The sequence below is a fragment of the Papio anubis genome, chromosome 1 (assembly GCF_008728515.1).
Source record: "Papio anubis isolate 15944 chromosome 1, Panubis1.0, whole genome shotgun sequence".
Taxonomy (NCBI): Eukaryota; Metazoa; Chordata; class Mammalia; order Primates; family Cercopithecidae; genus Papio; species Papio anubis.
In genome coordinates this window covers 115167143-115289038 of record NC_044976.1, presented here as the reverse complement: position 1 = coordinate 115289038, position 121896 = coordinate 115167143, and the positions used below count along the sequence as shown (strand labels likewise).

Sequence of the window (121896 nt, the reverse complement as noted above, 5' to 3'; positions counted from 1 at the left end):
CATGCACACTGGTCTACGGGTTACAGGAAATGAGTGGTATTATTTGAATGATCCAGTTTTGTGAAGAACAGGCCAGAGTGCTTCTGCTGTAAACCCCTTTGGGTCACTTAAGATTGCAATCACATCTATGAGGTACTTGTGTTAGTGCATGGCACATTGTAAGAGTCCAATTCACAATTTGGTACTGAAGTCACAGCAGTGAATGGTTCCTATCCTCCCATCATTTTCAAACTATCAGACCATCTGTCAAGGGACCTTCATTTTGCCTAAAGAGGGAGAAGATGACCCCTGGGTCCTGAAAGAGAAGTGCAAGTTAGGAGGAAAGAAGGCTGGATAGAAAGAAGTTTCTAGGCAAGCAGACACTATGTGCCAAGGCCTACAGACAAGTCGGCAGCAGCTGTGCTTAGCACAATGCCTGGGCACACAATAAGTATGCAAGTAAGTTTCTGTTTTGTTTTTAATTTAGTTTAATGTTATTAATTTAAATTTGAAATTTAAATTAAATGTTAGGCAGGAATGGGTTCACAACTAGGTAGAGGATTGCTAACGACCAGCTCTGACTGTGTCACCATTGTGACATGAGTGGAACCCTCCCGGTTCGCTAAGAAGCATGCAATGATGGCTCATTTCCTAGAGCAGAGCATTAACTGTGCATTTACAAAGTGCAAGTACCTTCTACAGGCCTGGAAGAGTGCCAGTCATTGGGTAATGTTAGTGACTGGGACATGAACCCAGCCCTTGAATAACTCCACAACATGAAGTTGGTCCCTGGACAGGACACAAAAGACAGAGAGAACACAAATGAGGCCAACAGGAGAGTGAATGGCGAAGGCCAGCCAAGGGCATGCAGCTGTTCCAGGGTCCCACAGGGAGTTGGGTTCTCGGTATTCACTCCTGCCCAGGCCTGCTGCCGCCAGCGGCCTAGGGAAGAGGATTGTTTTTCTATTACAGGGGTTGCTACCTTCTGGACTGATTTGGCCCCAGACTGCATCATGAGTCAGAAAAACCACTCTGTTCCAGTCACGACATCGTCACAGAACTTTGGTGTTTCCTCAACGGCAAAGAGGAACAATATCTAACTTCTCTCTTTCCTGAGAGGACTCCTGTAAGGTCATGGGAATTCCCTGAAAGAGCAGAAGGCCTTCTGTAAACAACAGGATCCTAGCCCTCACCTTTCCACCCGGTGGGAACTTCAACACTGATCCCATCAAATCCGTTTCTTCTCTTATCATCAGTGAAAATCTGCAGTGCTTTTGCAGGATTCAAAGAGATCAGAAGGTGCTAAAGTTCCTGCTGGAATCCAGTCACAATCCCTCATGCTGAAGATATGAAAGGATAACAGAGGCCAATATCAAGCTCCTCACACAACTTCAATTTAAATTAAACTTCCTTTAATGAAATAAAAAACAAATGGTGCATTGCATAATATTTGTGGTCACAGTATAAAACAATACAATTAGTTCATATAACATTGGATATGGACAAAAATACACAAGATCCTTTCTTTGTCTACGGAAAATTCTGCAGATCCTTATGTGCCACACTTAAAAAGAAAGTCAACGTTTTTTCTTCTAGGGATCTGCACACGTATTTATCACTGAGAATTTGGTCAAACAGTGGAGGAGAACTTACCCAAATCCCAGTTCCCTTCTTCCTCTGTTGTCATCGGTGAAGCTAAAAAAAAGTTTTCTGAAAGTAGCAAGTTGTGTAGTATTGCTTATTATTCCTGCCAAAAAGGCTCAGTCTTTGGCTCACAGATGTCAGTGACAAAATCATGGCTGCAGGCAGTCTGCAAAGCAAGAAGCAAGGGCCACCGGGGAAACAGACGAAGGTCTGGGCAGGAGGGGCCTCCTCTACCAAGATCTCAGGGAGCCCCTCAGATGGTGGGGGTGAGGTGGGGAAAGACACTCAAATACATACATTTTTAAATTAAAATTTAGCCCAGTTGGTGAGTCAGAGTTCTACTGTCCCATGAAAAATCTGAAAAGTTGTTAAAAAGTTGATTTGCATTTTTCTTTTTTTTCAAAGTGAAAGGTGTATGTAAACATCATAAAGTAAACAAAGTACAGGAATTTCGAGGCTTCTATCTGAACATAGCTTAGGCTCTTTCTGGGGCTATTTTTATGATTAGGAAAAAAAAAAAAACCCAAACTTTTATAAAGTTCCTTTTTGTTAAGAAGTGCAATTCCACCCGTGAGACGCGGCTGGGTCCCTCTTTCATTCACACCAGTGCTGCTGGTAGGAACCTCTTCTAGAAGAGCACTTGTCGCAGGGGTTGGGGGGGGAGCCCTATTTGGTACAACAAAAGAGTGCATCTCACCACATTAAAAATACACATTCCTGGCAAATTTATATCCCTAGAAGGAACTAGGTCCTTGATACAATGCCCTGGGATTTCTTGCCCCTTCCTCCCAGCCCCCAGGTGACATGCAGCTTGGGTAGCCCAATGGACACGGGGCAGGTGGGTGGAGGTCAATGCCTTAACAACTCCAGCCCTGAACTGCAGCATCAGTATGAAAGGAAAAGGTACAGTGTGTAAGCACCTGTCACATTTACCACCATCGAGTGTCTGCTGTGACTCAGTCCATGGTTTTACACACACCTGGTCATGTCCAAAGCTAAGCACCCTTTCTTCCTACTAAGAAGGGCCTATGCCAATAAAATCCTGAATCTCCTTTTAATAGATGCAAGGGCTGAAAGGGCACTGGCTGTTACTAATACAGCACCTGTTTATATATTTGTTCTCTCTTTAATTCTCACCTGTACAATCACCTACAAGCTGCCTCTTCTGAAATAGCAGTTAGGATATAACATGCAGAAAATACCCAAATCTAGTGCCAACAAGGCCTCACCCTCTTCCTCTAGTCACTCAGGCCCTGGTGGGGTATACCTGTTGCCCGTCTTCCCACCACAAGCCCGGGCCAAGGAAAGGCTACTGTCAATGCAGAATCTAATGTTTCTATCCCATGCAGGGTCCCCTTGGCGGGGGAAAACTCAATGGGAATCTGCCTCCAGGGCGACTGGGCACTGGGGAGCAGGGGGAAAAGGTGAGCCAGGAGGAGCACAGCTCCCGGCCCATGGTGACAAAGAGCTGCACATGAATGGCCATCATTTTGTATTAGTTTATTGCTCAAAACAAATGAATCTTTTTTTCCCCTTTGGAAGAGAGAGCAGTGTTAGATCCTTCAGAGCCAGGATGAAAGCAGAGGATTGCAATTAGGGCATGAGTCACCAGCAAGCCTCAGAAAACTCCACTGGGATGCTTCCGAAAGGCCAGTGCTGTACGGGGCGCGAGACGCTTCAGGGAGCAGGAGGCTCCGAGGGGAGAGCTTTTAAAGCAGCAGCAGAAGTCTGGGATGTGGAAGATCTCTTTCTGTCTACTCTCCTATTCCTGATGGGAGCAGTCGGGCAAAGCAGACCGCTCTTGACTCTGCTCTATAGGCCGTTCACATGACAGCAAATTGCTAGGTTTCCTTCGTGTCCCTATTAGGAAAGCAAACATACCACAAAGTATACCCTTTCTCACTAACCCCCTGCAGTGGACCTTCAAAAGACCTGATGGACTGAAAAGGTCATAGAAAATACATGGTGCTTCTAGGTAATTTCTGATTCCTTGAAGTCAGTCAGTCTCACAAGTAGCAATATGCCTTCAGGTTAAGGAGCCCAAGCAGCGTGTGAAGGACATGGCGTATCTGTGGGTCCCCCTGCAAGTCTCTTGGTGACCAAGGCCTTTGCCTCCCACAGTGGGCAAGACAGAGGAGTAGTGGTGGCTTCTTTAGTCTAATTTGCACCTGGCACCACTCTGACCCTCCCGGCTCCAGCTGCACAAAAAATAACTTCGCGGGATCCCTCTTCTGCTCTTCCTGGGGTCCCCTGAGGCACAGTGGCCTCACAACTACTGGAGCAGGTATCTGTTCCTTTCCTTATCCCCAATCTCCCCTTCCTTGCAGCCCCCTTCTTACTGCCCTGGACAGAGGTGGCTGTGTATTTTTCTTCATATTCATTCTTAAGGCTAAGGTGGCAAGATAAGGTGCTCAGTGGAGAGCCAAATTCTAGATTCCAGGGCCGCCATTTCAGCGCTCTCACAGAAAACAAATACAAAAGAAATGGACAAGGGGCAGAGAAGCAAAAAAAAAAGCATTTGGGCTCGATAAGAAGTTATATACTCCAAGTTTGGATTTCAAATGTAGTCTAAACCCCTGAAAATAGGGGGTGGGGTAGGGTCGTAAAAGCCACAAATTAGCCTTCAGCACAGGTCTGTGTTGTCTGTCAGCCCGGTAGAGGGTGGCGCTCAGCAGCGCTCTGAGCACACGCCTCCAACGTGGAAGCTGGCTCTCAGGCGGGCAGGCACATTCTCACTGAAGATAAAGAACTCTGCATGCCGTCACCCCTTCCTCACCACAACCCCGCGAAACAAAAGCTATAAACACACACAAGTCAGAGGATCTATAAACCAGTGGGAGAAAAATAATTAGATGAAGGTTAACCATTAAAAAGCTGCAGTTGGGAAAACACACACTCGATTGTTACATCAGAAAGTGCCGTGGGAAGAAGAGCCGTGTGCTGGTAAACATGTCCGCGCTCAGAACTTGACATGCAGAAAAGAGAGAGCGCCAAGTCCCACCTGAGATTAGAGAGGACTGGTTTTTAGTGTAACACACTTTGTTTTAAAATCTCACTGTCCTCTTCTTGCCCCAATCGCTCCTAGAACGTCCCTCTGTCACTCCCCTCCCGGGCCAGCCTAGTCCATCTCCATCGACATGAGCCTGCGGCGCTCGCGCCGTGTCTCCTGAACCTCCTTCTTACAACACCAGTGGGAGCTGCAGTACCCGATGAGACAGGACAGGAGTCCGATGACCGTGGACAGACCGACGCCGATCAGCAAGGGATACTTGAAGGCGTTCAGCACTGGGAGGGAGAGATTAAAGGGGAAGCCGGTCAGTGCTGCGAGGGAGGCTGCTTTGGGGGCACCCTCACCTCCCTTCCCCACTGGAGCAGGATCTCCCCGAAAGATAAGGTCTCATTCCTCCTGCATCTAGCACCTAGCACACGACTGGAGACAGGAGAAGCTCAGCCTTATCTGTCACAAAAATGAGCAAATGTCTTCCCACCCAGCTCTGTGGAGAGAATAAAAACCATAAAGAAGATTTCACTCGATGCCTTTGAATGTCAACTTGCTTTTTAGGGTTTTGGCAAAAGATTGATTTTTAAAAGTCAGTATAAGGGCATCGCACATTCAGCAGCAGATGCATCCTTAAAAAAACTGCATAAATCAATCCTATGCATCAAATAACTGAAGTGTACTAAGGGAGCTATTTTAAGTAACACTATAGTAAATTATCTAGCAAAGTGAATAATTACTCCCTTGTTTGTTAAATCTGGGTTTTTATACGGAGTTACTTCAAGCAAGGAATTCCTAAGATACAAAATATGGTACAGATGACTTAAGTGTTAGAAATGCACAAACACCATTTAGATTCCACCCTTGAAATCCCACCTTCCCTTCCCATAAGTACCCATGCTCCTTGGGTGGATGCTGCCACTGGGCCAGGTGCCTTATGTTTGCTAAGGTTTAATTTTCAAAATAGCCCCATAAGACTATTAGCTCATTTTGTGGAGAAAATGGATCAGAAAGGCTAAGTAGTCTGTGGAAGAGCAAGGGCTCTAATTTCCATCTGACCAATCACTAGGTTTCTACTCAAAAGCTTTCTACTCATCCTTGGAGGCCCCTGGACTTTAATTCTCTTTATGGAGTTATTTCAACTAACATGTACTTTCTGAAATTTTCCACAAAGGAGACATGTTTGTTGTAAACCAAGGAACAACTGTCCCCATTCTGGGATGCTCAGGGAACAAAGCTCTGACTGTCTAGTTAGGTCGACCCTGGTGTTCGTCGTGGTCCAGTGAGGCTGGGAGCTCATCCTCCCATCTTGGGGCTCTGTGAAGTACCCACTCTGTGCCAGTGACTCCAGGAGGAGTCTCTCTCTTTTTTTTTTTTTTTTTTTTTTCCGTGATGCGGAGTATTGCACTGTCGCCTGGGCTGGAGTGCGATGGTGCGATCTCGGCTCACTGCAACTTCCGCCTCCTGGGTTCAAGCAATTCTCCTGCTTCAGCCTCCTGAGTAGCTGGGATTACAGGCGCCCACCACCACACCAAGGCTAATTTTTTTTTTTTTTTTTTTTTTGTATTTTTAGTAGAGACGGGGTTTTACTATGTGGGCCAGGCTGGTCTCAAACTCCTGACCTCATGATCTGCCCGCCTCAGCCTCCCAGAGTACCGGGATGACAGGCGTGAGCCACTGCGCCCAGCTGTGAGTCTCTCTTCTTTAAGAAGCAAAACCAGTGGTAGTGAGAGTAGCAGATCCCTAAGCTACAGCTCCCCTATCGACCTGGACCCTCTCTCTCAAGGCTGCTCTCTGCCTGTGCCTGGCAGAATCCATGCCAACCCTCGGACACAATAAAGCCAGTTTCTATAAATGTATAGAAGAGGCAACACCTTGAAAATTTTTCTAGTAAGTCTTGAAAATCATTTCTCAATGGTGCCACCAGCACATAATAGCACAGCTGGGGAAACAGCAAGGGCTGCTGGGGCTCCTTCTGGGTGCAGACTCAGGCCAGATCTAGAAAGAAAGCAGGATGTGCTACAGCACATTCCTCAAACTGTGGCCACCTGGGTTCTGTCAGCTACAGCCTGGCACAGAAAGAAGACATTCCCAAACACTGAGAAATTTGGGTGACATTCTTACCATCCATTTTCACAGTTATAAAAACAGGCTTGGAGTGGATCTCTGCCTCCTTCTGCCAGGAACCTGTTGGTGACTTCACCCATGGAGTCACGGAACAGTAGTAGTTGCCAAAGTCCTGGTCCTCGGAGCCATGCACTTGCAGCAAGAATTCCAGCACACTCACGCGCTCCAGGCTGAGGTCGCTCTTCCAGTCCCTCCGGGAGGTGGTCACGATGCCCTTCCGATCCAGGGAAGACAGGAGCACAGGAGCCTTGTCCAGGCCAAAGGAGTGCACCGCAAACCAGGACACATCAAAGGCCATGTCATCTGTGGATTACCAAGCCAAAACCCTGGGGTCAGTGCAATGGGCAGAAGTCACATGTATGGCCACCATCCATGTATGCAGCCCTTACTACATACGGCAAGCACAGCACTACATGCCTTCGGTCTCACTGAATCCTCACAGCAGCCCTATGAGGAAGGCACTATCATACTTTTATTCTGTCATTATTGCCAGACTATATACCTGCTCAAGGTCATGTAGCCAGCAGGTAGCAGAGTATGCAGCTTAACCCAGGGAGTACAGCTCCAGAGCCCAGCTTCTTAACCACTGCACTGCTGCCACCCAGACTCAGGGGCCACAGGAAGAAGAGTCAGGGTCAAAAACTGTCTCCCACAGAGAACACTGATCCGAAAACTGGTATGCGGGGACACTGCAGGCTCTGTCTCCCAAAGAAAGCCAGCTCCTTTGACATTTCAGGCAGAAGAACCCAAGACTGGAAGGACACTAAAGTCATATGGAACAAAATGTACATAAAATGAATCGCACCAAATTTAGAGCTGTAAACAGTTTAGGTTTTATTGTACACTACGGTTTTTCTTTCCTTGCAGAAGTGCTTAAGTTCAAAACAAGAGGAAAAAAAATGTCAAGCTGAGAAAATGGAACACAGTTTAACAGTCCCAGAGAGTAACGCTGAATCGTAAAGTACTCTGCAAAATTAAGGTTCTAACAGCCTCAAATAAATTAATACGGGCATAAGAGAAAGAAGACTTTGGCACAAGTGGTAATTCTCATGGAATGTGAAAACAGAGCACACATCATAAGCCCTTGACCTCTTCCCTTGACTGGTACCAACCATTATCAGCTGTGTCGGCTCTGAGATTCCTCCAGCAACAAAAGACAACAGCCACAACACTGTTTTCTCTTAAATCCACTTGAGAAAGGATTTTGTATAAATGTCAAATAACAATTTTTGCTGAACAAGAGATAACATTTATTCATTTAGTAAAAACACACTGATAGCCTCAAAAAGCACATTATAAGGCAAATAAATTATGTTCAGATGCTTACATATTAAAAAAGTAAGCAGAACTAAAAGCAAGAATTTCTATGAAATTATCCAAATGGTAATTCCTTTTTAGCTCACTCTAAACATGTAATATCTTCTCTTTTTCTCCCATTGACCTACTGTGGCACTTGAGCATAACTTTTTTTGTTGTTGTTCCCAGTATCTCTCCAAGGAAACCACCACCTCCCTGGGGGCAGAGGGCATGCCATAAACAGCCTGAGGCTCTCACAGTGCCACGGGCAGAGTGGACACCCGCATCACTCTCTCGTCTTCAATGAAAACTCTTAACTCAGTGCTGCTGTCACCTGCAGGTGCTGGGTGGTTGCTGAAGGCAAAAAGCCAAACCAAATTCCCAGACTCTAAGCCCTGATCCCCACTGTGCCTTACGGTATAGGAGCCAGGCTCCAGGGCCAGGCTGCCTGGGCTAGCATCCCAGCACCAGCACTAATGAACCATGTGACCTGGGCGAGTTCCCCAAGTTCACTGAGACTTAGTATCCACATCTGCAAAATGAGAATGACAGCACCCAGGGTTAAATTAACTACATTTATTAAAATGCTTAGAACAGCACCTGGAACACACTAAGTGCTCAATAAAAGTTGGTCACCATGAACATTACCTCCACAGTACAACACACATGCTCCTACACACAGACCTGCTAAGGGGAAGGGCATTACCAGCTGCAGCAAATGCCGTTGGTGGCCGGTCCACACCAGCTGGTAGGCTGAGCCTCTGGCTGCTGCAGGTGCTGGCTGTTAAAACTCATACACCCATACCCTTCCCCTCTCCAGAGGCCGGGCTGAGGCTGACAGAAGCCACCACCTGGAGGTTCTGAAACACTCTCACTCCTTGGCCACTCAGCCTGTGGACAATGACTGACTCGTGAAGGGACAGAAAAGCCCAGTCCCCTTCCCTCCGGTGGGCCTACTCTGCAGTACACTCATGCTCCAGAGCTCCCCGTGGGGAGGTGGACTTGCTCCGAATTCATGCCTCGACCTCAGCCTTCTTCTCCAGCTCTATCTCAAGTCCCTGCCTCCTTCAGTGTGTTCTCCTGAGAGCACTCCCTCAATCCACCACTCACATGCTTGTCTGTCTTTGCTTGGGGAGAACCTGACCTAAGATACCGCCTCAGAAGGGCCACAGTCCGCTGTCCCCACCCCGGCTCGGCACAGAGCACCTTGGGCCACAAATCACTTATGCAACGTGTCCTTCACAAAAGAGCATTCCCTCACAGCCCACAGCATGTGTGAGGAAAAACTAAATTACAACTTGTGTTTAATAATTCAGAATCTTCCACCCACACAGTCCAAGAGTGCAAAGTTCTGCAAAATTGTAATCTGAAAGATAACAGCTACCTATACCTTTTGCAATTAATTACATTGGAAGAAAAGACTTTTACATTAAGGGCACAACTGGTGACCCATTAATTTACTGAGAAAGAGCATTTAAAGGATTTATTTTTGTATGTATCATAAATGAGCTTTAAGGGCAAACATGGTATTACATTTTTCCAACTTTTGAAAAGGATTTTCCTCCCTTTTCCCTGGTAGTCTCTTCTACTTTTAGCTTCATTTTCTCTTCTGAATCCTGCTTTCTGTCCTCAATCTTCCCCATCTCAGGTACAGGAGTGGCTTCTCATTCCTCTTCCCCTGTGAATGGAGCTGACCAACTCCATGGATGCAGATGGGATTGTTTCTTTTCCTTTTCTAACATCTCCCACAAACTCTCCTTCTGTTTCCTACCTCTAAAGATCAACCATGTCCAGCTTCCCTACTACAGCCAATTTTGGTGTCAGTCAACTAGTCCAGGGGTCAGTAAACTGCAGCCTGCAGGCCAAGTCCAGCCCACCACCTGTTTTTGTCAATAAAGTTTCACTGAACACAGCTATGCCCATTTGCTTATACTATTATCTACGGCTTCTTTCACACTACAATGACAGTGTTGAATAGTCGCCACAGAGGCCATCTGGCCCACAGGGCCAACATATTTCCTACCCAGGTCCTTTATAGAAAATATTTGCTGAACTGAACATTCAACTGGGAGTCCTGCAGAAGCCAGATGCCCACCTGGATGGTGGCGGCATCCAGGTCTCTGCTTCCAGATGCTAGTGTTACCCAGTCCCCTGCTCAGGGGCTCACTGGATTCACTGCAGGCCACCACCCTTTGCTTAGAGCTTGCCCCTTCACACAGAATGGAAGGCTAATTTTAGTTTCTTCCCCAGGGCCACACTTCCAGCAGTCTCCACATAGAAACCTGTGACCTTTGTAGAGTTTAGCCTTTTCAAGGTGCAGATTTCTGCCGGCAGTCATGGCTCTACTTGTGATGGGGTGGGTGAATACAGAGTGTTGTGGGTCCAAACATGCAGGAGAAAAGGGAAGCCCATAGGGAATTAGGTTCTTCATGAGTTCTTTAGGAAAAGGCAGAGGCAGGTACAGTCCTGCTCAGTAACGGAGATCCCTGAGTGCATTTAATGTTCTTTCAAGCCTTAAGGGTGGAAGAGTGAGAGAGGGACATCAACTGGTCACTGAATGGGGCTAAGCAGAAAAGGAGTAAGACTGATGCATCCCACAACTCTTAGGCATCCTGTCAGCGATGCTAATATTTCCTGCAAAGAAAAGATGTATAATGATTTCCTAAGAATTCTAACTACAATAGCACCCTCTGGTCACCGGCTACTCCTTTGCTCTGTAAGTCTTCATAGCATTAATTGCTGTGATATTATAGAGCACTTTATTTCTTGCCCATGTCCTTATCTAGGTTGCCATGCTCCATGAGGACAGACTTCGGGCATTTTGTTCACTCCTCTATTCCCAGTATCTAGAGCAGCACCTGTATACCAAAGGAACTCAATAAATATCTGAATGAATAAATGAATGAAAGACACAAGAGGAGGAGCTAGATTCTGCCAATGGGTTTTGAATCAGCTTGAAACAGGCCTGCAAGTGACCCACCAACTGTCTTGACAGCTCAGATTCAAATGTCTGGATGCATTCCTACACCATCTAGCAGATAGATGCATCCACTCAACAAGTATTTACTAAACACTTAATGAGTACAAAGTACTGAGCCAGGCAGTTAGGGGATAAATAGATAATCCTACCCCTAACTTACATCTGTGTAACACAGTGCGGACGATATGAGAAACATTTACAGAAAGCAACATGGTGAAGGGGTGAGAATGAGTGAGGTACCTGGATCCAGTGCTGCTCCCTCGACAGTGATGATACAGAACAATTTGATCAGATCTCCCCGGATGACTGATGGTGTGTCCGAATGCACAGAAGCATTAAATATAGGACCTGGAAAAAAAGTAATGCCAGCCTCATTATTCTCTTTCATGCTTTTGTCAAATTCCATTCTTTGCACTCTAAGGGGCATCAAAATGTGGTTCTCTTCCCTGGGAACTGGTCTAGAAACTCACAAAATAGGTGTTCCAAGGTTGCCTCTCTTCTATTCAGAGAGACATGGGCATTAGGCACGTCCAAGTGAGCTTCATCTTAAGATTACAACCAAAATAGAACTCTTCTGAAAGAATTACTTTTGCTCTGGCTTTTCTTTCTGATGGCCACAGTGACCTCATTCGAAAGCTACCCTCCACGCTGGAACAGCCTGGGCTGGTTCTAGTTCAACGTAGTTCACTTCTAGGCCAGGGTGGCTCAGGGATCAGAGGAACAGGGACTGAAGCAAGAATGTTTTTGGTCCCAGTGGAGTGAGTGGCCTCACTGCACTATGCTAGGTGCTGGGGAAAGGGGCCTTGTTACCAAGAGGCTGAAATCTGGTAAGGAGACAGACATGCCAACAATGATGTTTCTATGAGGTATGGTGGGAGAACTCAAGGCACAGCTCCAGTCTGCCAGGGAAAATGGAGGCAGCCTGGATATGCCTTTTTCCTTTTTTTTTCTTTTCTTTTTTTTTTTTTTTGAGCTAGAGTCTTGCTCTGTCACCCAGGCTGGAGTGCAGTCGTGTGATCATGGCTCACTGCAACCTCTACTCCCTGGGTTCAAGTGATTCTCCTGCTTCAGCCTCCTGGGTAGCTGGGATTACAGGCATACGCTACTACGCTCTGTGGATTTTTGTATTTTTAGTAGACACAGGGTTTCACCATGTTGGCCAGCCCGGTCTCGAACACCTGACCTCAAGTGATCTGCCCACCTCCCAAAGTGCTGAGATTACAGGTGGACATGCCTTTAAAAGACTACTCAGGTTGGGGAGGCTGTGTGTTGTAGGAGAGCTGGAAATATATGGAAACTTTCAGTATTTTTTGCTCAAAAGCTGGGAACCTAAAACTGCTCTAAAAAATAAAGTCTGGGCCAGATGCAATAACTCATGCCTGTAATCCCAGCTCTTTGTGAGGCTGAGGCAGGTAGGTCGCTTGAGCCCCGGTGTTCAAGACTAGCTTGGGGAACATGGCAAAATCCCATCTCCACAAAAAAATACAAAAATTAGCTGAGCACGGTGGTGCACACCTGAAGTCCCAGCTACTCAGGTGACTGAGGTAGGAAGAGGATTGCTTGAGCCTGGGAAGTTGGGGCTACAGTGAGTCAAGACCGTGCCACTGCACTTCAGCCTGGGTGATAGAGCAAAACCCTGCCTCAAATAAATAAATAAATAAATAAAATTGAAATAAAGTCTGGTAAACAAAAACAAATAAAAAAAACCCTACCCAAACTGGATTTGTCTTACATGCCTCCCTGAGAACGCTATAGGCAGAATTATTATTTTTAACTCACTTATGAATTCCTCTTAGGTGAGAACATTCCATAGCTTCCAGCTTAGCTAATCCTAAGAGTTCAATGTTTACTTTATCCCAACTCCTAAAATCTAGGAACAGGCAAACCTAAAAGAAATTCACAGAACATCAGTGCTATGGGACTCCCCTTGGGTCTCCTGGGAAGCAACGATTGAAGGCCCTAGGTGCTGACTGTAAAACTCATTAGAAGTTAAGAATATAAGTAATACTACTTCTTGTTCAGATTGCCAGAAAGAAACAAGTATCCTAAAGTACCTTTTCTAAATGTGCAGAAGAAATGGCCATGACAGAGGGAGTAACATGATGAAAGGGCTATATTTTCATTTTGACATGATGACTAATAAGATGAATTCATCAGACTGCTTTCCTAACCAAGTATATAAATACTTTGTGCGTTCCTGGGAGAAAGGTGAAGGATGGTTACAGAATATTGAACCCTAGGGGGGTTAGGCAGCTCTGGGTGGGGAACTGCTGAGAGTTCTGATTATTCAGGGAATAGCAGGGGCGTATGTAACTCTAAGGGGATAAAGAACTGACAGAATGGCTGTTCCAGGAAATGGGAAAAGGGATGAAAGCAGAGACAAGGAAGCCTGACCTATTTCTGGACATCATCCCCTTCAATTAACTCAGCTCTAAGCTCTGGCTCCCTCAGGCCTTATACCCTGGACTTGCTCTGCCTGGAGTGGTGAGGTGGGGCAGGATTAAGCCAAACTGCCCAGAGTTGGCTCTGTGTGGTGACTGGGGACACTTATGCCATAGGCGGCCATCTGTCAGTGAGTACAGGTTAGCAGCAACTATGGTGAGCAAGGGCGGGCGTGTGTCATATTTTGCTCAGATTAGAAATGTCATGGTAATACACAGAACTACACTGAGGGGCTTTTCTAGTGTTTAGGCCCCTCCTAAGAGAACATAAAATGACAAAACATTAAGAAATTCTCATGGATTTATCTATTTAATTTGAAGCAGTAAAGAAGACTTACTTAATTCAGATAAATTTCACTTTTTCTTTATGTTTCCAAAGAAAACCCAAATACCTCCTAGGTCACGTTACAGTTCTCACTTCCCCTACTGGACGTGGGAATCAACGGAGCATTTGTGCTGCAGCTCACAAGGCAGACAAGGACTGGGGAAAAGGCCTGCATTGTGGTGAGCTATTCACAGGAGTGGATTTCCTCCTAATGAAATCAGCAGCTCACTGTTAATATGGGTCATTATCCCAGGCTTAGAAATATTTTCATTATGGTCAATTTCTGTGGTAATGCTGTTTTTGTGAGGGGATTTGTCTGGTTTACTTCACAGATGACAGGGTATGGTACAGAGAGTTTAAATGAACAACCAGAGTCACTAGGGGTCCCCCAACTCCTAGTCTGCAGAGAGTATAGGAACTACTTAACTTTTAAATACAAACATTGACATAAACCATGTTCCAACCTTGGCCTCTAAAAAAAGCTGCTACTGGTCCTTTTTTTAATGAAAGCAAAAGTTACAGACCATCTGCATGTCCATCAATAGGGTAATGGCTAAGCAAATTCAAGTATGTAAAGTCATTAAAGGTGGTACTAATATTTACCTAGAACTGGTTACAATATGGAAAGTGCTGATCTTATAACACTAAAGGGAGAAAAGCAGGTCCTAAAATTGTATGTACAGCTTGATCTCAAAGTCATGAAGAAAACATACAAGAAAAACATTCTAGGAAGATGAACAACACAAATTAACAGTCTCTGGTAGGAGGGTGGATGAGTCTCTTTTCCTTCTTTCTACATTACTATATTTTCAAATTTTCTATATATATTACGAAGAAAAAACTTTATTATTCTTCTTTTAAAAGGTCAAAGCCTACACTATCATATTTAAATACCATTTTCCTCTTGACACTTTGAATCAGTAAAAGCTAGCACTCAGTAGGGCTCCTTGGTTTTCAATACCAAAAAGCAGATGCCCTGAAATCAGGGGACAGGGAGGTGAACATTGAAGAACCCCTTTGTTGCGTGTCTTAAGGTATGTCACTGATTTTTAGGAAGCAAAGGCTGTTCAGTTTCAAATCAATGTTTACTGGTGGCTATTCAGGGCTACAGTATTGTGCTGGGTGGTGAATTTGATGGCAGCTTCTTCTAATTAAAATGTGAACTGGCCATGACAACTCTGTGGATTAAATAAAATAAAAACCTTAGGCAATCTATTCAACCTGGAAGCTACGGTGGTTTTATCTGTTATGCTGAGATTTAAAGAATTGAGGAAGAGATTCAACATCCATTCCTCACCCAGAAATAGATACAAAAGACTCTGTGTCTCCCCTTTTCCACATAAGAGTTTAAAATAAAGATCAAATAACAAATGTAAAACAAGATGGAACAGATTCCTACAGACAGCAAAACAAATATACAAGTAAAGGACAAAAACCACATAATCATCTCATCTCAATAGACACAGAAAAAGCATCTGACCACATTCAACACCTTTCCATGACAAAAATACCCAACAAACTAGGAATGAAAAAAAAAACTAAGAATAGAAGGAAACACACTAAGAGTGGAAGGAAACTTCCTCATTCTGATAAAGGGCATCCATGAAAATCCCACAGTGAACATGATACTTAAAGGTGAATGACACTGAACACTTTCCCCCTATGATCAGAAACAAGACAAGAATGTCCACTTGTGCTACTTCTATTCAACACTGTATTGGAGGTTCTGGCTGGGCAATTACTCGAGAAAAAGAAATAGAAGATATTCAGTTTGGAAGGGAGAAGTAAAACTAGTTCTATTCACAGATGACATAATTTTGTATTTTAAAAATTGTAATGAGTCCCCAAACTTTAGAATTAATCAGAATTAATAAACAAGTTCAGCAAGGTCACAGGATTCAAGATCAATATACAAAAGCCAGTTGTACTTCTATAAAACTGCAATGAATAAACAAGCAGAAAAGTAAATTAAGAAAGCAATTCTATTTACAATAGCATCAAAAAGAATAAAATACTTAGGATAAATTTAACAAAAGAAACATGATTTGTACACTGAAAACTACAAAACACCATAGAAAAAATTTAATACCTAAATAAATGGAAAGATATCCCATGTTTATCAACTGAAAAACAATAGTGTTAAATGGCAATGCTTTCCAAATTGATCTACAGATTTAACACAATCCCCATCAAAGTCCCAGATGCCTGGACTGTAGAAATTAATAGGCTGATCCTAAAAGTCACATGGAAGTGCAAGGTATCCAAAATAGCCAAAACAATCTTGAAAAAGAACAAAATTGGAAGTCTCCAACTTCTTGATTTCAAAACTAACTACAAAGCTACAGTAATCAAACAATGTGATACTGTTATAAGAACAGAAATCTAGATCATTGAAATAGAATTGACAGTCTAGAAATAAACCTTACATTTATGATTAAATGATTTTTGACAAGGGTACGAAAACAAATCAATGGGAGAAATAACACACTTTTCAATCAATGGTGCCAGGACAACTGGCCGTCTCCTTGCAAAATAATAAAAGTTGGATCCCTTCCTCTTAACCACATACAAAAATTAACATGAATCATACCCTAAAATGTAAGAGCTAAAACTATAAACTCTGGGAAGAAAACATAGGTGTTAATCCTCACAGCCTTAGATTAGGCAGTGATTTCTTAGACATAGCAAAAACACAAGCAGCAAAAGGAGAAAAAAAAAAAAAAAAAAAAAGCAGATGAACTGGACTTCATCAAAATTTAAAAATTTGGTGTTTCAAGAGACATCATTAAGAAAGTGAAAGACAACACACAGAATGGGAGAAGATATTTTCAAATAATAATGTTTATGGCAGCACTATTCATAATAACCAAAAAGTAGAAATAGTCTAAACGTCCATCAACAGATGAATGGATAAACAAACGTGGCATATCCATACAATGAAATATTATTCGGCCACAGAAAGGAATGAAGTACTGATACCTGCTACAACATGAATGGACCTTGAAAACATTATGCTAAGTGAAAAAAAGCAAGTCACGAAAGTCCACATATAATATGATTCAATTCATATGAAATACCCAGAAGAGGCAAATCTATAGAGACAGCAAGTAAATTAGTGGTTGCCAGGGGCGGGGGCATGGGGGCATGGGAATGATTACTAACGAGAGCGGAGTTTCTTTTTGAGGTGATTAAAACGTTCTAGAATTAGATAGTGGTGATGGTTGCACAACTCTGTGACTATACTAGAAACCACTAAATTGTACACTTTATATAGTGAATTTTATGGTATGTGAGTTCTATCTCAATAAAGCTGCTATTAAAAACAAACAGATACACAATAAAGGAAGCCTATGCTTTCTCTGCTCTTTCCAAATCTAAGGGCTTAAATCAACATTTACCCTTTAATTTAAAGGTCAAGAGATGTTAGAAGATTATTTCACTATATACCATAAAAGGTTATAATATAATAGAATATTAATAGAAAACAAACTGTATTAGAATCTAGCTTATCTTTAATATAAATACTAATTATTTAATTCAATAAATATCTTGCAGTCATTATACTGATTCAATTGATACCTGAATTTTTACAGAGGAGTATCAATATATACATTCACAAATTTCTAATTAAAACCCAGGAACCCAGGGCAGAGTTAGTGAAAACATTTAGTCTTAAACTCACAAATGATAATCCTTTGCATTGATATTCTAAATAAGATTGGGGTTGAAATACTTTCAAATCATCTTCCTACTGAAACACACACATACACAGACAAAGAATGTTAAAAATCTTCCACTTTTGACAAGTCATTTAACACCTTGGGAGGCTCGATTCCCTCCTCTCTTTCTTTATACTCCACCATGTTCCCTAAAGTATCTGAAGTAGCTGAGCTTCAGTTCATTTTCTTAAAATGAAAGCAGAAATGAAAACATACATTCATCCAAAAACTTGTACATGAATGTCCACAGCAGCATTATTTATAATAGCCAAGAACTGGAAACACCCAAATGTCCATCAACTGATGAATGGATAAACAAAATGTGGCATATGCATACAATGGAATCTTATTCAGTCATAAAAATGAACAAAGCACTGATACATGCTACAATATGGATGACCCTTGAAAACATTTTGCTCCAAAAAAGAAGCCAGATACAAAGGCCACATATTATATTCCATTTATGTGAAATGTCCATAATAGGCAAAATGTCTAGAGACAGAAAGTAGATCATGGTTGTTGCAGAATGGGAGGTAGGGAATGGAGTGTGAATGGAGGGTATTGGCTAAGGGGTCCAGGTTTCTTTTGGGGTCAAGAAAATGTTCTAAAACTGGTTGTGGTGATGATCACACAACTTTGTGAATATATGAAAAGCCACTGAATTATGTACTTTAAACAGGTAATTGTATGGCATGTGAATTGCATCTTAACGAAGCTGTTTTTAAAAATGAGGGCATCTGATCAAAACCCTAGGGTCTCTTCTAGCTCCATCTATGATTCCACAGGACTCCCTGCTCACCTGAGGTTTGGAAGTCTATCTCAATAGGATTGGACAGACTGGTTGCTGCTTCTCGCCAAAGGCTGCCTCTGACAGGAGACCAGGCTGTCACCATGCAGCGGTACAGCCCTGCGTCTGAGACCTGAGTCTGGTACATTCGATAGCGGAACTCATCCTCCTGCACTTTTTCTAAAACAACGCCATCCACCCGTGATGCGTCTGTCCAATTCTCCAGCTTCACCACAGAATCCTGGTCCAGAGAGATGATATACTTCGTTTCATTGGGACTGGAGAGGTCGCCGACAGGCTTCTCAGCCGTGATGAGAACAGAGTAGCGTGGCGACTTAATATTCTTGGAAGATACTTTGCAAGTCATCTCAAATGTATTTCCTGCGGCAAAGAAAGGCTTTGGCTGCCTCGCCTTCACCACAAGCACGGAATCTGGAATGAAGGACCAGAAGGATGTGATTTCCAACAAGATCACTTAAAATAAAAATGCAACTAAAAGCAAAATAACCAAGAAATAGAAATTTATTTGCAAATTTCCACACAAAAGCACCTATGAAAATCGGGACACTCAGAAAGAAAATCATGTGTATCTATAAACAGGCTAAAACCACCCCATTGGAAGTAAGAGTCTGAAATTAATCAGTGGGTGTCAGGAGAGAGGAAATTATGGTGAGAACCAGTTTTAAGGATTTTTAAGTCCTTAAGAAGTTTCACCAGGGAGAGTTTGGGAACCCACTACTGGTGCTGCAAAAGATGCAAGGCAGAGGGCACTGCTAGCAAGGTGGGAAAGACATGGTTGAACACAACACCATGACCTCCAAGCCAGGCTCCTGGCCATACAATTTGCCTCTCCTCCCCAGGGGTCTGCTAAATGCAGGGAAAGTGCCCCTAGCTAAGCCAGCCTGCAGGCAGGAATACAGCAAGGGAGAAATGAGCTCTCTCTGTTTAATCATATGATAGTGACATTACAGATTTATTGCTAAAATGACTGTAGCGTATATATTTGCAGATCTAATAATTTCCACTTGGTTTACACTTTAATTTCAGAAATGCTATTTAAACATTTTGAGAGGTGTCTATGGCTATGCTAACTTTAGGTTTAAGCGGATTACTCCTTGCGTCTCTGTCAAAACAACAATGCCTACGCAGGTACACATTAGAATTCATCTATTATAGCAGCACAATGTCAGGCACTTGGAAGGTGCTTAAATATTTGTTGAGTGGATGAATAAACGAATTAGACACATTCTTTTTATCCTTTAATAAGATGATGAATCCTATAATCCGTCCAGTTACAAGATGAGATTTTTACGTTAGATTTTTTGGAACACTTGTTCTACCAAACCGATTAGCAGAGCATATACATTATGAACTCTCTCCAGAACCACTGACTGCTGAGCTTCTACTGAGCCACCACAGCCTTTCTTGATTTTCCTGTGAGTTCGGTCATTCATTCACCAATTTAAACATGTATTTATTGAGAGCCTTCCATACTGCAGGTACTGGAAACATAACGGTGAATAAATAAATACAAAAATCCCTCCCTTTATATGCTAGTGAAGGAAGACAAATGAAATACACAAGTAAAATATATGGTATGGTTAGATGGTGATAAATGTTTAAGAGATGATAAGCAACCAAGGAAGAGAAAAAGCGTGGATTTGTATATGGAAGGAAGGTGTGTGTGCCGCAACTGTAAATAGAGAGATCAGGGACGTCCTCCCTGAGGAGGCAACATTTTAAAAAGAACCTGAGCTGGGTGTAGTGGCTCACGCCTATAATCTCAGTGATTACAGAGGCTGAGGCGAGAGGACTGCGTGAGGTCAGGAGTTTGAGATCAACCTGGACAACATAGCAAGACCCTGTGTCTCTAAAAATAAAATTAAATAATTAGCCAGGCACAGAGCATGTGCCTATAGTCCCAGCTACTTGGGAGGCTTGAGCCCAGGAGTTTGAGGCAACAATGAGTTGTGATGGTGCCACTGTACTCCAGCCTGGGTGAGAGAGCCTGGGTGAGAGAGCAGGCCCAAGATTCTAAAAAAATAAAATTAAAATTAAAAATAAAATTAAATAAATAAAAAGGACCTGAAGGAGGTGAGGGAGCAAGTCCTATCTATCTTGGGAAGAGCATTCTAGGCTGATGGAACAGCAGGCAGAAAGCTACAAGCCAGGAGCACACCTGGTATATTTGAGGAGCCTGGAAGGGCAGAGTGGTTGGGTGGAGTGGGTGCTGGGAAGGGTGCTAGGTGAGGCCAGAAGGTAATGGGACCAGTTGAGTTGGTACAGAACACCTAAGACCACTTAGAGGATTCTGGGTTTTGCTCTGAGTGAGGCTTTGAAGATTCAGAGCGGAGGAGTTGCAGGACCTGACTTATATTTAACAGGATTGTTCCAGCTGCCGTGTGCTAGGGCAGAGCACGGAGACAAGCTGGGAGGCCAGGGATGTAATCCAGGCAAGGGTGGCGCCGTAAATGGCAGAGTGTGAAAAGTAGCCAGATTCTAAGTCAATTTTAAGAACGAGGAGTCCAGGATGAAGGTTTTGGGCTGAGCCACTAGAACAATGGTGCTGGAGGAGGCTGGGAGAAGAGAGCTGGCAGATGCAATGGGAAGCGTCCTTTTGAACAGAAATTTAAGATGCCTGTTAGTCAAATAGTGTCAAGAACGCAATGTAATATTGAGTCTGGAGTTCTGGAAGGAGGTCCGGGGTAGACGTGTAAATCTGGAGTCACTGGTGTCTAGGGGGTATTTAAATTCATGAGATTAGAGACATCACCAAGAAAGTGAGGTTAAATAGAAAAGAAGTCCAAGTCCAAGGACTATGTCCAAAGACTATGTCCTGAGGTAGTCTAATGTTCCAGGGTTCAAAAAATGAATAGAAGCCAGCAAAGGAGGCTGAGAAATAGCTAATAAAGTTGGAAGAACGCCCTGAGAAGGCAGTGTCCCACAAGCCAAGGGAAAAACCAAAGGACTCCCAGGAGGAGGGAATCACTTGTGTTAAATTCTGCTAAGTCAAATAAAATAACTGACAATAGGATTTTCCAATATGATGATTACTGGCCACCTTACCACAAGCAGCTGAGGGGAAAGCCTGATTCGAGTAGGTACCAGAGAGAATGGAAGGAGAAAAACCAGACACACTGAGTATGTATACATCAAATATTATTGTTATAAAAGGAAAAAGTAATAAGTAGACAAATGGGTGTCGGCAACAGAAAGATGGATGAAGAAGCAAGATCAAGATTAGCATAAAAAAGGTGGGGGCCTGGCACAGTGGGTCATGCCTGTAATTCTAGCACTTTGGGAGGCCAAGGCAGGAGGATCATTTGAGGCCAGGAGTTCAAGACCAGCCTGGACAACACACTGAGACCCTGTCTCTACTCCCACCCCCTAAAAAAATAGCCAGGCATGATGGTAATGGCCTGTAGTGCCTCTAGTTCCAACTACTCGGGAGGCTGAGGTGGGATGATAACTTTAACCTACCTAGGAGGCTGAAGCTACAGTAAGCCATGATCATGACACTGCAAGTCAGCCTGGGTAACAGAGCAAGACCCTGTCTCAAAAATAATAATAATAATAATAAGCTGTATGTGATGGTGAGCATCTGTAGTCCCAGCTGCTCAGGAGGCTAAGGTGGGAGGATCACTGGAGCCCAGGAGGTCGAGGCTGCAGTGAGCTACAATCACACCACTGCACTCCAGCCTGTGCAACAGAGTGAGACCTTGTCCCTAAAAACAAAACAAAACTAAAACAACAAAAAATACCACAACCCTCACTCCCCACCCCCTCTTAAAAACCCAAGGAAACCTGGATCTAACAGCACATTGACAGACCGATGGGAAAGGTCCAGAAGGGAGAGAATTACTGAAGACGTAAGAGAGAGCAGCCATGGTCTAAGTAGTGAGAGCGGCTGGCCTCTGCCAGGTCGTATGCCGGGTGACCTGGTCTCAGCCCTGGGGCAGCATGAATGAGTATTCTCCTGATTATTTCTACTTTTAGGAGAACAGGAAGCAGGGCCAACAGCTGAGAAAGAAGCTGTGGGAGGAGGTTTGCAGAGACAGAAGGTTGTGTGCAGTAATCACTTAGGAGAGTGGGGAGATAAACAGACTAACGAAATGCAGAATAATTCTCAGGCAGTGCTGAGAGCCCACTTGTCACAAGTGACCACTACTTTAAAGGGAGACCAGTCAACATGTTTGAATGTTTCTCTTCAACCACATTAGCTCTGTGGGCACGGGTAGGGAGGCTGCAGAAAGCTGCCTTTGAACTGGGTTGTGGTTTGGCCAGACTCTAATGCAAACTGAGAAAGGAAGGGAGCTAGGGGTGTATGCAAGGGAGTGATTAAGACTGACTGGGAATTTAGGCTAGGTAACAGTAGGTGACCACATAACTTACCCCTACCTCCCAGCCTTAGCTCTGAGAATGAAAGAAGGTGCTATCATAATGTACACCAGTCCAGGTGTACGCTGGACTACAAATGGGCACCCTAGTGAGAGAGACATGAAGACACAATGGGAGTGAAGGATGATGTCAGGTGGTAGGATTAACAGATTGTTGGCCCCAGTAGGATTCAGGGATTGTTGCTGGAGTACTAGAGGGAGCGGTGTAGAAAGACACCTGAGATCTGTTTAGAGAACAGGATGCTTGAAATTGAGACTGTGGAGGGGTTTCAGTTATCAGAAGGGAGACGGTCTAATGTAGCATATAAGCACGGGAGTGTAGGACCAAAATAGGATAGAGGACATGATGACTAGAGAGAGGAGGACAAGCAACTGAGAATGACAGGATTAACTATATTACAGTTCGCCACCTTGGCTGCACATGAAAATCACTATGGGAGCATTTAAAAATTCCAGTGCCCAGAATGCGTATACTTCAGACCAACTAAAATAGAATTTCTGGTAGGACCCGCCCGATCTCGTCTGATCTTGGAAGCTAAGCAGGGTCGGGCCTGGTTAGTATCTGGATGGGAGAATTTCTGGTGGGACAAAGCACCAGCATTTTTTTTTAAGTTCCTAGGGTGCTTCCAACTGTGACCCGGTGCTCTACACAGATACTGAAGTTAGCAAGATGGGAGCAGTGTCAGAGTGGCCATGAAACAAACGCTAACATCTTCAAAGAACGAATGAAGGATCTAGGAGGCAACAGGCAATAGTAACGAGAAGAGGTGGTATGCTGTGATGATGACATGAGATTCGGAGCTAGATATTTTTAGGAGTGAGCAAAAACAGCCTGGAAGCTGCAGGGAGGATCAAGGAGGGCACCTGCCCCACCTCTAGGCCCAGTTATGAGAAGTGTGGGAAGAAAATGGGCACCACTTAGGTGGGCTCTCGGGGAAACTGTCCTCAGAGAGGTAACTGTTTCTCCAGGGGAAAGAGTGTCCTCAGAGTCATCAGGTTCAACACAAGAAAGAGAAAAGGAACGTTCAGAGGTAAAGTTCAGGAAACAAGAGACTTGGCTGCTGACAGTGAATTGGAGAGGGACCTCTCTGGGGCTTAGGGATAGAGGAGGGGTGATAGTGAGTCCAAAGAGGTCTAGCAGGTTGCATGGCGATCAATGTCCAGGACATACATTCCCAGTGTAAGTGATAACCTGCAGAGGGTGACTGTGCATCTGAAAACACACAGAGGCACGACTTAAGCAAACACAAAACAAAAATGAATAACAAGAAAAAAGTTCCTACCTTCTAATGCCCAAAATATGTTAACGGGCTTGGAGAAGACATCCTTGCTTTTCACCCAGCTGTTGTTTCGCTGTTTGGTCCAGGCAGACACGACACAGTAATAATTGCCTCTGTCTTCCTCTGTAGTCCTTTGGATCCGGAAATTGAACGTGTCTGTATGTTCCTTAGAAAAAATAAAGTCTCCATCCTGGGCCCGCTGCTTGCTCCTCTCTCCGTATTTCAGCGTCCAGTCCCCATCCATGACTGCAAGCAGCTCGCTGGTCACCACATCGTCGCTGCGCCGGTTCATCCTGTAGTACCACGAAACTGTGAATCGGACATTCGCCTCCCCACTCTTCGTGTCCACCACCCGGCATGCCAGTTCTGTGGGGTCATCCGCAAACCCGGGGGCCTTGGAAGCATTCAGGTACACCTGGTAGTCTGGTTCTGAACAAGAGAGACAGAAAGGCCAGGATAGGAAAATAATTAGAGCAACGTAGCAAGAATTAGCAAAAGGAATGAGACAAGGACTGCTCTTGTTTGGACAATTAAAGGCTTCTCCTGCCAGACTACAGAGACAGAAATCAGTCATTGCATTGGATAGGATCCTATAACAGTGTTCTTGCAAAACCTGTAAAACACCACCTCTCATACCTCCCACCCCAAGGAAACCTCCCAAGGCAGAAGCCCAATGTCCTCGGCCAAAGTCTTGATCTTTCCATGGTGCTGGGTCTGCTGTCAGTTTCCCCAAGAGGTTAAGGTCTTCTGAGAAGAATCTCTTAAGAAGGTCAGTGTTCACCCTCTACCAAGATTGCTCTGGAATGCCAAGCAAGACCACAGACCTCCAACGCCCCCACTGGAGCAGTACTGGAAAACTCCACCCAACACTAGGCCCATCAGTCTCACAGTGGCTCAGCTTCCGTCATCCTTGGCCATGCCCCAAATGCAAGGCCCTCAGGTCATCATTCCCCCTACATATTCCTGTCCTCGTTTTACTGTTCCTCTGCCTTTTTCTGTGGAATCTGTGTTGCGTCACTGTGAATCTGGCCCTAGCGGGCACCCTATGACCCTGCAGGGAAGGGTGGGGGGGAAGCTAGCATTCTCCTAGCAATCCCTTTCCTCCGCCACAGTCCTGTTTTCACTGTGAGAAAAACCCCTCCCTCCTCTGGCTTCATTGCATCAATTTAATCCATCTGCACCTCCATGGTTCTGTCCTCCTTGGCCCCAAGGCTTCCTCCACACCTGCCAAGGAGCTGGTGTTGGAATCCTCTTGTGGTTTCCTCTCCTTTCCCCCAGCTCCTCTACACCTGATTACTTGAGGTTCTCCAGTCTCCACACAGTCTCACGCCACTGTGATGACCTGTTCGGGATGCTCTACAAACTTCCACTTATTCTTCAATGTCACCTGGGTCCCCAGAAGGGATGTCCTCTGTGCTCCCATAAGCCATCTATGCACCCTTGGATGCCAGTTAGCCCACTCCACAGTGACTCTTTGCTTACAGTCTCATCCTCAAGCTCCAAATACACTGCCTTTTATGCAGTAGGCACTCAGTAAATGTTTACTGCCTTAATGTTCAGGCTTTTAGAAAAGGCTACATTTTTCTTTTTTTTTTTTTTTTTTCTGGACAGAGTCTCACTGTGTCTCCTACGTGGAGTGCAGTGGCGCCATCTCAGCTCACTGCAACTGCCTCCCAGGTTCAAGCATTTCTCATGCCTCAGCCAACCAAATAGCTGGGAATTCAGGCACACACCACCACACCTAGCTCATTTTTATATATTTTTAGTAGAGACAGGGTTTTGCCATGTTGGACAGGCTGGTCTCAAACTCCTGACCTCAAGTGATCTGCCCACCTCAGCCTCCCACAGTGCTGGGGTTACAGGAACGAGCCACCGCGCCCGGCCTATAAAGGCTACACGTTTTTCTTCCATAGCACTTTGCCTTCTGGGAGAAAAATAACACTACCTAAACAGAACGTTCCATTTATCAACACTATCTTTATCTGCATCATCTTGATCAAAGTTTAGTTTTATTTAACATTGTTTTCATTTATGACATACAGACTACAAGCTGCTGAGGTCAAGGAACTTTTCTTGTGATTTACACTTCTAATGGAATTTATAACATCATGATTTCTCCAAGAATGATTCAGTGGGCCAGGAAATGGAAAGAACTCAAAATCCTAAATCCTCAAATGTCATATTCGCAAGTATTTAATTGCTTGCACCCATCCATGGGAGCACACTGTACTGTGATGTGGACACCGTAGAGAAATCCACAGGCTGTGGGACTGCCAGGGCTAGAGAGGAATCCAGCGGCCATCCTGACTGCTCAATTTACAGGCTCGTGTGCTGTCACAAGCTAGGGGACATCCTGCTCCTGGGCATGGTGCTAACACACCACACCACACATCACCCTAGCAAAAACTGACCGAAGGACACACACCACCCAGCTGTGTTTATACTATCATATGCAAAAGATAAGGAATGCTCAAATGACTCCACAACTAAACTTTCATGTCAAATTCTGGATGCAGCAATGTGGGTGCAGAGCAGGACAACTAAGTCCATCTCATGTGGAAAGGGCAGATTTGCACCAGCTGTGCACAGAGCAAGACTGCCCCAGAACACTGAACATCAACTATCTGCAGGCAGCAGCCAGCAGTGGCTGTTACATGGAGCCTCAAGTCCACTTCAAGCACAACGCATAAGACCCTTCCTGTGTGGCATGAGACTGTGTGGAGACTGGAGAACCATAACCCTGCACAGCGAACTGTGAGGCAGCAGAGAACAGTGGTGAGGTGATGAGGTCTGGAGTCAGACTGTGTTCAAATCCTGGTTCTGCCATTTACTTGCTATTGACCTTGGGTAGATTACGCAGATCTCTGGTGCCTCACCCATAAAAATGGGGATGACAGTAATTAGCTCATAATGTTATTGTGAGGGTTAAGAGTTACAATATACTGTACTTAAAATGCCTAGACTGATGCCTGGTGTGTGTGTGTATGCAGGTACACACATATTCATATACACAGACACGTGTATATATTTGTGATTATTATTCACAGTTTCCATTTCTGAGGGGAGACCTTTAAATAAGTTAGTGACTGGCCCACACAGCTCAAAAGTGGCAGATGGGAATGAAGCCCTACCAAGCCCTATCTTCTCCCACCTTTCAAGTGCATCCTTAGCTCACAGATGAACCAAACCTACTGTCTTCTAAACTTTGTATTTTCTAAGTTCCACTGACTGACATATGATTTTTAGGAACGCTGAGTGCAGTGCTGCCATGACACTAAGTTACTGCCACAGGGAATCTGACCCAGAAGACAACTCCCCGCAGGCCGTCACCTCAGCCTCACTGACCAATGTGATCCAAAACACCATGAAGTTGCCTGTGGGGACTCCTCTTCTGTCTCCTCACAGGTGACAGACCCTTTGATCCTTCATGGTTTACTTCCACCCCCGTGCAGATTCTTTCAAAGTGGCACCTTTTCAAAGGCTGTCAAAATTATGATGAAAGACACGAGATGCTCATTGCAGCATTATTCACAAGGGCCAAGATATGGAATCAATCCGTGTCCATCAACAGATGAATGGATTAAAAAAATGTGGTATATATACACAATAGACTACTATTCAACCTTAAAAAAAAAGAACAAAATCCTGCTATTTGCAACAACACGGATGAACCTGGAGGACAGTGTTAAGTGAAATAAGCCAGGCACAGAAAGACAAATACCACATAATGTCACTCATATGTGGGAGCTCAAAAAGCTGAGCTCATAGAAACAGAGAGTAAAATGGTGATTACCAGAGGCTGGGGGATGGGGAGGGGAGAATGCTAGGCAAAGGATGCAAAATTTCAGTTAGACTGGAGGAATAAGTTCCAGAAATCTATTGTACAACATTGTGACTATAGTTAATAACCATTTATTGTATACTTGGAAACTGCTAAGAGAATAGATCTTCAACATTCTCAGCACAAAAAATTATAAGTATATGAGGTAATGGATATGTTAATTAGCTTGATTTAGCCATTCAACAATGTATACATATTTCAAAACACCATGTGATACACCATAAACACATATAATTTTAATCTGTCAATGAAAAAAAACATGTTCGAGTGACTTGACTCACCTATTAGTGGTCAGATCACAGAACACACAGAAAAGGGGTCAAAACTAGCTCCTGTGCCAACCACCTGGGCAGCTCTCTCTCTCCTCCCACTCCCTGGCCTGCTCACACCCCAAAGCTCACTCCCCCAGACATGAAAACCCAGCTCTTCCTTAGCCTCCAGACCCAAACGCTGGCCTCAGCTGAGGTCTCGGCATTCTGACCGGGCATCCATGGCATCTTAACCTCAGCATGCTCACAACCAAATTCACCTCACTCCACATCTGCCTCTGCAAACACACACACACACACACACACACAGAGAGAGCGAGCGAGAGAGAGAGAGAGAGAGAGAGAGAGAGAGAGAGAGAGAGAGAGAGAGCTAAAACCTTGCTCCAAACACAGCCAGCCCCACCTCCAAACTTTTCAACAACCATTCCTGCTACCACATTCCTGCCATTCATTCTCAAGGTCGCTCAGTGTTAAAGGTGTGCCGTCTTCAACACTCTCCCTTCCCTTCCACCTCTCCACTCTGAGGGTTCTTAAGTCTCGCACATCCTACCTCCTCAGTGTCTCTTCCATTTCTTTGTTCCCAGGCCTGATGCAGAGTAGACACTTCATGAATATTTGCAAATAGAAGTAAAAATCTCATGAAGAACCCCTTCACCCCGGCCCTCACTCCCTCCAGCCAAGACTGTAATAACAACCTCCCAATGCCACCTGACATGACTGACATGACTGCTCGGGCATCTGCTCTATAAGCCTCCCGTGGCTTCTTCCCCCACCTACTGAGTTAAGAAAATGCTCCCCAGCCTGGCTTCAAGGCCCTCCACTGCATGCACCCAGCCGCAGCACCCACTGCCTTCTCAACTCCACTCAGATAGCACCTCTCACCATTCCCTAGCTAATCCTATGCTTCCAGTTTCTCTGCCTGCCTTCCTGCTATTCTGTCTGCCTCAGCACCTGGGCCACCTGCTCAGTAAGTAGTTCAAATAATCACTGAAGAGATGCTTTCATTCTACTCCATTCTCCACCCTGAAATGAATCTGTTTGAATCCTCCGTATCCAAACATAGCGCAATGAGAGTATGGGGGACTTGCACAATGTGTGCATCTAGCTACAGGAATTCCAGCTTGGAAGGAAAGAACAATCTCTTCATTGACCTCAACAGTTGGTCTCTTCATTGTCTCTTAAAACTAACCTTAGGCCTCAGAAAAGGAGGTCTCAGTTTTCATGCAAAGGCAAACAAAAACAAGTGGATTTTTGGCTTGTGAACTTATGAGGGGCAGGTTCATTTGAACTATCCACCAGCCTTGCATGTCATCTTTAGACTTACACTCCTGGAGGAGATACGATTCCACCATGTCAGAATGGTAGGAGTAGGAGTGGGTTCTGATTTCTTCTTTGTTTTGGTGCATGGACAGAGATTGTCCTTTAACATTGTTTTACAATTTTATTTTATTTTATTTTATTTTATTTATTTTTTTTTTGAGACGGAGTCCCGCTCTGTCACCCAGGCTGGAGTGCAGTGGCCAGATCTCAGCTCACTGCAAGCTCCGCCTCCCGGGTTTACGCCATTCTTCTGCCTCAGCCTCCTGAGTAGCTGGGACTACAGGCGCCTGCCACCTCGCCCGGCGAAGTTTTTGTATTTTTAGTAGAGACGGGGTTTCACTGGGTTAGCCAGAATGGTCTCGATCTCCTGACCTCGTGATCCGCCCGTCTCGGCCTCCCAAAGTGCTGGGATTACAGGCTTGAGCCACCGCGCCCGGCCTGTTTTACAATTTTAAAAATGGTTTGCAGAGATTGTGCCCTTCTTCAAGGCCTGTCATGTACACACCTCTTCTGTGCATCCTCTCCTACTCAACGGAGAATGCCTCCTTTGAACTCGCATGTCACACTCCTACTTCATATTCAACAAATCCCACCACCTGCCAAGCTCCCAGCTCTCTAAGGATTTTATGTGAATCCTGCCTTGAACTTTGGTTATTTGTATGTATGTCTTAGCGGCCTTCCACAGGACTCTTCCCAGGGCCAGGGACTGCCACCTTGATTCTCTGTACGTGCTGTGCATGCAGTGCCTTGTACATAAAAAATACTAACATACTGGCTGAATTGAACTAAATTTAATATTTTGCATTAAAATGTTCATTTTGGGCACAAGCATTTCACCACTGATTACTGCTACATTCTGCTTGATCTCATCAAGAAATCAGCTAAGAATGCAATGGTGGTTATGTTTAAAAACTGCTTATCATTAAAGATGCATACTAAAGTGTTGAACAGTGAAATGACATGATGTCTGGGATACACTTTATACTCTTCCAGAAGAAAACAGTGTGTGTTTGTGTGTGTGTGTGTCTGTGTGTGTCTGGTGTCTGGAATAGGGAAGAGAGATAAAATAAGATCAGCAAAATATTGATTATTGTTGAAGTTGGTGGTTATTTCTTCCCTGTGAATATTTGTAAATTTCTATTTTTGAAAGTTAAAAACAAACAACAACACACATTGTAAGCCCTCTCACAGAATACTGAGGCCAGTCCAAGTGCGGCATCACTGACGTTCTGAGAACCAGGGATCTGCCCCCTAATCTGGATGCCAGGAAGGCGTCTGCTCATGTCCACACCATCTCTCAAGCGACACACAGACTCCAAAAGAGTGACCCTACCCGAAAGAAAGGCTTTAAGAATAATGGCTCATTAAACTCCTTTGTCACAACTTTCAAAACAATGAAAAGCTTTCAGAATCACTGGCTAATTTGTAAAACAAGTATTGTGTGCCTACTATGTGCAGGAGCCTGATCTAGAGACTTTCACACAAAATACCTCCTTTTACTCTCATGACAATTTTGTAAGGAAGGTAGTATTATCCCCATTTTATGATAATAATGCTAAACAACGAGCTTTTATCAAGGGTTTTCTATATGCCAGGCACCAAGCTATATACTTTCCTTGTGTTTTCAGTTAATCTCCATAACAACCTTATAAAATTGGTACTATTTTCATGTACACTTCCAATTGAAAAACAAACAAAAAGCAAAAATGAAGCCCAGAGGAGCTAAGTTAGAAGACTAAGGCCTTGCAGAGTGTGTGAGAGCAGAATTACAGGACAGGCTTTGGCTCCATGGCCTGGCTCCTAGTATGATCAAATTGTGCAACCTCCTTACACACCCAGGTTATTAATCTTTCTCAAAGCCTGCCACGTCCCGGAAGACAAGAGTGATAACAACAGCTGAAGTACTAATCCTGAACTGTGTACAACAGGACCATGGTCTAATACCCCCTCTGACACTTAGTTAACTTGGCACAGCTAATTATAGGAATGGCTGCATGCACCAGTTAAAAGAAACAGAAGGAGTACTCAGCCTCTGCTAATGACAGGGTTTTATTATTTTGAATTGGTAGGTACTTTAGAGGCAGCTAAAGCATATTGACCAATTGTCAAAATGACACCACGATCATCATTTGTATAACAATTAAATATTCACCAACATTTAATGAGTGAAGGCTACAAATACGGCGCTATTGTTGTTGGGAGGGGGTGGGAGGGGGGACTCGTTACCTTACTGTGGCAGAACCATTATGAGGATGTGTGGAGCACTAGCCATTTCAGAGCAATAATAATAACATTATTTGAATGCAACATCTATTCCCTGCACCCAAAGAAATACTCATGAAGGGCCAGGCACGGTGGCTCACACCTGTAATCCCAGCACTTTTGGGAGGCCAAGGTGGGCGGATCACCTGAAGTCAGGAGTTCGAGACCAGCCTGGCCAACACGGTGAAACCCCATCTCTACTGAAAATTAAAAAAAAAAAAAAAAATTAGCCGGGTGTGGTGGTGGGCACCTGTAGTCCCAGCTACTCAGGAGGCTAGGGCAGGAGAATCACTTGAACCCGGGAGGCAGAGGTTGTAGTGAGCCAAGATTGCACCACTGCACTCCAGCCTGGGCGACAGAGCAAGACTCCATCTCAAAAACAAAAAGAAGAAATACTCATGAAGTTTTTCTTTCTTCATCCTCATTTGCTCCTTCCAGAGAAGGAACAGTGAATTACCAGCCTTGACGGGGAGGAAAAGGGCTGGATGTGGTCAGCTCAACACCTTTCTTTAGCTCCTCTTGGGAGCAGCTGCCTTTAGGACACACATGTTCCTAGTCCTCTACGCTGGGCTCCTCCGTGCCCTAAGACAAACTCTTAGGTCTTAACTGGTTAAGAACTTGGTGGGGAAGACCCTCAAACACAAACAAATCATCATCGCCACCACCAAGAAAATGCAGTGAGCATTTAAGAGCCAGGCACTGTACTAAGTGCTTTATATGCATTATCATATTAAACCAGGAAACCAAAACTTACTTGGAAATGTTCATCAACACACCCGAGGCAACATCCCTAGAAGGTGGTGAAGGAGGACTAACACAGGTCTCCTGACTCCAACACTTGGCCACGTGCTCGTCTGCCTTCCAGAATAATCCTGGACAGACAGCCGATAATAGTTATCCTTAAAAAACCTACAGGTCTAAATCTTATCTCCTATAAATGGCCCAGAACTCTAAAGTTTCTACTAAGTACTTAGCAGATTAACAGCTCCTTTTAAAGAAAATAATTACCTTCCTTGCTGGCGCACTGCTGAAGAGGGGCCAGTCCTTTAGTGGGGAAGAATGCAAATCAGGTTTTTAAGACTGAACAGCAGAACTCAACTCTGCCTCCTCCAGCTCTTATATCCAAAGCCTGTGGAACCCCTTCCAATTAACACCACAGAAGTCTGGTACTTCGGGCAGAGAGCTCAACCATGAACTGATTAGTATCCAACTCTTGCCAAAGGCTCATTTAAGACATCTGATAGCAGAAGGAGATGGCTTAATGTGCAGATTAACTAGCCATTCTGCTAGGTTCTCTGTTTTAGACATGTACTAAATTGGATCAACACAAAGCATCATTTGTCCCCCACAGTAATTCAACTTCTTACAGAAACCCTTCACACACTTAAGATTTATGTCCTCAGCTTTTATAGAGGGTGGATATAAGAAACATCCATTTAAACAATCATTTAGGGCCCTTTGTAAAAGAACAGTTGAAAGCCCTGTCCATTATGTTTTCCAATGCCCCAGAATGAAAGAGCACATGATAAATTCAGTGCCAAGAGAAAGTTTGTCTCTCTGAGAGAGTTTATGTTTTCCTTCCTCAGAGGAGAACTGTATAATCACATCTTTTTTTTTTTTTTTTTTTTTTTTTTGTCTCAACTCTTCAGAATTTCAGAGGCAATTTCAGTGCTCAAATATAATAACTAATTCATACCAACCACCTTGCAATATCTATTCTTCTTTTACCCTTTTGATCTTGATTTTTATGTTTCCTGCTTTAAATTGTACTTCATTTTGCAAGCCAACTTAAATCTTTTTTCTTTCCCTTCAAAGTAGGACATACACTCTAAGTAAAAGAGGTTTTTTCTCACCCTCTAAAAAATTATCATGATCCTCTCAATGGCTGCAAGTGCTCTGGACTTGCCAGACCCATTCACGCCATCGCCCTCTCTTCCTGCTTAGCACAGTGGAATTCTAGAAGACCCCAATCAGCTTCAACCCCCTCACCTAGCTCAGTACAAAAGCCCCAAGCAAATGAAGCCAAGAACTACCCAGCTCTTAGGACTATGCTCTGGAGTTTCAGGAGTGAAGCTGAGTCCCAAGGCCAAAAATATTTTCACATTGAACATTTAATGCATATAAGGTCCTTAGTCCAGTGCCTGGCACACAGTAGATAATAAATGGTAATTACTTTTTTTTTTTTTTTTGAGACGGAGTCTCGCTCTGTCGCCCAGGCTGGAGTATGGTGGCCGGATCTCAGCTCACTGCAAGCTCCGCCTCCCGGGTTCACGCCATTCTCCTGCCTCAGCCTCCCCAGTAGCTGGGACTACAGGCGCCCGCCACCTCGCCCGGCTATTTTGTATTTTTTAGTAGAGACAGGGTTTCACCAGGTTAGCCAGGATGGTCTCGATCTCCTGACCTCGTGATCTGCCCGTCTCAGCCTCCCAAAGTGCTGGGATTACAGGCTTGAGCCACTGCGCCCGGCCGTAATTACTCATTTTAATCTGCCAAGTGGCAAAACTGAGTTTTGCATCTTACCTGTGTGGCAAACCAGCCCTCTTGAGAACTTTTCTGTGACAACAGTCCAGAGTTACACGACCTGAGACCATCTATATAAACAGAGTGCTTGGCAGGTTGTCTATCTTTTTTGGTCACTTCTCAATTACCTTATATTTGTCCCAAGTTGTATGTGGTACGGTATCCATATGCATATACGTGCACGTTACATATCTAGAGACAACCATGGAGTGTCACGCCAGGCTCACTGGCTTCTGGACAGAGTCCAGCGGGGAATTCTTTGAGAAGGACCTGCTGCTGTGCTCATGCCCTACCCGCTCCTGACAAGCGTCCAAGCAGCTGTAGTGGTCTGAGTCATAGGCACAGTGAAGGAGGAGAAGATTTAAGAGGAACACAAAAGAAGAACGCAATTGTTTTTCATACCACTCGCACTTTCGTTAGGTTTACTCAGGGGCAAATATCTCTGAATATCCTAGGAGTTGAACATTACTGCTTTCCTAGCAATTCTAATTCTCCTATGCACAAATTTTACCAAGATTCATGTGTGGGTACTGGTTTATTTACCCACTCAGCTAATATTTATTGAGTGCTTATTACGTGCAAAGCACCGGGGAAGATGCAGGTTCTATATCTGTTAGCATCAGTCAGGGAAAAGCACACTGATGACTTTCACAATGGTAGTGGCACTCCATAGGAAAACAAATGACAGGATCCTTTGGATAATAACTGAGCCTCTTCCACAATTTAGTCACTTTATTTCTTTTCACCCTCTGGAGAACACAGCTACCAACAAATCCCTTCCAGTTAAAGGAGCCCATTTCTCCCAGAGCTCCCCTCCTGTTGTCTGACAGTCCCTGCATTTCCCCCCGGGTATGCCGGGATCAATGCACAAGTTCTTCAAAGAAGCCTCAAATTGGAGTGCAAGCAGCACTTTCAATGAAAAAAAAAAAAAAAAAAAAGTCCTCGAGCTGGGATTCAGAAGTTGAAGGGGGAGCAGGTACGGAGAGCCAGTGCTGGGATTTGACAGCACCATACAATACACCAAGGATCAGAGCTGTGAGACAAATTCAGCTCCAGAGATGAAAAATCTTCTTTTGGTGCTGACAACATCTGTTTTATTTTGAAGGTTGCTAAGGAGAGTTCTAGCTGGGCCAACATTGTTCCAGTTCAGTACTTCATAGTGACTCTCTTGCACGGGGTTCAGACGGCAGGAATAAAAAGCTCACCAGATAAACCCCGCTTCTTTCTTTTCAGATATCAAAGGATCACTTTGCTAACAGGGCTGATGAACACCCTGCCTCGTCTCCATCGGAATCGGATTGTCCCTTCTGCTTACTCTCATTGCTCTTCTCCCTGCCCCCGCTGTCTCCACTGGCCAACTCCCCATCTTTGCCAAATAAAGGCTTATTAGGGGGGAGAATAAAGAGAGTGAATATGCCACTAACCCAAAAGCAGATTTCCATGCAGAGATAAGGAAGAGATAAGTATGAGTTGAAGGTCATAGCAGAAGGATCAGACAAAGGAGGAAATGGTTTCCTGGCCTTTAAAGATCTGTTTTGCCTGCTAATAATCAGAGCAATGCCAAATGCCTTCATCAGGGCTCAGGCACTCATGGACAGTAGAGAGAGCAAAACGGGGGAGAATGTGATGGTAGGCCTGTCCCATCTCTGTAATAATGGAGGTGGGGAGCAAAGCTTTCCACACCCAGCTTGACCTCATCCCTCCTTTGATTACTTGCAATTATAAGGCATAACAAAAATTAGGAAAAGTTAGTGTACATTTTGCCGGGAGGGCAAACATTTAGGGAAAAAAGAGGTAGGGGAAGAGGAGCTTAGTATAAAATAAGAGGACATGCCAAAGATCTTCACATATACAGCAGGTTGTTATAAAATGGGTGGCAAGGTGGTCAACATTTGAGAGCCACGCTGCTCTTCCACTGGGGAAATTATAATCCGGAGTGAGAGCACCCACAAAACAAGCCAACAGAAGCAGGCGGGCCCTTTAGTTGTAACTGGTATATAAAGATATATTGTGGGATTCCAGGGTGTGACGTGAAAAAAAAAAAAAAAAAAAAAAAAAACACGCTTTCCAATAACTGAAGGAATTCTCTTTCTGCATTGGGTTTTGGAAAAGCACCAGCTCCTGCCAGGGAGCACCTAGGAGTCTAAGAGAAACAAACGAAGAATGGCAGCGTTCTCCCTCCAACAAAGATTCATTTCAAAGAGCCATTCAGCAGTGCCCTGACCCTGCAAATGTCGACAACAAAAGGAAACTATATACTCTCAAATGAGGGTATTGAGACAACTGAGGCCACATTATCTAAACATTTCCCTTGCCTGCCAGATTCTATTTCATCCCCAGCTTGGGATCTATCTGGGCCAAAGTATGCATGAACCAACAGAAATAATGTCAAAATAATGCAAAGTGCAGAGCCTCCTGAGATAACTCCTTCAGATAACTCCGAGGAGGGGTTAAGCTGGAGAGGTTAAGAGTCATTCTCCAAACCACTCACCTAGCCAGGTCACACCCACACCAGCTGGGGAAGACACGGCCTCTGCCACTTTGTGCCAGCTCCTGTTGTGTCCGGGTGCCCACAGGGACACGTGGCAGAAATAGTAGCCAGAGTTTTCTTTGCTAACATCCCGAACCAATAAATGGTAGGAGCGTGCATCCACATGACTCAAAGCAATGTGAGGCGAGCTGTGCACCAGGGAATCACGGTCAAGCCGCGCCAACACGCGGGAGCCAGGTAGGGTGCTGTCAGGTGTCCTGCTGAAGGACCATGTCACCTCGGGCCGGACGTCATCTGCTCGGTCTGTTGTGATGTTACAGGTCAGGTCCAGTTCCTTTCCTTCAGCCACAGACACATTCTTGGGCACAGCTGCTCGCAGAACTTGAAAATGAAAAACAAATACATCTAGGTAATCGATTATGTTTGCCCCTTCTATTCTCCACCCTCTTTAGAGCATCTCCTTTTAAGTTCTTATTTACAGTATTAAAGTTAGAAGGCTTTGTACAGTTGTAAGTGCTTGAGAATTATTTAATGAATAAATTAACAGAACATACCACATTTCTTTTTATTTTATAAAAACAATAGCCACAAACATTTATATATACCTGCTATATATGCCAGGCAGTGTTTTGAGTGTTTTACATATAATAATCCTCAAAACAACCCTAAGAGGTAGGTACTACTATTATCCTAATTTTACTATGAGGAAATTGAAGCACAGAGAAGTTAAGTAACTTGCCCAAGGTCACACAGCTGATAGGTGGCACAGATGGAATCCAAATCCAGGCTATCTGCCTTTAGAAACTCTGCTCCAACCTGCACGTTATGCACATGTACCCTAGAACTTAAAGTATAATAATAATAATAATAATAATAAAGAAACTCTGCTCTTCACTGTTATGCTATCTTTTGATAAGCAGTCTACTGAAGACTACAAAACTAGCCGGGCGCGGTGGCTCACGCCTGTAATCCCAGCACTTTGGGAGGCCGAGACGGGTGGATCACGAGGTCAGGAGATCGAGACCATCCTGGCTAACATGGTGAAACCTTGTCTCTACTAAAAAAAATACAAAAAATTAGCTGGGCTTGGTGGCAGGCGCCTGTAGTCCCAGCTACTCAGGAGGCTGAGGCAGGAGAATGGCGTGAACCTGGGAGGCAGAGCTTGCAGTGAGCCGAGATCACGCCAGTGCACTCCAGCCTGGGTGTGACAGAGACTCTGTCTCAAAAAAAAAAAAAAGACTATAAAACTAAAATTATACATTCTCCATGTGCATGATGAAACTTGGGTGATTTTACAGAAAAGGAAGGTTTGGTTCTGACTGGTACATATTGTTAACTGGGGGCTAGGGAATAGGGCAGCAGAAGTGAGGGTGAAACTGTCTAAGGGATAAATGGGAAAAATCCTAACAGAAGGGCCAGGAAAGTGAAACCAGACAATTTTCCTTGAGTCAAGTCTTCAAAATGTAATGTACTGAGAGTATCATTTATTTCTTAGCTATACCCACATAAAAGCCAATCATAAAACATATCCTAAAACTAAAATACGATGATTTTTCGATTATCTGCACTACTGTCCTTTCTCATTAGTGTGGATAATTAAAAGCAGACTATATTTAGATGAAGTATTTAGTGTCACAGATTCAAGACAGATCTAGTTCCAGCATTCCCCTGTCAAAGCTTTCACGTGGAAACATTTCATTCTATTCAGAAGATTTTAAAAGAGCATCTGTAATCTGAGTAGAAAAACATCAACTTGTGAAATGCCCGGGAACAATTACTTAGATGACAAGTACCAAGCACCTCCCAGGGGATTCAAGCAGAGGCACGGCCCTGGCCTTCTAGCAAGTCGCTGGCATCAACAGCATTGCACTGGCCCCAGTAAGTTCAGGGACCCAATTCAGAAAAGACCAACTCCAAAGTCCATGCTCTTTGGCGTAAATTACTTTCATATGAATATGTCCAAAGCCTGACAATATTTCAAACAAATATTTCAAGTCAAGTTCAAGATCCATCTAGACAGAAGACAGAAAATGAGGTGGGCACAGTATTAGAAAAGGGAATTTAAAAGTTCATTTTCTCCTTCCACCTAGTCTTATTCTTTCTCTCCCTCACCTCTTTAAAGGGGCCAAAAGTAACCTGAGGGTATCATTTGAGAGGACTAAGTATGGAAACTGCTGCCCTGAGCCAGGCTCTGCAGTTTGAACCATTCTACAGTCAAAGCTTGTGGCCAGAAACCCTGGAATCCTGCTGCAGTCACCTCTGCCAGGACTTCAGCTACTGGAAGTAAAAGACGACGCAGGAGGGAGTCGGGTCAGTGAAGAAGTACTTAACAAGCAGCTGTGGACTCTTTGGATGGAGAAAACAGAGTCTCAGGTTCAGAAAATATTGGCAGGGATGTCTCTTCAGCTGTGTAGTTCACTTTGTAATTTTCTCTGTGTAAGTGGCTCAATATCTTGTCACATCACTAACCAGAGGTCCCACACATTCTGGATTTGGGAGTTTACTGCTGGGAGACAGGATGGAGTAGGTTAAAGGAAAATAAAGGACCAGTTCTAAGTATTTGTAATGAAAGAAGGGACCTCAGACAAAGCCTGTGGTGGGGCAGGTTCTCTGTCCGTGAATATAACTAAATCCATAAATCAGACACAAAGTTTGCAGTAACCAGACCACTCCCATGACAGGGAGGAGGGGCTGGAGAGGAGGCTCACTGCCACATGGGTAGCACAGCTTCACTCTGTGCCATTTATCATAACAATGTGATAAGAATATATAAGCAGCCAGCTACGGATAGTGCAGGTGTGCACAAGAAGAGAAGGACCATAAGCCTAGTGTGGCGGTTCTTAGCCTGGGGTCCACAAAGAGAATTCAGAGAGTCTATGAACTTGGATGGGAAAAAACTCCATCTTTGTTTTTATTAATCTGCACCTGAAATATAGCATCTCCTCCCACTGTGAAAGTAAGCAACAAACCAGTATAGTATTGCCTGTGTCTGGGACTACCCCAAATAGAAATCACAGATACCTTCCCATCACATTACAGTTGCTGCAGACATCCTGAAATATCATGTATACTCATTACTATTCAGAAAGTACAGTTGTCGTTAAGCCTGCCACTATCTTATTATCAATGCACTAATAAAGCTACATAATATTACTACAAAACCAATTTGCTTTACAAGCATTTTGATAACTTTCTATATAATTATTTTCCTTTGTCATTTTGTGTACTGTATTTTATGAATTAAAACATGGTAATTCTGAGAAAAGGTCTGCAGGTTTCAAAAGGCTGTCGAAAAGTCTCATGGCACAGAAAGATTATGAACGCTGTTTCATCTGAGAGCCAGATATTACCTGCCTAATAAGTTCAGAGTGTTCAAGTCTCTTAGGTAGATATTACAGGTCTTGTGGTGTGTTTGAAACAAAGAAATGTCTTTACAATTCATATTCTTTCATAAAAGTGTAACTTTCTACAAAGCTGAAACTCTTAACTCTTCTGCCTCATTAAAAGAGTTGTTTGATGCAAGTTTAATATACAGAGGTTTCTTAGGGCAGATTCCAGAGCAATCACTTCTGATCAGGAAGGTAACCTAAGTCCATCTGGAAAGCGATTTCTGCAGCCACTGGAGCCCAGATTGACTGGTAATGAGCAGCTCCTTTCCTCGATGGCCACAGTCACTCAAGAACTTCAGACCTGCTTTTACACCACCCACTTTTCCAAATCCAGGTTCTGTGCTGTGGTATAAGTGCAGAGTAAAGAGCTCAGGACAATGCAGCTTCAGAGACAAAATATTCCCCCTGCGTATTGTTTCCTGCTTTCCTTCCCGTCTGAACAACAGAGATGCCACATATTCACATTCATGCTCAGGAAATGAGTCCACCAAGGTCTTCCCAGTTTAAAAAACAGAAGGCAGCAGCAACAGCAGCAAAGTACTCTGAGATCTGAAGATGTCAGACTCGCAGAAAACCAAGGATATCCATTCATCCTGAGCAATGACATTGCCCTGCCTTGGTCTCTATACACTGTCTCTGTGAAGCCTGAAGCTCCACAGTCCATGGGAACAAGCCTCAAATACCTCTGACCTAAGGGCCCAGAACAGAGCTGAGCACACAGTAGGTTCTCCATTGATGCTGGCTGGACAATGAGTCAACAATAGCATATTTTCCTTTTATTTTTATGTGTTTTCTAAAACGCATTTTGTATTTTCTTAATTACTTCTATAACTGCAGTAGATGGTTGGGAAACAAAAAAAAACGCTGATTCACAGATGACAGGACAAAGGGCTTCTTGTATAGACCCCATGACTGGATGCTCCTATGGTCTGTATGACACAGGAAAGCAAGTGGCCCTGCTCTGGAGAGCTCCTTCCACTACCAGGAAAGGCACATCTGAGGGGACCGAAGGGCAGGCCTACAGGATACAAGTTAGATGAAAGGTTTTGGGATGAGCCAGGCACACACCCCAACAGCTGCAGAGAAAGGCAGGTCCAAGGACTCAGGAAACACCAAATCCGATAAAGCTTAGGGGGCAGGGTGTGGCACCTTCACCCTAAAGCCCCACTGAACACCAAGCCCCACCTAATCTGGCTGAGGGACTGCGGCACCTAAACTCTGAATGAAAGATCTGCCTTCGTGTTACATGCAGGCTGTGGTTTTCCATGGACATGAATTTAGATAAAAACAGCTGCGAAGCAAAACAACAGGCATCCTCAGCACAAAACAAATGCACCCCCATACACACCTCCAGCCTCTCAACACCCTACTCCCTTCTCCCCTAAAAATAAGGCCTCACATGGGAAGCAGAAACAGTTGTCAGAAGGCCATGGGGCTCCCTGGCCCAGTTCTTTATACCACTATCATTAGTCACAAAATAACAGCACCTATAATGCATCGTTTCCGGCTCACCTGTCGGCTGGATCACCACGGTGGCAACTTCTACGGCCTTTTCTTGGATTTCCTGCCAGTTGCCCTGCTCGGCGATCCACTCGCTGACGATACACCTGTAGGAGCCCTGGTCGGCGGACAGAGCCCGGGACACGGAGAGGCGGTAGGCATCACTGCCCACAGTGTCGAGGCGCACGTCCCCACTGTGGTAGCGCTGCTCATACCCCAGGCCCGGGTGGAACCTTCCCTCGTGGGTCAGGGCGAGCACGTTCCGCCGGGCCGGGCCGCGGTGCAGCTCCCACAGCAGCGCCAGGTGCGTGTGCAGCGGCGAGGCGGAGGCGGCGGTGCAGCGCAGCTCGAAGGGCTCCCCCTCCCGCAGGCTCAGGCTCGGCGGGGGACGCGCGCTGGGTCCCACGTGCAGGGAGTCGGCCAGCACTGCGGAGACACAAAGCTGGGTCAGCAGCCCGTCCACACCGACCCCAGCCAGCAAGGGCCAGTCCACCGCTGCAACCACAATTTCCTCCTTCCTCCCCCATTCCAGGGCCCGGATGGGCACGTTTTCCCATTTGGATTTATCTGTAATCTCAATTGACTTTCTGACTTGAAAAAGAAAAATAAAGGTACCAAAAAACCCCATGCTAGAAGTGGATGGTGAAAACTCCCTGTGGGAGTCGTGCCTTGGGGATGGGATGTGCTTCTGCCACCCTTAAGGAAAGTTACTTTACCCCTCTGTGCCTCAGTTTCCTAAAAGGGGTATGACAGCTGGACCTTTGTCATAGAGTTGGCATGAGAGTTAAGTTAAACAGGGCAAGTTCCCAGGACCATGCCTGGCACTCAGCAGTCATGATAAAACATTGGGTATGACTGTCAAACATTTCTTTGGTTAGGACTAGGGCTAGGGTAGGGAGCCCGCAGAATCTGCAGATAAAGTGACCTTCTAGACTTAAAGTAGCAAGATCCACCGGGGAGAAAGGATGGCATGAGCTGCCTGTGGCTTGCAGCCTGGGGAATGACCAAGAATGTCCAGGGTGAACACAGCATATCCACATGATAGGAACCGGCCCAGGCACTTCTACAGTCTAGAAAAAGGGGGCGGTGATCAAGTAAGTATCGCTGGTGTATTCAGGAAAAAAGCAGTAAGCGATGGATACTGCTACTCTGGTAACCAGAAAGGGGGCCACTACCAAGGAGCAGGAAACATCAGGCTTGTCAATGAGCTGGCTAAGAGGACCCTCCAACACCACTATTCATCATCTCTTTGGTTTTTTTCCCCCAATTCCACACTCAGAAACTAATTCAGTGTCCTTGAGAAGGGGCTATTCTAGATAACATTTAAAAGCTGCTACATTTTTAGGAGGACGCATCCCGAAGACCCATCTCTACTGCAAAATAAATATAATGACCTTCTAGTATATATGTATCAGTCTGTGAGTCTGGCTAATATGACTCAGTTCTCAAGGCCAGCTCATCTCTCAGAGCACAGATGAATGGTTTCAAGAGCCATGAAGCTGCAGGCCAGGCAGACCCTGGACCACACATGGCAACCATCAGAGGCTCCACCTGGGCAGCAGTCAGTCTCTCTCATGGTCATCCATTGCTTTCCTCACCCAAGAAAGGCCTCCTCTTGTGCCTCCTGCCTTCCACAGACAGCAGAAGAGGCTGAAAGACACTGGAGGAAGTGGGATGGGGGTAGGGGAATTCTCCCCTTACCCTCCCTCCCACTCAAGAGGAGACTCCAAGGGGATACAAGTGTGCGTCTGGCTTAACGAAAAGGTGGCATGTGGCATTATTTAGCTCCAATACCAGAGTGTCTTTTTCTAAAAAACATGTCCGGGATTTTCTACAGGAATAAAGAGGTAGGTTGGGTGTTTCATTACTTCTTTAATGGACATGGCAGTTTTATCCCCTGATGAGTCTAGTGAGGGAACAGTCTCTGAGCTATGGTAGGGTTGTACAAGTCATGAGGGAATGAATGCCTCAATCAACCCTCGCTTTTTATATCACCATGTGCATTTTCTACTTTCTGATAATTACATACATTCTGACCCAGACATAAATCCTTTTGGGAACAAGGCAGGGTACAAATAAATGCATAATTAAGTAACAATAACAACAAATTGTAATGTTTCTATTTTCTTAGCCCCAAATTAAAATGATTTGTTCTTGCTCGTTTACTAATTAGCTGTGTGATTTTAGGCAAGTAATTAACCTATGCTCTTCCATTTTCTCATGTATAAATTAGGGAAATATTCTGCCCTATTTTGATTGGGTTCAGAGAATTGAATGTGTGAGTACATCTAAAAGGACTTGGAAAATGAAACAAACAAACAAAACCCCCAAAACAAATCCCAAAACATTCCAGGTACATAAGGTGTAATTATTTGCAAAGCTAGGTCAATAAGCTAGTAGAGACCACATCTTCTTTCTCTACATATAACACATACAACTTCTGGTACAAACACGTACTTTTAAATCATGAAAGTCACAGAGAAAGACATGAACTTTGAAGTGCCTGTTATTCCCACAAACCTGAGCATCATTAACATGACCATCCCCTTCCTGTCACTAACCACTGAATGCTTACCATGGCACTGCTCTAAGGCTTTACACCTGGTAACTCACCTGTCCTCACAACCTTTAAGGTTAGAGGAGGAAGCTGAGGCATGTCACATGCCCACAGCCATGCAGCTGACAAGTAGTAGAGCCAGCAACTGGACTAAACAAGCACAGGCAACCTCACTCCAGAGCCAGCTCTCCACCACCGCATCATGCTGCCTCCACCTCACTGGGCATAGGGTGGCTCAGAACCATACTGGAGTGAAGAGAAAGGGCCCTCTAAGGTCATCTGGCCCATCCCTGCCTTTAATCAGGTAAGTCATGATTATTCCCCTGGACAGAGGAGGGAGCAGAGCCTCAGAGAAATTAAGTCTCTTGACAAAGTCAACCACAGCCCAGGGGCAGAGAAAGGTGTGGCCCCTGGCATAACAAGCCCATGTGAGGACTGTACCTTTAACCTGTACTGTGTCCTCATAGTTTCCCTGGACAGTGGCATCTGTGCTGGGGGTTGAACATTTGTAGTGGCCTTGGTCTGAAGGCTGGACGTTCTTTATGTGGAGCTCCACGGCGTCGTTGGCAGTCCGCCTTAACAGGATCTCGCCCCTCTGCAGCCGCTCCTGGTACAGCTGGGCTGGGAACCCCACCTCCCAGGTGCTTGCAAGCTCCACAAAACTGCTCCCCAAAGATGAGAAGCTCCAGTCAAAGTTTTGCTCACTGGGGCCATCATAGTCACTGACGTTGCAGGGGATGACCAGCTCAGTGCCCACCACTCGAACCAGGGTCCCTGTGGGGACTCTCACCACACGGCCTCGACAAAGAGCTGCAATGATAAGAGATGAAAGGCAGGTCTTTAATCACAGGAAGTCTTCCCAGGACAAATGTGGCAAACCTGTGGATGCTCCTGCTCACAGGCATGGCAGAAATGTGATAGCCAAACCACCAGGGAAAATGTGTCTATGCAGAAGGTTAAGCCTGTCCCTTAAATAATGAGCCAGGAATGCAACCTCAAAATGAGCACCTCTCACACAACCAGTTTCCCAGGACTAAGAGGGAGGAAGATAAGCATTAAAAGCAGGTTGACCGTAAACCTCAATAGTTTCTTCCCTCCAGTTACTATTTAACACACCCTAACCACTCGATGTGATGTAAAACTATTTTAGGTTTTGTGTGAAAGAAAAGCGCACAGCTAGTCAAGTGTTTACATTTCTGCCCACCCTATATCAGCCCTCATCCCTAGAGACCATTATTCCCTGGGGCTCCTGAGACCTGATTTACAATGACGGATGCCAATTTTTAAATCCTAGAGCAGCCTGCTGATAAAATGATTTAACTCCTGTTATCTGACATTGCCTATAAATTAATTTTAAAATATGATGATTTTACCAAGTATTAATTTTCTATTTTCTGGCTCATTTCCTTCTCTACTCTTTGTTCTGATCTAAATTCAGAATGAGGATGGGGAAGCACAAAGGGAGAGAGGCAGGCTGGTTGCTGGGTGTTCTTAGGAATGCAGCAGCTGGTTGCCGGGGATAAGCCCAGTGGACACAGACAAGACTTCACTAGCTTTTCCTTCCCTAAGAGTGTGCAATTCCCAGGCCTCTCTGGTAGGGACCCTACGACTGGCACCTGTGAGTCCTTTAAGATGTCTCCACTGCAATCAACTTCAGCATGATTTTGCAGTGTATTTACTACCTGTTTAGCATTTCAATTGCACCAAATAAACACGTATGGCTCCTTCTTGATGTTCTTGCAACAATATATAAAAGAGAAAGTACGTCTGAAATCAAGGAGACCTAAGTTTCAATCTGAGACCTCTCTTACCTTTGACTTCTGCCACTATGAATTGGGACAAGAAGGCTTCACTGAGTTAATGAAATAAAATGTCTAGGTGAGAGTCTGCCATGTAATAAGGGCTCCAGGAAACGGGAACCTTTTATTAATATTGTATGTTTATCATTTTTTATAGGTTGAACTGTGTCCCCATCCAAAATTCCTATGTGAAACTTCTAGCCCCCAGTACCCCAGAATGCGACCATATTTGGCAGCAGGGTTGTCACAGATAGAATTAGTTGTGATGAGGTCATACTGGAATAGGGTGAGCCCCTAATCCAATATGACTGTATCCTTAAAAAGTGGGTAATTTGGACACACACATGCCCACAGGGAGAACGCCACATGAAGATAAGGCAGAGATTAAGCAGATATGGCTACAAGCCAAGGACCGCCACAAATTGCCAGCAAGCCACCAGAAGCTAAGGGAGAAGCATGGAACAGATTCTCCCTGTCAGCCCTCTGCAGGAACCGCTCCCGACACCTTGATCTTAGACTTCTGGCATTGTGAGGCAACAAATGTCTGTTTAAGCAACCTGGTTCATGGTACTTTGTTGCGGCAGCTCTAGCAAACTAATCTACTACTGCCACTGTTTTTTCACGGGTTTAATTCATGTTTTCAAATTCTGGGTTGCCACCCTTTAGTGGCTTGTGAAATGAATTTATAGTAGTCGTGACCAGCATGTGCATGTTTTTAAAGACAAAATTAAACCAAATAGAAAATACTAAATATTAGTACATTGCATTTAGTAAGAGATAAATATTGTTTCATTACATTTTGTTAAGTTAACAAAAGTATGTGTGTACCAGAAGATGATGACAACCTTATACCTTAATTTGAGTCACGGTTAAAAAAAAAAGATCACCGTGTTAAAGCTATCTCATTTTCTCCACCTATTATTATTTACTTTGAGAAGCGAAACAGGAAGTATCCATGTAAGAAAAAAGGTGATGGGGAAGAGTGTGCGTTCTGAGAAGGGGCTAACTGACTGCCTTCCCCTCCCAGCCCATCTGGGGGGCAGGTCCAGACTGAACTCCAGCTCAAAGAAAAGTTGCTGAACCCTAAATCACATTACTCTCCCTAAAAATAAAATAAAGTTATGGGTGCTGGCAACTTAGAAGAACTATGGGTCACATATCTTTCTGCAGAGAATGATTGAACCAACCCCACATACTGTTGAGGAGTAGTGCTGGAATGTGATACTTCTTTCTTTCCTTCCATCTATCTTTCCTTCCTTCCTTTTCTTCCCTTCTTTCTTTCTTTCCCCCTTCTTTTACTCCCTTCCTTTCTCTTCCCTTCTTCCTTCCTTCCTTTTTTTTTTTTTTTTGTTGTTGCCCAGGCTGGAGTGCAGTGGCATGATCACAGCTCCCTGCAGCCTCAACCTTCTGAGCTAATGCGATCCTCCCACCTCAGCCTCATGAGTAGCTGGGACCACAGGTGCACACCACCACACCCAGCTATTTTTCCACTTTTTCATAGAGATGGGGTCTCGCTATTTCGCCCAGGCTGGTCTCAAACTCCCAGGTTCAAGCAATCCTCCAACCTTGGCCTCCCACGGTGCTGAGATGATAGGCATGAGCCAGCCCACCTAGCCCATGCTACTTCTAAGGCAATTCAGTGGCTCAGGATGACACCCTGACCTCACACCTGTTAATTCTGGCAACCATGAGGCAGACCCGCAGTGGCTGCCCAGCTTTAACTGTCTTAGATGAAGCTGACAGTACCCCCAGTCCCACATATGGGCACTGGGGCTAAAACCAGGTAAATCAGAATTCTCCTGGCTCTTTTTTGCTGAAGCTTCTTAGAGGCTTTAGCTTCCAGTGGAATCAAGGTAATATAAAGATGATGTACTCTAAACTGCACATAGGTGGGTCTCCTGACCATGAGGATAAGTCTAGACCCAGGCCCAGGACCCAGCACCTGAACGACAGAGGTCAGAAAGCCACCCCAGTCACTGCCGAATGGCAGCATCTGAGCTGTTGGATCCAGTCATGCCTTCTATACCATTCCCAACGCAATCGAACACGCACTCTCTTGTGCAAGAATGTACACCCACACATACACACAACCCCACACCCCTTTCCCTGGACATTTTAGTTTATTGCAATTCCATTCATCCCCACTTATGTTTGTTTTCTAAAATTTCTGTTTGTTTTGAAACAGAGTCCCACTCTGTCACCCAGGCTGGAGTGTAGTGGCACAACTGTAGCTCACTCAACTCCTGGACTCAAACGATCTTCCTACCTCAGCTTCTTGGGCAGCTGGGACTAAAGGCGCCATAACACCATGCCCAGCTAGTCTTTAAAAATTTTTTGTAGAGATGGGGTCTTGCTAGGTTGGTCTCAAAATCTTGGCCTTGTGATATGGTTTGGCTATGTCCCCACCCAAATCTCGTCTTGAATTCCCATGTGTTGTGGGAGGGACCCAGTGGGAGGTAACTGAATCATGGGGGCAGGTCTTTTTCGTGCTGTTCTCATGATAATGAATAAGTCTCACGAGATCTGATGGTTATAAAAAGGGGAGTTTCCCTACATAAGCCCTTTTCTCTTTGCCTGCCGCCATCCACGTAAGGTGGGACTTGCTCCTCCTTGCCTTCTGCCATGATTGTGAGGCTTCCCCAGCCATGTGGACTGTAAGTCCAATTAAACCTTTCTTTTGTAAATTGCCCAGTCTTGAGTATGTCTTTAACGGAAGCAATGAAAATGGACTGATACAGTAAATTGGCACCAGTAGAGTGGGGTGTTGCTGAAAAGATACCCAAAAATGTGGAAGCAATTTTGGAACTGGATAACAGGCAGAGGTTGAACAGTTTGGAGGGCTCAGAAGAAGACAGGAAAATGTGGGAAAGTTTGGAACTTCCTAGAGACTTGTTGAACGGCTTTGACCAAAAGCCTGATAACGATATGGACAATAAGGTCCCAGGTGAGGTGGTCGCAGATGGAGATTAGGAACTTGTTGGGAACTGGAGCAAAGGTGACTCTCGTTATGTTTTAGCAAAGAGAATGGCAGCATTTTGCCCCTGCCCTAGAGACCTGTGGGACTTTGAACTCGATGATTTAGGGTATCTGGTGGAAGAAATTTCTAAGCAGCAAAGCATTCAAGAGGTGGCTTGGGTGCTATTAAAGGCATTCAGTTTTATAAGGGAAGCAGAGCATAAAAGTTTGGAAAATTTACCTGACAATGTAATAGAAAAGAAAAATCCATTTTCTGAGAAGAAATTCAAGCCAGCTGTAGAAATCTGCAATAAGTAACGAGCAGCCTAATGTTAATCCCTCAGACAATGGGGAAAATGTCTCCAGGGCATGTCAGAGGTCTTCATGGCAGCCCCTCCCATTACAAACCAGAGTAGAAAAAGTGGTTTCATGGGCCGGGCCCAGGGTCCCTGTGCTGTGTGCAGCCTAGGGACTTGGTGCTGCTCCAGCCATGGCTGAAAGGGGCCAATGCAGAGCTTGGGACACGGCTTCAGAGTGTGCAAGCCCCAAGCCTTGGCAGCTTCCACGTGGTGTCAAGCCTGTGAGTGCACAGAAGTCAAGAATTAGGGTTTTGGAAACTACTCCTCAATTTCAGATGTATGGAAACACCTGGATGAAAGGCGTAAGTTTGCTGCAGGGGCAGGGCTCTCATGGAGAACCTCTGCTAGGGCAGTGCGGAAAAGGAAATGTGGGGCCAGTACCCCCACACAAGAGTCCCTACTGGGGCATGGCCTAGTGGAGCTGTGAGAAGAGGGCCACCATCCTCCAGACCCCAGAACGGTAGATCCACCAACAGCTTGTACCATTCACCTGCAGAAGCCAGTGACACTCAATGCCAGCCTGTGAAAGCAGCCGGGAGGGAGGCAGTACCCTGCAAAACCTCAGGGGCAGAGCTGCCCAAGACCATCGGAACCCACCTCTTGCATTAGCGTGACCTGGATGTGAGACATGGAGTCAACGGAGTTCATTCTGGAGCTTTAAGATTTGACTACCCTACTGGATTTTAGAGTTGCATGAGGCCTGTAGCCCCTTTGTTTTAGCCAAATTCTCCCATTTGGAATAGCTGTATTCACCGAATGCCTGTACCCACATTGTATCTAGGAAGTAACTAACCTGCATTTGATTTTACAGGCCCATAGGCAGAAGGGACTTGCCTTGTCTCAAATGAGACTTTGAACTGTGGAATTGTGAGTTAATGTTGAAATGAGTTAAGACTTTGGGGGACTGTTGGGAAGGCACGATTGGTTTTGAAATGTGAGGACATGAGATTTGGAAGGGGCCAGGGGCAGAATGATATGGTTTGGCTACGTCCCCACCCAAATCTCATCTTGAATTCCCACGTTGTGGGAGGGACCCAGCAGGAGGTAACTGAATCATGGGGGCAGGTCTTTCCCGTGCTGTTCTCATGATAATGAGTACTCTCATGAGATCTGACGGTTATAAAAAGGGGAGTTTCCCTGCACAAGTGCTCCTCTCTTTGTCTGCCACTATCCACGTAAGATGTCACTTGCTCCTCCTTGCCTTGCACCATGATTGTGAGGCTTCCCCAGCCACATAGAACTATAAGTCCATTAAACCTCTTTCTTTTGTAAATTGCCCAGTCTTGGGTATGTCTTTATCAGCAACGTGAAAACGGACTAATACACCTTGGCCTCCCAGAGTGCTGGGATTATAGCATTACAGCCACCAAGCCCAGCCTACTTACGTTTCTTAAAGTAAAGGTAATTTCTGTCGCTGGCAACTCAAAGAACATTGAAATAATATATCACTACCCAGCAGTGACTAATTCTCTGAAGCCATCATTACCACAGTTCACAAAGAAATGAGGTGATCACTTTTTTACATTTAATTCTTGAGACAACCAGACAATTCTGAATCTCCCAAAGAGATCTTCTAGAAGAAAGCATCATGGTGGAGACTCTTTAGAGGCAAAACAGTCTTGTGCTTAACCCTCTTGTGCCTCAGTTTCCTCATGTGTGAAATGGAGATCATGGTCACCACACTCCCTGAGGGCTGTGGTAAGGATTAAATGAGGAAATGCACTTACAACACTCACGATCCCTGGCCTGTGGCAAGGGGCTGCGGTTATGTGCTGGGCAGGCCACCTCTAAGATAAACCTGATCATAATCATTCACCTTGCTTCCTCGGCTAGGCTTACAGAGGAATTTCCTAATGTGCTCATCTTTTCCATTCCTATCTGTTGTCAAGAAGCTGGCCAGGGTGGACAACCTATCCACAAGCATGAGACTGCATCCTTGTAAGGTCTCTATCTTTATCCTTAGTGATGAGAGCTTTAGAAACTGATTCATCTCCTTGTCTGGACTCTCTAATCCTTCCACAGGGCTGCCAAAATCATATTTTCCACATACAAATCCAATGTCACTTCACTGATCAAAAGTCTCTAATGGCTCCTTATCACCTATAGGACAAAATCAACCCATCAGCCTCCCCCATCGCTGTCACCCCGGCCCAGGCCAGCACCCCTCTCATCTGCATTACTGCAATGTCCCTTACTGGTCTCCTGGCTTCCATTCTTGTTCTCTACTCTCAACACAGCTAAGTGATCTTTGAAAAATTTAAGTTGGGTTATATCTTACTCTGGTCAGAGGTCTCCAATCCCTTCCCATCTCATTCAGATGAAAGCTGAAATCCTTACAGAGGCAATCCTTACAGGACCTGGCCTTTTTTGTTTCTTGGATCTCCTGTCTATTCCTCTTCCTCCACTATACTCCAGCCATGCTCTGCTCCCAAGGTTTCACCCACTGCAACCTCAGGGCCCTTGCACATTTCCTCAGTCCAGGACACTCTCAGACATTCATCCCACTGGTTCCTTCACCAGCTTCAGATCTGTATTCTAATGTCCCCTCTTAATGTGGCCTTTCCTGACCACCCTAAAGTGGCACATCCCCATTCTTGCTCCTGCCAAATTTTCTCCTTATCCATTATTACTAAAATACTTTATGAACATTTATGTTTTTACTATTTTTTTTTCCCCCAGTAGAATGTAAGTTCTATATGAGTAGTGATTTTTGTTCTGTCCATTGCTGAATGGCAGTGCCTAGAACAGGACCTGGTAAAATAGTAGTTGTTCAATAAATATTTGTTGAATGAATGAATGAATAAAAGACATACAAGACCATTCATGATCTGGCTCATGGCTACTACTTTAGCTGCATCTCCGACTGTTCTCCCACTCTCTGATGCTTCTATCCCACAAAACAAACATCTCTTCACTTTCTGGAAATGCCATGCTCTCTAGTGCTTCATGGCCTCTGCTTTCATGCCTCCATCACCTGGAATACCCTCTCATCAATCTCTTCACCCTCTCGCAAGAGGCAGCTGCAGCACCACCTCCTCTGTGAAGCCTTCCCCAACTCCCCTAGGATCACTTAGGTATTCCTTCCTTCACGTTCCAACTCAACCTGCAAAAGTACCTTCAACATCGGCTATATGATAGCGCCACTGGGAAAAGTAAAGCAGATATGAACAGATGCTTGAAAGATCAAATTCTAATCTGAAAAGATATAAACCTGAGCAATGTCTTGCATGCAGAACTAGGATGCCTCCCTCATCCATGCAAATCAAGATTTTAAATTTTGGTAACAGAATTTCAAATTGCCACCAAGTAATCTGGTATTTAGCACAGATTTCTTGTAATATTGTTAAATAACAGCTAATGGTATTTAAAAATAAATATAACTTGGAAAAAATACAGCATATGGCTCTTTTCAAATCAAAAAGAATATCTACATAGCCACATGTTGCCAATTTTTGTCAAAACCTTTTGTAACAGTTGATAACTGAGGGAAAAAGAGGAAAAGAAAATTTTTCTCTGTTTTTCCAAGTTCTACCAGTGTTCAAACTGAAAGTCCCAAACACTTCTTTACCTGAACTGTATTAGTTTAGATCCCCATAAAAACATCGTTACTAAGTAACAATCTTGAATTATGGCTTCGTTTGTTTTCAGGAGTCAATATAAGAAACCTTCATAGGAAAAACATTTGTCAGTCTTAAAAGTCCTATTGAGGACACTACTGGGTGGTTCAATGACACAAAAATCCACATAATAAAATTCCATTAAAATTTAATACCAGAAAAAAAAATACCTGTTGATGGACCATTGTACATTATTTCCCAAAAAACAAGAACTACACAGGTTTCTCTTACCTCTCAGGGCAGTTACCACAGCCTCAGAGTACCTTTGATACCCAAGACAAAATAAGGGCACTTTGATTATCAGCTTTGTGCAGTGTTTCCGTCTATGTATGTGTATTTCATTGGAAGTTGACTCAAATATTTGGGGGGGGTAAGCAGAGTTTAAATTTCAAAAGACCAATACTTGAGATTTCTACTTTTAGATTTTTGCTTTTTGCTATGATAGAGTAGCTAATATCAGATCACTCCGCACCCCCCGCCCCTACCCTCACTCCCACTACAGAAACCATAAAAGACAGATAAAAGCTAACTGAATGCAGTGGTGAACAATCAAGGCAGCCAGGCTCAAGGGTCCAAGATCACAGAAAGATTCTGAGGTGGACTCAACAATACCCACTGCCTTTTCTCTTCAGATATTTGCTATTTTTAAGTGGTGCAGGCTAGAAACCAAGTAGAAGTTAGTAACTCAGAGCTTCCAGCACCTTGTGGGGCCAAGAAGACAACTGGAGTTCAGGGATACTAAGAAGGTCAGAGTTTGAGGAGCAAGATCCTAGGAAAAAAAAAAAGGCAACAGCAGAGAAGTGAGCTTGACATACTACATTGCTTTCCCCACAAGGTAACTGACATTATGAAAGATACATTGAAGGGTATGGGGAGGTGGCAAGTGGCTGAGAAGCTAAGCAGAAAATAAACACTAGGGGGCTAAAAGCTTAAGTAAAATTTTTGACCATCTCACAATATGGGGAAACAAAAACTAGAATTCTGAGTCCACAAAGGAAGGTGGTAAACACTCAGATTTTCAGTTACAACCCTGGAAGGGCTATGCTCTTGGAATAAGAGCAAAGCAGAAAAAGCAACTAGCTCTCATCAAGACGGAAAGACAGTCTCAAAGCATCTCAGTTCCTCACTGGATAAAGATGAGCTTCTCTTACTCTACAGGCCTGTTAGGAAAAAAGTAAATCTTCTCAGATAGAAGATAACATCATATAGAGCCACTACAATTTTTCAGTGTTCAATCAAAACTTACCAGGTATTCCAGATGACAGAACCAAATGAGTAAAAACAAAAGAGAAAAAATAGACAAATAGAAACAGACCTGCAGGGATCCAGATATTGGTTTTATCAGACATAGATTGTAAACTAACTATAATTAATTTACTAAAGAAATAGAAAACAGGATTTCACCCAAACTGAAATATATTAGAACAATCAAACTGATATTTTAGAACTAAAAAAAAAAAAAAATACAGTATCTGAAATTAAGAGGTCAATAAACAGGTTTGGCAGCAGATGAGATGCAGCACAAAAGAAGTCAGCAGCCAGGCACAGTTGTTCTTACCTATAATCCCAGAACACTGGGAGGTTGAGACAGGAGGACTGCTTGAGCCCAGGGGTTCAAGACCAGCCTGGGCAACATAGTGAGACCTTGTCTCTATCAAAAAAAAAAAAAAAAAAATTAGCCAGGTGTGGTGGCACACATCTGTAGTTCCAGCTACTCAGGAGGCTGAGGTGGGAGGACTGCTTGAGTCCAGGAGACAGAGGCTGCAGTGAGCCATGACTGTGCCACTGCACTCCCGCCTGGGCAACAGAGTGAGACCCTATCTCAGAAAAACAAAACGATCACAAAAAGAAAACAAAATAAAACAAAAGTCAGTAAAAGTTATCTAAACTGAAGCCCAGGGTATAAAAAAGAACAAAAAAAAGCCAGCAAGAATTTATGAGACACGGTAAAAAGGCCAAACACATGTGTCACAGAGGTCCAGAAGGACAGGGAGAGACTGTAGTAGAATTAGGCATAATTTTTGAAGAGCTAATGGCTAAGATTTTTATTAAACCAACAAAAGACATCATGCCACAGATTCAAGATAAGGTATGTATCATAAACAGAATAAATACAAAGAAAACCACACCTCAGTAAATCATAGCAAAAATGCTGAAAGGCAAAGAAAGGAACAGGAGTACAACTGATGGCTAACTTTCAACAGAAATGATGCTCATGAGAAGACCATAGAAAGGCATTTTTAAAGTGATGAAAGGAAGTAACTGCTAACCTAGGATTCTGTACAGAGAAAAAAAATCCTCAAATAGGAAGGCAACATAAACATGCTTTCAACCAATTCTCAACAAGGGAAAAAGAATTAATTGCACCAAAAAGAAATACTAAAGGGAGTTCTTCAAATAGAAGGAACATAATCCCACTTGAAATCACGGAAATGTGAGAAGGCAAAATGAGCAACAGAAAGAATAACTATGTGGCTAAACCTACTGAATATTGACTATAAATACAATATTAGTAATGTCTTCTGGAATTCAAAATATATACATAATTAAAACATATGACATCAATAGCAGAAAAAGTGAGGGGGGGTGGAATACACTGGAGCTTAAATGTTGTCTTTCATTATCCTGGAAGCGTTAAAAGGATCACGAGTAGACACTAACAGGTCACTGATGCGTGTTCTAATCTCTAGAGTAACCACAAAAATGAAAGACTGAATAACAAGCTAATTGGTGGGGGAGGGCAGAATAAAAAATACTTGATTAATCGAAGACCCCATAGTTTCAGCTATAATCATATAAGCATTTCTCAAAGTATTTATTTCATGATGTATTCAGTTTGATTTACTATCAAGTCTCCTAGTCTCTCTCCACAACAATATTAGGATTGAGTAAGAGGAAAAATAATAATGTACTGTGTGTTTCTTACATGACATGCACTGACTGACTGAGCCAGGCACTATCCACAAATTGTCTTAATCCACAGAAGACAACTGTAAGGTAGCTATTACCACCTCTATCATAAATATGAGGAAATTGAGAATCAAAGAAGTTGAATTACCTCCTGAAGGTCATAACAGCTATAACGTGAGGGATTCAAACCCAAACTTGATAGTGCAGCATAAGCCAAAGATAGGTTGAATTTAGTTTGCCTTCAACTGCATTATATATTATCACTCTCTGTCGATTTTTGTCTTTAATCTGAGTAGCAAGAAGAAACAGCTTAAAATTCCCTATATTTCTTTTTTTTTTTTTTTTTTTTTTTTTTTGAGACGGAGTCTCGCTCTGTCGCCCAGGCTGGATTGCAGTGGCCCGATCTCGGCTCACTGCAAGTTCCGCCTCCCGGGTTCACGCCATTCTCCTGCCTCAGCCTCCGGAGTAGCTGGGACTACAGGCGCCCGCCACCACGCCCGGCTAGTTTTTTGTACCTTTTAGTAGAGACGGGGTTTCATCGTGTTAGCCAGGATGGTCTCGATCGCCTGACCTCGTGATCCGCCCGTCTCGGCCTCCCAAAGTGCTGGGATTACAGGCTTGAGCCACCGCGCCCGGCCAAAATTCCCTATATTTCATATTCTCCATGGGCAATGGAACCAAGATAGACAGCAAAGTAACACAGAAATGAGTCACTGAAAGAAGAAATATTATGTACTTTCAATATGAAGTAGATAGATGAGAGAAATAAGAGAAATTGGATTAAAAATTTCTTCAAAAATTTTTCTGATGTACTACCTTTATTATTTTAAGCGATACCAACTTTAACATCACACATATTTATACTCAAAAATGGTGCAGAGAACTTTATTCCAAAATCATACATACAGGAGGGACTTTTAGAAGCCCTCTGCTCTGACTTCTCAGCAGTAGAAAATTAAGAACCAGGAGTTGTTTCCAGATTACCATTTCCCTATCTCTGGAATACTCAGGAAAGTAATTAAATGCCTTCGACTTTCTTCTATCAGGTGGAATAGATAGGGACAGGTAGAAAAAGGCAAGTTCTTCAAGGTAAACAACTACTCCTGCAATGTTTATTTCAGTAAGTGCTACTGGCAACCACGAGGAATCATTAAGAAAGACAAGGCAATGAAGACTACACTTCATTTATCTACACTTTTCCACTTCCTCCTGATATCCATGGGAAATGGATTTTATTTATCAGGTTATCATCAACATTATTTTAAATCAAGACCTGCAGAGTACAGCATATTTGCTAAAAATTCTTGCAATTGTTTCTATTACTGCTCAAATTTTATCATTTCACTGAGCTGCCTAAAAGCAAACAATCTGACTTTCCAATCTGAACCATTTGTAAGATAAGTATCAGCAGTTATTGAATCCAGTGGTACAAGCGAGTTGAAATGCTGAAACTAACGAGGTTATGGTTTTCAGCATGCCTTGTAAATGGGTGCCTAATTCCCACTTCCTGAGTCCTTAAAAGGCTTTTAGGAGAGACTCAGGGCCTAAGGATTTCCACATGGAGTTCCCAGCCCACATGTGAGCTAGAAATGAATGCACAGAAAGTCAAACTTATAAAACCTTATAGTGCCTTTATTGGAGTAGCTGACTCAACAAATGAAAAACCTTTGTCTCCTCAAGTCTGCCACTGAGAGGTGTGGCAGGAAAAGATCATGCCAACTTTCATCTAGACAGTCCCTAAGTAATAAAAATGCAGCAAGGCACATTAAACAAGCTATAGCCAGCAGAGCATGTGTAATAAAGTCACATATGGCAGAACTTCAAAACCCCATCCAGAAGCAAACAAGGTTCTACCAGAACAGTGCTTATAATCATTATAAAAAAAAAAAAAAAGTTCAGCTAAGACCTCACTGAGATACACCAGACAAATGTAAAATAAGATAACTCATTCAACCCACAGCTATTGAGCAAGAAGTCCCTGTCCTAGATGATAAGTGAGAGTGAAAGGTTAGTCAGCTTGTGGATCTTCTTTGAAGGCATGTATGGTATGCCGAGAGTCAGGAGGTGTGTAACAGTGGAAACTCATACAGGCTGTATATCCTTTATTCAAAATGTTTGGGACCAGAGTGGGATTTCAGATTTTCAAATATTTGTATTATTACCAGTTAAGGATTCCCAATCTGAAAATCCAAAATCCGAAGTGCTCTGACAAGCATTTCCTCTGAGCACAACCTCTGAACAACGTATCAGTGCTCAAAAAGTTTCAGATTCTGGAGCATTTCCAATTTTGGATTTTTGGATTAAGGATGCTCAACCTGTATAAGGAAGGATATAAATAATCAAAGAGAGGCACTAACAGGTGCCTCAGGGGTCAAAAGAGAATGAGGACATTTCCATCCAAAGGGATTCATAAAAAGCTTCATGCAGTGTCAATATTCGAATTGAGCCTTTGAAAAATGGTTGGATGAGGGGGAGGTTGAACAGAAGACATGAAGGAGGAAAGTGACCAGAGATAAGGGGTGTAGCATAAACAAAGACCTAAAGGGGCCACAAGGGGACACAGGCAGGTAGTGGTAAAGATAGGGTGACTAAAACAGTGTATCAAGAACAGACTGGAGAGGAGACGTGGAGGCCCAGAGATCATTCAGGGGCCCTCTACCAATGGCGGGGAGAGGCAGTAAGAATGAAAACAAGGGCAATGACGGGAATCAAAAGGCAGCAGCCCTGAGAGCCACAACAGAGGAATGGACAGCTAGCAGACCTGTGATGGGAGAGAGAAGCCAAAGGGAAGCTAATCACTGGTGAAATCTATTTTCTATTTATTTTTTATTTATTTATTTATTTTTTTGAGATGGAGTCTTGCTGTGTTGCCCAGGCTGGAGTGCAGTGGCGCGATCTCAGATCACTGCAAGCTCCGCCTCCCAGGTTCACACCATTCTCCTCTCTCAGCCTCCCTAGTAGCTGGGACCACAGGCGCCCGCCACCACGCCTGGCTAATTTTTTGTATTTTTAGTAGAGACGGGTTTTCACCGTGTTAGCCAGGATGGTCTCGATCTCCTGACCTGATGATCCGCCTGCCTCGGCCTCCCAAAGTGCTGGGATTACAGGCGTGAGCCACTGCGCCTGGCCTATTTTCTTACAGTAAGATTCTGACCAGTAGAAATGTCCACGAGGCAGTTGGAATGGAAACCCCTAGAAGATATATTTGAGCCTAACATCAGTGTGGAGTCACATGCATGGAGGGAGCGGTAAAGAGGAAATCTGCCCAGCAGTGAAGATGTGGGAGCCAATGAGGCCACCAGGAGACAGTTTACTGTACAAAAAAGAGGGAATGGGACAAAACCACAGCAAAGTCCTATGTTTAAGGCACGAGCAGAAGAAAAAGAGTCAGCACAGAAAAAAGAAATAGTAGCCAATTAGGAAGAAAACCAGGAAAGGCTTATGCCCTAGCAGCCAAGGGATGCAGGAATTTCAAGAAAGGGTTTACAGTAACACTTACTGTTTTTTTATGGACAGACTCATCTACTTGCTCCTGGCAGACTGCAAGCTCCTTTAAAGCAGGAGTTGTTTCCTACCCATATCTGTATCCTGTACAATATCTACAGCAGGCTCCTACTGTATGCCTTTGTTCGAAAAAAATGAACAACAATGTCAAACATGCAGAAAAGTCAAGGAAGGTGGGTGTTGAGAAAACAGAAATGAACTGATGGTTAAGTAATCACTGGCAACCTCCAGGAAAGTGCATTTTCGATGACGGGTATGGGATCTGGAAAGTAAGAGCCAGGAGAGAAGGAACAGAGATGTAGGGAAGAGAAGGCACAACCATGAAAAAGGCACTGAAGCAGCAAGCAGGGGGTTCCTCCTGCAAGGTCAGCCAGTCAGTCCCCCAAAGCACCTTCTAGGCACTGGGGACACATGGCCACCAGTCCCTGCCAGCAAGAAAACTATGTTCAAGGAAAGAAACAGTGATAAAGTGATGAAGTAGACCCGCTGGCAAATGCTATTCAGTTAAAATATGACAATATGAGGTGTGGTCAGGAAAGGCCTCTCTGACAGGGTCATGTCTGAGTTTAGACCAGAATGAGAAAGAGACAGTGATTGAAGCTCTGGGGCAAAACTGCTCCAGACACAGAACAGCAAATATAAAAGTACCGTGACGGAGCAAGCTTGGGTGTTTAAAGTACAGAAAAAAAGATCACTGTGACCTATTACAATGAAAGAGGGGGCAGGGGCCCTGGATTCTGGTTGAAATGGGAAGCACATAAATGAGAAAATGAGAGAGCCTGCTCTCTTTGTAGAAATTTCAGTCTGGCTGCTGTGGGAAAGATAGATTATATGGGGCCAATTTGGAAGCAAGGACACCAGTATGGGGGAAGTTTCCATAGACCAAGCAAAAGCTGATGAACACCGGCCTTGGTTGACAGTGGTGGCGACTCTCAGGAGTAGTCAGTCAGATTCAGGACTTAACTTGTATATAAATGAAATGACAAACTGACTTTTTGAATGTGGGGAATGAAGAAGAGAGCAATCAAGAATGATCCAGGCTTCTGGCTTGAGCATCTGGCCTACAGGGTGATGCCATTTACTGAGACAGCCAAGTAATTAGAAGGAAGCAAATCTGTACCAAGGAAAGCAAGAGTTGTCTTCTGGTCGTTTTAAATGTGAGGTCCCTATCAGACACCAAGTAGAAGTGCAGTGGAGTAGGTAGCTGGATGTTTAAGTCTGGAGCTCAGTGGGGAGGTCCAAGCTGGAGATACTCACTAGACAGTCATCAGCACACACAGAGTATTTAAAGCCACAGGTTGCCGGGGGTCACTTAGGGAAAGAATACCATAGAGAGGAAAAAGAGCCAAAGATAGAGCCCTTACTTTTTTTCAGGTTAGATGGAGAAAAGGATGAGTAAAACTATTTAAAAGTTTTGAGGCAAAAGCTTGAGGTTTCTTTGCTAGGTCTCTATTGTCTCAGTAAAATAGCAGAAAGGAGTTCAGATGCTAAGGATCCTGACAAAGGTTTAGAATAAGCATCAGAAGAAATATAATAGGAAACCATCACAAAAGGAACACAAAGGAGAGGTGAGCTGCGGTAAAGATGCCAGGACTTTGCTGGAATCTCAAATGGGCAGGCTTTGAGATTTTCCCCAGCAAGATCATAAATAGCTCAGGCTTACAAACTACGATTGGTGTGAATTACTGAAATATAATACAATGTGAGGTCTGGCAAGGAAATATGACAGAGGGCCCCAGGTTGTTAACAAGCTTACTGCTGAAATGCTGACCACCAGAGTCTGCCCTGCATTAGGAGCCAAGTAAAGTGAGAATGGCCTGGTGGACTGAAAAGGAGGAATGTTCAAGATCAGGGAATCACAATTAGGATGAAGAATAGGTTCAACACATAGGAGGGAATCTGAAAGGAGTAAAGCAGGAGGTTGTGGTCACAGAGGGAAATATCAGAGTTGACAATCAAAAAGGTGAAAGAATACTAAGTGATGACAAGGCCCAGGTGGGGCCATTAAATCTCACAATGTCTGTTATTTCTTCCAGGGGCTAAAATTATCATAGCAGGCACTCTCTGAGTCCTTGTTAGCCTGTGCCTGGCTACAGAAACACGAGGAAGGGGCAGTGTGACCAACAGGTCATGGGGGTAACAAGGGTGGTCCAGAGACTTAAATCTTGTTTCCAATTACCATTTACATGACAGTTCTGGCTCTAATGTTATCTATCCTGCCATTTATATCTGGAAATCTTCTTTCAGGCTTCATACACATGTTCTCCAAATCAAACAAGATTAGAAAGGAGGCAACAAAGACTTTGCATTTCATCAGTACTGACACACTCTTCACAGTCAATGCAACTTTTCTTAGTTTTTGCTGCCAAGACAACCATTACCTTCCTGCATCACACCTGTAATCCCAGCTCTCTGGAAGGCTGAGGTGGGAAGATGGCTTGAAGCCAGTAGTGCGAGACCAGCCTGGGCAACATAGTCAGATCTCGTCTCTACAAAAAAAAAAAATGTTTGATTAGCTGGGCGTGGTGTCATGTGCCTATGGTCCTAGCTATTTGGAAGGCTGAGGCAGGAAGATGGCTTGAGCCTGGGAAGCAAAGGTTGCAGTGAGTCATGATGTCACCACTCACTCCAGCCTGGGCAACAGGGAACAGGGCGAGACTCTGTCTCAAAAAAAAAAAAAAAAAAAAAAAGAATGGCAAGCAAGGCAGAAAGACATGCAGTGCCACCAACAAGTGAGGAACAAAAATGTAGGGTACTTCTTCAAGACTGGATCATTAACTAACTGAATTCCTTCTTACTAGTGAAGCACTAGATCACATAACTATGACGTTGCTTCCAGTTTTGTGGCCTTTGAGAGATCCTGGGAGGCCAGAACCATGTCAAACCTTTAATTCTACATTATGAAACTGTGAGGTTTTGTCACCTGGCTAAGCTGGAACTACATATCCCAGAATCCTCTTATCTGTGTAGTTCCGGGTTAGGGTTGGACAAAACAGAACTTCATGTGAGATTTGGGAGGTGGAAGTCAAGGGGAAGCCATTATACTTTGGTATATGGCTCGTGGTTAAAGGCAGTGTGGGACAGATGTGAAGGTGCTAGTGGGCACCTGTTTGTCCTTGCTCTTTCTGCTCCTGTTTTCTTCCCAAATGCTATTCTTTTGGACCAACATGACCCCAAGACCACTAGATGCTTGGCTGCAATCTCGGAGCTAAGTGATTACCCTTCTTCAGAACCCTAAACCAGCCCATTCTGCCTGGCTTCCAGATTCCTCTTCACGCTTCAACTTGTCCACCTGCCAGTGCTTCAAGACAGCTCACTAGTGACTTTTCCCTGATACTTTAACTCTCCTTTTTAGGCCTTCACTTCCCCAACTCCTTCCATAATTGTGTAAGGTCTAATTCCTCTAATAAATGTGTTATTCCACAATATTTATAAGGGTTCTGCTTCCCTAATGGAATCCTAACACAGTAAACCAAGTATTGAGTAGACAATTTCCCCTTAAGGACTCAGTAATTGGCAAAAAAAAAAAAAGACATCTTACATGCATAGCATTGCTTTATAGTTTGCAAATCCTGTTCATATGATTTAATATTCAACCTTGAGTGTATTAAATAAGGAAACTGAGGTTCCAAGAAGTTATGTGACCAAGCGATAATAAAAAAAGATGCAAAAACCACTTAGAGGCAATCTGTACTGATGATTAACCAAAATAACTCAATAACACGAAATGATTTAAACAATTCTCTGTCCAAGGACCAGAGATAGAAAAGGCTGAGGCAAGATCTATCCACAAGGTTTATTTTAGCGCATTCTACAAAATTAACAGCTGCTAGAGGCCCAAGCACCGCTCAGCATCCCTTCCTGCTCAGCCATTTTCAATCCTCTCCACGTTCAAACTGGCCAACATCATCTGCCAAGTTCTGTGTGAACACCTGGTCCTTCTTTTAGCCTCTAGTTTAAGAGAATTAGAGATGCATATTATGTTTAAACTTGCATATGAGCATAAAAGGCAACCGAGATAATTGGGGAAACTCCTCATCAACGTGACTCCCTTCCTTAGGCAGCTCTGTCCTCTCTCCCCTTATCTGACTGTTCCCTAGATCCATTGTCTGCTCCTCCTTTGCCTCAGCCATCCCTCCTCCCCAAAAACACTTTAAGCCTGCCCTTCTCATTTGTAGACACAGTGCCAGAAGCCATGGGTGATGAGGGGTCTATGCCAAGCTTCCCTGGTGAGGCTTAGTAAGTAGTACAGTGTTATTTAACAGTTTGGCTTGCAGGGAATTAAATTTAAAAAGACCCTGGCTTTTTAAAGATCCTTTAAGGAACACTTTAACTACAATCTGATACTTCATTCCTTCATTCAGTATTTCTTTGCTGCATGCCTACTGTGTGCAGAACACATCATCACGGACCGTTGATGAGCTAACACCTGGCCAAGTGTCAGAGTCGATAAAGATAGAACAGTATGTTGACTTATAGAAAAGTTGGAAGGAGATGAGTCCCCAGTAAGATGAGGACCTTTTAAAACATCAAGTAAATAAAGGAAAGGAGGGACCTCCAGCTTTTTAGGGAAGGCAGAATCAGGAAAAAAACAGACAAATTCATCTATGATGCTAGGCTTAAGTTTCTTCAGGTGACACACAAGGCTCTTCACACTCAGGACTTTCTCTCCAGTCTCAATCCTTTCCCTCTAAAAGACCCTACAACTCAACCCTCCACAACAGTTGCAAAAAGTTTTCTTCATTTATTAAAAACCAATATCCTCTTATGAATGGTTTTATCTTTTCTTTGTTTTTTGTTTTTTTTGAGAGGGAGTCTCTCTCTGTCACCCACGCTGGAGTGCAGTGGCGTGATCTCAGCCCAATGCAACCTCTGCCTCCTGGGTTCAAGCAATTCTCGTGCCTCAGCCTCCGAGTAGTTAGGAGTACAGGTATGTGCCACCATGCCCAGCTAATTGTTGCATTTTTAATGAAGACAGGGTTTCACCATGTTGGCCAGGGTGTCTTGAACTCCTGGCCTCAAGCGATCTGCCCGCCTCAGCTTCCCAAAGTGCTGGGATTACAGGTGTGAGCCACCACGCCAGCCGGTTTATCGCTTTCTCTGTGCTCTTTCCTCTGTCTAAAGTAAACTACCCACCCTTTCTCTGCCAGCAAAAACCTACTGATCATCAAGACTTAATGAGCTCAAATGGGTCCAGCTTGCTGAAGGCTCTCCTGATCCTTCCCTGCCTGATCCTTCCCCGCCTCAGCCCCCAGCTCAGGCAGAGCTTAGAAGATGCCCACTGAGGGTCTGCTTGCCACCAAGATCACCTGGAGCCGACTGCCTGTCAGCCTCCCTGTGAGGCTCTGAAGGGGCTTCTCATCACCACACCCCCAGCCCATCAGCATGCCTGCTGATGCAGTGACCGTGATCACTCCTATCTCAATGAGCTTCTGGAATGTTAGGGCCAGAATTGATCTTCGGATCATCATCCGGGGGGCTTAACAAAAAGTACATAATCTCATTAATTTCAGAAACAGTCCTTCATCAATGAATTTTCAAAAATAGCCCTTCACCAGGCTCATTACAGAAAGCACAGAGCATGTAGCTGGGGCAACTGTGACACACAGCATCAATCAAGAGACCAGTTCTCAGCACCCTGGGAAGGGACACACTCAGGATTCTAAACCTCAAAACTCACCACATCAATTTTGTTTACACTCTTCTTTGGGGCTAGTAAAAACCAACTATCTGAGTGCTTTGGATCCTTACAAAAGTCCCCAATCCAGACATGGCACTAATGCCTTTACAACTACATGCAGATCGGGTGCGGTGGCTCACGTCTGTCATCCCAGCCCTTTGGGAGGCTGAGGCAGGTGGATCACAAGGTCAGGAGTTCAAGACCAGCCTGGCCAAGATGGTGAAACCCCGTCTCTACTAGAAATACAAAAATTAGCCGGGCGTGGTGGCAGGCACCTGTAATCCCAGCTACTCGGGAGGCTGAGGCAGAGAATTGCTTGAACCTGGGAGGCAGAGGTTACAGTGAGCTGAGATCATGCCACTGCATTCCAGCCTGGGCAACAGAATGAGACTGTCTCAAAAAAAATAAAATAAAAAATACATGCACAGGTAGAGATGAGACATAGGTAGTGATATAAACAGGTACAGAAAATCATGCTTACCTTTTCTGCAAAAGCACCTCTGCCTAAAGTACTCCCAGAACGTTCTCCCTTTTCTCTAATGTTGTTTGTTTCCCCTTTGTTTAACACTCCTCGGATGACACTTCGTCTACGCCACCTCTCTTCCTGTGTGTGTCATGCCTCCACATTTAGACTGGTTGCTGGAGGAGTCAAAGGACTGTGTTGATCTACGTTTTTAGGTGCTCCCAGATCCAGAATAATGCCCAACCTGGGGCAGATAATAAATAGTGGTTATGAACTAGGCAGTGAGCCCAGGCCCATGCTACAGGCGGCAGTACTACTGCCCCTTTGCTCAGATGTGGCTCAGTGTTGGCTGCTCCCTAGAACAGTGATGGCAAGCGGACGGTCCGTGGTTTGAATGAACCCAGCCATAAGACACTTGACGCATATACTGGGACTGAAGAAGTCTGCTTCTCTAGACTATGACCAACCAGGACAAAGCCCAAGAAGGGAGCATATGCCATTCTGGGGTGGAACAGGTTGTATCAACCCTGCAAAGGGAAGGGGTGGAGGCAGTGGAGAGACAATAATGAGAACTCATGAGTCATCTGTCTTCCACCCAAGCTGCCAAGGAAAAAACGAGAAAATCCACACAGGAGGAAGAATGGAGACTTTAGTCACCCCTTCTTTTTCATGTATAGATTTCATTTTCTCCTACTCTACCACAAAAACCTCTGTCTTAGAAGAGAAGTCACATGCAATTCTTTCCAAATGAAAGAAGATAAATAAGCACACATACGAAAGATAGTAAGGACACATAGATAACTTCTGCCCCCTTTATAATTTAAGGTTCACAATTTTAAATATATATACTATATACATCTTACAGGCATGTTTCTAAGCACATACATTAATTCAATTATTCAAAGATTCAAGTTCCTACATGCTGGGGTAAGCAAAAACAGACACGATCCTGTTTTGGAGCTGCTTACGGCTGGGTGAGACACACAAACCCTCATCCTAATAAATCACAAACCAATGGCTGTGCTCTGAAGGAAGGTGGCTGAGTAACAGCCCATCACCAAGAGCTGACGCAGGCCGGCCCATGCTGTAGGCGGCAGCACTCTTGGATCCAAACATGTCCTCATTTCTCTGAGGAAATGAGGCTTTACTTGAAATCCAAAGAATCAAATAACTGGAAATAACTCCAAGACAGATATGTAAACCAAAGAAGGTGTTGTGTGCATCTATCTTACAGTCATTTCTAAGGACTGGAGTGAGGGATACTTGGGAAAACCTCAAGAAGGGTCACCAACACTTGATTATATGCTCAGTTTTCACACTTCCTTGTCTTGAGGCCCAAATGCCTTAAATGAACATACTGGACAGAAAGCAGAGCTTGCCTCATCACTGCTGTTTTCTAACGACCAAACTCACATCCTGCTGCATGATAACTACCTTTCAGCCTGTGGTGTGAGCTAACTCGGTCCTGGAACATGGGGTCCCTGAGAGTACCACTGGGCAGTGTATACCACCTTGCTACCTCTGTGGCCCTCCCTAGATGGGCGAACAAAGGTACCTACCCCAATTATTTATGAGCCAGGTATGACACTAGGCTTTCTGGGATTCATACTACTGTTTCCGCTGAAACTTGTTTGTGGGATAAATGGTAATGAAAGTGGGACTCCGATGAATAGATCACATGATTGCATAAACCTTGTTTCCATAGAAAACCAACTAAAATTTCCCATCATTGCTCTAAAACTTATGTGTCTCTTATCAGGTCATAGTCCTTTGAAGAAACACTCTGATAAACTATCTGGGGGGAACATCCGTAATTGTTCTGTGAGTTGTTTTCCTTATAAGAAACGACCAAAAATAGGATTATGGCCTGACTGATCACCTTAATTTAGCAGGCTGGCTTCCTGTAAGCCCCGGCGGACCTCTCCAGCCTCACACATGCTGGCTCTTAGCTGCTCTGTGGGCGCTGGCGATGCTGCCAACATCTTTCAGGGTGACTTTGCTCACATTCCTCTTCTCCAGCAACCTCCCTTCTTCAGAGTTTAATATCCGCATCCTCTAAGGTCTCTATTATTTTTCCAACTTAAGTTAGCTAATCCCCAAATGGGACACCAACCTGTACACATGTATCTGCTCCCACCTCTGAGAAACTGCACTGCCCACTTTCATACCTGAAACGCATGTCCTGCTCCTGGCTCCCGACTCTTCAGCCCCACCTGCTCCATGGAGCTTTTCAATAATAACAGCCCCCGGCCTCCGTTCCATCTCTATAATTCTGACAGCCCCATATGTACAGTAATCTAATAACTCATTCACCCAGGCCTTTAAAAAACACCTATGATCCATTCCGCCATTCACTTGTAACTGGTTCCGTTCCATTTTGGACTTTGTAATCTTGTACAATGTCAGAAACACAATTAACATTCCATTAATGCTGTTGAAGTACTAAAAAAATAAGATCACAAAGAAAAGCAGCAATGTCCTGTATTGAAGAGTAAAATTGGACACAAATAATTTACTTCTTCAAGGGTTATAACTTTTTACTTTGACTAATGTGACTAAGTACCCTGTGCTGTGCCCATGCCGTGAGTTAGACACTATGGTCTTAACTTGAAACTTACTGTAAGGATTTCTCAACCCAAGATGATGGACTGTAATGTCTTCTAATAAATAAGAAAATGTTTGGATGTGCCAGCTTTCAGAAAATGGAAAAATGAATAATTGTGCCAAAAATCTGTGGTTTTTTTTTAACTCCTCACTGCAACATAAGCAAAGTAGTGTACACTGGACAGACACCAAATCAGCTAATATTCTCTTCTCAGTACATCCTAAAGCGGGCAATGGTTTCACAAAGCACTATCCACCCCTACACCTCCGAAACAGAACAAGACAGCAAGCTACTTCAAACATGGCCCAGAATTCATGAGTTCTTGTTAAGCCTCAAAAATATCTGCATCCAAAACCACTGAGATAAAATCACTGGGCTTAGCAGCAGCATCAACAGTAGCACCTTAAAGTAGCCAGGGAGGGCCAGGCAGCAACCAAGATGCAGTGAGGACTGAGCTCATACACATAAGTTCCTTCTATAATACGTCGGCTTTCTAGAATGTATCCTTTTAGTAGGTGGTATTTATCCAGCATCATTTTGAACCTTCCTTGTTCAGACCAAAGCAATGAAAAGGAAGAAAGTCCCCAAATGCTAGGAGCACACTTTTTGGCCAGCTGAGTCTATTGATTGGAGATGTCAGAATTTCAACTCTTCGGCTGGGCATGGTGGCTCACATCTGTAATCCCAGCACTTTGGGAGGCTGAGGCAGGTGGATCACTTGAGGCCAGGAGTTCGAGACCAGCCTAACCAACATGGCAAAACCCTGTCTCTACTAAAAATACAAAAATTAGCCTGGTGTGGTGGCACATCCCTGTAATTTCAGCTACTTGGGTGGCCGAGGCATGAGAATTGCTTGAACCCAGGAGGCAGTGGTTGCAATGAACCAAAACTGTACCACTGCACTCCCGCCTGGGCAACAGAGCAAGACCCTGCTTCAAAAAAATTAAAGTATTTCAACTCTTCTACCCTTCAGGAAGGGTGTAAAATCCAAAGTAGTGGCAATATTTATACATATCTAAAGATGTCTGTGTCTCTTCTCATTGTGGTCTGGGGTACACTGGGAAAAGGGCAACCTGTGGAGCATCTTCTAGGCTCTTTCCTAGGCTGAAGGGAGAAGACACAAGTCACATTTGTGAGGGCTGAGGCTTGATTAGTCAGCCCCAGCTTACTCATGGCTGATATCCTCAATCAAAACTTGCACACACACAAAAAATCAGTAATGATAAGAAACAGTCTGTCATCTAGAAATGGCTTATTGTTTTACCGTTTCTGTGACTTCCCCCAGAGGTCTGCCTGAAAGCCCAGTTAGCCTGGTGGTGGGGACACCTCTGTACCCTAGAGAACCACAGGGAAAGATCTTTAGTTCACAGGAAATGGGCTGGAATGAGGCAGCAGTTGCCTATACAAGGACCGAACAATTTCCAGAGCCCTCAGAGGCACCAACCCACTGTTGTGAAGAGGCACCAGGCAGGTGAGAGACAATAGGCACAGGCTGCAGAATCATAAGTAGTGCTCGGAAGATGGGCAGGAAGCCAGGGCTGCGCCAGGAGGCCACATGGCCAACAGCACGGGTCAGCCTGAACTCAAAAGAATTCTGGAGATGGAAGGGGAGACCTTCGGGATCAGCTAGCCCAGCTCTTATTTTATAGGGGCTGAGAGCTATTCAGCAACTTGTCCAAGGTCACAAAACTAGTGAGTAGAAGGACGAGGGCCAAAATCCAAGCCTCCTGTCTTGAAAGACAAGGAAACAAATGTTATCACAATTTAGCTAACTATATCAATTCCTTTCAGTGTTTTCAAAGATCTATTTTGACTAACATGTAAAGACATACTAGTGTACTGTGGTTATGAACCCACGCTCTGGAGCCAGACTATCTGGGTTTGAATCCCAGGTCTGCCACTTACACTGTGACCCTGAGCAAGTGACTTCACCTCTCTGTGACTCAGTTTGCTCATCTATTAAATAGGGGTAACAATAGTGCCTACCCTCATGGGACTATGAAGCCTCCTAAATAAGTTCATCTATGGAAAGTGCATTAGCCGGTCTCAGCTGCTCAGGAGGCTGAAGTGGGAGGATGACTTGAGCCTGGGAGGTTGAGGCTGCAGTGGGCTATGACTGCAACGTTACACTCCAGCCTGGGTGACAGAGACCCCATCTCTCTAAAAAAAGGAAAGAAAAAAAAAAAAAAAGCATAGTGCCTGGCACAAAATAAATGCTACAAAAAAGGCAGACAGGAATTTCCTGGGAAGGAACGAACCCTCATATTGGTTTCTCTGCATCACACCTGGTCCCCAACCCCCAATTCATCTTAGTCATAGGTTACTGCCTTTTCCCCACGATGCCTGGGGCTAATGCTTCTAAGTCACACCCCTCTCTCCTAATCCATTCAGGCCCAACCCAGTCAGATATTAGCTCAACCAGCCAAAATGGTGGAAGAGGCGAAAATTCTGAATAAATGCTTATGTCACTACCCGCCATCCAGCCTGTCACCTCTTAGATCTCTGCTGCCAAAACCCGGCACTCAGAAGTTACCTGTCTTGACCCTCACCTCCTACTTTTCTAGATTACCCACTCCCTTGCACCTCAGAATCTGCTTTTATGCCCTCATCATGCCCTCCAGGCCCTCAAACCTTCTGCAGGTGCATCAGGCCTGGAAGCCCCACTCACCTGCCTATCCCACCTGTACTGCTTGGCTACTCTTTCCTGTGATGTTCTCATCAGTTCCCTTGGTTCCCTTACCCCTCCTCCTTCCACCCTCATTCCATGGAGAGACCACATGATGCTGTCTCTCTTAGGCTGCCAAACTTGGTGGGATAAAGCCAGGAAACTAGGCCCACTGCCTCCACTACAGACCTAAGCTATCCTCCATCCTTCATTGCTAACTGAATGTCTGTCACATTCCCATGGGGTCCAGCCCCAGCCCACTCTCCTCCAGCTCTGACTCTGACCATGGCTTTGCCTCAGTCCCACTGAGAAAGCCCAGACTACCAAGTAATTTGTGTGCCAAACACTCCTCCAGACATGCTTCTCAAACTTTAGCATGCATTGGAATCCCCTGGGGATCTTGTTCAAATACAAACTTTGATTCACAAGGTTGGACCTGAGGTTCCCCCAGGTGCTGCCAATGCTGGTGGTCCACAGAACACACTTGGGGTAGCAGATTTCTAGGAACTTACACACACTAATGTTTGCATTCTTCTAAATATATTGTTTTTAATCTTCATGGAAAACCTTCAAGAGAGGTATTATTCCCATTTCACAGAGACAGAAAGTGAGATTCAAAGAGGTTAGAAAATCTGTCCAAGGTTCATGCTGAGGGGAGGCAGGATTCAAATGAAAGGCTGATTCTGAAGCCTGAACCCCATTTTTTCCTCTTTTAACTGGGAGATGAAGTAAGGATGGAAGAGTATAAAGAACAGAAGTAGGTTTTAAAAACACACATGTTATGGCTTATTTGTAATACAAACTATTAAAATCTTCTTAGCTGATATAAGAGAAAGATGGATTACAAAATGCAAGAGTCCCTTTGCTAGAGATTCTGCCTAACAGCCAAAGACCAAAAAGCTATCAGAGAGTAAGTTAATTCCACCAATCAACATGGAAGAAGACATCCAGAGGGACACAGAGGAAACTTTATATGTGTGCAGATAAAGAAAGAAAGAACATATAGGCCAGGCACAGTGGCTCACAATATTTTGGGAGGCTGAGGCAGGAGGATCACTTGAGGCCAGGAGTTTGAGACCAGCCTGAGAAACACAGCAAGACCTTGCCTCTAAGAAAAGATAAAAAATTAGCCAGGCATGGTGGTGCAGTCAGTCCTAGCTACTCAGGAGGCTGAGGTGGGAGGACTGCTTGAGCCCAGGAGTTTCATGCTGCAATGAGCTGTGATTGCACCACTGTAATCCAGCCGGGGTGATAGCGTGAGACCCTGTCCTAAAAAGAGAGAGACAGGGAACAAGGGAACATATAGATAACCTCTAACTAGCACATCTGGGGAAGCTTTGGGGCTACTCTTAGGGCAGTCTGAGAGCACTGCAGAGACTGCAGAGAGCACCACACTGCTCTCTGCACGCTCTCCTCTCCCTCTCCTTTCTCTCCTCTCTGGCTTTTCAAGGCTAGGGTTTCTATTTGCACCCCAACCCCCCATGCCACCTTCTCTGGAGTCCACACCCAGTAGTCACAGCTACTCACTGCTCTTCAGCCTGTCCTTTGCCATGAGAGTCTCCCAGCTGGCCTGTGGGCCTGCTTGGAGACTCCTGGATCCTGTTTAAGTTGATCTGGTTCTGCCGTGCCCCGAGCCACTACCCTCACAGTGGTCTTCTGCTTCACACCACCTGAAAAGGTGGGCGATCGTTTCTGACTCAGAGTTCCTTCCCCACCCCACCCACTTCTCAAGTTCTGTGATTTCCCTTCCTCCTTCACTGTTTGGGCAGACTTCACAGTGCCCATATCCGAGGGCTTCTCTGTCTTTATCCTTCCAGTTCTGCAGCAGCATGTGACCAATCCCTCTTTAACGAGTCCACTCACACCCATCTCTGCTTTGCTTCCGAGAGCTGTGCTCTCCCGGTACTTCTTCTCCCCTTCCCTGACTACTCCTAGCACTCTCCCTTTCATTTCCTGTCTCCTCACTGCAGGCATTTCCAAGAACCTGCCCTTTGACCCTCATCTCAATCGTCCACTTTCTGACATCTAGTGCATTTTGTCCGACCCTTTGAGGGCAGATCTGAGTCTGCTCTGTTCATAGAGCAATCCTCAGAACAATGCCCGGCGTGTAATAGCAGGCGCTTGCTCAATATTTGCTGAATAAATGAGCTGCTAGCCGTGTTACTGAGCTTCTCACCTTGCATCTTCAAACAGCTCATTCCAAGGCTCGGGCTAAAGGGCTGTAGTCCACCAAGTGAAGGAGAGAACTGCCATCCTTCGTCAAATCATAGCACACACAGGAAATGATAATATCTGTGTAGCTCTCCAGGTAAGCAGGCCTTTGGATTTAGAGGCAGCCCCTGCCCTGTGGGTATCAGTATCATGACAACCCACCTGAAACCCATGTGGGTCCTTACTGCGGCCCATTAGCTGGGAAGTTCTGTCTAGCCCAGCTCTAAAGAAGAGCAAGGAAGAGCCATTATCAGAATATTCCTGGCTTGGAGTCACTTTTAAGCTCCAAGAAGTAACTCATCTATCTGCCTACTATCTCTATTTCATTAGGATTCCAAGGTAGCACCCACTCTGAAATGTGCCCGGAACCCTTAGGCACAATTTCACTCTTCACTATTCTAAGCCAAATTCATCCTAGACAGAGCAACAGTAGCCACGGGTTCTTCTCCACTCCTATGAAATACCCCAAGTGATGTAAATATTTTCACATTCCAACTGCTTGTAAAGGTGTGAAACAGGATGCAATTAAGGGCCCAGAACATTTTACTTAGACTTGAATCATGCTGCTTAGTGACTCCATAATCTACCACAAACACTTACAGAGTATTGTGGAGAAATCAGCCTTCAAAGAACACAAGCAAATACACAGAGCCATGATCTCCAGCCTAATGGAAACGCATATTGCTGGGACGCGACAGTGTTAACTACTGGGTCGAATTCTGTTGCTTCCCAAAGACTACAGTTGGTGTGGGGAGAAATAGTCCAAGATCGAAAAAACCACCGACTGTGCCAACTGCAGCACTTCGCCTTTTCCAGAAGATAAATTATGAAGAATTTTTGCCAGTTCAAGTTATTTTCCCAAAGCAGAGTCAAATGACCCTTGCAACCCTGCCTTGAAGAGACCAATGCAATTAAACGAAAACAGCTATGAACTGCCTGGACAGCATCCCTCCAACTTCGTTTCATAAAGTGAGATGCAGACACACACCGACAGACAAGCACACACCTTATTTAACTGCCAGACGCAGTGCCAATGTGAAAATGCACATTCAATCTATGGGTGGAAAATCAGCAAAGCAGTTCATCGCTAAAACAAAATAGCCACGTAAATGTCGACTAGCTTGCTGCCTTGCAAGGAATGATCACTGACAACTAGAGTTCCTATTCAGCAGGCTAATAAGAATAATTATAGCCAGGGCAGGCATTAATCAGCTTGGCAGATACAGGAATTCTGTTAACAAGGCTAAAATGAGTGCCAAGGAATCTCTGAAGGCCACAACACTTCAAAGACTGTTAAAGCTGGATGGATTCACTAGGGTTCCTCCCGCTGGCCTTCCTCCTCCTTCAGGCTTTCCAGAGACAGTTGCATTTAGGCCCGTCCTCAGAGCCAACATGGCCACCTGCTAGGGTTGCAGGGATGCCACACCTCTGAGGTACATGCTGGCACTATCCTTCCCTTCAGGAAGTGTGCCTGGGCTGCACTAATCCTGGATCCTCCTATTTTTAAATGCACTTTCACTTTCAAACCACTATCATCCTTCTTCACCTAAGCTAATCTCAAGCAATACACAGCATAAGGTTTAGCGACTATAAGTCAACTTTTCCTTAGAAGAGACAGAATGGAGTCCTGAGATCAGATCCTGGGTCTTCTAGGGAATATCTGTATGACTCTAGACAAGTTAACTAACTTTTCTAGGCATCAGTTTCCTTACCTGTAAAAAAGAGAAAATAATAGTGACTTTCTCAAAGTACTGCTGTGAGGAATAAATACCAGAATGTATGTCAGAGCTTGACGCTTGATATGCCATCTAGAAATTGTAGCTATTATTAGTCTGTGCCCATTAGGTGCAAAGCCTTGTACAGAAGCTATGAGGAAAAAAAACAAACAAAATATTCAGTATGCAGAGACACACACACATTAGACAAGAGTGGTTGTGCGTGGGCAGGAGGGTGGACACTTTTTTTTCCTTTTTTTTTCTTTTTTTTTTTGAGACAGGGTCTCACTTTGTTGCCCATGCTGGAGTGCAATGGTGCAATCACGGTCCCCTACAGCCTTGACCTCCCAGACTCAAGTGATCCTCCCCATTCAGCCTCCCAAGTAGCTGGAACCACAGGCACATGCCACCATACCCAGCTAACTTCTCTTATTTTTTAGTAGAGATGGGGGTCTCACTATGTTGCACAGGCTGGTCTCGATCTCCCGATCTCAAGCAGTCCTCCCGCCTTGGCCTCCCAAAGTGCTGGGATTGCAGGCATGAGCTGACATGTTTAGCCCAGATTTTTCTTTTGACCTTGTATCCTTTATAAGTAACACAGAGACTGCTAGCTGTTCCCTCAAAATCTGTCCTTCCCTTCTTCCATAGTAGCTGGCACATGGCTTCCCAGTTTTCCTTACAGCTAGTGTGGCATGGGCCCAAAGTCTCTCCAATAGAACGTGTGCAGAAATGACGTGTGCCACTTTCAAGTCTGACCCACAAAGCCTCCATATATTCTACTCCATACTCTTTTCCTCCTTTGTAGGGGCTGGAATGGTGAAGATGACTACCAAAGTGATCTTAGAAACTGTGAGTTGAAGACAGCGAAACTGCCACCAGCTGGGGAGCCAGAATGACTGTGGAAAGCAGGGTTCCCACCCAACCCTTCCCTCTGAAGCATCTCCCTCACATTGTTATATAAGACACATCTATTGTCTGAACCACTATGCTTTGAGTTTGTTAGAGCAGTTTAGCCTACCTGATTAATACAAAGTCCTTTTATATTATTTGAATTCTAAAATACTGATGTGATGCTTTTGACACTTAAAAAAGTATCTCAATAGATTTACCAAAATAAAGACATAAATGAAGAAAATGTGTTAATCCCACCCTACAATCTCTGTGCCTTCCACTCTCCAATTTATGTTGCACTAGTTGAGGGTTTATCCTCCTCAACACAACACCCTGTCCTCCTAATCTCGCCCTACAAACTTTTAATGGCTACCCATTCCCACAGATAAAACGACATATATATTTATAAGTATTCAGTCAGCCAATATGTAACAAACACCCAGTATGGGTTATATATCCTATTAGTAATAGGGACATTGTAGTGAACAAAACCAATGTGGCCCCTGCCCCCAGGGGAAACAATCGGAGTAGGGAACAGACAATTACATACAATGAAGTAAATATATGCTCTGATGACAGGGCACAGACTGCCTGGCAGCACCCAGAGCGCCAAGAAATCTACCGCTCCCAGTCCAGACTCCTCAGCACAGCACGCAAAACCTACAGGATCTATCTCAAACCCACCTTTCCTCCCCCATTATTTCCTCCTCCCCCAAATAACTGCACCCCCATTTCCTCCTCCTCCCAGTTACATAGAACTTACGTGCCATTTCTGAATGAGCCATGTACTTTCACTCATCCACACTTTAGGCTTTTCCCCAGAGCCTAGAATGCTCTTCTATCCTTTCTTTCAAAATTCTAATTATCCTCAAGGCTCAGCTCAAATGTCACCTCTTCAGCAAAACCAGCCCCAACCCCCAAGTCAAAATTAATCATCCCCTTCCTTGTTTCCCACACTTGGTTTCCACGTCAGGTATTTCATTCAGGCCTGTGGTTAGCTATTTTATTCTCTGTCCACTCACACCCACCAGCCGCTCAGGCAGATGCTGTGTCTTGGTCATTTGTCTGGGACTCCCAGTATTGAACACACGGTTGCACACAGAGTGGCACTCTCTCTGTGAATGTGGCACATTTCTTGAGTGGCCACTCAAGAAATGCCACACTGAGTGGACGGGCAAGACAGATCAGACACAGGCAATGGATGTGAAACCTGCCCTATGTGGCTGGGTGGGTTCTGGTGCGATCATGGTAGGTGGGTTTAGAAAGGCTTCATGGAGAAAGTGAGTTTTAGGGGAAAAAGGAAATACTAATACACAGGCAAGAGGTGAGAAGTAGAAGGGGCCGGAAAGTTTAATATAGTCTACATAAAGGAGAGCAAACAGGTTAGATAGAACAAAGTGTGTGAGCCAGAGAAGACTGGAGGGGAGGACACTAGGGGCAACATCTCCTTGGAGGAAAGTCATAAGGACCCAGTGAGAACAGGTGGGAGCCCCAAAAATGATCATTTAGGAAAAGGATGAGCTTAAAAGGGAGGCTGGAGGAAATAACCAACCAGGAAGACACTAATTGTGTGGGAAACAATTGGGACCTGGGCTAAGACAGTAGCCGTAGAAACAGGAAGGAAAGGAAGAAGCTAGAGTCTGTGCTATGGGGAGACGCAAGAATTGAGAGACTATGTGAATGTGGAGGTCAAAAAGAGCAGTGATACCAAGATTATACTCAGGTTACTTCCTAGGAGGAAAGATGATCTTGCTTATCAATGTATTACATTTCAGGGATCAGTACAGTGCTAGAGTAGTGTAACACAGGGAGACCTTCCCAGAGGTCAGGCTGAAGTCACGCCAAGTGAGATTCTGTGGCAGCAGAGTTATCAGGAGGGTCATCAATGGTTCAGAGAACTGTCAGGTGAAAAGGCACCGCCTAGTGACACCACAGAAATTCCCAGTGTAATTCATAGGAGGCATCCAGCCAGGACAGGATATGCTGGAGTACAATCAAGATTTCCCCAAGCTGTGCTTTCCCCACTTGTATTTTGCTTTTGTCAGTCTCTCTTCGCCCCCTTCCCTCTTCCCCCCTCATTATGATTACTCAAGGGCATTGTTTTCAAAGTTTTCAAAGTTCTACCTCATCCCACCCTCATAACTGGTACCCAGGTTGTTCAAAGAACTGCACAACTCTAGGGGGAGTCATTCACACAGACTACAAAGTGAACAGCAGCTCCTGAAGTTGCACAGTGCACAATCTGTGCAAACCCAGGCCACGGCCCTGCTTGACCTAGACACACACAGTCAATAAATGTGTGTGGACTATAACAGCAGTGCACCACTAACATACAACTTACAAGGCTCCCGCAGTGAAAAGTAAAGATTAAAAGCACTACCACCGGGTGTGGTGGAGCATGCCTGTAATCCCAGCACTTCAGGAGGCTCAGGTGGGAGAGTCAATTGAGCCCAGGAGTTTGAGGCTTCAGTGAGCTATGGTTGTGCCACTGAACTCCAGACTGGGTGACAGAGTGAGGCTTTGTTTCAAAAATAAAAACAAAGCACTAGGATCAGGGACTATAGAAAAGATGCCATAAAACTAAGTGGAAGATCTGGAAGCTTTCTGCACATGGGCTGAAGCTGAAGCAATGTGGCTGGACGAGCTCTCTGAGGGAGTCAGTTCAGAAAATCTCTTCAAGGTGAAGGAAGAAAACACAGAAGCTAGCAAGGCTGGTTTACCAGCAGCAGGAGTCACGGGGCTTAGAGCAGTGTGGGCCCCCGGTGTCCCCAGTAGGGGAGTGGCTGTAGAAGGCCTTCTCTGGGACCCTCCGACCGTAAGTGCAGAGTAGTCATTTGCCCTGTGTGCAGCTGGGACCTGGATGGGACGGACACCGCACACCATGCGCTCTGTAAAAGACTCAGATCTGCCTTCTCTAGGGGCCTGGAAGAGAACCCCAGGCCAGGTCACAAGAATCATCTTGTCCTGGTTGACACTGACCACAAGGATCCAAGAATATCAAAGCATTTAAGAGTCGGCCCTGGGGTACCATGGTGGGCACTTAATAAACATATTTCCGTGGCTGGCTAGGATCACCATGTGGATCTACGTGAAGATGGTGTCTGTGTATGGAGTGAATGGAAAATGGAGAGGGAAAAAACCCACAAAAGATTCCTTGGGTGGGGGGAGGGCGCTGGGCCAAAACCTCACGGGGCACCGAGGGTTTCCGGAGGGTGGAAGATGAGGGGACAGTAAGGGAGGAAAAGTAACAGGTAGAAAAAGTTGGAGAAGCCAGGCTCTTAGGTCTTTGTGTATAAATACGCAGCTAGGCAGCTTCAAGAAAAGCTAAAAGAAAAGACTGAGGCAGACAATCTAGCCACGACAAAAATGACGGCAGGACTCGCCCGCCGATTTCCATTGTAACGCTCCGGGCCACCCTGTGACCTTCGTGGAAGGAAGTTGGAGGATTCTCTCGCTTCCCTGGAAAGGCAACTCCGCGCGGGCTGGGCGAAGAGAGACCCGGCCGGCGGCGGCTATGGCGGGGCATATCAAAGGCTCACATTTCCGCTCTCGAGCGGGGGACCCGGGCCGGGACCGCAGCACCTTCCGGGCCGGGAGTTCAAGGTGAGCCGGGCTCCCGGCGGCCAACAGGTAGGGAGGGCTGGGGAAAGCCGGCCCGGGCCACTCCCCCCGGCACATGTTGGGGGCGAGGCTCGGCCTGGCGGAGCCGCCACTTGCACCCCGCGCGCGGGGCCCGGGCGGATTCGCGCCAGGCTCCGGGCGGCCCCGCGGCCGCTCCCCGCCGGGCCAAGCAGCCCGCGCACCCCGGCCGGGTTTCCCGGGAGCAGCCCGGGCACCCTCAGTGACCCAGGCCGCGCGCTGCAGCCGCGCCCCGCCGAGCCCTCCAGGGCCCTGCCAGACCCCCTGCGCCCCGCCGAGCCCGGCGCACACTCACCCAGCGACAGGAGCGCCAGCAGCAGTGGCCTCGGCGCCAGGCGCCCCATGCTCGCCCGGCGGGAGCGACTCTCCCCCTCCTCCTCCTTCCCCGCCGCCTCTCCTCCTCCTCCTCCTCCAGCTCCGGCTGCTCCAGAGTCGGCGCTCCTCCGCCTGGGCCGCGCGCCTGCTCCGCTCTCCTCGCGAGCCGATAAATCCCAGCGCTGGGGCGTACGTGCGCCCCTGGCTCCGCTCGCTCCCTCCCGCCTCCTTCCCTCCCTCCTCCAGCCGGCCGGGCCCGGGAGCCGGCCCCGCCGATCCGAGTGTGCAGCCCCGACCGCTTCCCGAAAACAGAAGGGAAGAACCGCAGCGCCCGCCCGCCCGCGCCTCCCATCCGGCGCTTTGCCAGCAACAAACACAAACTTTCCCAAGCCCCTCCCCGCTCCAGGTAACGGAGGAAGCGCAGGGGCCACCCGCTTAAAGGCGAGGAGGCGTCGGAGCCCACCCTGCCTTTCCCTCTAGGCCCCCACCCCACGAGAAACTTTCCTCCGACCTTTAAAAGTTGGCCTGGGAAAGACTCGTCTGGAAATCCCTTCGCTTTAGCCCTATCCCGGGACACCCCGCGTTCCATCACGCTGGAGTCACCCACGCGTGTCTAGTCTATCCTCAATCAACTCCACGCTCGTTCGGCCTCTCGTCCTGAGCTAAACACCCCAGCAACCAGCCGCTTGGCCTATGCCAAAAATTACGCAGATGGGAGCGAAGGAGCTGAAAGGACTTTTGAAGGCCACGGATTCCAACGTCTACCATACAGAGGCCTTAAGTGTTTCGGTGAGGTGCCCAAGGATTCACAGGGAAGGGGCAAAATCAGAACCCCGCTGTCCTGACTGCCCACTCCCCGGTGATTTGGGTGGGCCTGCCTCCTCCTTACCCAGCACCCTCCCTCTCCTCAGCGCCTGTGGCACTGATTAGAACAGCTCCACACAAAGACACCCATTTAAAAAACAAACGAAACCCAAGTGTATTAATAGCTATAGTACTTCATATAGAATGTACTCTTAAGACTTCATATTTCTTGCTCTAAGTGGACACCACTGGTTGCCAACAAAGACTCATACTTCCCCCCACAATAGAGTTTTGTGCTTTTGATTTGAATACAAAAGGCCCCACGGGTATTGGGAGAAACGGAGCATTCCTTGCTTGAAACTTAGCAAGCATGATTCAGACACGCAAGGAGCAGGACTGGTGCCCAGTGCCCCTCACTGGGCTTTCATTCACATGTGGAAAACGGATCACAGATGCTTATGCAGAAACTGCCCACACTCACACTGGGGAAGAACACTACTTTTACTCTCATGCATCCATCTTTCAACCAACAAATGTTTCTTATTTCCACTATCAAATGTGTGATTAGCCAGGTATGAACCCTTTGGAAAGAGTCTTAAAAATTCATTCCTGGTGGTGCAACGTTATTGTACTTAATGGCACTGAATGGTACACTTAGAAATGTTTAAAATTGCTAGGCATGGTAACTGGTGCCTGTAATGCTAGCTACTCAGAAGACTGAAGTTGAGGGCGGGGGCGGGGGGGAGAGGGAGGCCGGGAGCGGGGGCGAGGATGGTGTTGCTTGAGACCAGGAGTTTTTATTTGTTTTGTCTTTTTTCTTTATTTCATTTTTGAGACAGGATCTCGATCTGTCACCCAGGCTGAAGTGCAGTGGTGCGATCAGGGATCACTGCTGCCTTGACCTCCCAGGCTCAAGCAATCCTCCCACCACCACCTCTCAATAGCTGGGACCACATATGTGTGCCACCACACTCTAGCTAATTGTTTCTATTTTTTTGTAGACACTGGAGTCTCCCTATGTTGGCCAGGCGGGTCTTGAACTCCTGGGCTCAAGCGATTTTCCTGCCTCAGCCTCCCAAAGGACTAGGATTACGGGTCTGAGCCACTGGGCCAGAACTTTTTCTTGTTTTTCTTTTTTCTTTGTTTTTGAGGCTAGAAGTTTGAGACCACTTGGGCAACATTGTGAGACACTGTCTCTAAAAAAAAAAGTTGTAATTTTAAAATGGTAAATTTTGTGTTATGTACATTTTATACAATAATTTTTTTTAAATTTTTTTCTGCCACCAAGCCTTTCCTGGTTCCGTTCATACACACTGTAATTCCTTTCTCTTCCCCATCCCAATTCTTCCCTAGAATTTTGCAGGGAAGTTTTCCAATTTCATTCAATCAACCTTGAATGCAAGCCTAATGTTAGGCCTTGGAAGATAGTGGAGCTTCAGAGAAATGTGAGGCCTGGCACCTTCAGCAGCTCAGATTTCAGCTCATCCTTCATCTTTCCTTTTCTTAACCACCTAGAAAACTTAATGTCTGAACCATACATTGTGGCACTTGGTCACATTCATTTTAGCGAAACATATACACTGCCCCCATCTCTGTCTAATAATGCATGGGCCTAAGAAGCTGTCACATTTTCACCTTGTATCCCACCTTATGGCAGAGTAGATGTTTTAAAAACTCTTTTGTTTAATAAACAATGCGTGACAGGAACTGTGCCTAGCACATGGTAGGTCCTAATGTATATTTATAGAGTGAATTAATGGCACACACTGGGCTAGATCCTGGGGGTACAGGGATGAAGCAGACAGTTCCTGCCCTTGAGGAGCCTACAGTTTGTGCATTGTGATAGCATGTGCAAGGTAGAGTCGTGACACCACAAGGGAGCGGCCAGTCCAGGAGGAGGCTGTCATGACTATGCACTGAGTCTTGAAAAATTGGTAGGTCTTTAGCTGTGGAGTGTAGGGATAAGCTTACAATACATGTTGTGTATTTAGTGTGATAGAGATTCTTCTTGCCTCACCCACGCCCAGGTGTTATTAAATTAATGGTGCACCTTACAATCATGGGAACAACAGTGGTTAACCGTTGAAATGATTAGAATAAATAAAATTGTCTAGGTAAGGCAGGTAGAATGAGAACTGAAGTGGGTAGCCTGCTGGTGGCTGGCAGTTAACTGTCATGGGAGTTAACCAAAGAGCCATTTTTTTAAGCAAAAAATAAGCATAAATTGATAACTCTAGACTGTTGGTTATAACCACCACACCCTTTGCACATTCCTGACTACCAATGGATAAAGGAAGAAGCACTCACAGCAGACTGGCACAATTTGTTAATTCATGACTCTGGAATCTGATGATGCTTTTACTATGAAAGATATTTATTTACCAGAGTGAGTAACCTTCTATACAGCTAAGGCTTTTGCCCCAACCAGTTGTTCTCCTGTCTTAGTCTATAGGCTTGCCTGGGGCAGGAAGACTCACTCTCCAGCAATTCTAATTGATTCACGCCCACCCCCAAGGAGAGTGCCGACATAGGTTTCTTTTCTCCAACCATAGTGCCCCCAAGGGGCACTGGTCATAGCAGTCAGACCTTATGGTCTTCTGGTTACACATGTCTTTCTGCAGGTGATACCCCTAAAACCTTACAAGAGTCCTCATACTATTACGCCAAACAAGTTTCCCTGCTGAGATCAGGCAAAAACATCATCATATTATTTAACTTTGTGAATGAAAATGTTAAAAAGTTCCCAGTGAATGAAACTGCTGATCTGAGATTCACCTAGACTTGGGGTTTTTGGCCCTGCCACACGCACACAGTCTCCAAATGACCCTGACCCCTACCTACTTCAGCAGGGGCTCAGGGACAGTTGTTCCATGGCAACGTTTCATTCCAGTAATCATTTTCACCTCAGTCTTCCTTGTTCCATGTCCAGATGTATATTTTCCTGGTTAAAGTTAAACAGGGATGACTAAGCAAAAAGAAATTTAGGATTAAATTACAGAATTAGAAAATGAAATTAAAAGTTAAAAAGGGAGGGGTGGTGAGAGGAGGCCTTTATTTCCCCATGAGTGAGAGTCCTGCAATACTGGTGAGATTAGTGGGAAGCTGTAGAATGCTCATCTGACAAGTTTGAAAACAGCAAGGGACCTCATCTGTTTGGTGTGGGCTAAGCAGGGTCCTGCCTGAGGGCTGGTCCTGCTCCATAACCACCCAACTATCAATCCTCCCCATCTTTTCTTCAGCCCTAAAAGACTGAAGTGGAACATGGTGGAGAAAGTGTTCTTAAATGACTTAGAACTGTTCCAGATTCCACCTCCGCCAGGCCAAAAGTGTCTCCCTGGGAACCTACCCCACATAGCATCACGCCTGCAGGAACACTGCGGTGGAGAAGTGTGAGGAGAAAATAAGGAATTGGATGGAGGTGAGGCTTTGGCAATAAAAGCTCTCCCCAAGACTGAGGCTATTTCCTGGGTTAGGAGCCGACAGAGCCCTTGCCCTGGAGGGGCTTATCATCTAATTTAATGCATGAAAAACCTGGCATGAAAAACCTGGAATACAGTGAAGGATGGGGAGGAGATGGAAACCACAAGAGCAAAGGAATTGAAAGAAAGGTAAATAGATAAGAGAGGCACAAGCCATTATGTGTTGTATTCTGCAAATATGCTATCATCTGGGCTGGAAGTATCTCCTCAAATGAACAGAGACAGCAGTCCCTTGTGCAAAAGAGAGGCTAACACATTAGAAATAGCTGCAGGCACTGTGGATGTTGGAGTAAGTTCTTTACCTAAGGTCAGGGCTGCCAAGTAGGATGGAGCCCAAGGGTGCCCCGTCAACATTGTGCGCTGTCTCTGAGCTGCTATGCCCAGGAGAGGCCTTCTCCCCTCAGAGGAAGGGAGTTTATCCCAGTCTTCACACATAAATTAGGAGGGGGAAGGAGGGAGAGGAGGAGGAAGATGTCCTCTTCCTTTTACCATTTCCCCACTTGCCTTTCTCACACCACGTGAGCTGCACTTCTGGGTTCAACTAGAATATTGTCTTAAGTTCCAGGCACTATATTTTAAGTACAACATTTACAAACTAAAATGTATCCAGAGTAGGGAGGGTTCCTGGCGAAAATACAGAATGCCCAGTAAAATTGGAATTTCAGGTAAATAAGAAATACATTTTTAGTATAAGTATGTCCCAAATACAGGAGCATACTTATACTAAAAAATGTATTCCTTGTTTATCTGAAACTCAACTTCGACCGAGCATTCCATATTTTTATCTGTGAAATCAGGCAACCCTCATCAGGAGAAGAGTTACCTTATATGGAAAGAGGTTCTTCTGGAAGACTTGGAGAAGACAACAGGGAGCTCTGAGGAGCTGTCTTCAGTTGTTTTTGAACTGTTGCACTTTAAGGGAGGAGTAGATTTTGATTTGAGGTCTTACTCTGAGTCACTGGGTAAAAATTGCTAAGAGACAAAATTGGTTTAGTTTGTAACAACCACTTAGCTCAACGATAAGGGGAGTTACATTATACAGTGGTATCCTCTCCTCTCTAAAAAGCATCCAGCCTGAGGTTGAATGCTTACCTCTAAGGCGTTAATGCCCCTCTAAGGGGACATTAGGTGGAGCCATGGACAAACTGACCTTGGAGGAAATCTTTCCAATCCCAAGATTTTGAGATTTACCTAAATCCAGGCAATTCTTTTTTCTAGTCCATCTTCCAAAGTTCAGCCTTTGTCCTTGCTACACTTCTCCGTCTCTAACTTAAGGCTGAGCCGTAGATGTGCTCTGCAGCACTAGAGAACAGAGAAACTCATAGACAGACGCCATGGTTTTATTATGAAATCTGAGATTACAACTCCTGCTCACCAGGTACTCTCCACTGGAGAGGACTCACAGAACGATTATTCTAAAACGGAGCCATCATTTTGGTAGACATGGCTACATTTTTTATCTACTTTGTAACTCATAATCCCCTTCAGCCAGTCACTTGTTGCCCAGGTACACTTTGCAACATTTTGCAACTTTGTCTATCTTGGAGGGTGTACATGGAATGGCATTTTGCATAGTCAGTCATATCATGGCTACTTTAATGAACGGTTGTTCATCCACCTGCAGCAGAAGCAGGTTTGTTGCACCTGCTTTAATATTTTTTCCAGCTTAAAATTATTGTATCCATGCTTTATGATATGAAGTTGATGAGATTTCAATCACCCATTGACCTCTGGGTTGGAAGGCAAAGTTACTTTCTGAGGAGAATCTTGGACACCCTCACCATGAAAACACTGAGGGTCCTGAGTCACAGCTGGCTGTCCTAATGTGGCCCCACCTAGAACAGTCACCATCTAAATGAGGATTTCAAACTTACTGCCCCTTAATATTTTTTAAATGCTCAGCTGGGAAAAACAGTATTTATGGAAGATTATTAAAGTAAATGCAGTCTGTGCATTTTTCTAGACACCCAAAAATCTATCCCTAAATTATGAATTAAGTAGAACATCAGTGAGCTTAGTACCTGGATATACCATATTGGCACCCTCATAAAGTTGCTTTTACTGAATTGCATTTTGTCATGGTACCATCAGCCTATATTGAGGGATGTCCTGAGAAACAGCTTTGTGCACTTCATCATTTTGTTTCCCAGAAGGACAGGTTTACAGATGCTCTTCATTAAATCAGACAGCAGCCTCTCTACTTAGGATGCATGGAGGAATTTTACTCTCATCTCAGTACCACAAATAGTTGTGCTTTTCCTTAGTGACTGGTTTCTTTTTTCCTATGGATTCTGTAAATATTGTAACTGATGGTGTTTTCCTTTTCATGGTAGTGATTGGGAAGGTTATGTTCAATTCTATGACCTACCTCTAGCAAATGAATAAAACTTTTTTTTTTTCTTTTTTTTTTTTGAGACAGAGTCTTGCACTGTCACCCAAGCTGGAGTGCAGTAGTATGATCATGGCTTACTGCAGCCTCAACCTCCTGGGCTCAAGCGATCTTCCCACCCTAGCCTCCCAAGTAGCTAAGACTGCAGACATGCACCACCATGCTCAGTTAATTTTTAAAAAAAATTTTTGTAGAGACAGGGTCTCCCTGTATTGCCCAGGCTGGTCTTGAACTCAGGCTTCAAGCAATTCTCCTGCCTCAGCCTCCCAAAATGTTGTGATTACAGGCATGAGCCACAGTGCCAAGTCTTGAAGAGGACTTATAGCATGAGTTTTGCATAACTCCCTGCTAGCTCCTCCTTACCTTGCCATCCTTATTTTCCCTTTCCCTCATTTACTATTTTTTTTTTTTCATTTTCATTTCTTTTCTATGTTCATGCAATTGCACAATGCAGGAACTCCTTCCTACTGTAAAATTCTAGTCCACACCTCTTGCCCTTCAAGAGACATTTTAAATTCTAACTCCTCATTTGCAGATTAAATACAATGAGGTAATAATCACAATGAGCTCTGCTTCCAGAGAAAGACTGGAATGTGATTAGGCTGTGTCAGCCGCCCTAGAACTCAAGGCAGAGTGTGATGAGAAAGGGCACTGCCATCCACCAGAGTCACAGGAGCTCCTGAAAGGATGTTGTTTCCAAAAGCAGCAGACAGTTGACTCTCCTAACCCTAGAAAACTGCACTGCTCATCTGTCTGCACTGGGTTAGCAAATATTAGGGTTCGTTTGCTTTCTCTAAGCACACAGTGGTTGAGGGCTGGAGTGGCCTGCGTGTCCAGGATAGATGAATGGGAGTGTGCCCGATTCCATGCAGTCAACAGCTCAGGTGGTATGGTCCAGCCAGCACCAAGTCGCTTATGGCTCCTGTGTACTCTGCCATCTCCTGCTGTCCCCTCCCTCAGAAATGCCTTTCACATGTCCCATGGCTACTCCTGTAGGTTAGGTTCCCTTGAAAGCAAAGCGTGAGACACTGATTTGGCTGTGAGTTCTTTATCTGGGAAGTGATCTCAAAAAGCAATGATGAGGGAATGGGAAAGCAAGTCAGGGAACAAGAGAAAGTCAATAAATATATGTTATTGAGGTAAGCACAGCTGTGAACAAACTGTGTAGAATGTGCCTTCGAACTGTCCCTCAGGGGACAAGAGGCTCAGGTATTTACTCCCTGATTCTTCTGCCTCAACAGCTGAGTTTTGTCCCTACAGCATTCACTCCTCCTTGTCTCCGGTCTGCACCTGTCTGAGTCTAGAGCCCTGAAGCAGACAAGTAGAGAGACAGATGTGTGTGAGGTGGGCCACCCCAGCATACTCTGAACTGTCCACATGGCTGCACAGAAACCCCAGGAGGGGCCGAGGAATACAACTACTCATTACTCCCCCAAGAGCTCTCCCTATTTCACCAGCCGCTGTCTCCACCGTGTCCATGTCACCACTTCTGCATCTGATGCTTGTTTCAGGGTTGTGTATCTGTCCTAGTTTATGTGTCTGTCTCCTCTACTAGAATGAAAGTGGAGGCTGTGTTCCATCAGCTTTGTTTCCCAGGTACCCAGCACAACATTCGAAACATAGTAGGTCTGCTTAATAAATGCTTCAGCTATACTTACAATACTTATGCTTTGATCTCTCTTATATATTGGAGTGCCACATAAAATTTTGTTTGAGGAAAAAGTAATCCAAAATCACTGATCCAGCCCAACCCCCTCATTTTACAGATGAAGCATCTGAGGCTCAGAGAACCTAAGTAACTTGTCCAAGATTACACAGTATATTAAAGTGATTATGGAATATTAAAATGATTTCACAAAGTACATCAAATGCAGACAAGGGAGCCGACTGGAGTTACAATGTGAATTATTAGCACTTCAAATGGAAGGTGTGACCACCTCTGTGCTAGATTTTCACCAGGAAATTGCTTAAAACAAATTAGCTTGGAAAGTTCCTGAGCTCTGATTAAAGAAGTGAATGGCTTGAGTGAGGCTCTTTCTTCTAGGGGAAGATATTCACCTGCTGTAAACACATTTTCAGGTAATGTACCAAGAACTTTGAATCAGAATGAACTCATTTTGCATTCTCTTCCTCCAACCTGTCCATCTAACATGGCGGCTATAGGGATAATAGCATTTTCATTTGTAATTCAAAAATGAAGTCTGGCATGTACTACTGTCTCAATAAATTGTGTTAGGTTGGTTGCCATTATTTTTAATGGCAAAAACCACACTTACTTTTGCACTGACCTAACAAAAGTCCTCTCCCAGCCCTCCCCCTTCCCTGTGCAGCCTTCCTGCCCCTAGCCCATCCTCGTGCTGCAGCATTTGGCACATGTGTGGCATACAGAATGCCAGGGACAGCCAAAGCTTATGATGAAAACTGAGAAAAACAGAAGCGTACCACTTCTCACTGTGTGCTAGTATAAAAAAAAAGGAGGTGATATTTTTGATATTGGGATAGGGGGTGGTGTCCTATGAGTCGTGGGAACTAGTCATTCCTTCCCAGTGAGAAAGTTAGAATTTATTTGAACAGACATACTCATATGAAACCTTTCTTATTTGCCCAGACATGGGTCAACATTGCTCCAGAAAAGAGGGGCTGGTGTAGCATTTCCATGATCCTTGATGCCATGATGAAAAAGCACTTGGTGAGTGTGAGGCAGACACCTGTTCCTCATCTGTGTGGCCCGTTCTTAAAGTGTTCCTTCTGACACTCACCTGAGCCAACTGATGAAGAGCGATGTGGTGAAATTTTCATCAAGCAATGCAGAATAGAGGTTGAGAGAAGCAGATGCGGAGTCACAGACCCTGGGGGAATATCCCGGCTCTGCCAGTTACAAAAGCTGCTGACCTTGGGCGAGTTATTTAACCTTTTTGTGTGCAGTTTCCCTGTCTATAAAATGGAGACAATAATAATATTTATGGCAAAAGATGGTTCTGGGGATAACTGAGAAAGGATTTTAAAAAGTATTTATGTAGGCCAGGTACGGTGGCCCATGCCTGTAATCCCAGCACTTTGGGAGGCTGAGGCACACAGATCCTTTAAGCCCAGAAGTTAAAGACCAGCCTGGGCAACATGACAAAACCCAGTCTCTACTAAAAATACAAAAAATTAGCCAGGCATGGTGGCATGTGCCTGTAGTGCCAGCTACATGGGGGCTGAGGCAGGAGGATTGCTTGAGCCCAGGAGGAGACTGCAGTGAGCTCTGATCAGCCACTTCACTGTCGCCTGGGTGACAGAGTAAAATCCTATCTCAAAATAAAATAAAATAAAATAAGTATTTATGTAATAGAAGCTGTTGGGTTGTCTCTCAAACTTGCTTCCACCTCTACCTCCATCTTGGCAGACAACCAACTGTCTACCAGAATACCAATGTGTCCCATTCCACAGTGTGGTGATATCAAAGGAATCAGCTCTCCTGCCAGGGGCTGTATTTCCAGCTCCCTTTCCATCTAGATGTGGCTGCATGGTTGGTTCTTGACAGTGAGTGTGAGGAGAAATTATATGTGTAACTTGGATAGTGGGCAGGTTGAGAAGCAATTGTGTGGCTTCTCCATACTTTCTCCCTCGGACTGCTAGTTAGAAGCGGAGGCCTAAGATAACAGAGCCACAAGATGGAAGAGAAATAAGAGTCCCTGAATCTCCACATGGAAGAAAGCTGCCCCCAAACAGGAACATCTGCATTGTTCTGTTATGGCAGGGAGAAGTGAGTTTTGATGCTGTTAAGACACTGAAATGTGGGGGCTTACTTGTTACATCTGCTACAGCTACCCTAAGTAATACACTTCCCTTTTCTTTGAATTCTTTTCTTTGAATTTTATTTTCTTTCTTTTTTTTTTTTTTTTTTGTCATAGAGGCAGGGTCTTGCTAATTGCCCAGGCTGGTCTTGAACTCCTGGACTCAAGTTATCCTCCCACCTTAGCCTCCCAGCATGCTGGGATTATATGCCTGAACCACTGCACCTGACCACCTCTCCTGTTTTCTAACAGAACCTCAATGTTATTGAGGGGTCCACCCAACCTCTGTTGAGCCATCTGCCTCAAGGGAGACTGGCTGAAGACCTAGTCTGAGTGGCGATTCCTGAGTGCCCTATGCCTGAGCACTATAGGGTTCTAAACTTCAATTCTTCTCAATTTTATTCCTTCTCAGTGATCAGCTTAAGCATGAATATATGGGGAAATTCTGGCTAATGAGATGTGACAAAAAGTCTCCTGGGAAGGATTTGTACAAAGGTCTTTTTTCCTTCCCTCCCTCCCTCCCTCCCTCCTTCCTTCCTTCCTTCCTTCCTTCTTTCCTTTTGAGACAGAGTCTAACTGTGTCACCCAGGCTGGAGTGTAGTGGTGTGATCTTGGTTCACTGCAATCTCCACCTCCCGGGTTCAAGAGATTCTCCTGCCTCAGCCTCCTGGGTAGCTGGGATTACAGGTGCCCATCACCACATCCAGCTAATTTCTGTATTTTTAGTAGAGACAGGGTTTCACTGTGTTGGCCAGGCTGGTCTTGAACTCCTGATCTCTTGATCTGCCCACCTCGGCCTCCTGAAGTGCTGGGACTGCCAGCATGAGCCACCACACCCGGTCAAGTCTTCTTTCTCTTATATTAATATGGCTACTCTAGCTTTCTTATGATTATTGCTTTTTTAAAAATTGTTTTTGTATTTTTATTTTTAGTTTAATTTAGGTGTAATTTACATATGATAAAATTTACCAATTTAAGCATACAATTTGATGAGTTTTGACAAATGTAGACAGTCATATAACCACCACCACAATTACGATAAAGAATATTTCTGGCCGGGCGCGGTGGCTCAAGCCTGTAATCCCAGCACTTTGGGAGGCCGAGACGGGCGGATCACGAGGTCAGGAGATCGAGACCATCCTGGCTAACACGGTGAAACCCTGTCTCTACTAAAAATACAAAAAACTAGCCGGGCGAGGTGGCGGGCGCCTGTAGTCCCAGCTACTCAGGAGGCTGAGGCAGGAGAATGGCACAAACCCGGGAGGCGGAGCTTGCAGTGAGCTGAGATCCGGCCACTGCACTCCAGCCCGGGCTACAGAGCAAAGACTCCGTCTCAAAAAAAAAAAAAAAAAAGAATATTTCTATTTTCCCCAAAAGTTCTCTGTGCCCTTTTGTACTCAATTTCCTCCCTCCGCACCCAGTCCCTGGCAACACCTGATCTGCTTTCTATTACTATAATTTTGCCTCTTCTAAAATTCCATATGAACTGGATCCTCCAGATAGATGGCTTTTTTCACACAGCATAATGCTCTTGAGATTCACCTACATGGTTGCCTGTGTCAGTGAATTGTTCCCTTCTGGTGCTGAATAGTATTCCATTGTATAGTTATAACACACTTGTTTGTCCACTCACCAGTTGAGGCATGTTTGGGTTATTTCCAGTTTAGCCTATTATAAATAAAGGTATACATTTATTATAAATAAATGTATGCAGACGTGTTTTCATATCTCTTAGGAATAAACCTGGGAGTGGAATTGTTGAATCATAGGGCAGGTTTATGTATAAGTTTTATACATAATTTAAAAATATATATACAGATTCATGTATGTATAAGTTTTCAAGGAACCACCCAACTATTTTCTAATAGTTTGGAATATATTGTTTGACATTTCCACCACAAAAATATGAGCGTTTCAGTTCTTCTGCAACCTTTTCAATACTTGCTATTGTCAGACATTTTAAATTTAAGCTATTCTAATGAGTGTATAATTATGGTTTTTATTTGCATTTCCCTAGTGACTAATTATGTGGAACATCTTTTCATGTGTCTTTTTGCCATCTATATGTCTTCTTTGGTGAAATATCTATTAATATATAATGCCGATTTTTAAATTTGATTGCTCTTATTAATGAGTTATAAGAATTCATTATATATTTTAAATATAAATCTCTTATCACATACATGTTTTGCAGATTTTTTTCAGATTCATGTTTGTATAGTATTATTTTATTCTTTTACCTTTACCTGTCTGTGACTTTATATTTAAAATGCAGGTTTAGTATACAATATATAGTTGGGTTTTGCTTTCTTATCCTTCCTGACAATCTCTGATTTATAGTTGAGGCATTTGAAACATTTACATTTAATGTAATTTCTTTTCTTTCTGTCTTTTTTTGTTTGTTTGTTTGTTTTTTGAGACGGAATTTTGCCATGATGACCAGGTTGGTCTCAAACTCCTGGCCTCAAGTGATCTGCCTGCTTCAGCCTCCCAAAGTTCTGGGATTGCAAGCATGAGCCACTGCATTCAGCCTAATGTAATTTCAATATGGTTGAGGGTTTCAGTCTATTATACTAATTTTTTTTTTTTTTTTGAGATGGAGTCTCCCTCTGTAGCCCAGGCTGGAGTGCAATGATGTGATCTTGACTCACTGCAACCTCCACCTCCCAGGTTCAAGCGATTCTCCTGCCCCAGCCTCCCAAGTAGCTGGGATTACAGGTATGCGCCACGATGCCCTTAGCTATTTTTTTGTATTTTTACCGGTAACAGGTTTTCACCATGTTGGCCAGGCTGGTCTTGAACTCCTGACCTCAAGTGATCCACCCACCTTAGCCTCCCAAAGTGCTAGGATTACAGGCATGCACCACTGCACTCAGTCGATACTGATATTTTTAAAGTTTATTTTAATTTTGTTTATTTTATTTTTATTTGTTTTTACAGACAAGGTCTTGCTCTGTCACCTAGGCTGGACTGCAGTGGTGCAATCATAGATCACTGCAGCCTGGAATTCCTGGTCTCAAGTGCTCTTCCCACCTCAGCCTCCTGAATAGCTGGGACTACAGGCACATACCACTGTACCCAGCTAATTTTTAAATTTTTTCATAGAGGCAAGGTTTTGCCATGTTTCCCAAGCTGATCTCAAACTCCTTGGCTCAAGCAATGCTCCTGCCTCCTGAAGTTCTGGAACTATGCCCAACTGATCCTACTATTTGTCTTGTTTCTTTTTTCCTTTTTCTGCCTTTATTTGGATTGTGTTGTTTTGTTTTTTAGTGTTTCATTTTATCTCTTATTTTAGCTTTTAGCTATAATTATTTGCTATTTTTTCTAAAAGTGGGTTCTAGGCCAGACACGGTGGCTCATATCTGTAATCCCAGCACTCTGGGACGCTGACGCAGGCAGATCACTTGAGGCCAGGAGTTCGAGACCACCGTGGCCAACATGGCAAAACCCCATCTCAACTAAAAATACAAAAAATTAACAAAAAATGCCTGTTATCCAAGATACTTGGGTGGCTGAGGCAGGAGAATCACTTGAACCCAGGAGGCAGAGGTTGCAGTGAACCGAGATCATGCCACTGAACCGCAATCTGGGTAACAGAGCAAGACTCTCTCTCAAAAAAAAAAAAAAAAAAAAAAGTGGGTCCTATGCTTACAATCTGCATCTTTAACTTGTGGTCTACCTCTACATCATATTATACCAGGTCTTATATCATATGAGAGCCTTTCTTTTTTTTTTTTTTTTTTTGAGATGGAGTCTCCCTCTGTCACTCAGGCTGGAGTGCAGTGGTGCGATCTCAGCTCAATGCAACCTCTGCCTCCCGGGTTCAAGCGATTCTCCTGCCTTAGCCTCCTGAGTATCTGGGACTACGGGTGTGCACCCCCACGCAGAGCTAATATTTGTTTTTTTAAATTAGAGACGGTGTTTCACTATATTGGCCAGGTTAATCTCAAATTCCTGACCTTGTGATCAGCCTGCCTTGGCCTCCCAAAGTGCTGGGATTACAGGCATGAGCCACTGTGCCTGGCCAGCATTCTACTGTCATTTCCTCTTCCCCCTCTTTGTTGCTGTTGTTTTCCTTCGTTTTTCTCCTACAGATGTTGTAAATCTCAGACTACATTAGTGTTATTTTTGTTTTAAATAGTCGTTTCTCTTTTTTAAAAATGTCAAAATAAGAAAAGAATATCTGTTATGTAAATCCACACGTTTAAATTTCCAGAGTCCTTTATTTCTTTGTACAGCTCCCAAATTTCACCTGGTACTGTTTTCCTTCCACTTGAAGGACTTCTTAACATTTCTTGTAGTGCATTTGCTGGTGATAACTTCTCTCAGCTATTATTTACCTGAATGTGTCTTTATTTTGTCTTTATTTTTGAAGGATACATTTCCCCTGGAAATAGAATTCTAGTTTATAAGGTTTACTTTTCTTCCAGCACTTTATAGATGTGATTTCCATTGTCTTCTGGCTTACAGTGTTTTTGACAGGAAGTCAGCCATCACTACTATATTTGTTCTCCTGTATACAAGGTGTCCCTTTCTCTGGGTACTTTAAACATTTCCTCTTTATTGCTGGTTTTCAGCAATTTTGTTATGATGCATTTTGCTGTGATTTTACTTGTGTGTATCCTGTCTGGGGTTTATTAAAAACTCAAGATCTGTGGTATATAGTTTTCATCAAATTTTGAAAAAATTGGCCATTACTTCTTCAAAAAAAATTTTTTTTTACCTCCACTACCCCTTTTTCTTCCTGAGACGTCAATTATATGTATGCAAGTCACTTGATATTATCCTGTAGGTTACTGTGGTTCCGTTCATTGTTTTTCAGACTGTTTTCTGTTTGTGCTTCACTTTGGATAGATGTTATTGCTATGTCTTTGAGTTCATTGATCTTTTATTCTGCAGTGTTGATTATGCTATTAAGTCCATCGGTGAATTTTTCATTTCAGATATTGTATTGTCAGAACTAGAGATTCCATTTCATTATTTTTACAGTTTCCATTTATGTCTCCTTCATCCTTATATTTTACCTTGAATTCTTAAAAATGTTTATAATAGTGTTTAAATTATTTTTTAGAAAATTCCATCATGACTGTCACTTTTAAGTCTGTTTCCATTGATTTTTCTTCTCATATGGGTCACATTTTTTCTGCTTCTTTACATATTTTGGTATATATTGTATGCTAGGCATTATGACTATTACATTGTTGAGTATCTAGATTTCCTGTCTTCCTTTAAAGAGCAATGAGCTTTGCATGGGTAGTTACCTTCATATCAGCTTAATTCTTTTGAGGATTGTTTTTAAGGTTTGTTAAGGGAGATAGCCTTTACTCTAGGGCTAGCATAATCTTACTACTAAGGCATGATCTTTCTGAGGTCTCTACTGAATGCCCGGGTGTTCAGTGAAAACTCTCCACCCTAGCTGACTGGAATACTAACAGTTATCATTCCTGTGTGAACACTGGGAATTTTTCAGCTTACAGACCTTCAACGATTATTTTATTGCCAGTCCTTGTGCAGTTTTAATCTGAGACTGTGCAACTTAGTATTCATCCAAAGACTTACAGGTTCTCTTTGTGCATATTTCTGGGGATTCTTTCCCTGTATAGCTTTCTCCTTTCCAGTGTCCTCCCCACAAAATTCCAACCTCTACCTCCCTGAACTCAGATCTCAATCTCCCAAACTCAGAGAGCATGCCACACTCTGCTTGGGATGCCCTACTGCTCTGTGGTCCAGAAAGTACCTCCAGGAAGGGAGTTGGGCAAATATAGGGCTCATCTAATCTGTTTCCCTTCTCTCAGGGATTACCCTGTAATGCTTGTGTATGATGTTAGAAAACAGTTGTTTCATATATTTTTTCCAGTTTTCTAGTTGCTTTGGTGGGAGGGCAAGTTTGATACCAGCTACTCTTTCATGGTCAGAAATGGAAGTCCTTATTTTTTATTTTTTATTTTTTTTGAAACAGAGTTTCGCTCTTGTTGCCCAGCCTGGAGTGCAATGACATGATCTCTGCTCACTGCAACCTCTGCCTCCTGGGTTCAAGAGATTCTCGTGCCTCAGTCTCCTGAGTAGCTGGGATGGTTCAATCCCAGGCTCCCCTGACTTCAAAATTACACTGTTATTTAGTCTTCCTAATATCGATGATCTGTGAATTTAATCTAGATTATAGTTTGGTTTTGTTTTTGTTTTTACTTAAAAGAACCCATTGATTAATGAAAAAAGTGCCTTACAAGGACACCTGAATGTTTGCCCAGACTTAGGGAAAAAGAAAGTTATAATCTGAATCCTGCATCCTAACTTTCTGCCTGCCTATTTCTGAGAAGAAAGATGTTTGTGCTGCCTGCTAGGGTAGCTTTCTTAATCATAATAAAGAATACCTGAACAGGAAAGCTAAGCAAGCAACTGAAAGTTAGAGTTAGGTCTCCAGAAACATCAGAAGTGCAGCAAGGTCAAAACGTACAGCCTGGGAGTGTCACCAGGGCCACCTGAGCTGAAGGAAATTTTCAAGTCAGTGTCAGTGACACAGGAGATGGGAAACAACAGTGGCTGGGGAGAAGCCCCCAAGACACATGTTGTGATCCTGTTATGGTCAAGAACCTGAAGGTTGTTAGTTTAGAGATGCTAGAAAGAGCCTATGGTCTCTAAATCTTACCCTGTCTCTACTAGGAATGCCAAGACAAGAGCAAAACTGTCTCCAAAAAAAAAAGAAATGCCAAAGTCAGTATTGTTTTGAGACAGAGTCTCACTGTGTCACCCAGGCTGGAGTGCAGTGGCACAATCTCGGCTCATTGCAATCTCTGCCTCCTGGGTTTGAGCAATTCTCCTGCCTCAGCCTCCCGAGTAGCTGTGGTTACAGGTGCCCACCACCACACCAGGCTAATTTTTGTATTTTTAGTAGAGACAGGGTTTCACCATGTTGGCCAGGCTGTTCTCAAACTCCTGACCTCATGATCCACCCGCCTCGGTCTCCAAAAGTGCTGGGATTACAAGCCTGAGCCACCACGCCTGGCCCAAAGTTATAGTTTTAAGACTTGGGGAGATATAAAAAATGGAACACATTGTGGTGGCATACAAACACAATAAATCTAGTAAACTCTTCCCTTAGCCACTTAGTGTAAGTGAAGTTTCTAAGGGCTATTATCAGTGGGGACTGCTGAGGTGGGACAAAATGCCTGACGCTGGAGCTCTATGAGGCAAACATCACCACTGCATCCTTTTGCAGTGTTCAACTTTAGAACAGGCATAAGGCTAAAAGGGCATATTTCTGTTCCTAACTGGCACCTTTCCCATAGAAGTTAGACAATAACTGGAGTGAGTGACAAGTGATAACATTACCAACCAAGAGGAGGGCACCTGGAGGGGGTGTGTATGTGTGTGTGTGTGTGTGTGTGTGTGTGTTTGTGTGTGTGTGTGTTGAAGGGGTGGTGAGAAGGAAGGAGACTCATCCTTCTCTCCTCCAATCCCAGAAATCTGAAAATGACAATAATTTGGATAGAACTGCCTTCAGAAGTAGGGAGTAGACTAGAGAAATCTAGGCATGACTGATGAGTAAAAAGAGCAACAGAAAGTGCATTAGCCGTAAATGAGAACATGGAAAAATGGAAACAGTGAATTTGTGTAGGGGGGAGGGGAGAGGATTATAGATGATTTTTTAAGTCTGTTATTTCAATAAATAGCTTTAAAAAAAAAAAAGGCATCCTGTGTTTGAAAGTCAGGATTCTGTCTGGATATTCCTGAGTCTCCCATTCTAGGAATGTAACTCCCTGCCCTACAGGACGGCAGCACTTTAAATTAATCCCAAGAACAAAGAAGGGAGACTTTGCCACATTTTAATGGCCTCCAGCTGCAGACCAGCCCCTCCCCAGCCTTGGCCTTAGCCGCACCCTCTGAGTGTTCTGCTTTCGCACTCCCCGAGGTTTGGCTGCCTCTGAGATCAACCCCCTGGAAAATGTTACGGCTGGTGTCACCATTTGCAGAAACCATCCAGCCTCTGGTATGAGGAGTCTTGCTGGCTTTGCTCTTGCCGGGTTCTCCTATGATGAGAAATCCACGCAGCTTTGATTCAGGGCCATCCCTCTTCTCAGCAGCTGCGGGGTCAGCAGAGAGACTTTGCTGAGAGAGACTCTGCTAAGTTATGACCTGGGCTGGTTGTTCCAGAAATCTGAAGGCCTGACAGTCCCATCCAGTGGCCCATCCAGCACAGATGAAATGATGCAACATATAGCTCCCTCCAGCTTCACTTTCACAACATCTCATAGGGAAGGTACAGCCAGGAAAACCCATTTCATAAATCACCAGATTCAAAGGTCACTCCCATGTTCCCCCAGCAAGGAGAATCTAGATTCTTAAATTATTTCATATGTTACAAACGATGAAGTTTTTACATTTTAAAAATTAAATGAAATGGTATGGTGGTTCTTCAAAAAAATGAAAATAAAATTACCCTATTATCTGGTAATTCCATTCTGTTTTATTTATGTCATATTTACATTGTATAATTCCACTTCTGGATCTATACTCAAAATTTTAAAATTGAAAGCAGGTAGTTATACAGATACTTGTATTCCCATGTCATAGCATTACAGTAGTTAAAAGATGAGAACAACTCAAGTATCCATCAATGGATGAATAAACAAAATGTGATATATATGTGTGTGTGTGTGTGTGTATGTATGTATATGTATATACACGCACACAATGGAGTATTATTCAGCCTTAAAAGGGAATGAAATTCTGACACATGGATGAATCTTGAAGACATGCTACATGAAATAAAGCAAACACAAAAGGACAAATACTGTATGATTTTACTTCCAGGAGGTACCTAGAACAGTTAAATGTATAGGGACAGAAAGTAAATAGTGGCTGCCAGGGGCTGGGGAGAGCAGGAGGACCAGGGAGTTAGAGTGTCAGTTTAGGATGATGAAAAAGTTCTAGCGATGGGTATGGTGTTGGTTGCACAACCACATGAATGTACTGAATGTCACTAAGTTATCCACTTTAAAATTGTTCAAATGGTAAGTTTATGTTATGCATATTTTACCATAATAAAAAATGAAATGTACTAAGTAACTAACTCATTCTGTCCGCAAGTATTTATGGAGAATTTATTTGCCAGCACTGAACTAGACAGAACACAAGAGAGTAAACAATCTGACTGCCCCGGGGAGGTTGCCATCCAAGGTGCTAAATATACAACCTTGCCAAACTACCCTCATTTCTTCCTAGACCCTGTCAAGAGAATCCATGGATAAAAAAATCCATTGATTTCTGCAAGATTTATTTTTAGCCTTGGTCCCCTCTACTCAGTCCCTTTTCCCATGCTTACACACATCTCTATGTATCCATGTGAACACTTATAGCACTGTGATATAGTCAGTGGCCTGTATATTCATCTCCTCTTCTTGACTCTCATCTTCCTAATTCACCCGTCCCTAGACTCTAACACTGTGAATGCTGTGCTCCTGAGTCAGGTGGAGAATGCAGGATGGAGCTCGCCACTCAAAGTGTGGTTTGAGGACCAGCAGCAACAGCATCCCTCGGGAGCTTATTAGCAATGCTGACTTTGACCCACTCCAGACCTATTTAATCAAGGTCTACACACTAACTGGATCCCCAGCTGACCTGTACGCACATTCCAATTTCAAAAGCCTTGAGTTAGAGGCTAATACAGGTAGATGGTGAGCTTGTGTTTGGGCGTGTGAGTTCACACATGCTTTTTACGGAGTCTGACCTCCCCAAGAGGAGGCCCTAAATGGTATCCTCTGAAAACATCCTCTCTGATCATTCACTCTGGCTCTAGGCTCGCCCACAGCTTTCTTCCAAAACGGTGGCTAAACTGGGCTTATGTAAGAAGTAGAGGAAAATGAGCCACAGTAAAGAGAGGATCCCAGCCTGCCTGGGTGGGGCAATGGAACCGTTGCTATTTCCTCAGATCAAATCGTATTACCACAGCAATATTTTCATGGCAAAATCCCTTGCAGAGTAGATTTCTAAATTCCAGCTTACTTCTTCTTTCAAAAAAGAACATCAAAGATTCGTATGATTTTAAAGGCACGCAGTTAACAAACATTTGTTAAGCTTCTACTTTAATTCCTTTCACAGAAGAGCAAGCTAAAGGCCATGTGAGGCTGGAGATGCCTGTTGTGATTTGCCCTCTAGGATCAGGGCTAGACCAAAATTGTGAGCATCCTGGAAGGCTAACAAGTTGGTGCCCCTCCAAATGGATTTTTTTTTTTTTTTTTTTTCACTGAGACAGAGTCTCCCTCTGTAGCCCAGGCTGGAGTGCAGTGGGGTGATCTCAGCTCACAGCAACCTCTGCCTTCTTTGTTCAAGCAATCCTCCTGCCTCCGCCCCCCCGAGTAGCTGGGACTACAGGCGTATGCCATGATTCTTAGCTAATTTTCATATTTTTAGTAGAGATGGGGTCTCTCTATGTTGGCCAGGATGATCTCGAACTCCTGGGATCAAGTGATCCACCCGCCTTGGCCTCCCAAAGTGCTGAGATTAGAGGCGTGAGCCACTGCGCTCAGCCTCAAATGGATATTTTTGAAATATTTGTTCAACATGTATTTAGTGACTTCAGAAATAAACTGATTTTCTATTAATAAATGTTCTATGTTGAAACAGATTATTAATTTATTCCCAGCAGCCAAAACAGAGTCCGGGTACTGATAAAACTTGGCAAAATATTTTTCCCTTTTCTGACGTTCTTATTCTTGCTTCAGCTTTCCTTTGCAATTTTCTAAACAAGGCAAATTCATGATAGGAGTATGAAAGGACTTAAAATGTAAGTAAAAATAATTAGATTACTTGATCTCACTAAGTAGCACTATTAGGGTTCAAAACCCTATTAGGTTTCAAAACTTATGCGATTGTGATTTCCAATTTCAGGGTATGGTTGCATCAAGCCACCTACATATGGACGTGGTACATCTGCATGTATTCCACAGGGATAGATCAACGCTGGAAGAGTGTTTTTAAATTGACCACTTACAGGTGCTGTGTCTTCCTGGGAGAGAAACCAATGTTCACATGACTGGGGGTAATTAAGTGGAGTCATTCTGATTTATATCCATGGTGTTCTGGCACCCTGGGCAGTTGTTTGTCTGGATCCTCTTATTCCAGCTTGGACTGAAATTCAGATGCATCTAGGCATATCTGGAGGATTAAAGGGGCAGGCCACCAGAGACTATTTACATGAAGGTCCAAGAAGAGTTGTGGAAGAGGCTACTGGAAAAGGAGTCATCCTAAAGAAAGAGTCAGACACAGAAACTTGTCTCAGTACCTCCTGTTCTCTAATGAAAGTTTTTCCTGCCCCAGGACAACAGTAGGGGCTGCTGGAACATTTCCTGACCCCCTTCCCTTCCCCTTATCCCTGCAGAACATTTGAGTTGATCCAAAATGGTGGCTCTGGCACTGAGAACTAGTTCCATCTTCCTGGCTGCAGGCACCAGCAGTAAGCCATCACGGGACTGATGGAAACTAGAGAAGGAGGGGAGGGGAAAGGAGGACCACAGGGCAGCTGAAAGGGCTTGTTCATGAGCACGCACAAATCTTTCTAGGGTCTTAAAAATAAGTAGGAGAGATTGAGGCTGACTTGGGCGCCAGCAACAGTGGTCTGAGGGTGATTCTGTTTATACTCTAAAGCTTGTTTGTTCTGATAGAATAAACAATTAACTAGGAGTCATGACCTCTGCTCTTTCCTAGTTGGGTGACTATTGGCAAGCCAGTGACCTCTGAGCATTGGTTTCCTCATTTATAAAACAGAGCATTAATAACTGCCTAACCTCCCTGTAATCAGCCATTCTCGCATCGCTATAAAGAAATACCTGAGCCTGGGTAACTTATAAAGAAAAGAGGTTTAATTGGCTCATGTCATGGTTCTGCAGCCTGTAGAGAAAGCCCTGAAGCATCTGCTCCTGGGGAGGCCTCAGGCAGCTTTTACTCATGGCAGAAGGAAGCTTGTGTGACTTGTGGCCAAAGCAGGAGCAAGAGAGAGAGTTGGCGGGAGGTGCCACACACTCTCTAACAGCCAGATCTCATGTGAACTGAGTGAGACCTCATTTATCACCAAGGGAATGGCTAAAACCATTCATGAGAAATCCACCCCCATGACCCACACACTTCCCACCAGGCCCCACCTCCAACACTGGAGATTACATTTCAACATGAGATTTGGGTGGGGACAAATACCCAAATTACATCATAAGAGTATTGACTTTCATGTGATATAAAGTATTCGAAAGTGTTTTGTTAACTATAAGTGAAAGAAAGGTGTTATTATTTTAGCCAGAAGAAATGTCAACTCCCAAGGTCAGAGCCTAGGTGAAAGGGGCTGTAGACCAAGATGAGAGTGACAACTAGGAAGCTCCTGTTAGAGATTTTACATTTGTTCTAAGAAAGCTAATAAGCGATGTGGGACAGCCGGCAGCAGGTGATGTGCACAGCAGCGTGAGTGAACGGTGCCCCCTGGAGCTGTGAAACACAGCAGCTCAGGTTCTTTGGACCCCAAGTTTCTTCTTATTGTACTTAAACTTGATAGTGTGTTTGAATCACCTATAATAGACCACACTGTGCGGGACTATCAGTGAGGGTATCTGTTGTGGAGAAAGAATCTAAGGAAGGCTTAGAAATGGTGGGCATAGTCTGTAAGTAGATACAACCACCTCCATATTACCCTGAGTCGCGGCAGAAAAAACTTAACCTAAGCTCTCCCAGACCATCATGTCATATCCTGTCTAGAAGGGGGCTTTCCCAGGCAGGGAGGAAACCCACTCAGCATTCTGAAGGTTATTGCCATGATGTCATAGTCTTGGGATTTTCAATAATAGACAAGCAACTCACCAAGAAACACAGGTTATGGCATGCAGTGCTCCAACAGGCTCTGGCCACGCAAACCAAGGTGGAGCCTGGGGTATCAGAAAGGCCTCTGTGGGAAATTAAAGTGGCCTTGGTTATGTTAGAAACTGCTGTTAGCCTCATCCTCGTGGATCCTATCACAATAGAAATTTGGGATGTTTTCCCAGCCTAAGTGTGGTGTGCTTTCCTTGGAAAGGAATACTACAGAATGCTGTGCTAATCACATTGATACAAAAAGCATTGCAGATATTTCGCTGTTCCATACAGAAAGCCTTAGCAGTTAAATCAGAAAATGCAGTCTTGGCAGGCACTGCTGGGGTTCCTGGAAAGCCATTCAGTGCAGACACCTGGGACCAGATCCTAGGAGTAGGATCTTCCACCGATGGTACAGAACATTGTTACCTTGAATGTTTTATGGTTACTATTTATGTGCAACAATTTATTCAGAAAGTATTTATTGAGTGACTGTTACTGGTTGGGCACTGCTAACTGCTAGGAATACAGTGGTGAAGATTATATAAATCCTGCCCTTCAGGAGTTTCCAGGTAATGAAGGTATTCCCTTCTTCTGCTGGCCAGTGACAGCTGCTTTGTGGTTCATCCCCCAGGGTCCTAAATGGTTTGGTTTTAATCAAACAATCCTCAGTCATCAAAGTTCCTTTAAGCCCTACATTTCTGAGTCTGTCATCAAATATTCATTGAGCAACTAAGTAATCAAGGCACAATCCTTAGTACTGTAGAATGGATATGGTTCCTTCTTCCCATCCCCCTGTCGTCCCCAGAGCCTATCTATTTGAAAGGCCAGTGAAAAAGCTAGGTAACTACATTCTCATTTATTTACTATCTTCTCTTAACACATCGCAAGCACATTATTTTTCCAGTTAACTGAAGCTTATTCCATGAAGTGCCAAGATTTTATTTGAATCTGTTTTGATGGAAATATTTTCAAAATGTACTACAGGGCTGTTTTCTTCCAGCGATGGTACAGAACATTGTTACCTTGAATGTTTTATGGTTACTATTTATGTGCAACAATTTATTCAGAAAGTATTTATTGAGTGACTGTTACTGGTTGGGCACTGCTAACTGCTAGGAATACAGTGTTGAAGATTATATAAATCCTGCCCTTCAGGAGCTTCCAGGTAATGAAGGAGACAGAGAAATTAGCAGGCAATTGCCCTATGGCGAACCACTGCCATGATAGAGTAACCAGAGAGAAACATTTTCTATAAAACCTTCAGGTCAGAAAATGACTCCAAAGGGATGCCCTGCAGGCTGAGGACTGGAGTACCAGTAAAAAATAGTTGAAAGGGGAATGAAGAAGTTGAAGGGAATACTCTGAAAAGAGGGAATTGTAAAAGCAAACATCGGCAGGCAACATGGAGCTTAAGGGAAAACGCAGAGAAGACTAAGGCAGGGCTCAGGGTGGGGGGTGTCCTGTGGCGGTTTGCGCAGGGTGATTGGTGCAGACACGGCTTGGGGAAGGTGACATTAACAGAGCATGGACATGAAGAGCCTTCTGTGCCATTGGGTAAAAATTGGATCTTCATCTTCTCTTCCACCTGTGTACAGTGCAATTTAATTAAGCAATGAACAAATATTAATTGGCCACCTACCAAATGTCAGGTGATAATAATTGCTAATATTGAGGGCTTACTATATGCTAGGCATTATACTATGCACTTGCATGGATTAATTTATATAACCCTTGTGAAGTAGGGATTAATCTTATTCTTATTCTATGAATGAGGAAATTGAGGCTCCAAGAACTTAGGCAGCTTGCCCGCAGTCACACAGCTCATCTGGTGCATACTGTGCTAGGTGGCACAGGTGATGAGTATGTGAGTGAGATCCTTGTAGAAGTACATGGCATTTTTATGGCCTAGCTCCAGAAGTCACAAACCATAATTTCTGCCATACTCTCTTGGTCAAAGAAATCACAAAGACCCACCCAAGTTTACAAGGAGAGGTCATTTGACCTCACCACTCCACAGGAGAAGTATCAATGTCACATTGTCAGAAGAGCTTGAGGGATGGGAGATATTGTGGCTGCCATCTTTGGAAAATGCAATCTGCCTTAGGATACCTTAAGACAAAGTCCCTGGATTGCGGGCTTGATCCACTGCCTGCCTGGCATCACTGTGCCGTGTACAAACTGCAGAAACATGCAGCAGCCTTGCTACCAGCAGTTTGGTTTTGGGAAATCCCTGGCTGAGTAAATTATAGAGATGGAGGGTGTTTCTGGATCCCCATACTGTGCTTCCTGGAATCATTTTTCCTTTGTATTGCCAAGGTCTTAGCACCAACACTGGTGTGGCAGGGTACACAGTTAGTATTAATTCCAATGATGTTGATGCTCTTTAGTCTACCAAGCAGTGGAGACAGCTGCCAGTGGGGGTGGCGGTAGTTGTAATGTTTGTTCATGATAGTTAAAAACATCTGGCCAGGTGCGGTGGCTCATGCCTGTAATCCTAGCACTTTGGGAGGCCGAGGTGGGCTGATCACCTGAGGTCAGAAGTTTGACACCAGCCTGGCCAACATGGTGAAACCCTATCTCTACTAAAAATACAAAAATTAGCCAGGCGTGGTGGCAGGCACCTGTAATCCCAGATACTGGGGAGGCTGAGGCAGGAGAATCACTTGAATCTGGGAGGCAGAGGTTGCAGTGAGCCGAGATTGTGCCATTGTACTCCAGCCTTGGTGACAAGAGCGAAACTCCATCTCAAAAAAAAAGAAAGAAAGAAAGAAAGAAAGTTGAATACATCTGAGCCACCACTTCTCTCCAGCAGACAGCAGTAGTTTGTTTCACTGAGAATTATGAACAAGATATTTACCCCTGGAGAGCTTATCTAGGAAGGGGTATCCTGGACAGGGCTGAAATTTCTGCTAGTAAAATGATTGTAGGCTCAGTGTATCCAGGAGACTTCATTAGCTCTCCTCATTTGCTGGTATTCCACCAGCCAAGATACAGAGAGAGGAAGTATTAAAAAACAACCACCACTACCACAACAACAACAACAAAACAGGAATTGCTGGATGACCAGATCCATTTTATTACAGTAGGTGGTATAGGGATGAAATCGCAGGAGGGGAGGTTGAATAAGTAAGTTGCAGAGGGCGCGGAACATCAGGCTAAGGAGCTTCTTTTTGTTTTGTTTTTTGAGACAGGGTCTCACTCTGTCACCCAAGCTGGAGTGCAGTGGCGTAATCATGGTTTACTGCAGCCTTGACTTCCCAGGCTTGAGTGATCCTCCTGCTTCAGCCTTCTGAGTAGCCGAGACCACCAGTGTGTGCCACAATATCTGGCTAATTTTAAAATTGTTTATAGAGATGGGGTCCCACTGTGTTGCCCAGGCTAGTCTTGAACTACTGGCCTCAAGCAATCCTCCCACTTCAGCCCCCCAAAGTGTGGAATTATAGATGTGAGCCACTGTGCCCAGTCAGGAGTTTCTTACTTAGTGACTCCTAAGCTTTTTTTTTTGGAGATGGAGTCCCTCTGTTACCCAAGCTGGAGAGCAGTGGTGTGATCTTGGCTCATTGCAACCTCCGCCTCCTGGGTTCAAGTGATTCTCATGCCTCAGCCTCCCGAGTAGCTGGGATTACAGGCTCATGCCACCAGAGCCGACTAACTTTTGTATTTTTAGTAGACATGGGATTTCGCCATGTTGGCGGGCTGGTCTCAAAGTCCTGACTTCAGGTGATCCACCTGCCTTGGCCTCCCAAAGTGCTAGGATGACAGAAGGAGGAACCACACCTTGCCTTCTTCTAAGCATTTTTTTATCATGTGACCATTAGTATGAATTTTTTTTTAGCATTTTCTGTCAAAATGAATACTCATCACTGCTGTACTAATACATGATGTACAGCCTAAAACCTATTCAAGAATAGAAATTTACACAGATGAAGACAAATAATTATTAAATATAATTCTTTTTTTTTTTTGGTACCCCAATAGATTTGTGTGCACACACCCATGACTCAGCCACTGACTCAGACAACAGAAAAGGAGGGCCATGCTCTCAGAATAGGTGTGCTTAAGGTGGCATAGAAGGAACTCTAAGCCAGTGGAGTTTCAATGGAGTTCTTGATAGCTCTAGATCTGGGCAAGCACTGGCTCTCTCTGTGGTTTTATTACCAAGAGACTCTATTATTCAAGTGTGAACTCACCTGGCTTCCTCCTCATTTTTCACATCTTTCTCCTTTCCCAGCTGTTCAGGGTTGGAATACTCATTGCATTGTTCCATATACTGAACAGACTGCACCGAGATCCGTAGACCTGCAACACTTCAAATAAAGGAAAATCATGCCTCATTCTGTCAAAGCTTTTTCTTGATCCAGCCTGAAAAGATACCCAGTTTGTCTTCTTCTTTTACCATGTGCTACAGTTTCTCTCTCATCACCAGAATCTTGATAGCTCCCTTTCTCTGGCGGCTTGTGTTGGAACCTCATGAATCACCCGATGGGCCAATACTGCTGCTCTGCGTAGGAGAATGTCTGAGAATATTGTGTAATACGCATTCAGCAGTGTGAATACGCACAGCTGTTGAACGTTAATTCTCTCGGCAGGCTTAAAAACACAAGTGCCAGCGCGTATTGAAGTTACAGTTCTGGCTGTCTGGTCCTTTCGTTTGTCCACAGTTGGTTGGAGAACATGGGCTTCCACTTTCCACCTGGTCCTGTGAAGGTTATCAGCCTGTGCCCTTCTACTACTGCTACCTTAGTTGATGTGGCCCCTTTCTTCACCTGCCAATGTCAAGGACCTAGGTTCAACTGGTTATTCTAAGCCTAACAGGGGCAGGGGCTTAACAAGGACAGCAATGACTAAGCCAGAGCTTTGCCGCGACATTAGGGCAGGGTCAGGAGCAGGGTGAGCAAGTGAGATGCTCAGGGCACGAAACGTAACGAGGCCATCACTCTCTGGGCCACATCAGTGCAGGGCCAGCACCTGCAAGTGAGGCCTCCTTCAATTTTGCCCACTAGGCACTTCACTTGTCTCACCCTAGTCCTGGCATTGCTTAAACCCCTTTGCCTGTCTAGACTGACTCAGCACCCAGGAATGAGCTTTCAGGATACGGAGAGAATGATAATTTTTACCAGGGTTTAAGCTGAATCTCATCTAGTCTAAGCATACCCTAGATACTGAGGTTTTCTCATTAATTCAGAAGGGCAGAGTCCAGATGGAGCTGGGAATGCAGTCAGTGGTGATTCAGGTTTTAAAAGTCTCAGCCAGGTGCGGTGGCTCACGCCTATAACCCCAAGACTCTGGGATGCCAAGGTGGGTGGAGTTTGAGATGAGCCTGACCAACATAGTGAAACTCCATCTCTACTAAAAATACAAAATTAGCTGGGTGTGGTGACAGGCGCCTGTAATCCCAGCTACTTGGGAGGCTGAGGCAGAAGAATTGCTTGAACCCAGGAGGCGGAGGTTGCAGTGAGCCAAGATCACACCATTGCACTCCTGGGCAACAAGAACGAAACTCCATTCCAAAAAATAAAAAATAAAAAGTCTCTGTCTGAGGCTGGGAAAATGAAATATCGAGGTTAGGGGAAGATAAATAATTCCCATCTCTTGCATATTCACACGTGTCACAGCAGCCTTTGGCGAGTGGACAGCAGCCGTCCCTCTGGTTACTGAGAACATCTGAATCATATGCGTGGGTCCTGTTGGTTTAAGGAGCCCCAGCCTTTCGAGCTCTGACCAGTGGGCCATCTGTTACCAACTTAAAAATGTTGACTCTGCAAGTCTGCTGCTCAGCCTCCTTGGGCTGTGTCTGTTACGTACACCATTCTAGACCTTGGCAGCAATACTTTGAGCACAATTCCATTCACCATTTCATTCCTTCCAAGTCCTTCAGCAATGAATAGTACAGAAGGAAATTCTTCCAGATCATACACTTTTAACCTTTGCGTAAACCTTAAGGATAGGCTAAAGGTTATCAAAATAGCTTCAATTGCACAGGTTAAACATCTCTCCTGCGTCTGGACAGAGTCAAGGCAGTTGATAAAAGGAAAAAATGGGAGCAAAGAGTTTGTTTATTTTTCAAATTTTCAAATGGAAACAATCTAAATGTTCAAAATAGGGAACTAGCTACGTCAATTACGGTACATCAACTTGAAGGAATGCTACCCAGCAATTAAAATGTCAGAAAATAACCTTATGAAAATACATTTATAATACAATGTTGTAACATCAGGAAATAATCATAATCCAGAGTTATATTTCACTATATGAAACGTGTGAGTGCAAGGATGAAAAAAGCATGCATATTTAAAATCAGTTACTCTGGGATGGTAAGTTTAATAGTGACTTCTTTTTCTCATTTGAACATGGTTTTAATGATGTTATTTACATCATGGTTATATAATGAATTTTTGATGCTTAAAGCATTCCTAAGCACTTTGGAAAAAATCAGATAATCAGTCTGATGAAGACTGGAGATGTGTTGTTGTCCAGTGACTGAGTAGATCCCAATCTGAGAGGCCAGCACGTGGGCTCTGGGTTCAGACTGTCTGATTTGAGACCATAGTTTTGCCACTTTCTAGCTATATTTTTACTTTTTATTTATTTATTTTTAAAATTTTGTAGAGACGAGGTCTCACTCTATTGCCCAGGTGGGTCTCAAACTCCTGCGCTCAAGCAATCCACTTGCCTTGACGTCCCAAAGTGTTGAGATAACAGGAGTGAGCCACCGTACCTGGCCACTTTCTAGCTATATGACCTTGAGAATATTCTTACCTCCCCTGTCAAATGGAGATAAGAATGATATCTGTTTCATAGGATCTTGCAAGTCTAAGTGAGTTGGTAAATGCTTAGAAGAATTCCTGGCCTAGAGTGAGGACTTAGTAAATGTTGGTTCTCATGATTATACTGTGGATAAGCCACGTTCCCTAAGCTGCATCAACCTGGATAAAAAAAACTAAAGTCAGAGGAATTTCTCTAGCTTGACAGTGACCCATGCTTGGGGGTCTTCCTTGACTTCTTCCAGAACGCTTCAGGGTGTCTGGCAAGCAAGGGTGCCGGCTGCCTCAGTTGGCTGCAAGAAGGGAAGCCTCGCTCAAGGCCCACTGTCCAGGTGGAGAGGCCTGTTATCCCTTCCAAGGACACGGAGGTGCCTGCTGCTGAAGCGGCAGGGCTGGCAGTCGAGGTGGTGGTTACTGCAGATGCCACAGCTGGCACTGTCTCTTGCCCACAGTCACACGCTGGCTGCCCTGTGCCAATCGACTCTCGGCCCTGCCAACCTGTTGTGGGTGAAAGCACGTCTTTGACTTTCCTTATGCTTGCAGCCCACCACACTCAGTCCACCAGGACAGGACAGAAGACACAAGTCTGAGTGACAGGCTCCAAGTTGCTCTTCATGCTCTTCCTTCTTGCCGCTGAAACATCACACCATTGGAGCCCATGTAAAATGAACTCGCCCCTCTCTCCCAGGAGGGCCCACAGGCTTCCTGCCACCGCTTCCCCCTTGTCAGAGGGACAAGTCCAGACCTGTCCGAACGCTCATGCTCATGTGAGGGCAATTCTGCTCCAGCTGAGACCCCTGCAGCCCAATGCCAGACTGACAGCCAACCTGGAGAAAATATTTGGATACAGGAATGAGAAACAGATGCCCAGATAGCCGACGGCAGGGATGGCCAGAGAGGAGGGAGAGGGAGGTGCCTGAGTCGCTGCTGACTGGACACTAAAGGTGGGGGAAGGAGGAGGGAGGGCAGGCAGCTGCTGGAAAGGGGGAAGGGAGGTCCCTGGCAGATGCTAAAAAAACCCTGAAGCTCGTTTGCCCAAATCAGCTTCAACCTCCCCAGAGTGTCTTCCTCACCACTCCATGCCCCCCTATTCTTCTCTGGCTTCTAATATCTACAAAAAGGGATGCTTGAGGTTGGGGGGTGGGGTTGTTCACCAGTGTGATTGACTCATACACCTCACCCCAGAGGCAGACCTATTATCTCCAATAATGCTTTCTTTCTCCCTCACCTGAGCAGGATTCGAAATGGGGACAACGTTCATTAGTAAAGGGGGGAGTGTCTGAGGAAAACTGGATGTTGTGGAAAGGGAAGATGCAACGTAAAAAAAGCCCTGGTGGAAATAAAGTGCTCAACCAGTCCTGTATCCATTAAAGTAATAACATCGTTGCATGGCAGGTTTATCACTCCCTTGCAGCTCCTCAGCGTGGGAGCTGTGGCTCTTTTTTAAAAATGAGAACAGAGTCGCGTGCTGCTGCTCCAGTGTGGAAGGGCAGGTCTCCCTGTCCCTCCCCCAGTGCTCCTCTCTTTACCCTGCCCCCTAGTCATGGACTTCTCCCAGCCTCTGGAACCAGCACTAAAATTCATTTCACTCTTTAATTAGATTTCATGGAGTAAGGGATTGGGAGGGGTGCTGGGAAAGGCATTCATGTGCCCTCTTTCCGTGGAGAGGGGTAATGCTGTTGATAGGGGAGGTGGGACAATGGTTGCCATGGATACATATTCCCAGACATACAGACACACACTCATTTTAATGCCTTTTTTTTTTTTTTTTTCTTTTTCCAGCAGGGGAAGGATCCGGTGCCCTATTTTTAGTGTCAGATTTCAGCAAAACAATTCACTTTCATTTCATCACACACACACACACACACATACACACTCTGCTGGGTTTTAAAGTAGGTCACATTTCCTAACTGTATCAAGAGCTCAGATCTGTCTTGCTTGAGTAGTGCAAGCTTCCGCGGAAGATTTTACTGATTGAGACGAAGAGCTCAGACTTGCCTTGGTACAGCTTTCTTTCATTTTGGTTTGACAGGCATTAGAATAGGCAGAATGAATAGCTGTAGGTAAATTTACAATTTAAAGACTAAGGCAAAATGTCTAGGCAGTGATAATAGGAAGGGGAGGTACAGAAATTAAAATGACAAACTCGTCTGTTATTTCATTATCAGATTATCACTGATTTTTTTTTTTTTTAAATATTCCTTGAGCGCCCACACTGCAGAGCCCTTTAGGGAAGAAATAAGTCCTGACTGGTAGCTGTCCAATTTAAATTTTAGATTCTCGTTCCAGATAAACTGGGTATGTCAGAATATGTGAATCCAGAATTTGGGGTTTTACTTCTGCTCTATCCCAAGCTGCAATTTTCGAGTGTTTCTGTCTGCATTTCTTGCTTTGTGATCTTTGCCAAATCTCACAGTCCTTCTGTGACTAGAATACCCTATTGACCAGAATCAGTACTAGATGTTCTCCTAGCAGAACTAGCCCACGGCGAGACTGTAAATTGGTCAAGTGTCTTCAGCAGCCCCAGACTCACACACACCCCCGGATCTTCCCAGCCCTTCCTATTCCTACAGGCTTTCATTCCTCTTTCCAAAATGGCAGCAAATCTAGCCTAATTTAGGGAGGGCTATTCTCTCTTCACTTGAAGCTCTCTATTATTAACTGGAGCCTTTTGGTTTTAATGGGGAGGTTATTTTTACACTGGTAGGGACTTCTGGCTTCCCTTTCACAACACAAAGTGGGGAACTCCCTGTGTATAGAACCAAAGGGAATTCCACAGCCCATAGCTTTAAAAACAATAACCTAACACAAAAAGAAAGGCTGGAGTGAAGCCCTCAAGATACAACATTGACAATGTCTTCCAGATAGTGGATGTTCAGGAAGTTTTAATTTTTTCTCCTTCATAACCTCTTATATTTTTCAAAATTAGCTGAGCATACATTGCCTTCTTAATCTGAAAAGAAAGTAATCAAAATAAAAACAAGAACTGAAGACTTATATTGAATGACTATTTGTGTTAATTACTATACTAGGAGTCTTTTGTGTGTAATCCTTATAACCACACTCAGAGACAGGTATTAGGATCCCAATTTAACAGATGAGGAACCTGATAAGGAGAGAGTTGCCCAGGTCATACATACAACTAGCAAGAATGAGGATCCAAACACGGATCTGTGCAAATTCAAACCCAAGTTCTGATATTATAAGCACGTGCTCCTCAAGTAAGTATAGCTACCATTTATTGAACACTTACTAAATGCCAAACTTATATATCTATTTGATATATATGGTATCAAATCAAATCTACACATTGGGTAGGTTTGTTTTAATATCTACATTCGAAGGTTCAGAAAGATTAAGTAATTTGCCCAAAGTCACATAGGTAGTAAGTCATAGGAATGGGGATATTTGAATCCAGGTTTGTACAAAGCTCAGAATAGCCCCACAGCATTATGGGTTCAGATTGGGCAATTGAGAGAGCCTTAAATGGGCATTCTCTAATACAGATGCCCTATTGTCACATACACTAAATTCTACTGGCTGAAAATTCTGAGTTTTGACTAACCAGCAGAATTTACTTTCTTATTGCAGATCTATACCTCTTAATAGGAAAATGTCTAACATAGGACATTTAGTCAGACTATTCACTAACATGAGTCCTTTGCTTCCGAACACATAGACTCATGTAGTCTGGGTCCCTGAATCTCTGGAGCACCTATCCTGGACAGTTGCATGCGTGGTGGCTCATGCCTATAATCCCAGCACTTTGGGAGGCTGAGGCAGATGGATCACCTGAGGTCAAGAGTTCTAGACTAGCCTGGCCAACATGGCGAAACCCCATCTCTGCTAAAAATACAAAAAATTAGCCAGGAGTGGTGGCGCATGCCTGTAATCCCAGCTTCTCGGGAGGCTGAGGCAGGAGAATCGCTTGAGCCTGGTAGGTGGAGGTTGCAGTGAGCTGAGATTGTGCCATTGTACTCCAGCCTGAGTGACAGAACAAGACTCTGTCTCAAAAAAAAAAAAAAAAGATAAATGTATTTTTTGCAGTAGAGTGATTAAATTCTTAGGTCTACTACTGGTAGCCATTTAGCCTACCCTAACTAAACCATAAATTTGTACTGAAACAGGTGCTGGAAAGGGAAGAGCATGGTCCCTTTAAATGATACAGACCGGGGGAAAGGAAGTGCTGGGTAAAGGAGGGCGTGGTCCCTGGCTGGGGCTCCACCCACACATACCTAGGTGAGACAGGCGTTTTTGCATTTCCTAAGACCACCCTGGCCTGCCACACCCCCATCCTGTGCCTATAAAAACCCCGGAGACCCTAGCAGGCAGACACACAGGCAGTTAAAGACAGCGAGACCAGGACGTCAGCAGGGGAATATACAGGTGGCTGGAGTTGGAGAGGAACACACCGTCAGGCACTGGCAGGCCAGCAGGCCACCAACAGGCAGAACGACGCGGAGTTGGGCTGGGGCACTTAGAGGAGAGCCTGGGCCGTCGTCAAGCAGCTCGACTCCAGGGGAAAACCATTTCCCTTCTGGCTCCTCCATCTGCTGAAAGCTACTTCCACTCAGTAAAAAACCTTGCACTCATTCCCCAAGCCCGCCTGCGATCCGATTCTTCCAGTACACCAAGGCAAGAACCCCGGGATACAGAAAGCCCTCTGTCCTTGCAACAAGGTAGAGGGTCTAATTGAGCTGGTTAACACGAGCTGCCTATAGACGGCAAAACTAAAAGAGCACCCTGTAACACACGCCCACTGGGGCTTCAGGAGCTGTAAACATCCACCCCTAGACACTGCTCTGGGGTCGGAGTCCCACAGCTTGCCGGTCGGTATGCTCCCCTAGAGGTTTGAACAGCAGGGCACTGAAGAAGCGAGCCACACCTCCATCGCACGCCCTGCAAGGGGGACATGGGAACTTTTCTCATTTCAGTACCAAGAGTGGAGCTGGGGCTGGTGGTTATTGTTGCGAAATCCTCAATTCCATGAGCAGTAGAAGTGTAGAAAACTAAAGCTAAATCTGTCCAATTTTTAAGATATTAGGGAAGTGGTACAGGCTATGCTCTCTGCCTTTGGCCTGCCATTTAAATTGACTAACCTAGCCTGGGCAACATAGCAAGACTGTTACAAAAAAAAATTTTTTTTTAATTAGCCAGTGTGTGTGTGCCTGAAGTCCCAGCTACTCAGGAGGCTGAAGTGGGAGGATTGCTTGAGCCCATGAGTTCAAGGTTGTATGACTGTACCACTGCATTCTAGCCTGGCTGACAGAGTGAGAAACTGTCTCAAAAAATATGACCAGGCTGGTCTAACATGGTGAAACCCCATCTCTACTAAAAATAACAGTTAGCCAGGCGTGGTGGTGCATGCCTGTAGTCTCAGCTACTCGGGGGACTGAGGCAGGAGAATGGCTTGATCCTGGGAGGTGGAGGTTGCAGTGAGCTGAGATCGTGCCATTGCACTCTAGCCTGGGTGACAGAGAGAGAGACTCCATCTCCAAAAATAAAAGAAAAATTAATATTAAAAGTAAAATGCTATTAAAAGCTGTCTGCTAGACAATGGGTGACAACTTAGCTGTTACTATCCAATTAAAGCTGTTGCTTTCCTTCCAAAACTTAGTGTATCATATAGCCTCAACTAGCTGCCATTAAACTGGGGCCAAGGGTGGGCAGAGGACAAAGGTCTGTAAGATCTGAGTCTTTAAGTTTAAAAACCATTTTTAGACAAGATATTTGGCTATTGTTACCCACACATGGAACTGATAGAAGGCAAATGGAAAAGATGCCTACTTAGTTTTTGAGGGAATTGTACTGCCAAATATCCAAGCGTGATGTGCCAAAGCCTGTGACTATTCAATGCCTAAAGGAACCTCTGTGCCTCCGACTATGCATTGACAAGAAACAGGCTATGAAAGCTGTGCAGCAGTCCTCCCACCCCAAAGGGCAAACTCATCACTTCCTGCCTCAGACATAACCATGTGGGATAATGGACACAGAAGCACCTCCCACAAGACAGACGACTGACTCCTGATGTTTGAGAGTCCCCTCTATTCTTGCTCAGCAGGATTTGATAATTACTATAGATCGACTTCTGGGACTTTCACATTTTCTGACAGTTTTCATTGTGGTTTTCTTGTTCTTACTACATCACTGCGTATGTAGTGGGTTATGGGGAAGATAACTCATCTTTTAGCTTATGGTTTGTGCTACGGTTTGAATATGGCTCCTCCAAAATTCATGTTGAAACTTAATCCCCAGTGTCATCATAGTAAGGGGTAGGGGGGTTGGTCTTTAGCAAGTGATGACATCACGAATGAAATCAGTACCCTTATAAGAGGGCTTAAAGGGAGTCTGGCCCTTTTTTGCCTTCCAACCATGTGACAATTCAGCAAGAGGTGCCATCTTCAAGGCAGAGAGCCCTCGCCAGACACTAAGTTTGCTAGTGTCTTAATCTTGGACTTCCTAACCTCCAGAACTGTGAGAAATAAATTTATATTATTTGTAAAGTACCCAGTCGAAGGTATTTTGGTATTGCAGCCTGAACAGACTAAAACAGCTTGCAAGATTGTGTAACATCATATCTGGATTTGAAGAGGGAGACGACACTTCACTCAGAGATCTTGACTTTGAGCTGGAGGCAGTCCCTGGATTTCTTCCCCTTGAGGAGGGATTGTGTCCTATGTGGGGAAAGAGGGATGTCCATATATTTGGGGATGTCAAAGGGATAAACTGTGGCAGAGAGACTGTTTAATTGTTTCACAACATTTGTTTTCGTCTATTTTTTTTGTTTGTTTGTTTTTCTTTTGAGATGGAGTCTCACTCTGTTGCCCAGGCTAGAGGGCAGTGGCACGGTCTCGGCTCACTGCACAGCTAATTTTTGGTATTTTTAGTAGAGACGTGTTAGCCAGGATGGTCTCAACCTCGTGATCCACCCGCCTCGGCCTCCCAAAGTGCTGGGATTACAGGCGTGAGCCACCGCGCCTGGCGTGTTTTCTTCTGTTTTAAAGTATTAGGACCTTAAATCTTTAGCTAGATGCCTGCTGCTAGAAAGACTATGCTTCCCTGTCCTCTTGATTCTCTCCCGGCCTTGGGATTAGGTTTGGTTAGTTAGATGTAAGCAGAAGGAGTGTGAGCAACTTCTGGAAAGTGTTCTTAAAGGCAGGGAGCTTTTCCTGCCCTCTACCTTTTTCTTCTTTCTCTTGGATGGAATGGGATATGAGGGATGGAGTTCAAGCATTCATTTTGGACCATAGGATGATTTAAGAAGTGGAGATTATGCAGTTAAGGCGGAAAAATAAAAATTAAAAAAAATCTGATTCCCTGGCACTGTGGAGCCCTTTACAACCTGTGAACTACCTATTCAGGCTTATATGAAAGAGAAATAAACTTTCATGTTGTTTAAGCCACTGTTTTTTTGTTTGTTTGTTTGTTTGTTTTAAAGGGAGGTGAAGGTGTTGGGGAGTAGGGAGAGCTCAACATCCTGCTGCCAAATCTAATCCTAACTAATCTATGAAAAGTTGTTTTCTTGAGTTATGCCAATTTCCCTAAAATGGGCAGATCTGGGGGCCAAAGATGAAAAGTGGTTTAGAGAGACCACAAATGGAAGTAAACATAATGCCATCTTATCCTACGACACATCAGTTAGAGGAGAATCCCAAGCTTAGGGAACTTGCATTCTGTTATACCACAATTTTTATAATCATCAATATCTCTAGGAAAAAGTGTTGCCTACCTCTCTTTGTACTGAGACACTGGAACTTCAGAAACCCAAATTCATTTATTCCTCTGGGTTTTAGCCAAGGAACTTGCCTGCAAAGCTTCCTGATTAGACAACCGTCTGCCAGGTTGGTTTGGGAAAAAGTGCTCAACTGGCACAGAATATCTATGGCTCTGGAAAATGACTAAACTATTCCAAACTGTTTTAAAAGCAAATCCATTTTTAATATCTCAACAACTGTTTAAATTTTGTTCTACCTAGTTTGGTATAAATCTATTTTTAATTTCTAGCTCCTTACAACCTCAATTGACTTCAGTTTTTATGTGGAAATTTTTATATCTTATTTCTTTCAAATTCTACTTTACTAATTTGATGCAGTTGTAGCCTGCCTCTGATTCCACATAATTACTTAATCATTTCACTATAATATTGACTCAAAGATTTTGTTATTGGTTACCTAAATATTACTAGTTCCCTTCCATTTCCTCTCTTGTACAATGACAGTGCTTGTTTATAAAACTGCTTTGAAATCACCAAGGGTAAGGAGCAACGTCAAGATAAAGCACTGTGTTGTTCTTTCCTTGGAAATATGCCTTGGCTCAAATTTGAACTTGGGGTATAAATTGTAGAAGATTCTGCCAAGAGCGCTCCAGTTCTGATATGTGGTGTTAGATGAATTTCTGCTTCCAAGCCAGGTCATTATGCAACTTGAGGGAGATGGGAAACAAGCGTCAGGCAGGAAAGGATGGATTTTATTCCCGGGTGATAGTACTTTCATCTATTCAGAAATCCACATCTCCTTTTCTCCTTCCTTTTCTTCTGTCTCCTTTCCTTCCTCATTTTCTTCTTTCTAAATTTTCCAGTTCCTTCCCTCCCATCACCTCCCCTCCCTTTCTGCCTTCCTTCATCCCACAAATATTCACTGAATACCGCGGTAGTTAATCTTTAAAGATGGTGCCCTGCCAGGTGCCGTGGCTCATGCCTGTAATCCCAGCACTTTGGAAGGCCGAGGCAGGTGGATCACGAGGTCAGGAGTTCAAGACCAGCCTGCCCAATGTAGTGAAACCCAGTCTCTACTAAAAACACAAAAAATTAGCCGGGTGTGGTGGCGAGCTCCTGTAATCCCAGCTACTCGGGAGGCTGAGGCAGGAGAATCGCTTGAACCCAAGAGGCGGAGGTTGCAATGAACCAAGATCATGCCACTGCACTCCAGCCTGGCGACAGAAAGAGACCCCGTCTCAAACAAAAAAAGTTGGTGCCCCCAGTGAACTTGGAGGAGGTCACATGTAGGCACTCCAGACAATGGACAGAGCTGAACTCCTAGCCAATAGCCAGCATCCTGTGTCAGCCAAGTCTATCAGATGACTCCCGTCCCAGCTGCCATTTGACTCCAACCACATAAGAGATTCCCAAGGAAGAACCACCCAGTTGAGCCCAGTCAACCTAAGAGATTGTGAGATTCTAATAAACTTTGTTTCAAGTCCCTATATTTTAGGATGGCTTATGATGCAGCAATAGATCATTGAAATGAGCATTTACTATGGGCCAGGCACTGTTCCAGAATCTGGAGAATCAACAAAACAAAAATCTGTGCCCTCATATACCCATATGCTAGTGAGAGATAGTCAATAAAAAAGATAAATATATAAAGGGTAATAAAAGCCAAGGAGAAAAAAAAAACAGAGAGGGAATACAAAGCATGGAGATGATGGAGATGTTTTTGTTAGGTAGCCAGGAAAGGACTCACTCAGAAGATGATTTTTGAGTACAGAACTAAGAGAAGTGGAGAATCAGGCATGTGGTTATCTGGGGCAAGAGTATCTTGGGGGAGCAAATAGTAACTGCAAAGGTCCTGGTGTGGGCATCTGTCTGGTATACAGTCAAGGAACAGCACAGAGGCCAGTGTAGACGGGGCAGAGTGAACAAGGGGGAGGTAGTTGGCAATGAGGTTAAAGAGGCTGGGGGTACAGATCAGTAGGACTCCGCAGGACAGAGGAAGGGCTTTGGCCTTCATTCTGGATGAGAGGAGAGCCTCTGGAAGACTTTGAGCTGATGAGTGATGTCATTTGGCTCATGATTTTAAAAGATCCCTCTGGTTGTTCTGTTGAAACAAGAGAAAGCCAGGGCAGAAACGGGCTCATTAGCAGCATTTGTGATCATGCAGGAGAGAGATGATGGTGACTGCTATCTGGGGTGGCAGGGGTAAATGGTGAGGGAAAGGGTACATTCTAGGTTTATTTTGAAAGTATGGTTGATAAACTTCTGGGTGCAGTGGCTCACACCTGTAATCCCAGCACTTTGGGAAGCCAAGGCAGGCAGATCACCTGAGCTCAGGAGTTTGAACTCAACCTGGCCAACATGGCAAAACCCTGTCTCTATTAAAAATACAAAAATTAGCCAGGCATGGTGGCGCATGCCTGTAGTCCCAGCTACACAGGAGGCTGAGATGAGAGAATTGCTTGAACCCAGGAGGCAGAGGTCTCATTGAGCTGAAGTTGAGCCTCTACACTCCAGACTGGGCAATAGAGAGAGACTCTGCCTCAAAAAAAAAAAAAAAAAAAAGAGAGAGAAAGTATAGTTGATAATAGATTAAATTTGGGTTGTGAGAGAAGTCAAAAATGAAGATCTGAGAAACTAGAAAATGAAGATCACATTAACTGAGTTGGGGAATGCAGCAGAAGGGACAGTCTGAGGCAGAATAGTTGGGGTTTGTTCTTCATTGTCTAATCTGTGCCGTTCCTTCTCTTTCCTTCTTCCTTTCCTTTCTTCTTCTCCTCCTCCCCCTCCTCCTCCTTCTTCCTCCTCTTCCTCTTTCCCTTCCTTTTCATCTCCTTCTTCTTCTTTTTTTTTTTTTCTTTTTTTCTTTTTTTTGAGATGGAGTCTCACTCCGTCACCCAGGCTGGAGTGCAGTGGCGTGATTTTGGCTCACTGAAACCTCTGCCACCCGGGTTCAAGTGATTCTCTTGCCTCAGCCTCCCAAGTAGCTGGGATTACAGGTGCCTGCCACTGCGCCCAGCTAATTTTTGTATTTTTAGAAGAGACGGTGTTTCACCATGTTGGCCAGGCTGCTCTTGAACTCCTGACCTTGTGATCCACCTGCCTTGGTCTCCCAAAGTGCTGAGATTATAGGCATGAGCCACCATGCCCGGTCTTTTCATCTTGTTCTGTTTCATTGAACTGGGATGTCTCTCTACCCAGTTTGAGATGCAAACAATGTACCCAGTCATTTCCTACAGCACATTATTCAAGAACCCCCCCCATGTTAGTAATTGCAGGAAGTCCAAAAGGGGAAGCTAGCTTTTCCCCCTCCAAATCCATAGCCACTATTTTAGGTCCAGGGAAACTTGAGTGCAAAGTGTCCAGTCCTGTTTGGTCTTTTTTTTTTTTTTTTTTTTTTTTTTTTTGGAGACGGAGTCTTGCTCTGTCGCCCAGGCTGGAGTGCAGTGGCCAGATCTCAGCTCACTGCAAGCTCCGCCTGCCGGGTTCACGCCATTCTCCTGCCTCAGCCTCCCAAGTAGCTGGGACTACAGACGCCCGCCACCTCGCCCGGCTAGTTTTTTTTTTGTATTTTTTAGTAGAGACGGGGTTTCACCGTGTTAGCCAGGATGGTCTCGATCTCCTGACCTCGTGATCCGCCCATCTCGGCCTCCCTAAGTGCTGGGATTACAGGCTTGAGCCACCGCGCCCGGCCCTGTTTGGTCTTACCTTAGTGTACTCACTGGGCAGAGAGATACTTGGCCAACATGGGTCATGTTCCAAACATGGCAGTTGGGTAGTCTCCTCCTCTTGTAACAACCACTGACACTTAGGGTAACGTGTCTGGCCTTGACAGCAGCATCATTCTAAGAACTGATCCATTCCCCAATGTTATGCTCAATGACCTACACACAACCCAATCTCTAGGACTGCTCAGGAGAAGGATACTTTGGTTCCCTCATTCTGTTGCTTTCTCAAGCAGTGTTAGGCATCTTATGGACACATAACAGCAGATATCTGGGCTGAGGAGCAATATAGCCACAAGTTGATTTAGAACCTTGATAGAATAAAAGGTAGGTTAGAAAATTCATAGTGGTTGAGCCTTTCTGGTGGAAGGTAAGAATTTCAGTAAGTTGAAGCAATTCAACATCATCAAGTCTGGAAATAGAAGGAACACCTGAGCCCCATGCTCCAGCCACTTTATGGTGGATATCTGAGGAAAGGTGCTCTTAATATGCTCAGTCATTAGGACCTTATACCATAGCTGGTCTTAGCCAGTAAATACCGAATAGTGAGTAAGTCTTAAGGATTACAGTCAGGATTGTGCTGCAGAAATATTTAACCACTGGCTTCCCTGGAGCATGAAGGGAAGAAACCCTGACTGTAGAGCTGGCCAATTTTCTTGGTGTAAATACACCCATCATGATTGATTTCAAGCTATTAATGTGACATCACTCAATATGAAGTTGGAAATGCATAGTACCTCACCATTATCTATAAAATTTTTATCAGTTGCAATAGATATTGTCACACATGTCCATGTGAAGAGATCTCCAAACAGGCTTTGTGTGAGCAACAAGGCTGTTTATTTCACCTGGGTGCAGGTGAGCTAAGTCTGAAAAGAGAGTCAGTGAAGGGAGATAGAGGTGGGGCCGTTTTATAGGATTTGGGTAGGTAATGGAAAATTACAGTCAAAGGGGGTTGTTCTTT

At 44.4% G+C, this 121896-nt stretch overlaps 1 protein-coding gene across 1 annotated transcript; it reads right to left on the bottom strand.

Moving 5' to 3' along the window:
* Nucleotides 1-1372: 1372 nt before the first annotated feature.
* On the bottom strand, nt 1373-79762 carry PTGFRN (prostaglandin F2 receptor inhibitor). The gene is made up of 9 exons (XM_003892470.5): nt 79431-79762; nt 44564-44932; nt 41578-41991; nt 36677-37057; nt 23977-24402; nt 18309-18728; nt 11265-11372; nt 6746-7051; nt 1373-4908 (listed from the first exon to the last, which is right to left on the bottom strand). The coding sequence occupies exons 1-9, from the start codon at nt 79477-79479 to the stop codon at nt 4742-4744; spliced, it is 2640 nt and encodes an 879-aa protein (XP_003892519.1). The 5' UTR covers nt 79480-79762; the 3' UTR covers nt 1373-4741.
* Between the last annotated feature and the right edge of the window lie 42134 nt (nt 79763-121896).

Coding starts and splice junctions, on each gene's coding strand:
- PTGFRN (XM_003892470.5), bottom strand. CDS start 79,479: ATGGGGCGCCTGGCGCCGAGGCCACTGCTGCTGGCGCTCCTGTCGCTG. Junction 44,933..79,430: donor GCTGGCGCTCCTGTCGCTGG/GTGAGTGTGCGC, acceptor TTATCATTGCAG/CTCTTTGTCGAGGCCGTGTG. Junction 18,729..23,976: donor CATATTTTGGGCATTAGAAG/GTAGGAACTTTT, acceptor CCTTCATTCCAG/ATTCCGTGCTTGTGGTGAAG.